Source organism: Myiozetetes cayanensis, unplaced genomic scaffold (assembly GCF_022539395.1).
Source record: "Myiozetetes cayanensis isolate MyiCay16 unplaced genomic scaffold, myiCay2020 scf1, whole genome shotgun sequence".
In the NCBI taxonomy this organism is placed as follows: Eukaryota; Metazoa; Chordata; class Aves; order Passeriformes; family Tyrannidae; genus Myiozetetes; species Myiozetetes cayanensis.
Window position 1 is genome coordinate 25,823,023 of NW_026086604.1, and position 133,034 is coordinate 25,956,056.

General features: G+C 39.8%; 6 protein-coding genes across 10 annotated transcripts; 3 read left to right on the forward strand and 3 right to left on the reverse strand.

Moving 5' to 3' along the window:
* Window positions 1-10,920: 10,920 nt before the first annotated feature.
* LOC126644345 (carbonic anhydrase 13-like) lies at window positions 10,921-31,191 on the reverse strand. Its single transcript, XM_050323570.1, has 7 exons — window positions 31,103-31,191; window positions 24,590-24,787; window positions 20,683-20,801; window positions 17,319-17,414; window positions 16,124-16,186; window positions 15,014-15,169; window positions 10,921-12,950 (listed from the first exon to the last, which is right to left on the reverse strand). Exons 1-7 carry the CDS (start codon window positions 31,131-31,133, stop codon window positions 12,837-12,839), a joined length of 777 nt encoding a protein of 258 aa, XP_050179527.1. The 5' UTR covers window positions 31,134-31,191; the 3' UTR covers window positions 10,921-12,836.
* Window positions 31,192-32,005: 814 nt separating this feature from the next.
* On the forward strand, window positions 32,006-37,175 carry RBIS (ribosomal biogenesis factor). The gene is made up of 3 exons (XM_050333225.1): window positions 32,006-32,137; window positions 35,596-35,712; window positions 37,059-37,175. Exons 1-3 carry the CDS (start codon window positions 32,018-32,020, stop codon window positions 37,125-37,127), a joined length of 306 nt encoding a protein of 101 aa, XP_050189182.1. The 5' UTR covers window positions 32,006-32,017; the 3' UTR covers window positions 37,128-37,175.
* An 8-nt stretch (window positions 37,176-37,183) lies between these two features.
* On the reverse strand, window positions 37,184-51,805 carry E2F5 (E2F transcription factor 5). 5 transcript variants are annotated; one of them, XM_050332995.1, is made up of 10 exons: window positions 51,790-51,805; window positions 51,567-51,706; window positions 45,484-45,593; window positions 45,105-45,268; window positions 43,774-43,815; window positions 41,967-42,031; window positions 40,805-41,069; window positions 39,898-40,098; window positions 39,420-39,464; window positions 37,184-37,917 (listed from the first exon to the last, which is right to left on the reverse strand). In XM_050332995.1, exons 2-10 carry the CDS (start codon window positions 51,690-51,692, stop codon window positions 37,808-37,810), a joined length of 1,128 nt encoding a protein of 375 aa, XP_050188952.1. In that variant the 5' UTR covers window positions 51,693-51,706; window positions 51,790-51,805; the 3' UTR covers window positions 37,184-37,807. The 5 variants fall into 5 exon arrangements, with proteins under 5 accessions (XP_050188952.1, XP_050188944.1, XP_050188959.1 ...); XM_050332987.1 differs by lacking the exon at window positions 51,790-51,805 and having other exon boundaries at window positions 51,567-51,729; XM_050333002.1 differs by lacking the exon at window positions 51,790-51,805 and having other exon boundaries at window positions 45,484-51,123; window positions 51,567-51,680.
* A 994-nt stretch (window positions 51,806-52,799) lies between these two features.
* LRRCC1 (leucine rich repeat and coiled-coil centrosomal protein 1) lies at window positions 52,800-74,083 on the reverse strand. The gene is made up of 19 exons (XM_050332919.1): window positions 73,985-74,083; window positions 73,698-73,903; window positions 73,250-73,315; window positions 72,367-72,534; window positions 70,202-70,371; window positions 69,892-70,101; window positions 68,867-69,069; window positions 67,928-68,114; window positions 67,458-67,606; window positions 66,210-66,414; window positions 63,747-63,886; window positions 62,545-62,746; window positions 61,330-61,515; window positions 59,962-60,136; window positions 59,067-59,230; window positions 57,975-58,183; window positions 57,642-57,779; window positions 56,139-56,274; window positions 52,800-55,546 (listed from the first exon to the last, which is right to left on the reverse strand). Exons 1-19 carry the CDS (start codon window positions 74,032-74,034, stop codon window positions 55,424-55,426), a joined length of 3,087 nt encoding a protein of 1,028 aa, XP_050188876.1. The 5' UTR covers window positions 74,035-74,083; the 3' UTR covers window positions 52,800-55,423.
* Window positions 74,084-78,504: 4,421 nt separating this feature from the next.
* Window positions 78,505-85,159, forward strand: SLC7A13 (solute carrier family 7 member 13). The gene is made up of 4 exons (XM_050332965.1): window positions 78,505-79,228; window positions 81,710-81,841; window positions 83,349-83,713; window positions 84,453-85,159. Exons 1-4 carry the CDS (start codon window positions 78,505-78,507, stop codon window positions 84,696-84,698), a joined length of 1,467 nt encoding a protein of 488 aa, XP_050188922.1. The 3' UTR covers window positions 84,699-85,159.
* Window positions 85,160-89,577: 4,418 nt separating this feature from the next.
* On the forward strand, window positions 89,578-109,797 carry LOC126649092 (ATPase family AAA domain-containing protein 2-like). Its single transcript, XM_050332931.1, has 18 exons — window positions 89,578-89,799; window positions 91,567-91,612; window positions 91,947-92,045; window positions 93,064-93,142; window positions 93,914-94,034; window positions 94,251-94,366; window positions 95,613-95,787; window positions 96,417-96,505; window positions 96,831-96,990; window positions 98,422-98,512; window positions 98,949-99,257; window positions 100,427-100,529; window positions 101,897-102,080; window positions 103,625-103,810; window positions 104,908-105,043; window positions 105,260-105,318; window positions 107,664-107,792; window positions 109,759-109,797. Exons 1-18 carry the CDS (start codon window positions 89,578-89,580, stop codon window positions 109,795-109,797), a joined length of 2,343 nt encoding a protein of 780 aa, XP_050188888.1.
* Window positions 109,798-133,034: the final 23,237 nt, after the last annotated feature.

Below are 133,034 nucleotides of genomic sequence, written 5' to 3' on the forward strand. Positions count from 1 at the left end.
CCATTACCTTCACTTCCCGTTTTATCTGTGGAGACCTACAGCTCACATTTGGATAACTGTGAAATTGAGAGGCTGGAATATCTTAGAATCATAGAATCACAGAATCATAGAATGGCTTGGGTTGGAAGGGACCCTAAATTTCATCTAGTTCAAACCCCCTGCCATGGACAGAGACATCTCACCCTTCATCAGACCAGATTGCTCAGAGCCCCATCCAATCTGGTCTTGAACATTTCTACAGATCTCCATCTTGACCCTGATATTCACTGTACTGGGGGATGTGTAACTTCTGCTTAATTTCTCTTAAATACACACATACATGCACCAGGATGGAAATTTAAGAGCAAGATAGGAAAAAGTCCCAAACTTCCCTCTCTCTTCACACCCCAAGAGGAATCAGCTTCATTCCTCATATATCCTTGCAACATCATTTACTGCTTCTCATGTCATCAATGAGCTTACATCCATCCTGCCCAAGTTAGAGAAGCAAGAGGAGAGTAGAGGGGTGACCAAGCATGACACATGCCTGGTGGCCCTTGGTGCATCTTTCTTGGCAGGAATTTGCCTGCTGGAGTGATGCCTCAGGGGCAGAGGAGCAGAGTGTGTCTCCCAAAATGCTGTAACACAGCATGGTGACCCATGCCAGGCCCACACCACTGAATTCAGCCTGAGCTGAGCATGCTGGCTGCTGGACTCGCCCCTGTGGGCACCAATGCTGGCTTTGTCAGAGCCAGGTAAGACAGTTTCCTAAGCACCATTTTTGACGTTTTGGTCAAAAAACATCAGCTCTTCACAGGAAACCTGGTGGTACAAGGACTCATGTTTCTGAGGCACCACAAATATGAATTGTGGTGATGATTTGTCCTGTTCTTATTCTCACTAGAGTCTTTAGCAAACTGCCTGTTGACTGAAGTTGAATGGGATAAAACAGTCTGGCATGACTAAATCTAATGCAATTAAATCTCATGGGTTTTGGGGACATTAGATATCCAGAGCAATGTGAATTGCTAATGGTGGGACTTGATGGTCCTAGAGGACTTTTCCAACTGAAATGGTTCTGTGATTTTGAGATTCTAATATAAAAGACCAAGTCATGCACTGCCAGTACTTTTATAAATTATACCTTTGAGCAAACCCTCTTCTACTCTGCTGTATGCTCAGTTTTTCAGCTGGAGGGTGTTAACCAGGATAGACCTGAGGCCTGAGGCAATCTGGTCATCTGGGCTGCTCCTTGAAACCAAACTGCTTCCTCACGATAAGGAGACACTAACCCTTGGCACACCAACAATATGACATCAGGAAGTGTTTAGATTTACCCTTGAAAAATGTGTTAGGACAGATTTGGGAGCAGTGGCGCAAAAAGCTATCAGCAGCTTATGCGATAGAACTACTCCTGTCTTATCGGGAAGTTCCCCATGAGGAAGAGCAAGGAGGGGGACATGCACAGCCCCTGCTGTGCAAGTGACTGAGCTTCCCTTGCAGTCCTCAGGGGGAGGCCAGGTCTGCACGTCCCACTCTGCCCCTCACGAAACTATGTTCTCTTTCCATTGATTTGCACCATTGTGAAGTGTGGTGTAATGTCCTTTAAAAAAACCTTATTCTTAATTATCTTCACGGAATCATGCAAGTTGTTTCTGCAACATATTTTGTAGACATGGTCCCATGGATCCATTGTGTCTTGTGTCTGTGAAAATGTGCATATTTAAGAGGAATGCCTGAAACACCGAAATGGCCACAGTTAGAATGCTTTGAGCTCTTGAACAAGACCTGCAGGATTAATGTTAAGGTAGTATTTTACAAAGCTAACAGTTGCATTTTACATTTCTTTTATATATCCCATAGCAAAGTCTGTAACATGGATTCTTTTGTTATTGGGTCAAGGGAGAGAAAGGCTCCGGGGAAAGCTTCCAAACAGCTTTAGATAATTATTGCAAAGGAAAGCTTTGCCAAGACCTACAGAATAGTTTCCTGTTTCACTCATTGTACCCTGCTTCTGGCCTCCTAGGTTCCCCTGGCATGAACATTGCTGTTCTATCCTGTGATCCCTTATCCCTCCTTCCAAGTATTTGCTGCATGCATATTTCTTTCCTCAAGTGACATTTTAACTCATTTGATAATATCTGATTGATGAGAGGGAGGTGGAGAACAGATATTTGGCTCAAGCAGTTGCAAGACCAGACACTTAACATATAGGAGATGAAGCTATAGATCTACTTTTGAAATCTCGTTTCTGTGATATGACAGCAAGTTGTGTCAGGTGTAAAAGGAGCATAAATTGAATTCAAAAAAATTATTCAATAGAATAATACTGTTAGTATAAAGGAGAATATATTAAAACCTAATTGTGTTCAAGGCTGTGACATACACAGTGCTCATACTCATTCCTCTGCATATCTGCAAGCATACAGAGCTATAGTTATTCCAGTGAAATGGTTAGACTAATAATAAGTCTTAACAGCTACTCCTGAGCCCTTTTTCCTAAAGGTTATGCTTTAAAATCTCTAAACATCCCAACAGAAGTGACCCACTTGCCACATGGCTGGAGCTTCCAGTAATTGTCAGATCTTTCAGGTAGTCAGTACTTTAAGGAGATTAAAAGCATATTTTTTAATGGTTAACAAGGTATCAGTTTGAAAATGGTTAACAAGTATCAGCTTGAAAATATTGATGTGATGTGACTATTGCAAAGCCACGAAGAAAAGTGATGCAAAGTAAAGAACAGAGCAGAGTTCCTGTGCAGGACTTCCATGCTTGACTCAGTCCTCTAGAGCAGACCTACCATTAAAACTTTGCTTTCCAAAAACACCTTCCACTGCTGTCCCTGAAATAGTTAATGCCAGGGACTTGCCTTGACATAAAGTCAACTCTTTCTACACATCCAGTTTTTCAGGCTGCAAAACAGAAAGCTCTTCTTTCCTCATAGAGAAAGAAGAGCTTTCTGTTTTGCAGCCTGAAAAACTGGCTGAAAAAGGAGGATAGGAGCACTTAGAATTTGAGTCCCCTCTTCTTTCCTCATAGAGAAAGAAGAAAGGACTCAAATTCTAAGTGCTCCTATCCTCCTTAATCTCACCCACATGCTCCTGGCTCTGACCACAGGTTCAGCTAGTTCTAATTTGACTGCATACCTAACAAAGACACAGGTGGCAGTTTCCATCATTAAACAGCATTCACCTAAATGCTGGCTTCTGTGACACAAAAGTCACAAAACCCTTGAATTTTTGCTGGAAGACAACACGAATGACAATATGAAAGACAACAATGAATGGAACAAGCATTAATGCACCATTTTGCAAATAAAGAAAGGCACAAGAAAACTTAAAATAGGATTCAGAAGACGCATTTTGGCATCTATAATGAACTTAGGATGAATACCAGTGGCTAAATTCAGTAGAGAACTCCAGAAAGCAGATGCCAGGCTGCCTCTCTCATTTATGAGACATCTAAATACCACTGTTGTGCAGGAATGCCATGTGCAGTGGTGCCCACACAGCAACCAGTTTATGGAGACTTAAGTGTCCAGACAGAGTGGGGACAGGGTGTCACACACCTGCTCCAGTGAAATTTAGAAAAGGAGAGAGATGCTGGTGAAGCCCTGGGTCACAGTGCTGTACACGGCACTCCAAGCATGCACCAGGAGTGTTATCCATGCCCATATTAGCAGCTGGAGAGGGACAGGTAGTGGCCACGGTCAAGTGGAAGCTTCCCAGTGTGGTTTTGGCAAATGTCAGCTGGAGGTCTATGCAAGAGGGTCTAGATCAAGTGATCTAGGTTTCCAGTAGACCATAGGGAATAAACTATGCAAGAAAGTTCAGCTGTACAGACTCAGGACATGTTTAGGCCCTTATTCCAGGACCAGAAAGTGAGTTCTGGGTCATTTTTTTAACATGAGAGACACAGATAATAAGTTCACTGCAAAGCAGAGCAGATATGCTTGATTCCCCTCTCAAAAAGCAGGCCATGTTGGTAGCTAACACAGGCATTCAAAGCTTTTCACTACCCCACCTTAGGGACCTCTGTTGCCTCTGCAAGTGCATTTATGGGCAGCCTTTGAATCAGATACGCTGTTTTTTAACAGGAACTCTTCACTCATGTAACTTGGGAGTACTTACACTGTGAGTGTGATATCATGTCTGTCTGTAAACTCAGAAAATAAAGCGGCAGCAAACAAGAACATGCGACTAAATTACTTCTTTTAAAACATCTAGCTACTCTTTTGGTTAGGGCTTTTATACCCTGGCTGGGTAGCTTTTTCCTTGCCAAATGTGAAAGGTAACTCTTAGTGGTAGTAAGAAGTATAAGGTCATGTTTGTTCAGTGCCTACTACTGCGAGAGTGCTAAGTACTAGAAGTGAAGCACATCTTAGCCCTCAAATATGTGCAGGGTGAATAGTTGACCCAGTGCCCAGGCTGGGATGATTACTGATTCTAAAGAAATTGAATACAGCCTTAAGCCATAATAGAAAACAAGTCCACTACAGACATATAAAGAACAGCATGTAAAGCACAAATGAACAGCACTACATACTTTTCAGAAAATTAAATAGAGCTTTCTCTGTTTCAATACAAGGCAGTTCAGTCAGTTTTGTTTTCCTCTTGTGTGAATTGCTGGACGCAAGATGCAAGAGAAAATTCCTTAGTTTAATTTTTTTTTTTTTGATCTCAACACATTTTTGCAGGAATTTAGTGAGAATGCCTCTACACATTGAACACATTGACATGATGCAAAACACCAGTCCCTAAGGAAAAGTGACACACCATCATGAGGCTTCTGTATTCTTTAAGCAATATCACACCTAAGCAGTGTGTTTACCCGAGTGCTGTTCAGCTCTGATATCCTGGGTGTTCCCACTCCACCATTGGATGGCCACGCTGCAGGGATAGATTACTATATTACATCCTGATTGCCATAACCCAGAGGTGAGGACCATGTAGGCTGTATATACCCTCTGCACACTGACACAGGGTAAAATCCAGATCAGTAAAAATGACAGCTATGCAATAAATTTTAAAAAATATGTAGCCCAGGATACAAGTGGCTTTCTGGGCTGCAAGTGGACATCGCCAACTCATGTCCAGCCTTTCATTCACCAGCCCCAACAAGTCCTCCTTGGCGGGGCTGCTCTCAATCCTTTCATCCCCCAGCCTGTATTGATATTAGGGGTTGCCCTGACCAGGTGCACCACTTTGCACTTGGTCTTATTAAATGTCATGAGATTCCCATGGGCTCACTTCTAGAGGTTGTCCAAGTCCCTCTAGATCGCATGCTGTCCTTCAAGTGTGTTAACAGCACCACTCAACTTGGTGTCATCTGCAAACTTGCTGAGGGTGCACTCTATTCCACTGTCTGTGTCATTGATGAAAACACTAAACAGTACTGGTCTCAATATTGACACCTGAGGGACACCACTTGTCACTGATGTCCATCAGGGCACTAAGCCATTGACCACTACCCTCTGGATTATACTGTACTCTGTTCCTCATTCACTAAACAGTCCACCCATCAAATCAATCTCTCTCCAATTCAGAGCGAAGGATGTCGTGGGGGACTGTGTCAAAGGCCTTACAGAAGTGCAGAGAGATGACACAGGTAGCCCTTCCCTTGTCCACCGATGTAGTCTTTTCATCCTAGAAGGCCAGTAGTTTAGTCAGGCAGGACTTACCCTTACTGAAGCCATACTGGCTGTCTCAAATTGCCTTGCTGTCCTCCATGTGCCTTAAGCATAGATTCTAGGAGGATCTGTTGCATGATTTTCTCAGGCACAAAGGTGAGGCTGACAGGTCAGCCATTCCTAGGGTCTTTCTTTCTGCCCTTTGTAAAAATGGGTGCAATGTTGCCTTTTTTCCAAACACCAGGGACTTCACCTTACTGACATGGCTTTTGAAATACCACAAAATCTTTTTCCAGTTAACATAAACATTACATTTACAGTGTGCTTGTGTGAACCAAGAAGCCTGTCTTGAGTCCTAGCAGTGATTCTGAGATATCTCATAACTGAGAGAGACAGGTAGACAAACACTTTCTGGAACCTCACAGGTGAGAGTTGTACCATGGCTGAAATGAAACACCATTCATCTGAATCATCCTGGAAACTGAAGCAGAAACTGGTTTAAATAACTGTTCAGATTTTCCATGTGAATCTTTACTTTTCCCTTTTAAAAAAACCAAACCCAACTGGTTAACGATGATTACCTGCACTCATTTGTATTTCCTGCATGTGTGAATTTGCCCTTGCACTGAGCTTGTTGTCAAAACTTTAGGCACTGGCATAGTCTGATCTTGCTGCCCATGCTCTGCCCATTTCCATATGCTCAGGGAAGTCCAGCTAAGCCAGAATGTGCTACACCTACAGAGTGTGGTTGGTAGCGCTGACATGGCCATGCACTGTCCAGGCATCCTGTACACAAATAATTTGGATTTTCTTTTTTAATGCCTGGGGAAACTTTTAGTTGTAAGAAAACATGGAAAAACTTACCTTGCTCCTATAGTGGTTGTTTCTGGCATGTGGCTTTTAGGCATGTGTGAAACAATATGAGGGGCAATTGCTTATGGAAAGCAGGGCAGCATTTAAATGCACAGTCATCTAAATATGATCTTTTAAATCTGAATGTATTTTGTTATGCATCAGAAAGTTTTGTTGTTTTGTTTTGTTTTTTTCACAATCTTTTTATCACTTTTAGGAAAGGGAGTAAATCACAATCAACAGCACATCCTTAATATGTGAGTTATATTGCCTACTTTTCTTTCACAGGCTGAGCTTTCAGGACACGTGGGTCTTATTCAGGCTGCTGTGTCGTGTGAAGGTGACCATTGCCTTATTTACAGTGACATCTATTGGCAAAAGCAATCTGCAAAGGGCCTCTTTTTCTATTAGAAGTTTCTTTTAGTGTTTGTTCTTTTATCTTTGGCATTTATCTTCTTCACATCACACCATTCAGTTGTCCACAGCCAGTTCAGCATTTTAGATTACTTAATATAGCTTAGTCAATTATAATCCTTTCAAACCCAATATCCCTGCTCTCAATCAATCAACCATCTGTTTCCAGATTATATGTCAAAAGAGGGAAAGATTTTATATCATCAGCACAATATGCCAGTGCATGTAAGAGTTCTGGTCATCTCCAACACACAAGGAGACACCGCTTCTGCTGAGGCAGCATCATCTCGACATTGTGTAGTTAGCATTCCCACATACCTACCTACTGAATGGACCTATCACTGACACCTTCCACACACCAAAACAAAAGCCTCTCTGCCGTAGGACTTTGTCTGCAGCCTCCACAAGGCTGGTGTAGTCCAGTGTTGGTTCAGTTACACAGAATTCAACAGAATTTGCTGTGCTCTGGTCATCCTCCAGCCCTTCCTGTATATTCTACAGTGTATGTGTGTATATATACACATATGTAACATAGTATATCATGTATCTACTGATAAGCATATCTGTAGAGAGACTATTATATATATATATAGTTTAGTAAAATTGCTAAAGATTTTAAGAACAATATGTAGGAACATTAGTTACATTAACCCCATGAGACTATGAGTACGGAAGAGAGTATTTAAAGGATTTTCTCAGGATTCCTACTATGACTACTCAAATGATGTTCATTAATAAATAATACCTTGCTTTTATTTTTGCCATATATAGTTATGTATCAGCCAATTCAAAACTAATTCAGTCAAACAGGTTTGCTCCAGCAGACATTGGTGAAGTGCTTTGCTCTGGGCTTTGCTGCTAGTTTTGTTCTTCTCATGAAGGTCCCCTGAACCAGTCATGAAGATGAGCTTAACTATTTTGAGAGATTCAAGGTTTCTTTTGAGCATTAGGCCAACAGGCTGAAAGTTCTTTGGGTAGTCTCTGCAGACATTTTTAATAGACTTCAAAATCAATACTTTGTTGAATAGCATGGTACCATGACTTTAATATTATTTAGTTTGTTATGACAATAAGATATTACTCTTATTTGTAACTGTATTTGCAATGAAATAGGTAACAGACACTATTTAAATCTTCAATTTTTAGATTGCTTCTACCATCTTCAGATCTGGGGACACAGCATTCTTTCATTCATGCATAGGTACTAATGCTTTCTACGTAACCATGAGAATTTTAAAACAATTTTGGAATATACGTTTGGATGCTGAGATTTTTAGTGACTTCCAGGTAAATGGTTTATTCATGAAGTCATAAACTACAAAAGAAATGGAAGTTTAAACAGGACAAAAGGAGAACAGAAATCAAGAACAAACTCTCTGAAAAACACTGAGAATGACTGGGTTAATTTTTTTCCTCAAAATAACCAAAGTGCTGCTTTAAAAAAACACAAACAAACCAAACATTATCAAGAGGACATTTCTGCCCAGTGTTCATACAACTGTAGAAAAGAAAAGAACTGGAAGCAAAATGTTGACATTTAAGCAGCTGATGCTTTATTCAAAATACTTTCAAATCAGAGAAAGAAAAAAATATTAAATCAGATCTTCACAAAAATATATATTTTATCTACCTGCTTCATGTATCCTGTATGATTTACATCTGAAAAATGAAATTGTCAGGAGTATCTAAAAATTATTCAAATTTATCTACCCAAGTTTGTGGATGAAATTTGACAAAATAGAAACAGACACAGGAATTGACTATAGCACATCAGTTCTGTTGGGAAGAGGCAAAGAATCTTTGTTTTCACATGACAATCCAGTATTCTCCTGTGAGAGACATTCCCTGTTCTCAAATTCTCTTCCAGAGAAGAGACAGATCAAATGTTTCACCACAGTGAAAACTTGTACTTGGGAAAAATGATGGAGAGGTTGACAGAAACAGAAAACGAAACATGACTTTAGAAACATTTTTTTAAGTGTTTCATCATTATCTCCTGTCTCACAAAGACAGCAGACACACAGAAAAGGCCATCTGTCCACAAATACTTCACAAATAGGTATAGAAATAACAGTAATTAAGAGCTTGAATCACAGACCAAACCTCTATTAGGTAAGATCTGTACAAGGAAATAATAGCAAGACTTGACATGAAAACCAAGGAGGCTATCTATGTGTGCAGAACACTGATGGAAGTACAACACTACAGTATTTTTGCAGGATGTCTTGTAAGTTAAGGTTTTTATCCTAAGTTCTAAGGAGATGCCAGGGAAGAACACCCAAAGAAAAATGAGCAAAGGCAAGCAATTGTAATTAAAACCAAAAATGAAACAAACTGTTTACTTTGTATTTATAACTAGAAAGCAAGATCAGAGGTGGGGGGACAACAAAATCCAACAGTTAGGTCAGTAGTCTATCAAGCAGTAGAGTGATAAGGAGATTGTCACCATGCTTTTTTAGCCTAGCTAATAGATAATAAAAGAAAAAAAATACTCTAGAATCTCTAGAGCAAGATTCCTGTGGCATTCATACCTTCATGTTGAGGCTACAACCTTAAGATACTCCAAATCTCTCAATTATTTGCAGCTTTTAACAACTGAAGGATAGGCAATTTAGCAATCTAGTCCTTGCCTATTTACAACTACAAGAATCTAAATCCAAAACCTCCTTTCTATTAAGTTTGTAAAAACTGTATAACACATAAAGTTCTTTTATCTTATTTTATTCATATGCCATATTCCACTTTTTTTTTTTTTCTGTGACGTTATTTTGAAATTGATTAATTGACTTGGGTTTTTTTTCCTCAGCTTGATTCCTTGAATTCTTTTAGGTCCTGCTTCATGTCTGTAAGACCATCAAAGTCCTTTTTGCAGAAGAAACAGAGGCAAATCTCTAAAGCAGCAGAGAAAGCACAGGTATACAGCAAGTGGGTTTACGGCAGTAAACAGATGTCTACTGTATCTTCACCCCATTGTACTCCAGAAGCAAAGACAGCTACTTACCAGGTTTTTTCTGTGACATAAAGAAAATTCCCAGCTGATGTTAAATGCATGCAACATTAAAAACATCATGAGCATGACTGGCAAAGGCTATGAGCACAGCAGAACACATTGGTTCCCTCCTGTGCCAAAAACCGCAGAGCTGACTCCCGGGCTCTTCTGTGGTTTATTTAATTCTGAGAATAAATTGATGAGTGATCAACCTTTCAACAACAGTACACAATTGTTGACAGCTACTATTTTCAGTGAATACACTCTATGTTTTTTGGTACTTGAGCATTTCATTCTTCTTAATTTAAAGGTTCCAAGTGTGTCAGAGGTTTAAGAGTTGATCAAAGAGACCTGCAGCCGTGGGGGAGTAGTGATGACATATTTCAACCCTGTTTGCTGCAGTCATCTTAGTACAACATGGAGTTCACACTTGAGATTTAATTCTCTGGGAGCAGATCGAGTAGTCTGCTTGAGATTCAGCGTAGCTTGACTATACAGGAAATTAGTGACTGAGGATGCAACCAAGTGCTCAGAGGCAAGACTGGGTCCACATTCTCACTTTAGAGTTGCAGCAGATGGATGACCTGAGAAGCTGTTCCCAAAGGATTTCAGTCAACTGAGCATTTCTAGTCTTTTTCAGATGTCTCTGCTAACTCCCAGCTAGGTCAATCTAACATGAATACAGCATCTCCACATTAGGGGAATTACTGTGAATGATGACTTCTTCTAAAACTTATTAGCGTAACTGTAAAAATAGTCAATAGTTCAAAAGTGCACTATCAGAAACTTGTACAATTGATTGCATGTCTTACCACTGCCCAGGACATTTTACTTTATGCAAGGAACATAAAGACATATCTAATACTACACTGCCCAAAGGCAATCTTCAAATGATGGGTGACAGTGTTTTCTAAAATTAGAGCTGCAGGAGCTAGATACAAAACTGAAGCCCTCTCTGTAAAACTTTAAACTCTTCAACAGAAAATACAAGACACATTCATTAAATCAATTTTTTATTTTGATAAAATCCTTATAAATATCAAAGCAATGGATCAACTCCACTGTTTTCAATATGCAAGAAACATGTAAAACTTTTGTTTATGATATGAAACAGTAGCCTTATTGCTTCCTCTTCTGAAGCTACTCACTTGGTAGGGAAACATATCAAATCTAACACTAAGTCTAAAAAGGGGTGTGAAAACATACAACACACTCTCGCGTTCTCCATGCACACTTGCCTGACATGCCCTTTAGAATGAACTATCCTGAGGTCTTTTTAGCTGCATTCTTCTCCCTATGCCAGAAAACAAAAAGTGCTTCTGGGTTTTTCCCTTTGTTTAATGCTTGTACCTGCTGCTGCTAAATGCTTTATTTCTCTAATGGTCTATTTGTGCTCTCTTTCAGAAAACATTCAAAAGGCAATGGCAGGCCTTGCAGCATATAATAGCTATATTCTGGGGAGGAGAAAACAAAAAAGTCCACCTGTCTTAAACTAAGCTAAAATATCTATATCTCTATGTCTAATTTATTAAAGTAGCATATAAATTTAATCATGATTGTGATTTCCCTCATGTTTGTCCATCTAAGATCAAAAGACCCACTGAGATAAAAGGCAGAGCCTATAAAACTTATAAAAAATTAATTAATGGAAGATGAGTTGGTCAGAAGTACTACAGAGATTGATGGTTGTTGCTGCCCATGAAACCTCTAGCTGCCTCTTCCAGGTATCACTGGTAACTACGTAATTATCACAGTATGAGAGTAAACCTAATTCTATCCTAAGCTACATCCTATGTCAAGTTTATTAAAAATAATAAAAATAAATCTGACATAAACCAAACAATTATATTCAGATAACAAAAGCTCCTGAGAGAAACACAGGCAATTCATAAAGACGGACATTTCAACATATTGCTATTGAGGGCTGGGCCTTTTATTAGATATTGACTTGATTCCAATTTCTTTGGCTTGCTCTGAATGTTCTCTTTGGTCTTGGAATGTGAGTGCAACCACCATAAGTTCAACCATGACAGCAGAACATCAGCCAGTACCTTGAGACACTACATACCTGAGTAGTGCTGTGCTCCACTGCATGGTGTGGGGTATGCACCATGTGGATCACCCTGTAGCATCCTATTTGCCTGGCATGAAAGAGTCTGGAGCAACAGCCACCCCTGCCTTCTGATTTTAAGTGATAAAAGTCTGATGCTACATGGATATAGTGTTATAGTTAGTCCCTTATTGTTCACCAAATGCAACAGACTGCATTTAGACCCAAACAATTCCTCTATGCCCTTCTACCTTGCAGTTTTCAGGTTTCAGGACAATTTCATCACTACACATTATGAAATTCAGGAATATCTAATTCACCTGACATGATCAGGCAATATACAAAATCCTTACTATTTGCTTTTTAAAAAAAACATCAATCAGTACATGATTCCTGCTATGAAGCAGCGAGCATAACAGGATCATATAAACATCTGTTTTACTTAAATGCTGTTAGTCATTACTGCTTTTTGTAGGAAAGTGAAATGATAACATCATTGAAATAGTTTTTCCTTGAGAATTACATTGTGAAGTCTTAGATAGAAGCTAAATGTTATGTTAGAGATCAGAAGAATAAACCCAAAACATCCAGTACTGCCAATAATATCAGGCATCCTGTCCAATAATTTGGTGGGAAATTCTGGGCAACTCCTTTACCACATCTGACCCATATGACTAGCAGTGACCTCTGTGCTCCCAAACCAATGCACTCAAACACAGTCAGACCTGTCAACCTGTCAATGAATCTGCAACAGCTCAGGACATACCTGTCTGTGTGAAATGACTGTACGATAACCAGTAATAAAAAAACACCTACTTGTTACAACAACTCATGAAAAAAAAATTAAAAATCACTAAGTATATTAACTATTAGAATTAATTCAGCCTTTGGTTTCAGAGGGAGACTACTCTGGCTTCACTCCTTTAATTCCTTCTGACTTCTCGTCCTCTTAGAGGCTGGGGAGGCCGGTAGTTTCTCAGCAAGCAGCAGGCGACCTCGTCCTCAGCAGTGCTCAGGAGGCTGCGGAATTTGGCCAGCTGTAATCAAAAGAGACATAAGGTTCAGCAGAAAACTCTCATATTGATACCAATGAAAATGCATGTAGTAAATATTAAAGATACTTGTCACTTCTTTTTACACCTGTGAGAACAGAACTATATTTAACTAAGGCATGTGGGGAATGGCAATATCACCATTTCTGTCCTTGTAAATGAAAAAAGGATGACTACTGAGAAAATTTCCCAAAATACATGTCAGCATGAAACTCTGCATAAGGATTACTTGTTTCCTATATTCAAGCTTTTCTTTCATAACCTGATCTAAATCAGGAGGGTTTATATTTTTTAGTTGGATTTCATAGCTTGGAGATTCTGGAATGTTTTTTGCCAAACATTAGATTATGTTTCTTAAACACATTCTATGTATATTTTATTGCTCAAAGAGTATATTCACAATTAACCTGGAATTGCAGGTGTGGTGCTACAGAAAGCTGCTGTAATTGGCATTTACTCAAATCAGGAGAGATTTCAAATTGTTTCCTTGTGAAGACACAGAACAAGCAGTTATTCATACCACACCATATGCTGATCCCAGAAGAAACCCCAGCAGAACTCCACATATCAACCTCAGGAAATCCAAACCTGATTTAGTTTAGCATTAGGTTTTATTTCCAGTATTTCCAATATTTACTATTTCTATATATCACCTTACTTCCCTTCTAGGTTGCCAAAGTTAGGACATTATAATTATAATAGAGGGTTTAGTTGTATGGTACATTGCATCTTATTTGCATTAAGAGCAAAAAAGTCAATGTTATCTTGCTTCACCCCATTCTAAACTTAATATTTGTAATTCAGGCTCCCTGTAAATTTATAAAAACTCAGAAGCTGTTTTTAATTTCTTTCAACCTGAAAAGTGTAACAAAAAGTCAGGAGCAAACCATAAGGCCCCACAGAAATACAAACTTGAGGAATAAAACTAAATGGCAGAACTGTATCAGTCATAGTGCTGACTGTTCAATCACACTGGTGGACATTACTGGAAATACACACTTTTAGCTACATGCAACTTTATAAGAATATAGCATATTTCTACTTTTATACATAAGATATAGTTAAAGTCTATGAAGAATGACTAGCAAAGAATCACTGTACTTGACAGTTCCCACACCACGTCCTCTGAACATGTTACACATGGCTGTTTGTATACATCATTTCACATTTTAGAATGTATTAATTAAATATTTGCCCAAATAAGAAGTTTTTAACATGAGCAATGGCTTCTCTTTGGAAAGTTGATACCTTAACACAAATTTTCAGTCCTAGATCCACACGCATTGCAGTGAGTCTCACAAAGCCAGATTGATTGGAGCAGGGAAGAGATACAGATGAGAAAAATGCACACACTGAGCGAAAAAATGACTTCAAATCAGTTGCAAACAGAATCTGAGGTCTCCTGAATAACATAAGCATCCCATTCAGGAAACTGTCTTAACATTTTTTATAAAGACTGAAGTCACCATTTCTGCTGAGTGGTCTCTCATCAGAAAAACTCTACACCCAAGAGCATCAGCCCACTGGGTGTCACTGTTGCAACGTTAAGATACATCATGAAGCTTAATTTAACAAGAAATGTAAATAGACTCTTTTATGTAGTATCACAGTTTTCCTAAGACAGCCTACCATAAACCTCAGTTTATTACAATTGTATTCGCTTTTCACAATTCTAGTAAATTCATCGAGTTTTACATATCTGGAATGCAAGAATAAATTTATTATTTATCTGCCAGATAAAAATGCCAGAGAAGAGGCTTGAGCAGAATATGCAAGTAATCAAATCAAATGGATTCCAGAATTCCTAAGCGTCATCAGAACTCTTTTTTTTTGTAAGCTCCTTAAGGGTTATTTTTGATTATTAATTTTTAGATGTGAAGATAGCTGTTACAGTAAGAAAAGCAACAAGAAGTCAGGATAAATTTGATATACAGATTTTGCCTTTTGAAAACCCAGTAAATTCTGCAATGACATATTTGTGGACGTTATTTACAATTTCAAGTCTTACAAAAGCAATATTTTGATAGCAGTGACAAATCAAACAGTACCTGTTCAGAACAAACACTTATGGGTTCTCTCAGAACAATCCAGATGACACTCTCAAGAAGAGGTGGAACAGTAAGAGAGCCAAAGTAAGTCCAGTAGTCCAGGGACTTGGGAAGCAGACAGCTAGGATCAAAGTTTGTGAATAGCGCTTTTTTACCCTGGAAATTAAAAAGAAAAAAAGCTCATTTGTATTCTAGGTTAAGTATATTTAGAATTTTATTTCAAAGTAAAAAAAAAAAATAAAAAAGAAAAAGATATGGAAAAGTTATTTAATGTTATTTATAAGCAAGAGGCCAAGATAAATCATGCCAAAGGAGGTAGAGCTTGTTCCACTATCAGGTGGGCTGGCAGCATGCTGGGTGATGGAGGTCCTCATCAGTGCCATTCTGAAGGGGTCTCACCTCTGTGACAGCTTTGCTGCTGCTGTCCCTGCTGCCAGCAGGATACCATCAAAGGTGTCATTTTAACATAGGCTCCCCTGAGTTACAACTGACCACGAGATGGAAGTTGAAGGGAGAGGACAGAAGATGCTGGACTTTCAATGTGGTCTCTGTGGGGCTGGCAAAGTAACCCCACAGGTTACTGCCACTGGCTCCTCTCCCCTTTCACTCCTCCCATGTCCACCTGTTACTACTATTTCTCTGTGTTCCAGCTACCAGGCTGGAGATGACTGTACAAAACATCATGTGGAGAATCAGGCTGATTTATCTCACACAAACAATAGAATTATTTCTCAGTCTGTACCTCACTTATTTCTCACCCTGTACCTCAGCAAAACAGGCAAAATATTTCCCTCATCTTTTTTACAGCTTTCCGTAAGTATGTTCTTCCCCTGCTATTGTTCTCATAGCAACACATTCATCAGAGACTGGATTCTGTGAGGAATTAGTCTTTTTCTCTGATATTTTACTTTATAAAAATTGTCTACTTAGTTTTCAACCTAAGAAAAGTGCCCCTAAACTGCCTCAAATCAGATGTGGATAGCTATGATACCAGTAATCAGGGAACATGAAAGTGAGGGGAGTAGCAGTCAGGTTTCAAAAAATAAAAAACCCCACCAAAATAACAAAAACAACTATCTGTATAAGTATTTTTTAGAAGAACTCCTTTACCTTGATTCTAATGGTGTCTAAGCGGTCAGTAATCTTCTTCAGCTGAGGGTTGCATTCACCGATCTATTAACACCAGAGAAAAGAGAAACACTGGAGCTCCCAGGAAAATATCAAAAATAAATAATCAAAAAGGAAATGCATAATGAAACTGCTTTATATAATTCTCCTTAAGTGACTGTGAGATCTGATGGATTTTGTGAGGAAGCCTGTGACTAGCTGGTCCTTAGAAACAGTACTCATCATAAAGAAGATCCGCTCCCTTGCTGATAATAATTATTCTGGCTACCCATAGTAATTATTTCAGCTGCAAATGAATCACAAACTTTTCACTACAGGATAATAGAAACCATTATTGTTCATGTTTTAATATGCAGGACATTAAAAGTGGCAGGCTTACATCTGTAATTTAAATTACTTAAAATATTGAAAACACTGTTCTTATGTATCCCAAGAAGAATTTGTCTGCTTGGAAGTCCAGTGACACTTTTTCTTGAACCATTATAATGCAAACTGGAAAGACTGAATTACTGAAGCAGTTCTTTGCAACTGCTGCATGGGATGGCTTCCTGACTGTGCCAGCACCAGCACTAGCTGTGCTCAGGAAGCTGTGGCATCCACCAGAAACCACAGATTTGATCAAAGCCCTATCTTTTCCACAGATTGTGTGAATTCTCCATCTGTTTCTTCATACAGAAGTCAATGAAGCTGTTGCACAAGTTTAATTTCATCTTAGAACAGGTACAAACAGCAAAAAGGTATATAATAATTATAAGGAAATTCTCCAGTTTCTGGGTTTATTTTTTTTCATTATTATTATTTTCTAGAAGAAACTACCAGCTCAAAAACAAACTATTAAAGAAACATTTGAATCAAATCAGATTGTCCCCATAAAGAAACCTATTAATCATGTACAGATTATTTGGATCCATATGGGGTATCTGAATTAAGTTTCACATCTTATGCTGTACTGGAGTGCAAACTAGGCAAACAGAGAGTCTCACTGTCTTGAAAAATCTCTTAATCTGATATTTTTATTCTTCAAGGAAGCACAGCTTTCCATATTGGCAGCTAAATTCTATGAAGGAAACAAGTATAAAACAAGTATCTTTTAGCAATAATTGCACCAACCTACACCATTACCTCTTTGGGCTAATAATGCAGATTTATTAGGAGGGCTGGAGCATTCTTTTCTTACCTTCAGAAATACAGCCATGACTGCTAATCCATCGGACTGACGAGCTGCCTCAACAAAGCTGGAATACTTCTCTGCATTCCAGTGGACCACATGAAGCTGAAAAGCAGAGCCACAGACAGCATCAACTCTCGCTGAACTGAAGCAGTGGCAAATGAATACTACAACTTTCTGGGTCTCATACTCTACTTCACTCTTTTGCATGCAGAGCCATTCAGTGCAGATATTTCATGAAATCGGTAAACATATAGTTCACACAAATGGCAAAAGCATTTCCAGTGGCTGGGATTATTCAAAGTTTAGCAGGAATCAGCACACCACAGTGCCTGGCAAACTGCTGTTGGCCCCCAGATTTTGAATTGGGAAGTTAAGACAAGAATGCCAAAGGTTATATAACTAAAGGTTTTAAATCCATATTTAGTACAGCTGATTTTTAAAAGTGATTGAAATTCATGAGAATGTCATTAGTATTTTACTCATCTTTTTCTTTAATCAAGCTTTCACCAACATTAATCGGCCACATAAATAGCTAGAAAAAAGGCAGAGGAACACACATTAAACTTGCACTGACCCCTTTTCCCTTGTTTAGTTCAAACTAAAAAGCAACATTTCCTTTTTTATACTTTCCAAATGTTATTTTCTATGACTGCCAGTAGTTAGATCCTTATAAGCAGCTTGATTATCTCAGGTTTGAGCATTTCCATTTCCAACACGTATTATTCTGGAACTGTCCTCTCATACTTGCTTAAGCAGCTTAAAGACACCACCTAGCCAGGTGCAAAAAAAGGAAAACCCCATAATCTCTACGCCCATGTCACCTAAGTCCCTCCTGCTAAACCAGGTTTCCTAATTCCTGTCCACAATTCATGGTGGCAGCTCCTGGTCCTCGGAAAGCTCCAGGATGTCCCAGCCTCTGGAGAGAGCATAAACACTCACACAGCATTTAATTCTAAGTACTTCACAAACATTAATTACTTTCACAAATCCTCAGTGGATTAGTAAATCTTATTACCCATAGTTTTTAGATAGAGAGGTTCAGAAGCAGGACATGAGATTGGCTTTTCTAAAATTGGTGGCCATCTTTTCAGACATTGAACTTTACTCTTCAGAAGTGCTGGAAAGCAACTTCATTGAAGGACTTAAATTGGGATGAATCCCTGAAATAAAAGGCTTCCTTTTGGAATACAGCACTTACAAGACATCTAAAGCAAGAGCAATTTAGGAAAGCTGGAACTTGCTTTAAAGGTTTCCTATGGGAAGCAACATAGCTGCATGGTTGAAATAGGGATCTAGGAGTATGAAGATTTTTACTCTAAATCTCAATCCTTGCCTAACCTCTCTGAGTTTCAATTTTTCATCTCTCTTACTTGGTCTTACTTTATGTTAATGTTTGTTAAGCACTTGGGCTCTAAAGTGCTGAAACATTACTTCCAGCAAGTAAGGAATCCCACTGTAGTCAACAATAATATGTGTATGGCCACGATGACACACATGCTTGCTCACAGCTTCAGAAATCCTTGAAGGAAAGTTGCTAAAAATATTATAAATTAAACCAAGAAGAGAACATAGTCCACTAAACCTTTTACAAGTGCATTAGTATCCTGGAGCTTATAGTGTCTGCACCACTCATTATTATAAGTTCACAGAAGCTACATTGAACAACTTCTAAACAATTACCTTTTTACATATACAAAAAGGAAACAGATACTCTCAGTCAGAATTGACTTTTATTGTGGATTTGAAAAAACAAAAAAAAAAGAGAAAAAAAGCTAACAACGAACAAAAAGGAAAATTCCCACAACTACTAACAGGCCACTCCCACTCCCTCATATTTTTGCCCCAAAAAAACCCAAGCCAACCATCCCAAAAAACACAAAATCCCCAAAGAAACAGAGCTGTGAAACACTTTTGGGTACAGACCCATTCTCAATGGCTTGTCACTTCTCTTTAAGGAATATATCCCGTCTTACCACCGCTCTGTCACTGCAGCTTGTGAAGAGACCTTGATCAGACCATATGTTGTCACAAAGAATGGATCCATGGATTGCTTCTGCTTCCCGGTGGGATCAGAGGTCAAACCTTGAAGTCTTCTTTACCTGTACACTAGTTCTTTCTTCAACTCAGTTGATGCTTTTTCTTGAAATCTTGCATATCTTCCTTACAAAGGTGAGCACTGAAACCATTTTCGTGTCTCCTTCTGAGGTATTTTCTTTTGTGCGAACAGTGCTCAGAAGCCTTGATTTTAATTCTGGTTTTCTTATCCCAAAGCCAAAATGACATCTAGAGAGCTTCTTGTGGAGGGTTACCCAACCAACAGGTAACAGAAAGGTTTTTTGACTGGCTAGAAATTCAGAGATATTTTCTCCTTCCATTTGGTTTCTTAGATGGGAAACATATAATTTTCTCAGCTAGAAATTTGGGGTTGGTACTTAATGGTTTTAAAGCACCTCTATTAATTCTTTATATTCCATCTCACCTGGTTCCTGTGGAAAACATAAGCCTTTAAACACTGCAAATGTCACTTTTCCCCATTAGTGTTAGAAAACTGATCTTTTTTTCCTGACTGTTATCTCTTACAGCATTTCCAGCAAAAACTACTGTGCATTAATTGCATTTTTTCTTCTGTAGCATTATGCCTTTTATTTGTCCATTACCATTTATTTTTACACTTTTTACTTCTTTTTAACCCCAGAAATCTCTTCCACTCTCGGAATTACCTGTTGTTAAAGACTCAGTCTCATCAAAATACTCTATGTTACTTCCATTTGCAAAGAAAAATCACATACTGAATACTTTATCTTGCAGATTACTCAAATGCACCAAAGGAGACAGAGCAGGAGTGAAAGCTCCCTGCCAGAGCAGATGGTGCACGTCTCCCTGTGGCACCTCCACTGAAACACATTACCCCACAGACAGCAGGCACCCCACAGATACCCAGGTGCAGTTCTTAAAGTCATAACCACCACATTGCTAAGTGCACCACAAAATGCAGTACTCTTAAGTCTTGCATAAACTTTACACTGCACAGGACCCAAATCAAATAATTCTCTTGTTTGTCATTGAAGTTGACTTTGAAAATGTTCTCCAAGGAAGAGACAGTGAAAGACAAAGTTTAAAATAGCTCTTGAACATTAAATCTTGCTCTTATCAAGATCTTGTCTTCTGTACTCCTTTTTTAATCCTCTCCAAAGCTTTCAGATAGGTTCTCCTTTGAGAAAGGATCAAACATGCAACACTTCAGGAAGACTGCTTGTCTTTTGACAAAATACAGGGAAGATGAAAAGCGGGAAGAGGAGGGGCAACATTATTCTTACAATGGAAAACTAGTCACAAGCTTAGAGGTGCAGATGACTCTGCAAAGCCTTACCTCTGCCGCATACTTCATCCCATCCACTGTGTGCTCAGAGCCGGCTTCATCGTTGGAGCCCCAGTGAAAGTGAATCTGGCGCAGCCTGTAGGTCCCGCTGAGTGGCCCCCCAGTCAGCACTGGAAACCCAAGCAGAGGGAAAGGCTTCACTGCAGGAACGGGAGCCTCTACCCACATCCTCTAACCTCACACCAAACTTCCGTCTTTGGGTAGTCCTCTGCTCCTTCTCAAAAGCTGCCTCAGATGGCTTCCCACCTTTTGGAAGTACTACAGAAACACTCACTTGTCCAGAATATGACTATGAAAATTGCATTTATGTGTAGGCTAGTGAGTCATGGACCACTAAAGGGTATGTTATTATCTCCAGGTCTGTCTTGCTACAGATTGGATATTTCTCAGAAAATGGGAAAATACTTTTATTTTGCAACATTCAAGAGTGTTTCTTCTCTTGGATAAACTTAAAAGAATCACTAGGACATTAAGCTTAAAATATAGATTTTATTAATAAAAGCGGTGATCATAAAAATCATAAAAATATAATGTCAGCACAATTTCTTCTTGTCTTTGAAATTTAGAGGAAAATAAGTGGAGCTTAAAAAAATTTCAAGGCTCTTTCCTTTATTTGCAGCTAGATCTAGTTACATCAGATTGGAGTCAGAGAAAAAGAAGCTTATATCAACATGCTGCATATGCATTGTACAACTGCAATATTACTGGCAATTAGCCAGGGCTGGAAGGCATGTACTACGAGGAACAGCTAAGTACTTTGGGCTTGTCTGGGTTGGAGAAAAGGAGGCTGGGAGGCGTCCTCAATGCTCTCTACAGCTTTCTGAGGAGGGGAAGCAGAGAGGGAGCTGCTGGTCTCTTCTCCCAGGTATCCAGGGACAGGACTCATGGCAAAGGCTCAAAGCTGTGCCAGGGCAGGTTTAAACTGAACACTGGGAAGCATTTCTTTCCTGAGGGTGGTCAAACACTGGAACAGGTTTCCTAGAGAGGTGGTCAATGCCCCAAGCCTGTCAGTGTTTAAGAGGTGTTTGGACAATGCCCTTAACAAGATGCTTTAACTTTTGGTCAGCCCTGGATTGCTCAGGCAGCTGGACGAGATGATCATTGTAGGTCCCTTCCAACTGAAAGAAGGTGCTCTATTTTATTCTATTCTAAGCTATTCTGTTCTAATTCTATTCTGTTCTGATTTAATTCTATTCAACCTAACATGCATATGGGTGGGCTTTTCATTGTTTTGCTTTTCCAAGTGCACATCATTTGTGCATCAGAGTTGGAACCAAACAATCTCTGCACAGAGACTTGAATGTGAATCATATTCCAAAAGATTCCTTATTCCCTGCAAAACAAATCATTCCATTCTCCAGGCTCCATATCTCCTCTGAAGGTTTGGGAATCAGTTTGGGATAGTTTACTGGCTTATTATAGAAATTTTAAGGGGAAATGAGAGGAGGTTTACTCAGATGGTTTTTAAATGAAGAGCAGTAGGGAGGACAATGGCAATTTTTTCTCTCTTCTAGGTTTAGTCCAAAACCTAAACCTTCTTAGGAACAAAATACACCAAATAAAGATGAAAGAAGAATTTCTAAGTTGCCTATTTGCTAACACAAGTAGGCTAGCTAATGAAAAGGAAATAGGACTGTTTATATAGGCGGAAAAATATCCTTAAAGCTTCAACTCAAAATCATGCTTTTACATGTATGGACAGAGGGGATGGGGAAATGGCACTCCTAAAACAAATTACTTCTTTCAAGGAATGAAAACTTGGAGGCAAATGATCCTAGAAATGTGTCAAGATCAGTGTTGTAACTGGCTGAGGGAAAACTATCATGTAGAAATGCATTGGTGTGAAATACTTGTGCTGAAAAATGTGAAAAATGGCCTGATGATGTATCTGTGCCACGTCATACAGGGATGGCAAATCCCTTTCATTCCAGTCATAATTAAGGAGAAGGTTGGTCAGAAGCTTTTTGGGCAGATATCAGTATCTCGAATTTTGAAAAATGTTGGAAGATCAATAGACCAATTTCAATGAATGGAGATAATGTTGCATCAAAGAGCATAAACAACCTTAAATAAACAGTTACAGATCTGATAGCCCAATTTCAACGCTGACCAAAGTGAAGAAATAGTTCTTATGGAAGTCAGTTAATAATGCATTAAAAGATGCTTATGTATTTAGTACCAATTAATTTGATTTTTTTTTAAATGAAACCAACACATAGCAGGAGTTCTTACTTCACAGGGGAGCCCCAGAAGCCAAATTTGGGCCCTAGAAAATTCAGTATTTTTTGAGCAATGACCTGAAAGAAAACAAAAACATTACTGATAAAGTTTGTCAGTGACAAATATTAAGGAAAATAGTGAATTACTCAGTTTATGGATATGGACTGAAGAATCTAGTCACAAAGAAGATATGGAGTATGCTCAATGAGAGTGAGGATTGCATCTGTTAAGTATCTGATCTACATTTGCCATTGCTTTGCCATGATATGAACTGTGTTCTTGGAGATATGGTCTGAGGAAAGGAGTAAGAGGAGGATCACATTACCATTGCTTTGGTACCATGGTAAGCCTACAGAAATGTTATGTTCACGCTCTGTCACTTCATTAATGGAATTAAGAGAGTGGAAGAGGTTCTTGGCGTATTCACATTCAAAAACTCCATTCAAAAAAAAGGAGTTTAAAGGTTAAATAGATATAACTCACATCAGGAATAAAGTGTGATTTTGATTTTTTTAATTGTGAGGATAATTAACAGTTAGAACAACTTACCAATGGCTGTGGTAGGTTCATCATCGCTGGAAAATTTGAAATCAAGATTGTATGATTTTCTAAGAGATGTGCTTTAGTTCACCAGTGCCTACTAGGCTTGAAGCAGAGATTAATTCTGGGAAGTCCCGTGGCATCTGACACACACGAGGTCAGACTGATCACTGATGGTCAGCTGGTGTCTCTCAGGCAACATCCAGTGTTGCTTGTATTGACAGAAAATTTAAAACTAAGACTGTCCAGGAAACCAAAGCACGATGGTGTCTCCGTCTACTTCTCTCCCTGTTGACACTATAAGCTAACAAGTCCGCAGGACTAATGGACAGGGTGATCAAAAATTAGTTCCCCTCTGGCTTTGACCCTTGGGGAAGCATCATTTGGGCTTGGATCCTCAGCTAAGCCTCATGCAGGCACAAGACGATATTATTGCTTGAAGATTCTGTGCTCCAACAGTTTCAAGGGGGGGGTGTGCTGGCTTGCCCAACATCTAAGAGAAGGTTTTAAAGATGAAGGCACTAACATTAAAAAGACTATGCTAAACCAGAGAACTATTGCTTGCAAAAAGGTAAGCTACATACTCCTGGAAAAGACTGGCACAATAACACTTTTCAGAGAAGTAAAGGGATCACTTCGATATATTTCACTTGTTCTGTATTGGCTCTTTCCTGACATAAGAAGTCCAAGTATGGATTGTAAAAAGGGGAAAAACATATAACCAAACCTGCAGCTAAATTCAGATAAGAGATTTGAGCGATTCAGTTGGAATGAACCTGTAATGAGACACAAAGGATTCATCTGCAGTGAGAGAGAGAGAGCAGCATCTGAAAAACTGTACACAACACTGTTCAAACAGGATGGCTGGAACTACCCAGGTGGTTGGGGTGGATCAAATCACCCCTGTGAATAGGGAAGCCCAGCACTTCCTGAGAAACACAATCTCGAACTCATGTACAAATATATTCCCACATTGTATCATGCTGAAAGACGGGGAAAAAAGGAATCTCTCATCTGGAGGAGCAAAGCCTTATTATTCATGAGGAGTTCATACCCAATAGTGATATGTACCCAGGTTCTATGCACTCTATATAGGAAATGGCAGAGGAAGACACAGTGCAACAGGAAAGGAACAAACCTGATCTGTTGATGGTGTCATCGAACTCCACACTGGTGGAGTGCCCGTTGTTAAGGATGATTTTAGCAGAAGCTGGATCGTAATTGGGATTTAGAGGACGGAGGGAGGGATCATACTTGGTTTCCTCAGTTTTGATGTCGATGGGTGACTGACGGTCTCCATTAGCAACAGGAAAAACCTCCTTCCAGTGGGCAGGCCCTGCAATGCATTGGAGGAGAAGTCTAAATTGATGACAGTGCCCTCATTCTTATGAAAGGAAACTCTGCTTGATTTGTTTGCATTTGAGTCTTTTAAATTCAGAAAGGATCAACCAGGAAAACACAGATCAAAATACTCAGCTACTTTTGCTGTATCACAACAACAGCTCTCAGGACCCCTTCTGTACCTTGCATGTGCCCTTGAACAAGGCCACATGCAGTATATAGATACTTATTCAGAGTTAAGACTCAACTATGCACAAGACACATTCAACAAATGCTCATTCAAATCAAGCATCCTTTATCCAACAGACACTATGCCCCAATAAATTTCTGACATGCCATTTTTGCCTATTATCATGTCTCATTATGCCTTTAAGGATTACCTCTTTTCTATCCAAATCCTTGCATTAAGGACTTTTTTTATACCTTAGTCATTTGCTGCAAAAGCCCTGAGAACACATCTTCTACTGACTATGCTGAACGAGATGGGGAGATGTCAAAAAAGGTAAGAAAGGTGAGTGGTTCACAGGCTCTTCTGGAGCCTGATGGCAGTGCCTGTAACTCAAGCACTGCTGCACCACCGGTCACCTCCAACTCTGCACACCAGCTGTCACTACAAAAGGGAGACTGTCACCCTCTAATCACAAAGTCTATACGCGCACACACACACACACACACGCGTAGCACTAACAAAATCCAAGAACAGGAACACTCAGACAGTGGTACCTGCATGAGGTTTGGATTTCTACTACCTCCTGCTGATAAATGAAAGTAGATCTTCCAGACACAGACTTGCAGCACCATTATCAGAGTTAGGTAGAAACTGAAGGACTAAAGAAGGTGTTAATCAATACCAGTGATCTCAAATTAACCTTCCTCCCTCCATGAAAGCTAAGTCAAATGTAAGCTGAAAAGCTAATAAATCAATAATATGGCTATGAGAAAATGGCAAATGCAATTCTAAAACAGTACGAAAAGCTTCATTGATGAGTGAGTTATCTGTTATCTACGAAACAACAAAGTTCTCAATAAGAATATATATTAATTTTCTAACCATACCTAGGTAAAGAGGCCAAAGAAGAAAATATGAACAGTAAGTTGCTTGGGGAATATATTCAGTAAGTAAAGATAGAAAACAAGGTTTAGAATGGAAAGGAGGATAAAGTAAGGGGAAAGAGGAAAGGGAAAAAGAGAAAGGTGAAAGGGGAAAGTCTGCAGGACAGATGATCTTTCAGTATTAATAAATGCATAGCACTCCAGGCTTATAATGGATACAAAGCATAATAAATCAACTAAGAGAGACTAGATATAAGAAAACCTTAATACAAGCATGAGAACCTAATCTCACAAAATCTGCATCACTGGAAATCTTTGTAACTCCCTATACTGAAGATAATTGATCACAGTGTAAAAATTAGCCTATTGGTTTGGGTCTTTTTGGATAGCTTAGCACTTAAATAAACATATTGACAAATAAAAGATTAAAATGTATGACACCATGATTAACAGCATAACATCAAAACTTGTTAGATATTTTTCTTTCCTCGACTTCAATAGAAGTAAACACAGCTGAGAATCTCACAGGTGCTAAAGGGGCCCCAACAGTAAATCAGGGAGGGAAGCTCCCGGGAAGGGAGGGAAGTGCCGTGGGGCAGTAGCTTGCACAGCCACCTGGGCAGAGGCTGATTCTCCTCTGAAAATTGAAGAGAGAAGGAGAATCTGTAAAGAACAGCCTAAGACTTTAAGCCTCAGGCAGAACAAAAGCAACGGTCTTTCGTCTTGAATTTGTTAAAAAGTCCTTTTGTTAATGACTGCATTAACTAAATGCATTAAGGAAATCACTTCTAAGGCAGAAGATAAAAAATCCTACTTTATGTTTGAAACATAAAACTGTTTAAACTTAATTCTTCTCACTTCACAAATGGTCATCAAAGCTATCCAATATTTTCATTATGTACAGTTTAGCATATCTTTAATTGTATTTAGATCCTAGCACCCTGTAGTTAAAGATGCAACGCAAAGTTTTATTCATACAAACCAGCACTCTGTCATTTATACCTAACTACTGTGTTTTGGGATGCTTAAAGAAAGCTTATTGCTACTTAATTTTAATGTTTCCAATATTCCCTAAATGAGAAAAGACAAAATATGCTTAGCTACTTGGTCTTATTGCTCTAACTCCAAAATAACTACAGTTATTATACATTACATAATATGAAAGAATTGCATTCAGAAATAATACAAAGGTGCCTAAAAGAGGACCCAAGGCTGTGTTTCTATCATTAGCTAATTATTTTACAGTAAACTTCAGTTCTAAAAAGACATCGTAGTTCTTTTTGTACTTGTTCTTGGCTCAGATGACCAAAATACTGTTTTGCTATGGTGATTAGACTTCTATGAGTAAACAAGACAACCAGAAATCTCACCTTTCAAAATATACAGAAAAATATCATGAAACTTCAGCTCATTTTGTACCACCAGGTCATATCAAACAGCATTCCTTACTAGATGATCTACCAGCAATCTATTATTATACTCTTGCTACTCTAGGAACACTGTAACTCAGTTCATTACTACAGACCCTACCCCACCACAGCCTTTGGATATGACTGTTGAAAAAAGTCATTACAGTTGGAAGAAATGCTCAAATGCACATCATACAATCGCATTTAAGCAATGGGATCTCCAGAGTGCAAATTTCTTCTGAATTTGGATCTGAACTAGATGCTTCCATATTAACATAATGTACAGTTTAGTTTTATAAATATGTACTTCAAAACATGTCCCTTCCAGGGACGTATAACTCACTATTCACCTCCCTTCATTTTTTTTTCATTTAACTAAGGAAAGTGATTAATATACCAATTTTTGAACTTATGAAATGCTCTCTTGTTATTGGGAAAGTGTTCTGTTGCTAGAGGCGATTACCTACTAGCCCTTAACAATCAAAGTCATTATGACCAAGATTTATGACAAAAATTCAAACTATTTGCTCTGAACATTTCATGTCTTTTTTTTGGACACATCATTACCAAATGCAATGCACACCTCCGACACTTTTAGGTCAGACTATCGCTGCATACACCACTCACCAGCACCGCACAAATCCAGTTCATAACACAGATCTCATAATGAAGGTAGTTAGGAATTTGCCAGGAAATAGAACTCATTGTAGCATCTGACAAAGTTGTGTTTTTATCCAATTGCAGTTAAAGATCATGAATTTCATCAAAAGGATAGACTAACTTGAGACAAACCCAGTGAAGACACTGCAGGACACAGTTCAGTTCCAGGGAGCCTCTATATGTGCATAAATAAAGCACGTACAGGTGAAAAACTGGATTCTTTTTTTTTTTTTTTTTTGAGAGTTTGCTATTACATATAGAAAGTCCATTATTTTATTATGGTCTGACCTTGAGAGGATCACATCCTTATTGCTCAGTTTATCATACATAAAGTGCTTAAATTTATAAACTTGGGTTTGCAAGTAATTTAGTTGCATATTAGATTACAATAAGACTAGCTCAAATAAAAACCATTACAAAATAATAAGGGTTAAAATTAAGTGCCTTTTTTTAAAGCAGCTATCAAAATGATGTAATGATTCCCAGAGAGAAAAAAATCTATAAAGAGTTATAGTTTGACTCAAGTATCTTAAAGGTCTTTTCCAGCCTAAATGATTCTCTATGGCTCTATGAATCATATCCCTTTTATTTATAAAATGCCTCACTGTTACAGTAGTAACTAGATCAAGAGAAATTTTTTGCAGTAAAAGACAATTCATGTAAGTATTTTCCATACATTTCATTAAACAAATAGTAAACAGAAGGCAATTGACTTCCCACTGTGGTTCCTTCCAACTTTACTCAATCTGTGATTCTGTGATTTGCCTTTTAACTGAGGGAATTCCCCAGTAAACTAAAAGTACTGTTCCTGTGAAGAGCGAGAACATTCCCCTCCTGACAGGAACCTCGAGCAGCACTGAAAAGCATTAATGACGCCACACTGAAGCCAGTTTTCAAGATTTCAATATTATGCCTCTATAGATAAGCACCATCAAAACTGTGAGGTAAAAAAAGTGGCGAGAAAGCAAAGGTCAAGGTTTTCATAGAAATAAAATAATGCCTTGTTGCATTTCAGAAATACATGCATCAAAGCAACCAGTATGGCAAGCTACTGGTAGCAGGGAGGCTAAAAGGGTGGCTTCTGTGAGAAGCTGTAGAAGCTTCCCTGTGGGGAACCTATGCTGGAGCAGTCTGTGGAGAACTGCAGCCTGTGGGAAGAATTCCCATTGGAGAAGTCCATGGTGATCTTTTCTCCATGGGTGCCCACATTGCAGCAGGGGCAGAGTGCGAGGAGTTCCCCCGCTGAAGAGGAAGGAGAGGTAGAGACAGTGTGTGATGAATTGACTGCAGCCCCCATTCCCCGTCCCCTGCGCTGCTGGTGGGGGAGGACATAGAGAAAATCAAGAGTGAAGCTGAGCCTGGAATAAAGTGAGGGGTGGAGGGAAGTTGTTTTAAAGATTTTGTTTTATTTTCTCATTATCCTACTCTGATTTGATAGGCAACAAATAAAACTAATTGCCCCAAGTTGAGTCTGTTCTGCCCATGACAGTAAGTGCTGAGTGATGTCTTCCTGTCCTTTTCTTGACCCACAAGCCTTTCAGTCTATTTTTGCTCCCCTGTCCAGCTGAGAAGGGGAGTGATAGAGCTGCTTTGGCAGCTGGCATCCAGCCAGGGTCAATCACCAAAACTTTTAATTCTGTCTATAACAGTGGGCCCATGCCTTATACACAGATATACCATATAGGCAGACATGTATATGTAATATTTAACAGTTTACTTTATGCATGCAATGATTTATGTTGCGACTATTGCAAGTAACAAATGCAGAACTCAGAGGGAACACAGATGGCTTTTCAACGCTGCAGCCAGTCAACTATAGATATAAGTGCACCAGATTTAACTAATTTCACTTTGTTTCTGCTTCATGAGTTGCAAAAGTTAGTCTTAGGTTCAGGGAACCTATTTTATGCCTCTCTCCTTTAGTCTCCCGTGAGAGGCAGAGGAAAGGGGGTGGACTGATCAGGAACTACCCACCTCACTGCTGCTGGGGTTCCAAAAAAGGAGAGAGTGAAAGGCAAACTCCATCTCAAATACACTATCAGCCAGTAAACAGAGTTTTATAGCAGAAATGGGGCCTCAAGCAAGATCCAGGGCCACCCCTATAGAAACTCTGTTGGCCTCCCCTCTCTAGAAGTTGAGAATAGCAAACAAGGAGAGATAGGATAAGGGAGGGAGAGTGGGCTTCTTATCTGGACAGTGCAGGTGAAGCTCACAGCATGGAAATACATGGAGAAACAAATTTGAAAAACAAGACCCATTTACGTCTTCAGGGGAGGGGTAGAGTAGACTGCACAACAGCAGATAACACACCTAATCATTGCAACATCACTGCGATCCACCACCACCCAGTTTTTCAGGAAAAGTACATCCATACAGAAAAGATGGAACAAGAAGGCCAGAAAGGAAAGGTAGTACTTGCACAAACAATATTCCAAACTCTGCATATTCTTACAGGCATTAGTATATGCAAATATATAGCTTTCTCCCTTTACTGTCATGATGTCTTATTTCTCTGTGTACAGACAATACAAGTTATTCCATGTATTTTGTCAGAACCGAGCCTCCAATTTACAAAATCACTTCCACTTCTACTTGCAGGACTTGTGAGACCGTCTGCACACAGGAGCAGCGTTTGCATGACTTAAAATGCAAACCAGAACAAAGTCTTTAAGCCTGCTGATGAGAACATCTTGGGACTTCAAAGACCGGCAAGATTAAGGAAACCATAGAACAACTAAAATCCAAAAGCATCTCCTCTTAGGTGCATAGTTATACATTTAAATTACCAATTCCAGCAACCAGGAATTCCCACCGTGTAACAGAAGCAGAAGACAGCTGGAATCTGAAAGGCACTGCCGATACAGCAGGTCCGATCAGTGTGACTGTAGTCTATGTGCACACGCAACTGTTCAGCTACACGAGCAAACGAAATCGCGACAGACCCGACTCGAGCCAAGCCCTGGCCGGACTCTGCAGGCGGTGCCTCACGCACAGACACCTCTCTTAGCCGCCTGACAAAAATCTGAACTTTGTCCAGACAAAAATCTACTCTCTCTCACGTTGCACAGCCTCCACAGGATTTCGGCTCATCCAGCTTTCCCGCGGGCGCGGGAGCTGCCGAGCTCGGCGGCAGGAGGTGCCCTCGGGGGGACCCCGCCGGCCCAGCCCCCCGCCCTCCGCCCCCCTACCGTTGTGCTCGTCGTATCCCCAGTGCAGCATCGCTCTGCTCTCCTGCCGGCACGGCACGGACGGGACGGGATGGGACAGGACGGGATGGGACGGGCTGGGACGGGAGAGGCGGCTGCGCCCGATTTGAAGGCGACGGGCGGCGACGCCCCGATCCTCGGGCGCTGATAAGGAGCCTGCGGCGCTCCGGCCCCCGGCCCGTCCGTGCCGGCTCTCGGCCTAAGCCTTCCACCGCCCAGCGTGCCCCCAGCACCGTCTGGGTCCCCCGGGGGCTGCAGTCCCATATCTCCGCTCCAACAGAGGGAAGGTGCTGTCCCTCCGCCAGTCCCCGTCCCGCTACAGCCCGAGCTGTGCGACGAGGAAAGATGGGGAAGTTGTTTTCACTCCTGGGGTCACTCCCGCCCCTCCCGAAAGTAAAGCGAAGCGCTCAACGCTGCATCCCCTCCGGCCTTACTCCCAGGGGAGCGAACCCAATTCCCTTTGGAACGGGCCGTAGGAAGACTCCAAGTTTTCCCAGGCAGGAAGGTGTCCCCACAACCCACTGGGCATTTATTCTTTTACACCATCTCCCCGGGCGCTGCCCGCGGGCACGTGCTTTGGGCTACGCGGCGCTCGGCCGGCGGCGGGAGCGCGGCACGGAGCTCTCAGCCTTTCCGTGCTGGGAAACCTGGCTGGGAGAGCTCGGGAGCCGCAGGGGGGCCGTGCCGTGCCGTGCAAGGGCAGGAAAGGGGTAGGGAAGGGGCAGGGAAAGGACAGAAGCGGGACAGGGTCAGGGAACACACAGGGCAGAGGCAGCGCTCGCCCCCTGGCGGCCGCGCGCGGCGCTGCGCCCCCCGCTGGCAGCGCTGCGGGACCGGCGGCTTTGCCGACGCCACGCCCCGGGCGTGACGTCACCGCCCTGCCCCGGAGCCGCCGCCATGGGGAAGAGCCGCGGCGCGGCCGCCAAGGCCGGCAGCGTGTTCAGCATCGCCCGCAGCGGCGCCCTCAGGGCCAAGGCCAAGGGCAAGGCCAGGCCCGTCACCTCCGCGCTGAAGCAGGTGAGTGGCGCGGCGGTGCCGCCCCGCCGCGGGGAGGGCCCAGTCCCGCTGCGGGAGGGCTCGGCCCCGCGGGGTTTGCTCCTCTGAGGCCTCGCTGCGTGCGGGGAAGGCTCTCGGGACTGATTAAATCGGGACTGATTAAATGGAGCTGTCTTAGGGACGGTGTGCGTCCGGGCACAGAGTGGCAAAGCGCACCGTTTTCACCGTAAATCAGGTTTATGTGTAGATGTCATCATTTGCAAAAAGAGAAGAGTTGATCTGACTGATCTGCAGCATCTGCCAGAGAAGATTTCAAGTGGTTCTTAGGAAGAAGGTGTCATTTGGGAAGTGTCTGATGGCATCTCGGCGTGTCCTAGGGTATGCGATGCTAAAGGGAGCATCGGCAGTTCAGTGAGTTCACGGATTAGCAGCACGTCCTGCTCCTTTCCATCCTGTTCCCAAGCCCAGCCCCCTTTACCAGGCTCTGGGCTCTGTTTCCACAGCTCTCCTTGATGCTGGCTCGGAAACTCATCACCTTCTAGGTGATTGAACTTGCTAAATCAGCAGCAACAGCAATTAAAAATGCATTTTGGATTTTTATGGGGTGGGTTGGTGAGTTGAACGAGCTTCTTAATGAACGAATGCAAAGGGAAACGTTTTGGTGGGGAAGAACTAGAAAGGATGGAGCTTTTTCTGATCCAGTAGCTGTTTATTTGCCTCAGCTGTCAAGTAAAACCGTGTCACGGATATGCAGTGAATAGATCTAGGCACACACACTGTGGTACGTTTTGCTCTTAATTCCTCTTTGATCCCTTCTTGCACCTTACAGGGGCTGCAGATGCTCAGCAGATGCTTTTGTGAGTTGATCTAACACACTAAAGCAATGAAAAAGTAAAGAAGCAAAAATATTATTCTCTCGATTTCATATCTGGAGAGAGCACAGCCCAGAGGAGGGAGAAAGTGGGTTGTGGAGCTGGGAGCGATGCAGGGGAAGGGGGATGGGAGATGATCTAAGGAAGAGTTTTCCCATTGGTAGCAGTGAGTCATTATATGGTATCTTCTCAAACCTTGCCTCCAGCCTGAGGTGTGTGTTCTGCTGAGAGTTCAGCTGTCCCTCTAGGAAGGCATCTGGTAATAAAAGTAATAAAAGCAATAAAATCAGAACATTAGTGGCTTATTGTTCCTGTCCAGTACAGCTGCAGTCTGCTGGACAGAGTTAAACAGCTCTAAAGAAAAGGCTGTTTCTGATTTCCTCCTGCAAGCCAAAGCCACTTGACAAATTAATCTTGTGAACAGACAGGAACTTTAACAAACTTTGGAAATAACAATTTCATGTTGTTGGCGTCGCATCTCCTCTTAATCTAGAGTGTTCTGTATAATAAAGGGAGAAACAGGTTTAAAATCATATTCATGAAAAGTCAGAAGCTTATTAGGAGTAAAATTTTATTCTCTGTGTTTGAAGCTGTATTCTTTAATGCAGTAAGCCTTTGGGCTTAATGGGATTTATTTATTATTAAACAGTATAGGAAGACGCTCAGAAAAAAAATTGTTAAAATTACTTTTATTCTTTAGTAGCTAAAATCTCATTATAACTATTCAGACAACTTCTGATGTAGATACCCCTGCTAGCTATACAGCCTCTTTCTATGGAGGAGTCCTGCCTGAGTAGCTGAAGATACTAAGTATTGAAACTGACTGGATCATTTTAACACCCCTGTGAAGCTGACAAGCCCTGATGGAAAGTCCAAGATCTCTGTCCATTGTGTTACCCACAGTCCATCCTCTGATCGGAGCTGGGTCTGTATTTCTACAGCCACTGTCCAAGTTATTATGGATTAAAGTGCCAATCTGAGTAGGCCTGTTTTGTCAGCCTCTTGCCACTGCTTTCTTAATACTAGTTCTCTTGGGCACTCAGAATAAATGGAGTTATTGTTAATGGAAGCATGCTCTGAAATAAATGAGGCTTTGAAAGCAAAATGAGTATGTATTCATGGTTTGCTTCTGCCTGTGTAAAATGCTGAGAGGTGAATTACAGGGTTAGCCTTTGGCAGAGTAGGGATCCTGAAATTTGGGGTTACCTGAAAACTTATGAGTGTGCTTCTGGAGCATTTGCAATGTAAAAAGCCATTATCTGGCTATGATCCCGTTCCAGACTTTGGAAGAAATAGGTGCTAGGGCTGAGACCAGATGCAGTGGTGAAAGAGTTTATGCCCCCTTGCATCCACCCTGCTCCTCTATGATGGATAATTGCCTCCAAAGCATAGCACACGTCCATAGTTTAGCTCTTCCCCTTTAAAAGCAAGCATCTTTGATGAAATAACTTATAAAGGCAGACTTGGGCTAAAACTGAGGCTGAGATGCCCAGAGATACACATCCTGGCCTGCTACAGCCATAGAATTTCTTTTAAAAAATGTGGCAAAATCTGGTAGACGTTGGCCAGACCAACAAGTAGGATGCAGGGTGTGATGTTGAAGGGCAAACTACTGGAAGAAATTCAAAGTGGTAAAATCATTTGCAAATTATATTGGGTTTGAGGGGCTACAGGGATGATTTCTGTGAGAAGCTGCCAGAAGCTTCCCCTGTGTTTGACAGAGCCAGTGCCAGCCACCTCCAAGACAGACCCACTGCTGGCCAAGGCTGAGCCCAGCAGGGACTGGCAGTGCTATGGGAAAACGTAGTTAAGAAATGGGGGAGGCACCTGCACAACACCAGCAGCAGTCAGACCAGAGGAGTGAGAATTTATAAGAGAAACAGCTCTGCAGACATCCAGATCAGTGCAGAAAGGGTGGGAGGAGGTGCTCCAGGTGTCAGAGCAGAGATTCGCCTGCAGCCTGTGGGGAAGATCATGGTATGTCCCTGCAGCCCATGGAGGTCCATGGTGGAGCAGAGATCCATCTGCAGTCCCCTTGCTGGAGGTGAGGGCCTGAAGAAGGCTGTGACCCTGCGGGAAGTCTGTGCTGGAGCAGGCTCCTAGCAGGATCTGTGGGCCCATGGAGAGAGGAGCCCATGATGGAGCAGACTCCTGGCAGGACCTAGGACTCTACAGGGGACCCGTGGTGGAGCAGTTTGTGAAGAACAGCAGCTTGTGGGAAGGACTCACACTGGACAAGAGCGTGTAGGACTGTCCCCTATAGGAGGGACCTCACATTGGACTGGGGCAGAGTGTGATGAGTCCCCCCACTGAGGAAGAAAGAGCAGCAGAGACAATTTAAATATAATATAGCAGGGCCTGTCCACAGCCTGACTTTTGTTTGCTCTGTGTTCTGTTTCTGGATCATTGTGGGCTCCCGTTCCAATAGAATAAGTTTAATTACTTTCTCCATTTAAAATTTATTAGTACAGGACTAGGTGGCCTAATTAAATAACAGATACACATACTGAAGAGCAATATTGGAAGACAGAAATATAATACTGGATGCATAATACTTGCACAAAAATGGTGCAATTTCACATGTCGGTGTATTTTTTTCCCTCCCAGATAAACATTAAAAATGCTGAAAAAGTTAGTGCAATAAATAAAGCATTTGCTGAAGTTCAGAAAGAAGTGCAGCAGCTATCGAAAGGCACCACAGCAGAACCTCAGAAGACTCATCAGGTAATTTACCTTTTTAAAAATCTGAGGAGGATACTGAAAGGAATGTGTGTGTTTAAACATTATATTCTGGCTCTAAGACTGGAGGCAATTCATGCAATTGCTTTAAAGCTATAAACCCAGTTTTATTAATTTCATTTGTGTGGTAATGCTGAAACCTGGTTAGCATGTTCAAATGCTATATAACTGCTAAAGTAGAGAGTGTAGAGGGTGGGCAGCCCAGCTGAAGCACGCTTCCAAAACATATTTTTAAATTATTCCAGCTGGTTTTTAATTATTTCTTTAAAGTTAGTCCCAGCTCCTTGATTTGAGACTTACATCTCCCTATAAATAGACACTGAGAGGATGAACTTGGATGTTCCCTACCTGAAGCACCTGACAGTGCTTTGAAATAAACAGCTCTGTCTCTCTCTGTTCCTGATTCCTAAGCCTTCATACTCCCTCATCAGAAGTACCAACACCTAAGACAGCAATTTCTGTACTAGAGGTTTTGCCTGAAGTGCTTAGGGTTCAAGACAGGGTTTCACTTGCCTTCCCTTGTTTAGTTTTTTATACAGGGCTACATGCAGTCTTACACAAGAATTAATTTACAGAGTTTAATTCCTGACAAGGTCGTCCATATAAACTTTTTATGCTGACTCATTCTGATGCTCTGGGCAGTTTTGGGGAGAGAGAAAGGAGCAGGCCAGGATGAGGCACAGATGAATCCATCCTGGCTGTTGGAAGAAGGAGCTGTTTGGAGAGGTGGACATGAGTTCAGTATTACTTCCTGCGCTTGAGGTGATCAAATTTCTGTATGGCTGTGAGTGACAAAACAAGTGTCAAATACCTTAAGGAGAGGCTGAGGGAAAAATGAAACATAAGTGGCAGTGCTGTCAATACAGGATGAGGCTGAGCAAGGATTTCAAGGCAGTTGGTGCCAGTGGCCCTGTCCCTGCTGGCTTGCTATTTATTCCTCCAAGAATTCAGACTTTACCGCTGCTCCTGTTGTAGTAGGGCTGTACATGACAATGCCTAATTTGATGACTCAGGCTGTAATGGTATTTTCTCCAGAGTTGTAAGAATGTCGAGAGCAGTTCCGAACTAAAAGCTGAGCCTGTCTCAGTCAGGCCGTGTATGTTGTTACTGGCATGACACCTAGTATTTCTCCTGCAGCATAAAGCATTGTCAGCTTATCTGTCAAGTTTAGTGAATCCTGTAATCCCCCAAATTACTGAAGTATGACTGCAAAATTAGCCCAAGTTAAAGATATAAAAGATAAACTAATCTTTTAGATTAGACAATGGTTTTTTTTCAAGTAGAGTAAAAAGAAATTGCTTTCTACTTTAAACTGAAACTTTGTTTTTCAGGTTTCCACAAATCTGCAAGAGGAACCAGCAAATGTGGATGCTGCTACAAACCTATTATCTCAGTTGTAATGCAAAATGGACAATGAAGGGATTGTAAGAAATGAAAGATCACAAATACTGATGGGTTTGTTTGAAGAATTTTATTAAAAAAAATCTTGTTAATATACAAGTATTGGCACACTTTAATACAAACTACAAACAGACCTTTCCTATCATCTAGGAAAGTGGAATGTCAGAAGTCAGTGTGAGAAACTTAAAGTGCTAAAACAGAAGGCACTTCACAAAATTGGTTCACTGAAACAATTTAGCATAACTCAAGTTGATACCCTTCAGTTTTCAACTTGGCAGTGAAAGCTTCAAATTGTTTGAAAGGTTAAAAAAGAATATAGAAAGCTTCTTGGCAGTAAAGCTTCAAAGAAAACGTTGTTAACTGTGAGCAGGAAGCCTAATCATTTTTTAGAAAATGATCAAAGGCTATAAAGTATTTCTGCTTTTTTTACTAAAGAAAGCTCCAAATAATTGGATTACACAGAGAACACTTGGGTGAAAAAGTGCCAGAATTTTTGATAAAAGCCCTTTTCTCTTGTTCTTGAATTTGTTTTGTGAAGTAGTTAAAGGAAGCAAAAGGAAATATACTCCCAGAGTCAGTGAACTAAGAAGTTATACATTCATTATTCAAATACTTAGGTTATGAAGAAGTCTAGAATGTTATAGTTAGAGGTAGATAAGTAGTCTGGTTGACACAATATCTAATAATTTAGTATCTGCACATCAAAGAGATCACAGACTCCTTCATTATCATCCAGGTTAAAGTTGTAGTCATCTCCGGGAGTAGGAGAGAGTCGTAAGAGAGGAAAAACTGTAAAGCAGGAATAGTTTAGTTTAAATTAAAACACTTCTGGAATATCAGCCCTATCTCATAATTCAGTATGTTTGTCATCACCAGTATCAAGGTTAGTCTTAATAATTAAAATAGTCTTGATAATCTGAAAAGCACGCTAGGATACATACCATGAATATCTGTAGTGCATTCAAACTAAGGCAGTAAGTGACCTGTCTGCCATTTTTTGCTTGGTATTTTAACTGAGTTTGCTGGAATGGAGCAACAGCTGTGGAACATGGGTTTAATTTCTCCTGCAGCAAAGGAGGTCCTGAGCAGCTTTTGAAAACTTTCATGAGAAAGCCATAATTTATATTTATATTCCTTTTTCTTGTTACAATATTGCATATATCTGCCTTCAAATAGGATAAGGAGGTTACTGTTATCCCTATTTTACAGAGGGGAAATGAAGGCTAGCAGTTTGTGCACTGCATTTCAAGCATGGACTTGAAGCTGTCTTTGTGGGGGGAATGCAAGAAGAGAAGCCTCAGTCCTCGTGCGGCACCACAGGAACTCTAACATAGTGCAGATGAGCTGGGCATGCTGTACCTGCCCTAGAAGCGGAGACTGTTTTCCATTTTCACCATATATTGGCACATTCACAGAATCCCATCTTGTACCTCATATCTTATAATTACACATCTCTTTCTGCAGGAGCCCGAGGTTGTCTGCTCGGAGGGCAGGTATTAGCACAGGCTGCTTACAGAGCACAGGGCAAATGGAACACCACCAGCTGAGCTCACCTCTTTTCTTGGCACTTCAGAGAGACCAGAGAGGCAGGAGCACATGAACTTAACAGCTGTGGTTCAGTGCTGCACTCTTATGGCCACTGAGGTGCAACAGCAAAAAGGTAACGTTTGTACCACAACTGGCCATGTATCAGTTTGCACACAGGCATGTAACTATGTTCTGAAATATTTATTTAAAGCACCTGCAGGAAGCCTGAGGCAGAACAGAATTAAACCAGATTTTTTTAAAGTGGTTTTTTTTTTTAAGGCAGCACTCCAGTCATCAGCCTGTTCTTTCTTTGTCCCTGAATTAAGGACTGGTGGGTTATTCATGCATGTAAGTGCTTGTTGAATTAAGGTTTTCATATTTTGATGGTTAAACTGTTGCAGGGAATAGAAAGGGGAGCAAAGACAAGAATGACAGACAAGGCAATACAGAGGAGAGAAGTAGTTTCATACTGACTCAGTCACTAATCAGGCATTGGAATGGGCTGCCCAGGGAGGTGGTGGATTCTCCGTCCCTGGAGGTATTTTAAGAAGAGACTGGATGTGGCACTTAGTGCCATAGTCTAGTAACTGTGGTGGTAGTGAATCAAGGGTTAGACTTGATGATCTCAGAGGTCCTTTTCCAACCCATCTGATTCTATGATTCTATGACTCTTGTCATCAGATTTAACAGATGCCTCCTAAGTGCTGTTCACACAAACCCCATGCTACTACTTGTGATTATTAGAAAAAATGCTAAATACTTACCGTCAGAAGACATGAGTTCATCAATAATATCCCCACTGATATTTCCTGTGAAAGACAGGAGCACGTTTTGTAATATGTGGGGTTTTTTAATACGTGTTTATAGAAGTCAACACATATTATCTGCATTAAAATACTGAACTGCAAAGAACAGTGTGGCTCATGCAGTGTAGGAGCTGCAGAGATAGCATGCCATGTACATGTAAAATATATTTATCTTCGTATTCCTCAGATCCTCCCCTCCACTACATTTCTTCCATTGATCTCATATAACCCTAGAGCCATACACAACATGAAGCTTATTTGGTGGCAGAGAAACTCATTTGCTCAGAATGAGTTTGCTACTGAGAGCTGGCTCAGTGGCTTCTCTAGGAAATAAACAGAGGCCTGTCATTTCCTTTGTAATTCGTTGGTAACTTGGTCACAAAAAAGGGCTCAGGAAACCAGTATAAACATTCAAATAGGAACTACTGCTCCCTACCTGTGGGCTCCTCCATCTTTGAAATGTCAAATGAGTTTGGCTTGAGAATACAGTTGACATCCAGAGGCAGCAAGCCCTGGTAGTCACTGGAGATGGTTGAGGCTTGGGCACCATCTCCTGGAAGGCCAGGGTACAGCGCCAGCTCCGGAAGACTGGAGTAGGGGGCTGCGGGGGCTGCGCTGTCCCGCTGCACGCTGCCATCTACGGACACAAAGGCGTGTTACGGAGACAAGGAACACAAAGCACCTGCACCCAGTTTTGTCTTTTGAGAACATGGCCAGTGTCTGGGATCAGGTAAGAGGAGTCTCCCCCTTCCATAGTCATAGGCACAATTTAATTAGTTGTTAATTAATGGTTAATAAATAAAGGTTAGTCAGGACCCTTTAGAAATGCAGTTCTAATACCTACAGTGTTTTCTTACATCTTTTCCAACTACCATACTATGAAAAAAAAATCTCATATTCAGGCAGTCTCTCTCTTTGTGTGGAGGAAGGTAAGTGCCGTTGTGGCACAAAAGCTGGAACTGATGCCTGTATTCTCAGTCTCATTAAAAGGTACATGTTTCAAATAATATCCTCCATTATAGGTTTCCAATTTTGCTCCATACTGCATTCTGGAGAAGCACCTCAGAATAATTTAACAGGATTACATCCAAAACCTGTTCAGTCTAAGACGATAAGCTATGAGGGAAGAATCTGTTTCACTGGACAGAGAAGAGGTGTCTCTGTAACCTCCTCAGAGCTGTTAGTAAGCCCTTGGAAAAGTCTGTCAACAGACAGCTGGTATGCTGTGCAAATTCTTGAGCTTTCCTTTGTCTACCACCTTTCCTAACAGTTTCTTCTTTCCCTCTAGCTGCCTTCTTACCCCCCCTTGCCCCTGTTGGAGGTAGGAAAACCCCTGGATCCACCTGATGGTGTGTCCGCAGCTGGTGTCTGTGGTAACTCTTGTCCTTGGTTCAGGTCGTGTTCTGATGGATTTGAGGGAGCTGTAGTGGGTTTAAGTGGAGTCGCTGGAGCTGCAGGTTGAGACGGGGGCTGTGCAAGGTCATCGGGCGGAGGAACCGGAAACACCGTGGGCTTGGAGGAGCTTGATTCTTTATTTATAAGCAGCACATGGATAGGTCCTGAACTACTTTTAAGATTGATCTGGTATTTCTTCTGTCCATTCTGTCCCTGTAAAGGTGGTGTATTATGAAAGTTACTGTTCCTTGAGAACTCAGCACTGTACAAGGTGATGAAGACTAAGTTCAGCTGTTTTGGTCCTCGACAAAAAAAAAAAAAAAGCCCAACATCACATCTTCTAACTTTGGTCCTGCAGAGAACCTTACCATTGCCTGAACTGATTTCGGCAGAGACGGACAAAGATAGTACCACTGATCAGCTTCATGGCTCTAGCTTTGGATGCTTTTACGATATTAGACTGTGCTTAGCCTCACTAAAAATAGCTTGTGAAACTTCTCAGGTGAATTTCAGCCTTCTACAAGCACAGTGGCTGGCTATCATGCTTCATACAATACTCTCTCCCAACTATGTAAACACTATTTAAACCGAGCACTGCAACAACAAAAAAAAAATAAAAATGGACAGAGGTAAATAATTTGGCCTCCTACTTTAATCTTACCCATTTCAGCCTTTTGGTTAAAGTGAGACTGCAGTCTGTTTCTCTATCCAATCTACTACCATGAGACTAAATCTAAAAGGCTTTTTTGTAAAGGATCCTTTTTAATAGTGTAATGGAGAAACTTGACAGATAAAAGCCTCTATCAATGAATTCTCAAGGGAATTCATTACAATTATGCACAATATGGAAAGTTGCAACATTTAAAAAAAAAGAAGAAGAAATGGTAAAAAACCCCACTAATGTATCTTGGTTTTAATAGAAGACAGTTACCATATAGGTGTACAAAACCCACTTTTTCCCATCCGGCCTCCCCCTTCTCAACTGAAACAATCCTAATCATTTGCCCTCTCCTCTTGCACATGGACAGAGATAAATCCTCCACTCTAAGATAGCTCTTCTTTTCCACTATTCACCTAGAACACTTAGGTATACAAGAAACCAGTACATACCATTTCGGGTGTAGGTACTTCTAACTGTGTACCACAAGGTGCTTGAATTGCTAGGAGTGTATCTCCTGGTTAAAAAGCAATTTTTAAAAAAGTGTAAAGTGTGCATAGTTTTCTTAACTCTTGCATGGTACCCACTCAAATGAGATACAGCAATACTCTAAGACCACTTAAAATACTCCATAATTCAGCATATATAAACTTGTGGTAAGACTTGCATAGTACCTGTAAGATCCAAGTATATTGCATCATATAAATCACGGAATTCCAATACTTAGGCCATAGTTGCAAGAACCTCTCCTCACAGTAGTACAAGATTTACCATTTCCTTTACCTGTTTGCCTTCTAGTTTTATATGTAACATAAGGTGAAAAGATTTAATTAATTTTTTCACAGAATCAAAGAATCATTTAGGTTGGAAAAGACCTCCAAGATCAACTCCAACCTGTGACTGATCACCCTCTTATCAACTAGACAAAGTGCCGTGTCCAGTCATTTTTTGAACACTTCCAGGGATGGTGACTCCACCATCCCTGGGTAGTCTATTCCAATGCTTAACAACCTTACTATGAGGACATTCTTCCTTATGTCCAACCTGAACCTCCCCTAAAACAGCTTGAGGCTATGTCCTCTCATCCTATCTCTTGCTGCCTGGAGAAAAGGCCGACCCCCTCTTTCAGGTAGTTGTATGGAGTGATAAGGTCTCCCCTGAGCCTCCTTTTCTCCAGGCTAAAGCCCAGCTCCCTCAGCTGCTCTTCATATGACTTACTTCAGCTAAATCAGTTCTGTGGTCTAGCTCACTTTATGACTTTGACAAATGGTGGTACTGCAAAGATTTAACAGAAGAAAAGGTATTAATGATCATCCTCAGAGCCAGCACTTCCAAGTATCTAAGCTCATGGCTTCCACAGCACATACAACTGGGACGTTAAGAGCTGGCTGTCAAACTCACCTGTGGCTTACTATGCACACTGAAATGTGTTGGTTAAAGTCAGGGGATCACAATTACTTCCACAACACTGGCACAACACTGCAGGTCACTTGCGTTTCCCCTTTGTCCATAACTGATTCGGAGTAACACTTTTCTTTCTCTGCCTCCTAAAAGACACTTAGGTGAAGTACCATCTGAGTGCCATGCCAGGTGCCTCCATGTTTTGTAATGGCTAATTCTTTTTGGTCACAGCTCATTTTTGTTAAACTCTGCAGTAATTTTCTAATCTTGCATTTTTATTAAAAACAATCTTTCTTGTGGCAAAGAAGAGATGGTTCCAAATCTAGCTGGAGGCTGAACAACAATCTTCCCTTGGGTGCCCTGGGATTGGGAAAGGATGTCAAGGGTAGTAACTTCTGCCAGCAATTCTTGGCAGTTTCTTCAAACCTGTACAGGAATCCTTTTGATTTAGCAGCCCCATCATTTAACTTTGTCTGGCTCTATTTATACAGCATCATCAGGAACTCTGACCACAACTGCCACCAGAAAAACTATATGAAATTTGGATCTGCCAGGTTCATTTGGTGGGTTGGACCCACATGTCCTGTCTCTGGTTCCATTAATGGCCTGAGGCAAGCTGCTGCAAAGTATGAGTACCAAAAAAGGCATCCAAAACCAGAACTCCAGCTGAGCTTCCATTCTGTACAATCTGTAACTACAGCTAGAAAATGCTGGAACTTGGTAGTCATAAACATTATAAGACATCACTACTGAGTACTTCTAAATTCAAAATACTTGCAAGGAAAAGCAAGTCATTTTTCAAGAGCAAGATCAGGAAATCCCTTGCTTTAGAAATACAGCCTAGCAGCAGCCACTTACCATTGAAGCAGTTGCAGATATCTTCATGGGTGACATATGAAAATGTAATGTATGTCAAGGAACATTTTTCTTAACATAAAACTGGTATGTGTTGCCCTTTAGAAGTAGTTTGTCCAAACTGAGTCTAAACTATAAAGTTACTATTGTTACTCAGAGATGTAATCAAAGCATAATTTTTGTCTTTCAGAATGGATAGTTAAAAATAGAAGAGTTTTAAAGAAAAAACCTGTACTTGCAAAGAAAATACAACAAGAAAAGAAAGTTGTGTAGCTTGCTTGAGAAGAGATCCTAACAGGGAAAACATGTAAAATCTTGTTTTGAAGAATACCATTTATCTCACTGACACTACAGAATTCAAGTATGTATCACGACTTCCCATAATCACATAAAATGAGTGCTAGAGGGAACTTCAGATTTCATCTCCCATCCCATTCCTCTGCCTCAAGGTAGAATCCACTGTTCAGACATTCCAGACAGATGTCTGCCTCCCCTCTTGTGGAAAACCTCCAGTGATGGGTAATTCACCACCTCCCTGGGAGGTCAATTCCAGTGCTAGCTCTCCCAAAGGAAAGTTTCTCCTAACATCTAACCTCAATCTCCTTTACTACAAAATCCATTTTACACAACCAGTTTCCATATAGCAACTCCAGTAATGTTTAAGTACTTATCACTGGTGCTATAGATAAGAAGGGCACTTTCCTGCTCCCAGTCTCAGGTGTCTGTTTTGCTCAGTATCTTGCAAGATACCTAAGCACATGCTTATGAGCAATGCAGCTGGAACTCTCTGCTCATGGGTTATTTAAACAAGGATTTTTTTTATTCCAGTGTCAAGCCCAAGTTTCAGGACATTGCCAACTCAGTTTATCTTTGGGTGATAGCTTAATCTTTGCAGGAGAACAAAGCAATGCAAAACAGATTCATGTAAAGCAGTGGTAACAAGGTATAAAATCAAGTGCTGGAAAGCAGTATAGACTACCACAGAATATTCTGAGTTGGAAGGGACTCTCAAGGATCACTGGGTCCAATTCTTAAATGAATGGGGGAAATATAATTCATTTAAAGTAAGACACCAGGATTATACTATAGACTTAAAAATTACTGCCATACATATATATATGCTAACTTATTTTCACGTTACCAATCACAGTCACAGAAGTTAAAAAGCCATGTAAATAAAATTTATATCTTCTTTCTCTGAGAAAAACTTCAAAAAATATTTGCCTTACCCTGCTTCTGGATAAAAGGGACTAAATTCTGCTTTATCCATTACCTACACCTTAACTGTTGCTTTGATTCTATTTCCAAGAGGCACACAATTAATTTAAAAGGATATTGGTGGTTTGTAGAATCATCCATGACGTTCTTGATACTTTGCTGAAGCCACAGTTTCTGCTGATCCAATTCTTTCTCTTTTAGCTCTAGATCTTCAATTTCAGCTTCCAGATACCTCAGCCTGTCTATGACTTCTTTTGTATTGCAGCCAGCACCTACTCCTCTTAAAAAGGTAAAAGGGTTCATGAAACCACAAGTGAAAATCTAAAGCAAACACACAGTGTTTCTTAAGACTATTTTCAATATTTTTTTTAAATCTGCTAATACTCAATATGAAGGAAATGAGCATTTGTGGTATCATATCTAGTCAGAAGTGGAAAGAGGCAATTTTTGTTGCTCCAAAGCATGTGAAAATTTTGCAGAATTGACATGGCTTACTTCCACTGAATGCTGTTTTTTGACTTCTTCTCTATGAGATCAATCCCCTCCAAAACATTGGTGATATCATAGATCCTTCTCTTCTGCCTCACAGCAAGCGTATCAGCAGCCTGTCAAGAGAACAACAAGTATCAGCAACTTGCATGCTGCAGGAAAAGACAGTTAAGCCAATCCCTTGGAAAAATGTCACGTAATGTCATTCTGAAGGGAGAAGGTTCCACGCTTCAGGAGCCACATATTTCATCGCTAATTTTAAAGGTCAGCCCCTGCAGGTAGTGCTTGCAAACCACATGGAGGAGTCACCTTGCTGAAGGCCAGCAGGCCATCCCTGGACAGGAGGGGATGTTCACATGGGTTGCCAAGACCGTGTTCAGTATCTGGAGCATGCGCTGTTCAACTGCATGGAGGAGCTTGCAGTGCTCTTTCTGGAAGGTAGGAAAAAGTAGGGAAGGCAGACAGCAACACCCTGCATAGGGGCAAGCCTCTGAAGCCAAGCACATGCTAAGTTTATCATCCCTTTTGCTGACACAAAGTACTGAAGCTTTTGTTTGGCTTCAGTGGTGCTGGGATACAAATCAACAGAGCTGTAATTTCACAAAGTGGCCAAAGGAGAGCTGCAGTACTTCAGGCCATCATTGTCCTGCACGAATCCACCTCACAGTGTACAAGGGCCCACTCACGCAGCGTCACCCTGAGCACCACGAGCATATCCACAGGCACAGCTCACAGGGATGTCCCACTGACACTCAGCTATCTGTACAGTGCGTCTGAGGGCTGTCACAGCTCACCTCTCAGAGCAAAGCAGAGGAAACTCTGCTTCATGCCTTATCTCTCTCCATGGTGCCTTTAACGTATCTGATGTAAAGAGTTAAGATAAAATAAGGAAACTTTAGCCTTTCACACCCTCAGGTCTTTGATGCTGAAAAGCAGCTCAAGTTCAAAGAACATTAGCTAAAAGAGAAAGCAAAGAGTAGTCTGACTTCGTAGCTACTCAGGACACTTAAATACAACGACTACAAGGGATTATATGTATTTAAAACAAAGTAGAGGAATAATAAAGAGAAGGATAGGTGGCAAAGACTTCTGAATCCCAAATTAGAACTAATGCATAAGATAAACTATTTTTCACTATAGGAACATAATGATTTATTTCAGTTTTTTCAGCAATCTATTAAATTAATGGTTTTCGTAAGCATGTATGTTTGAGAGACAAATCCACAAATCCATTTGCATTTTTCTACTTAAGTAAAATTGAAAGGACAAAATGAAAGAATGGAGATTTAAAAAAATACTCTTATAGCCATGAAATATAAACACTGCTCCTTCTCCTTGGCAGTGATGTGCCCACTAAACAGTGTTTCTACTGATATCCTTAGTAACATTCATCTTTCATAGGGTCTGCTGCAACAGTCTGTTAAAATCTTTTCTAATCTAACAAAATACATGCGAATACATAAAAAGTGCACAGTTCAGTTCTCTCCAAGGAAACGGGCTCCTCAATCACTTGTACCAGCAGTATGCACCTGCTACCTTAACCTGCTAATTTTTGCTGCATACACACTGCTTCCAAGGACTGCAAGAGAACCTTAAGAATCCAGAGTCACAAAACTGATGCCACCTGCACGATGTTTAATCAGCACCTCCTACACCTCACAGTCTTCAGAGCACAATTTTTATAAGTTGTTTACATTATTCAGTGCAATAAATGGACAACACACACTTGAACAGCTGCTATTCAACTTTCTGCTCTCTTCCCATTGCTCTACATATTGACTGAGAACTTAAGTCTACTGCTCCTAGTTTGAACAATGAAAAAACTGCTCTGCAGACAGATTTAATTGCCTCTTGAAATTTTGTCAAAGGCCTGTCTACAAAATGTAAATGCTTTACTAACCTTAATGTATTTTCAAGATGCGCTGGTAGTAAAAAATACCAATGTACATAAATTTGTAGCTATGATACCAAAGCTTAAGACTTCAAATAAAAGTCACTGATTTTAAATACCCAATTCCAGATGTTGCAAAGTCGGAGTAACTGTTCTACTCTAAATACTATTGCATTTTGTATGCCCAAAGCACAGCTCCATTAACACTAGCAGCAGAAATTTATCACTGCTGCAAACCAAGCTCCAGAACCCCAGGACAGGGATTCATTTCATAAGAAAATGAAGGAGACAGTTACACATGTATTTAGTGTGACCTGCCCTGTATATAATTCAATCACTGCTACAAAGTTCAACTACTTACAACAACCATTCCAACAAAGAAGTTGGGGCCAGTTCCCAAGCTGGGAAGTTTAATCCAGCCATTCACTACCTTTCTGGTGCTGGTCTTGTAATCTAATGATCTTCTAAAAATTTAATGGGCTGATTAAAAAAATTTGTAAAGTTCCTCTCTGACATTCTAGCAGTTATCAGTGCAACACCTTCTGGTAGGTACATGGGTCACAAATTCAGTTCAGTCTTTCACACAAACCACACACTAGTGACTTCAATAATTAAGAGACAAATCTCTTGTTGTCAAAAACACTGTTAAAACTTATCATTTCTCAACCTATGTATGACAGAGACATCTACAACAGCCCTGCTAACATGGCTGGATTTAGCTTCCACATTCGTTCCTTCATAAAATCTTCTTAATGTAAAGCTGCTGAACTCTAGTAATTTCTCCTAGTATCTCCTCATACTTTGAATAGGTATGTATTCAACACAGGCACTATATGAATGTCTCACAGAGCTTGAAGAAAAATGTATAAGCACTGGACTTCAGTACTGTGTGCATTCAGGTTGTGCAACTCCTGGAATACAGAAAACACGCTGCTCAGCACAGTTTCAACTGCAGGCACACACAGAGACACACAAAACTGTGCCCAGAAATAAAACAACCAGCCAGAAAAAGGGCAATTGAGAGTCTGTGCCCTCACACAACTTTGCTCTCTGGGAACTGACAAAAGGCTGCGTGAATCATCAGCTGCAAATTCGCCGTGTTATTATCGGAAGAGTGGAGGAATTTGATAAAGCACCAAGGCAGAGTGATTACTGAGAAGCTTAACAAAGCACTAGGGAAGCAATGATTGCTTGCTCTCCAAGTGTCCAAGGAAAGAGGTCCTGCATCTTCTGCACTGTGCTGCTAGCAGATGACATTTTCTCCCCAAGAAGGCTGACAACAGTTTGGTGGGAGTTTTAAATTGAATGGTGTTCTTGTCAACCTGCATGTAAAAAGTACTAGATATCATTGCATGCATAAAGACTAAGGGAATGTAAAATCTAATGGACAGGCTCTTTTTTCTTCTGTGGAGTAGGGCAAGTATAAGGAAGTTGTTATTTACACCTGATCAATACACTCCTAAAAACAAGTAGATTTTAGAATACCTGACTTTTTGCACTGATGATCAGGAACGCTACTTAACTATCACTATAGCAGGGATGGCATTCTGCTAGAAACAAAGCCCATTTAAGAAATCAAGGCAGAAGCAATTGTATGCTATGAACTGAAAGAATACATGATATTTTGGGCTTCATTTCAGGTGGTCTGTCCCTTATTCACTCATTTTTCTCTTTTCCTCTCCTCCCTGCAATTAATGGGTTCTGCAGATAGGAACTTTGTTTTCTTTTCTTTCTATCTCATCCCTTAATGTTTTAAGTTTAATCCCATAACTAGATTTTTTATACAGGGTTATTCAGCGACAGTTATACCATTATTCTAGAAAAGCTGTTGATTTTAAAGTAAACACTGTAAAATTCAAACTTCAAGTAAAGAAAATTCTCACTTTCACTCCCACGATTTGTCAGATGTTACCAGAGAAGTGTCCAGCACTAAAACATTTCCAAAGTGTCCTCTTCCAGACCAGTAAACTGTAACTATAGATATATTCAAAGATCACCAGAAAATGTCCCAGAAATAGATTTTCCTTCTCAATTGCTGGAAGCACAAAGCTGGAAGCACACTTGTTGCCAAATTACATTTTCTTTCTAGTGCTGGTTTTGCTACAGAAATACTAACCAGCATCACATCAGATGGTCAGTACCTGTTAGCAGGGAGACACCTGAGGGTGTTCACTGCGTAAATCATTTCTTGGATCACTCTGTTCCATTTCAAGACTGGCCTGTTGTTCTTCAGTTCCCTGAGCACACTAACATAACACACATATGCCTCCTGCTTTTCATTTTTCCTTAGATATGCAGCTTATTTATGAGAAAACCGCTTACAGAAATATGTGTTCTGAGTCAGTGTTTATGAAAGTACCAATGGTTTATGCACTGCAGTTTGTATTTACTTCCAACAAAGTAAATTCAGAAACCAGTCTCCATTTCTTGAGCAGAAATGCCTGTGACTGGTTGCAGTGCCACTGACCCATTCCCGCCAAGTAGGTACCTTTCTCACTAAAGAGAACCAGAAATACTATTCCTTCCCGCTACATAGCCCAACTTTATTGTTCAGATCAATCCTTTTTTGCACTTTAAGGCCAAGCTTTTTGGTCTGATGTCTTACAAACTGAGTGTGTATTGCTTCTCAGACTGACCTGGAACATCTCTCAGCACATGACAGACAATAAAGTAAGTTGCAAGACAATTCCTGAGATGGGGACAGCTTAGTTTTTTTTTTACTTAAAAAAGAGGCAGTTAAATACTAAGGAGCTAATCAATTTGTCCAGACCACAGCATAACTAAAGGAAGAATATAAAACCTATCAGTGTCCTTTCTTATTCACCCTGAAGTCTCACCAGCCACAGCATCATCACTGAAGTGCTGAACATGGATGCACAAAAAAACTCCAAGAATATCAGTCACCTCCCAGGGCCCATTAAGAGTAATTAACAAATAGGTCAGTTTCCCAGAAAGCACTTCAAGTGACCAAAGCACCAAAACAACCTCTTCCTGCACTTTGCTGAACTCCTCAGCAGTTTGCTGACGACCTTAACCAGGCAGGTTTACACAACGTGTGCACCGCACACCCTGACAGCCCGGAGGGCCAGCATGGCAGAATGCTCCAGGGAACCTGCAAGCAGGACACAATGCCAAGGATCTCTCCTGCAACACAGCGACCTCCCAGCACAAGGACCTGGCCAAGGCAGGCTGGTCCCAGGGCATCACTGGGAAGATGTTCCAGCCGCTGCAGCCCAATGCCCTCATGCCTCAGAGATGGTGGGCTGGCTGCAGAGGGGCGTGATGATGATTTGCCACCCACCCTGCCCATTCAGCATCTTTCATACACATATAGTAAAAAGTAGTAAGAAGGGAATGGTCTGGTTTTCAACATTGTTTTCTCTTGCTAAGAGGACATAAAGAGGGGCGGACGAGAAACAGCAACCTGTACACTGAGTCAATGCAGAGAGCAATGTAGGACAACAAAAAAACAGAATCATTAGGGTTGGAAGGGACCTCTGGAGATCATCTAGTCCAAACCCCCAACAAGGGTCACCTAGAGCAGGTTACACAGAAATCCAGGTGGGTTTGGAATGTCTCTAGAGAAGGAGACTCCACGACCGCCCTGGGCAGCCTGTTCCAGTGCTCTGCCACCTTCAGTGTGAAGTTCTTTCTCGTGTTGAGGTGAAGCTTCTTGTGTTTTAGTTTATGGTCACTGCTCCTCGTCCTGTCTCTGAGCACCATCGTAAAGAGTCTCACACCATCCTCTTGGCACCCTGCCTTTAAAATATTTATATGCATTAATGAATTTGCTCTCAAGTCTTCTCTTCTCCAGACTAAACAGACCCAGCTCCCACAGTCTCTCCTGATAACAGAGATGTTCCAGACCCTGAGCATCTTTGTGGCCCTCCGCTGGACCCTCTCCAGTAGCTCCTTCTCTTTCTTGTACTGAGGAGCCGAGAACTGGACACAGTGAATAAAAACACCCTCAATAAGTTATATTTAAGGCACGGCACCCTTTATACCCTACTAATAAAAAGCCGGAACGCGTATTTTAGCCGACCGCGGGGGCTGTCAGCCACCCCCGCGATCCCTCAGCCCGTCGCTGGCCGGTGGAGGCCCCGGCGTGGAGGGCGCGGGCGGCCCGGCCCGGCGCGGCGGGGCCCCGGAGCCGGCCTGGCCCGGCGGTGCCGCGGGCGCGTCCCCCCCGCCCTCGCACCGCTTTGAGGTCCAGCACGCCGTCCTTGGCCTCCTGCAGCAGCGACACGAACTTGGTGGTCAGCAGCCCCAGGCTCTTCTCGTGGCGGCTGCTGCCGCCGCCCGCCGGCTCGGCCGCCGCGGCCATGCCGCGCGCGGGGACACGGCCCACGGCACAGGGCAAAGGGCACAGGGCACACGGCCCACGGCACAGGCCCACGGCACACGGCCCACGGCACACGGCGCACGGCCCACGGCCCACGGCCCACGGCACGGCCCACGGCCCACGGCACACGGCGCACGGCACACGGCACACGTGTCGGCGCCCGCAACGGCCCGAGCGGCGCGGCCGGCCCAGCGCGGCGGCCCAGCGGGGCGGGCCCGCAGGAAGTGACGCCGCCGCCGTTGCCGGGACAGCGGCGTGTTTGGACTGCGGGGGGCAAGGGCCGGGCCCCGCGCAATGGGAGGGCGCTGGCCTGGCCGGCTTTCCCTCGGGCTCCCCCAGGACGGGTGGCCCACGCCCGGAGTGCCAGATGCGCCTGCTTGTCCCCGGCACGACAGCCCCGCGTCACTCGTCTCACCGCTTGCATTTGATGTAACAGCGCTTAGGTTAACTGTAAACTCACATCTCCCGAGGCCAAGACACAGGATGCGCTGATGGTCTGGCGAGAGGAACAGGGAATTTCGGGTGCTTACCCAGTCCCTTGCACTCGTGTCTAAATACGCTCGACCTTAACCTTCCTGCAGGTACACATCTTTCCCTCAGTAAAAAAGTAGGTAAAAGTAGAGAAGCTGTGAAAGTCCACACTGCATAAGAATTCAAGGGATGCACTCCAAGGAAGAAATGCTGCCGGGAGAAGACCCCCAGGTACCATCACAGGAGGCAGTGGAGCCCATCACACCGGGGGTGCTGTGTCACACTGGGCCTGTACCTGCCCAGGTAACAGCATGTGCAGGGCAGTACGGGTATGCACAGGAGTGCGCAGTCACACACGCTCTCTGGAACTGGAATCACAGTACCAAGTAACAGGAATTTCCTAACAGATTACATACTCAATATTGATTAAAACAGATCCATTATCTTGCCAGGAAATGAAAACAAAATCTAATGATGGAGTCAATTTTAAGCTGTCATGATTATTGCACAAGAGCTTACTTTGCATCTGACGAGGTCAGTTTCCTTTTTATTTATTAATTTATACCTTACAGTAACATCAGGTTGAAATTCATCCTCATAATTAGGTAAATTTGGCACAGCTTTCACCTGCACCACATTTTTATTATTTTAACCTTTCGAAGGTAGAAATCATTTAAACGCTTATTATAAAGCTCTAAGGGAGCCATGTAAGCATAAAGAGGGAAATGATGCCAGAGTTAGCCCCAAGAAAAACAAACATTCCAAGCAGTACTAACACGGGCACCTACCCAAGTACTGCACTATGAGATTTCTGAGCCAAGAGCAAGGAATAGAAAGAATTTATGCTAAAAATTGTAACAACTCCCTCTGATGAAATCAGAAAATAAGTTTCAGAACAAAAATTTTGGAGTAGAAACTCAGAAGAGATACTAGTACACTGAATCAGGGTAAGAGTAAGTTCTTTCAGCTTCATGGTGCATTCCAGTTACTCAATTACTTCACCCAAAGTGTAGCTTGGTCAAATAATAAGCAAAGAAAAAAGGTCTCAAGGAACACTCAGTAAACATGACAGGAAAGCACTCTGAAGTGGTGCAACTTTTCTGCACCAGTGATACCCATGAAAATACTATAGAACAGTTTTCCAAGTGAGTATTTCCTCACATACTGAGGATTCTGAAAAAGTGTGTAGAGCAATGAATAAGAAATAATTTTCTTCTGCCTTTAGAGAAGTGATATATTGCTGTCAGGGAATCAAGAGATTACCTAGCAGATCAAGAATTCTGCTAGAAGAATAAATTAGGCTAATTTTAAACTTCACAGCAAAATTTACTAGACTAACATTAACACAATTGGTTAATTAGAGTTGGTTCTTACACCTTGCTAACCATTGCCACTACGTATTAATTTTTACATATCAACCATTATCAACCAATAGCACAGATTGCAAGCAAACAGTCCTTAACAGCTCTATCGCACCTGAACTGGGAGTACCAAAGTGCAGATGCCTCCCCTTCAGTGCTGATGGCTTGTTCATGGTGTTCTCATGGGTCAGGTGTGGGAACTCCAGATCCAAGGAACCAGAGCTGAAGCAAGTGTCTGCTTTCTGCCCCCTCCCACAAATTTGGCATTTTATCCTTTTATGATCTCTAAACAATTCCCAGCCCCCACCTCCACCCTTGTGGAGTGGGAGTTGTTTTCCCAGGCCGTTGCAGGCACCTCATTCAGTTGTTGGACTGCCTTTTATTTTGCTTTGGTGCTGCTTCCATTCTTAAACAAAAGTAGTCTGTTCCCAGTTCTCAAGGTTGTGCTTTGTCAAAGACCAGTCACTGACCATCAGCAAGTTGTTTTTGCTGCTGTGGCCTCTGCTTTCAACCTAGGCTCGTATTTTCAAGGCCTTTGTTACATCCCACACTTAAGCTGCACCTCATAACAAGAGGCTGCTGATATCAAGCTCTGGTTCATGCAACAAGCTTTCGTTAACACACTGATAACAAGTCGAGTGGGCCTCACAGCCAAAGGCCAGGGTCTTTTACTAGCACTAAGTACTTTTACAGGGCTGCTGGGCACAAAAACGCACATACAGATACACCGTGTCAGTGCTTTAATGCTGGGGTTCTGAACGAGCTGCTTAAGTCGGCTTAGTAGCTTCTATCGTTGGAGCAACAGGACTCTGCTTCAGCTACTGTGAGGTGCAAGGTGGGCAGAAACAGCTCCACCTGGTGTGCCAAAAGGTATCCGATTTTACTACTCGCTGTTTTATGTGCAGCATGAAATACTTTTGAGTACAGTGTAGTTCAGTAATAGTTTAGGATCTTCTGAGCAGAACAAGCAAATTAAGAAATGCCTAACTGCAGTGGTCATGGTAAAGCCTCCATCATGAAGGAAGTATAACAATATATTAACGTAAGGCTTACGATTTGCTTCCATAAGATGATGTTAGGTCATTATCTCCTATTTTCCAAAAGCCTGGTGGGAAGCCTATTGATATGGAGAAAACCAAACTATGCTGCCAAAAGAGGCACTCTAAGTTGCATTAGTTTTGCATTCTTTAGCAGTGGCAGATTAAACATGTTTACAGATACAAGAAAGATGGAGTCTATTTCTCATGTAGTGACAAGAAATGGGGGAATGGTTTTAAATTGAGTGTAGTTTTAGATTAGGTGTTAGAAAAAATTCCTTACTGTGAGGGTGGTGAGGCATTAGAACAGGTTGCCCCTGTGGAGAAACTGTAGATGTCCCATCCCTGGAAGTGTTCCAGGCCAGGCTGGATGAAGCTCTACGCAACCTGATTTAGCGGAAGATTCCCTGTTCATGGCAGGGGGGTTGGAACAAGATGATCTTGATGGTCCTTTCCAACCCCAGCCATTCTATGATTCAACATTCTCGGATCTCTCATTACAAGATTCTTTACCCCAGTGAAGCAAAACTTCAAGCTCTTGGCTTAGAACTTTACAACTTTATAACTTTCTTTTCTCTTATTAAACATGCAAATTCCTAATTTAATATGATGCTTTTCATCTATACCTGCTTTGATCCACTTTGTCAGCAGTTAAAGATAACCATAGGTCAGAAATAACTATTTATTATGGATATAATATGAAGACATTTGTGTCTGATCCCTGAACCATCAAAATATACAACAAAGACTTAATTCTTTAGTAAAACAAGTAAAAGTGCATTGTAGTGTATGAAATTGCTTAAGCTTGTGTAATGCATATTTTTAGAGTAAATATTAATAATCTTCAAAGATCTTGTTGAATATCATTCAGTGCATGTGCAAGTAGTCGTATTTTATTTTCCATGGCTTTTTTATTGTTTGCCATTTCCTGCAGAAGCTCCCGCATTTCTTCTTCAACAGAGTAAACCTGAAAGAGCACACAGAGATCAAAGAAAAATTCTTGCTTTTCTTAATACACCTAACCCCATAAAATCTTGGCAATTTTTAACACTGATAAGCAGTGCAAGAGTTATATGCTTATGTTTAAATATGCAATGCACTACTCTTGACATTGGATGCAGTAGCAGAATTTGGCTTTAAAAAAAGTATTAACCTGCTAGGAGATAGCAAGTAATGCATGAAAACCAGAAAACTTATTACGGGGAAAAAGCACCAGTTGTCATGCCAAGGAAGAATGCAGTATATGACAGGAACAGTAACTGTTAACACTGGCATAGGTGAGTTAAAAGGATTATCTGGCTTAGTCATCATTACTCTTGCTTGTATAGATAAGGAAATGTTATATTTTTAACAGCTACAAAGCATGGAGCTTTACTTTTCTGGAATACCAGTTCTAGAGATTTTCTTGCTGTGTAAATATTGAGCACCAGATCAGGGCTGTCTCCATTCAGAGATCAGACTGATAGATACAAACAGGACACTTTCAAGCACCACTGTTGTAGTGGCTGTAGAATAAAAATGCAAATACAATAAACATATACATTTAGTATTAAAATTACCTTTTCGTTTGCTGCTTCAATTTGTTTTTCCTTTTCATTTGCCAGCTGCAACAGTTCTTCCTGATGTGCTACCAGCATTGACTCAAGTTTTTTTCTAAAAGCATTATCCATTTCATGAAGCTTTTCCACAGCAATCCTAAAAATGATTAAAAAAGAGATCACGCTCCTGCAAACAACTGAAGTATTTTGTTTTGTCCAATTCTGCCTTTGATAAGGTTTTAAAAACATAGGCACAGCTATATCATTAGAAGATGTTCTGTTTTCTCAAATACGTGTTCTGGTTTTATGCACTGTGTTCAGGGCTTCTGGTATTCCTCTTAGCAGAAGCATTTAATCACTAGGAAAGAATATGAAGATTCGGGCTTGCTACTGTCACCATGGATAAGAACTTCACGTTTTCAAATATCTACTTTTATGCTTTTGCTTCCCAAGAAGTGAATGATTGAACTGTGTGATCCTGTAAATGGCCTCTGACCCTGTCTCCCAGCAATAGAAAAGTGTCTGCTTCACAGCAGTGAAGCATTTTCTTGACTTATGCAAGTTCTGCTTTTAGGGCATAACTCTAAAATATGTAGGAACAAAAAGCAAAGCAAATTATTCAACTATATAATTAATTTACAACAAATTTTTGAAAAACTCCAGAATTATTTGGAAAAAAAAGTCAGTTTCACTTTTGATTTTCCAACAATTCCAAAACCCAGTATTATTGACTATTTGAGGAGTTGTAAATGTGGCAGTTAGGGACATGGTTCAGTAGTGGACTTAGCAGTGCTGGCTTAATGATTGGATTTGATGGATCCTAAACATCTTTTCCATCCTAAATGATTCTATGATTTATTAATATTATTGTGGTAAGTACTGAGGATTTGTCCTCTATTTCGTACACAGTGAATGAGGTATCTTTACTTTATCCTGCGGAGACATTAGTGAAAGCACTGTGGCCTCCCTTGTACACCATCCACAGTTGCTTGTCTTGATCTCTGATTTGCAATCGATTTGTTCCAGGCGTTCTGGTCATGAGCTGGAGGGTTGACAGGCTCATGCTCAAAGACACCCTGATACAGACTGTGCCTCACATGCACAAACATCATCCCTGTACAACTCCAGCCAGCACGTGTGATTGCTGCAGAAGAGTCTCTGTTATGTAAGTGACATGGAGTTTACTCACAAGGTAAATCAAAAGCATTGTGGTGGAATGGGTATATTAGGGAGGAACGAGTGTAGGCTCCAGTCATTATCAAAGAAAATGGAAACAGAGCTAAGAAGTTTAAATGACGAATTTAAACTCTGAATTTAAGCTCTAACTGAATGCCAGTTCCACGAAATACATCACCTGTATAGTGCGAATTCCTTTTAGGCACGCAGAGTTTGTAACTGGGCTCAAAAGTAATTAAAAGGTGTTACGCATTCTTTTGCCATATAATCAAACCTTTTTGTATACTTATTAACAGTGAAGCTCTACAGTAACTGAGTAGTCACAATATAAACTATTAAGGTGTTCACCTTTGAGTTTGAAGACTCTTATTTCTCTCTTCAATCAGTTTCTTCTCTTTGATATCAAAGTTTTCCTTCATTTGTTTAACCTGCACCTCCAGCTGGCTTAATAGCTCTCCTTTACCTTGCCACCTCTTTTTCAGTGCGCTGAGAATAAAATGCACATATTTACAATGACTATAAATACCACTTCTTAGGAGGGCAGAAAAAATTTTTCCATGCTTCCATTTTTCCTCATTTCTGTGGGTTTTAATAGTAAGCAAGTACTCTCTGAACACAGAATAACTTCAGAGCAGTGTTGTATACAATGATCCCAAAGAATTATTGACTTGTCTGTATCACCTGTGTGCATTCCTAATGTCATCAAGTTCTAGTTCTTTTTCTTCTAGCAGTTGCTTTAATTCCTCTTTTCTTTCATTTTGTCTTTCCAATCTTTCCATCAGTTTTTCACATTCAGCAGTTTTTTCATCCAACTTTACTTGAAACAATTTCTGAGCTTCACGATTTTCTTCATGGTGTTTTCTGATTTGCTTATTTTTTTCTTGTAAGCCCTTTAGAAGATAAGTATTTTAGAACACATAAACACTTTATTGTAACAATAAAGTATTTGTTTAGTCTATGATGGAATAAAGCAGAGAAGGACATGTGAAAGTTTACTCTTCTGAATGTGTGAAAACCACTTAGTAAAGTGATAGCCAGTTAGTCAGTCTTCATCTGAAAAAAGTCAGAGTAAAAAAAACAAAAAAACACACCAGACCGAATCTGAAGTTGAAAGCAAGTTAAGGAAAAAGTTATTTTGAACTCTTATTCTATGCAAGAATAAACAACTTACTGAATAAAGTTGAATGAACAACTTATTCTTTTGAACAACCTATTCTACATAGTCACTGAGTTCACAATTTGTAACAGTGAGTAATGAACTGAACTTTGAGAGACATAACATGGTATAAATTTTGATTAATAAGCTAAAGTTTTAAGTCTCTTAATGAATGAATGGAATTAGTAGAACAAAACATAGTACCTCTGCTGCAAAAATATTGACTTACAAGAACAGAATAGAGAAAAAAACACATTGTTGTAAAATAAACATGAAACAAACATTTAAAATTGTTTTTCCTTTTTCAGGAAGAATGATGCTATCAGCGTTTCACCTCTCTCAAAATCATTTTTAAGAATAACTTGAAGCAAGGCAAAAAGAATAAAGTCTGTACATAAATATGGTTCAGTGAGAGATTCAAAGTAGCACCTCTGCACATGTATTTAGTAAAAAGCTCTCTTCTGCTCTCAGTGAAATGAATTGCCACTGACAGCCTGATTGTGATTTGTGAGTTGGTAAACAAGTGCAGACCCAGCTTTCATTACAGCCTTTACAATAGCTAAAATTAAGACTTGCAGTGAGAGTTAAGCACAAAAATTGTCAGATATGGCACTTACTTCTTTTAATCTCCTAATTGTTTCTGTCTGATCATCCAGTATTTTGTTTTTAATTCTTATGGTATCACTGTCCTGTTCCTTTTGTTTTTTTAACATCTCAATCTCATTTGTTAGAACTTCAATTTTAGCTTCCAGTTTTCCCCGATCTTGAGCAAGATGAGCTCCTAGACAAAACAGGATATTCACACTGCAGCGCTCATTTTACAGATGACTTCAAGATGTAGAATGTTCGGAAATGGGGTGGAGGTAAAGGTAAGAACCACCTCACAAACCAAACCATTGACTGTTTTGTGCATTGGAAACACTGTAGGAATTTAATCTGTAGGTAGGTAACACTTAGGTAGCAAGTGTAGAACTGAAGGTCTCTATTTTATCCTTTGAAAACTTCTCTGAAAAAAGTCAGCAGTAGTTCTTACAGATCCAGCCAATGTAAAAGAGCCCACAAGGTGGTGCTGAGTCAACTGAATAGGGAAAAATGAAAAATGCCCAGGTTTTTCTTCCCCCCCCCCCCGTATTTAATACTTAAGATATATACTGAAATTTTCACATTCCACTTATATGATAGAAAAGTAGCATTATATAAGTCTATCTAAAAAACCTTGTTTTCCTAATTTCATATTTAAAAGCTCTTTGTATAACACTGTGGTATTTTGATGTTTTCAGGAAATAGATAAGCTATATCGCAATCAACTCCCACAACTGCTGTTACAGATCCCATGTGCCACAGAACATCTGTTTTTGCACATCAACTCTACAACTAGGTAAGATCAGGAAGGCATCCAGAAACCTTGTCATGATTACAACTCTACTGGAGTGTTTATTTGAGAGGTAAGATATTGAGCACCACCATTTTTTCTGCAAAAGAAAAAAAAAAACAACCCCAAAACTATTTTACCCTGTTGTGCCAGCTCCTGCCCCCATATTTTTCTTTCCATTTTTAACCCATCAATCACAGATTCCTGGGCTGTCAGCTGAGAAGTAAGTTTTCCATTTTCCTTTTTTAGAAGTTCAACTTGAACGGCCTTCTGTTTGCCCTCCTCAGTCACAGTTTCAAGTTCTCGAGTTCGACACTGTATGAATGGATATTGGAAAAAGACAATAAGATCCTTTAAAACAAGTATTCAAATTCTCAAATCAATACTAATTGATTTCCTGGTTGCGAAAGTAATACTTATATACAGCAAATTAACTGAGAAATATTCTGCTTGCATTCAGGGTTCTATCTGCATCTCTTTCCAGTTATGAAACGTAAATTTGCTTCAAGTAGACATACTTCAATCCCAGAAAACTGTAAAGCTGATTTCCAGGTAACTGCCCTAAATTATCAATGCCATTATAAAAAAACTATTTAGAATCACAAATTCACAGGTAAAAAAAAAAAGCACAAGGAAAGCAAAGATATTAAAAACTAAATCAGAAGGAAACAGACAGAACTGGGATGACCTTTCACTTCCAATGATAAAAACTTATCTTAATTATGCAGTCTACTTTTTGTTTTACAGATTACAGCTATTTTATATAGGTATTTTTCAATCTTGTTCTTAGCATTATTACTGACTGGCAGAATCCTATTCTATACAGCAACACACTGTTTGGACATCCCAATAGCAACACGGAGGGAGAAGACTAGAAACAACTGTGCAGGGGTTGTACTACACCCAAGTTTTAGCACATAGATGGACTGTATACATACATGGACTGAATCATACCTCCATTTAAAAATTATGTTCCTGAGATTTTTAAAATTTATGGATAATAGAATAGTACTAGAATATGTTACCATAAAGCAACTGTGCCCAAAGGATTTAACACTAACATTTGCCGATTAGTAGATAATGAATAATACTGCTAATGTTATGCAACTAGAAGATATTAAGCTACTAATAACTACACTGGATTATCTGTTCAATTTAATTTTTACTTCATGTACAGTGACCAATGCAGAAGCATATTCCATTCCTTTGAATTTACAAGGGGTCAGGGTTACTAATGCAGGTTTTGTAGTTTTGACTGACAACTTGATTATATACAAACTGCTAGTGCTCACTTTTGAAAACACAAATGAGTCTTGGCTAGTCCTTTTCCATATGGGGAGCAGCATTTGTTGAGAAATAGAAGTGCAAGATGCAAGAATAACAGCTGATGTGGAATACTAGGTTTTAGAGCGACAGGAAACATGTCTTTCAGTCAATCAACCTTTCATGGAATTTATAGATGAAACATTAAAAAAAAAAAAGTAATTGAAGTGTTTTGAAACAAGTACCTTTAGGTTTGCTGTAGCTTCTTCATTTGATTTTGTTAATTCTGCAATCTTGGCTTTCTGTTCTTCTACCATACTTGTCAGGTCTTGAATCAGACTTGCCATATCTTTTTCCCTTTCTTCAGACTCAAGCAGGGTTCGTTTGTGTTTAACTAGATCAGCAGAAACATTTTCAAAACCCTCTTTTACCTAAAGTTTTGTAAGACAAGACTTGAAAAATGCTAACATTTGGAAAAAGTGTGTATACATAAACATAAGTGACATCTAAATTCCAAGTGAAGAAACAGAAATTTATGAACTGTGTATCAAATTAGTGAATATCTGAAACTGGGGTTTTTTTACTGGTTTGTTGGTGATACTTCAACTTGAAACTGTTCTGCCCAGCTACGTATTTGTAAAAAAACCAAACCAGCAAAACAAAGCAAACACAAACTAAACCCAACAACAAAAAGCAAACAAACACAAAACCCAAGCCAAACCAACCAACCAACAACTCCCCAAAAAACAATACAAAAAATGCATGGGTGGATGGGAAGCAGAGCTTGGTAACTGAAAACAGTGCCTTGATTTAATTTCATTGTTAAGATTGACATTAAAATCTTGAAAGGAGTTAAAGTAAATTCAATCTTTTTTTTTCCCCACCAGAAGGGTAAAATATAAAATAATGTAAAATAAAATAAAATAATGTAAATAGTAGCCGAAGAAATAAGTTCTTTAAGGAGTTTAGTAAACAAGTTTTGAAAGCTGAGTTTCAAAATGCATATCCAAAATTCAATTTTGAAAAGTTAAACAATAAGGTACTTCATTATTAAATACACTAGTATATTTGCAACTATAACTTTATCAAAACACATGCATTTTTACTATAATTGAATATATTCTAATAGAATGTCAACATACTTTAAAAGAAATGAATAACACCAGACAGAAGTGGGTTTCTTTACTTTCATTTGATTAACTTCTACTTATGAACAAAAATGCTGGGTTTTTTGAGTGCTGACTTGGCATTTGCTGTTGATGCTCTCTAATCACTGATATTTCAAAGCCTACTACCAGTATTTTTGCATGAATGCTTGACCATAAGGATCAAAAAAAACCCAACCAACAAACAAAACACCAATAACAGAAACACCCCCAAAAATATCTCCCAAAACCCAACACACTTAAAGAGAACTACAACCCCACCTAATGTGAGATTACATGTTCTCTCAATCTTACCTCTTTAAACCTTTTTGCTTCAACAGTTAAAGCTAAACGAAATTCATCTTCTAACTCTCTGTACTTCTGGTAGGACGTGTTAATTTTCTCCTGCAATTCTTTAACACGCTGTTCATGCCTCTGCTTCTCTTTTGCCACTTCTTTTGACAAAGCATCTTGAAATTCAGGTCCATTTAAAGCCACTCGGGTTTCAAGTTCTTTCCTGAAGTTACCAAACATATACGTGAGACACAAACTGCTGTTTCAATTAATTTCCTTGGTATTACTGAACAAGAATAATGAATTTCATAATAAATGTGATAAATTCCTTAGTCTCACAGACATATTTCATTCTTCTATGACAATGACACTGCCATGAGGAAAATTCTGTTGACTGGTGTTAAAATATCCAAAGGAATACCCTTATTTTTAAATTCAAACTCTTGTAGAAATGATTAAATTGCTCTTTCACTTTTAGTTAGCATTTATTAGCTTTGCTGTCAACAAACATCTGCAAGTGACACTGGAATCAGAGAAAAGCCCTGTACAGCCAGACAAACCCTCTTTTGCAGTAATTCTTTTCACCCTCAACCAACCAACAACTGTTGCTTCTCACTCAAGACTCAGAACCCGAAAAGCCGCAGCAACAGGGATCTAAAAGGAGAATGTTGAAGCAAAAGTACCCTGCACTTTCAGACTATTCTGTTCACCTGCTTTAAAGCAAAAAGACTTCTTTCACGTTACATCTTTTGGAGATTTAAGAGATAATTACTGGAAGTTCTCAAAACACAGCTATCAGATTCTTCCCATCTACACTTGCAGCTCTCTTGGTATCTGAACACATGTACCCATGTAAAATTTAGCAAATTTAACCAGCTTATTTTATTAGTAACCTTTCTGACATTACTATACCACAGCGTACTTACTGCTTTAGTTTGTACACATATTTGATTGTATTAGATGACAGTAAAGAACATAAACTCAAGTATTCTCCAAAAAAAGGAAAGTTTTGAAGAGGAAATCAGACAGGAAATAACTCACCCCTACACCCACAAGCAGGATATTGCAGAAGCTGACTTATTTTTTTGAATACTTTGTTTTATTGTAGTATATGTAACTCTTCAGACAGTAATTCAGATACCATTTTATTTTTATCGGATTTTTTTCCTGGATTACAGATCCAGTATTTCAAATAAAGAGTTCAGCCACATAATAAGACATACCTTTGCTCTTGCTCTCTTAATACAAGCAGTTCATGTAGTTGTTTTACCTTCTCCTTCTGTTGTCGGAAGGATATTCGAAGTAACTGTACTTCTCTTTCATTTGCTGATGCTTTAAGCTCTGCTTCTTGCACTTGCTTCATCTGTGTGGAATTCATAAAGACAAGAACAAGATTTTTTTTAAAACTGCAGTCTTCATGTGTTATCCTGGAATACAAAGGAACAGATGCTTTATAAGAGTTTTGTTGTTTGTTTCTTATTGGTTTTGGTTTTATTTTTTTTTTTCTTAATATATCCTATTTCACTTGCAGAAATTTAAGACAAATGTTTAAAATTAAGTCTTAGCTTAACTTACCACAACACAAAAAAATCCACTTTCATGAAGAAACAAAGGCATTTACCTAATTTATAAAGAACTTGAGTGTCCTGCAGAAGTGGAAGAAATGCATTGGCACAATGATTTCCTCAATTATAAAACTATTACAATATGAGAGTTTATTAGTTTCAAACAAAACATTTTTAGATGTATTCAACATAACCAGTTTTTAACATTCCACTTATAAAAACCTCTTTTTGATTTGTACACTTTAGAGCTGCTGAACAGAGCTGCTTCCTAATTATTTTACAAAAAATGGAGAATCAGTGTAAACTCCAGATGGCATACTCCACTTTTCCCATTTGATCCAAGCTTTTATGAGTAATTACATTTCATAAGCTTAAGCCTTTTATATACAAAGCTCCCTTTCCTGATTCAGTAAGGAGGGAAAAAAAGAATATGAAAAAGAAAAATTATAAAAAAGGTTTTAATTACACATGAAATGGTAATTCAAAATCAGGACACTTCAGAAGGCTAAGTTCTCATGTACTAAATGTCAAGCCTTTTCCTGAGTAATATTTAGACACAACCCACTGTATTCTTGTTGTTTTGTGGATACAGAGAAGCAATTCTCACTTAAATTGAATCACTTAAAAAAAGTCAAGCAAGAGTAGATGCAAATTTAAAGACTGCCAGAAAACAGGCAGAAAATAGGCATTTAGATGCATAGTAGACTTATCCTGAATCCCTTCAAGAAGTCATCTAGTAATGCTGACTGAAGGCCTTAAACAGTGACTGCCTGGAGAAAGTGTAATTTACCACTGAAGCTAACTGCCAGTGTGTACTATGAGAAAGCTCTATTAAATATTCTAGAATTTGTTAATCTTGGAGTCGATAAAATAGGCCAAAAGTATATTAAATATGAACATTAAAAAGGAGAACTTAGTTTCTAGAGCATCATGATTATTCTTTGAAACCTAATTATTGAAGATTATTTGCTCCAGGATCTTAAAGACAGGAACAAAGACTTTGCCCTAATAAAGTTTTGTAATTAAAAACAGTGCTACTACAGATGACATATTTCTACAAACTCATTAAAAGAATAAAAGCCTCATACATCAATAAGGTATTTCCATTCTTATAGGATGGAAAAAACTCCATCGACCCCAACCCCCCTTTTCTTGTTCTCTAAATCACTAAATTTAGTACTTTTCAAGGTGACAGGCAGATACCTAATCTAAACTGAAGGTCACTTCTAGATCCATAATAGCTCCAGGGGATCTACAGGTAAGGAAGAAAATGGAAGAGCCACTCAGGTGCCCAAAGAGCAGCCTAAATTAGAGGGTGACTTGAACAGCACTTGCAGTTTGCTGTCAGGGAGTGCCCCTAGTCTCATTCCTTTCAGGGTATCTGAGCAACACCACCTCCTACAGCACTTCAGTGGAAGCTGAGAGACTTTTCCGGATGGGTATGTTAGGATTCAGTTTCTTTAAGTTCAGTGACGCAGGAATAGGCTAATATAGGAATATAAACAAACAAATTGGAGGACACTGAAAATTCAGCCATTGACTTTTCAGAGAGAAATAGTAGCAGTATCTGGTCCAGCAACTTGATCTTATGCATTTGTATACTGAAAAAAGTGCCTCCAATAACAAAAGCATCATTATCTTCTCCAGCTGTAAAAATATCCACCAAAAATCCCAACCAACAAAACAAAACAACCCCACTCAAAACAACCAGAATCTTTAAAGTAAGTTCTCGGCAATTACTGTTTTGTTCTGGTTGAAATTAAAAGCATCTAATTCTTTAGATCAGCGAAACAAGCAGAACCACCAGGTTTCCGTCCCACTAGTAGATCTTTACTGATTTTTAAAAAAACTTGTCTTTGTTACTGTATATTATCAGAAAATATCAACTCTAAGTGTTTAAGTACATAGTACTTGGTTTTCCTTTATCTTAAGACCACATCACATGACATACTTCATTTATAAAATACATTAATGTACAATTAAAATGGATACCTGTTATTAACTACTATTATTGTGGAAAACTCAAGACTTAAAGCTTGTGAAATCTAGTGTTGCTTTGTATCCGGGACTATAGCAGCCACCCCATTGCCAATGTATTATTTGCTCATGAAAAATATTTACCTCTATTGCTCGTTGCTGCAATCTCTGTGTCTCCATCTTGGATAGTGTTTCTTCTAAAGCTTGCATGGCCTTCTGATGTTCTGCTTCTTTATTTCTTGCCTGATTTAACTCATTAGTAAGTCTTTCGGTTTCACCTTTCAACTGCTGGACATCTGCTTGCAGTCTTGCTTTGTCATCTCTCTCTTTCAATATCAATTCCTTTAGCCTGAAAATAAATGCCATGAAGTTGTATTAAAAGCATCTTAGTATTTAGTTTGATGTCAAATACGTTGAGAAAAACCCATTAGTAACTGTTGTAGCACCATATCTTGTTCTTTACTTAGTTTTACTACTTACAGCACTGTCATTACCACTTTAAAAAGACATAAACTATTACTGTGGAGCGTCATTTTAAAAAGCCTGAGCTGGAGGCAAGCTCACAAATAGATCTTTTAGGAAATGACATTCCAATATCATTTTGCTTTGCATGCAAATTGAACACGTAGTACCAATTTGTAATTTATTATCTTCACTAAACTCTGAAACATTCTTAAATATATTAGCTATTTTTATATAAGATCTATCTCAACAGAAAAGAAACATAAGCTTCTAATACAAGTAAAGCTGGGAAGTGAACCCAAAACAAAAAGGAGAAAAGGGAAATAATCACAGTCAGTCAGGGATGGTAACTCAGGAAGCACCTGGCTTGTTTCTTCCTTGCAAGAAAGAAAATGCATCTTTGGCAACTCCAAAAATATCTGATGACAAACAATGCTTTGTTAGATCTTTTTTAAAAAAAGCTGCTGCTTAGAACTTACACAAGAATGATGACAACCAATGATGACAACTATCCAAAGATGTGCTAGGCCTGCCCTACGCAACATATTGCCTATGGGCCAACTCTGGCTGGCCAGAAACACCTTTATTCCAGTGCACTGAGCAGGAAAAACACAAAGAACACTGCAGGTGTAAGTGGAAAGAGAGACTAGGAAACAGAAGGTGAAAGCATGATACAGACTGTTTGGAAAGTAATGGCTGGAAATGGAGGTAAGCCACATACTGATATTGTTCTAAGATGAGAACAGGAAGAAAACTGCAGAAAGGAATTTCATTAGGTAATACTGAGAGAAATTCTAGCACTACTTCTTGATGTGTTATTTTCCAAGTATATTGTTCAAAGCTGGTCTCACTTCTTAAGCCTACAAATTGAATTTTCATGAATCAAAAAACCCCAAAACAAACTCTTACATTACAGCACTGTTTCCCTACCTGTCTGCAGTGTATACAGCCATACTCTGAATATTCTTTTCTTCTTTTGAATGCTTCTGTAGCTCTTTGACATGGTCTAATAATTTCTTTTCTGCTTGCTCAGCTTTCCATCTCCTTTCTTTCTCCTGATCCAGTTCTTGAATCAGCACCTTAGCAAGATTAGCACCAAATTATTAGTAAACATTCAAGCATAGCCAAAAATGACAAACAATATTTGTAACTGTAGAACAAGACTTTTTAGTCTTTCTGGAATTCATGAGTGACAGAGCAAAGGGCAAGTGACCAGGCCAAAAACTCCCATAAAAGTGAAACAAAATAAATCCTCTCCCAGTTGACACTCTAAGAACAACACTACTTTTGATACTATCTACATGCAATTGTTTTTGTCACCTCCAATTTTAGTTTGATCAGGAGACATATGCTTGGCTTTAGGTGAAGACATACTTAATTTGAAATGATGCAAAACCTACTTGGTATGTTGATTCCTCTGTGGGATTTGAATGACTTTCTTCTACTTTTTCTGTATTGCTCTGTCTACCAGTTAGTATTTCAGCTTTTCTTCCCACAACTTTCAAGTCTTGATTGTCTGATGATGAATTAAGATGAGAGTCTCTCTGACTGCTGTGTGGACACTTTGGGGAACTCTTCTTCTCTTCCCTATATTAGCCGGACATCAAGGTATATTTAAGAGTTTAAACAGTAACAGGGGATTCAGACACTTTTATAGGATGAAATTTTACAGTTATGTGCAACATTTGAATAATACAGTTCAAAACCACACAGAGAATAATTTGCAAGGAAACCACAGCAAAAACAGTTAAATTCAAATAGTCAGCTATAAAAAGATATATGTAACTAGTTTATGCTATCTGAAAGACACCTCTTGATCACATAGATATGAAACAATTCTGGAGAAGCAGAGTAGCTGTAGAGCTGCGGTGGCTAACTAAGCAAATATAACCAATTTGTATCACCTTCTACTCATCACTCCTGATAAATCAAACAAATCACTATGGCATCCTCAGCTTCATCACAAAATATGGACAGTTAAATTCTTTACCATTGTTCGGACACCACAAACCTTTTACTTTTATTTTTTAATAAAAAAAAATTCTGTCTGTGGAGAATTTTTCTGTCACCACAATTTAAAACAAAGATGGAATAATAAGCTGTTAAATTCTGAAAGTGTTTTTTTCAGAATCTTTAGTTTTCTTCTCACCTAAAGACAGAAACTGCTCTCATGGAGAAATGACAGACTGAAGCCTCAGAAGCTACTCATTTTCAGAGTATTATTAAAAGAGCTAACTGACCCAACCTACCACTTCCAGAAAAATGTTTCAAGTACTACATTCACTCTGACAATATTCAGCTTAATTCATTTTGGCTTTATATGGCAAACATCAGGATACCTGTTGGTTATTTTGTTCTTAAGATGACTTTCACGACGCTTAGGAGATAAGGTAGTTCCCCGCTGAGGAGGGATCTTGCTTCTTTTCAAGACCTTTCTGTTGTTCTCTTTCCCACTCTCATTTTCGCTCTCAGAAGTTGGATCTGTGTCTCTCTTAGCTTTGAGACAACTTGGAGGAGCTTCCTGTCTTGAGCTATCAGATACCTAAGAAGAGATCAAAATTTTATCTATAAATTTAACAATTTCTAATTGGCTAATTTCTAACACTTATTCAGGTGCCATTTTAAAAAAAGTTCACACAAAATAATTTTGATAGAAAAGTAAATAACTGCTTCCAATTTTTTACTTTTACAATCCCTTCCCTCCTTGCTAAAATATCTCATTGTTTTAAAGAAAAAATATACCCAATGTACTTGAGAACATATAGCTATATCTTTTTGAAATTTGAACTGAAGTTTGGTAAAATCCTTAGGCCTAAAAGGTTGGTGCAAAATGTAAAACAAATACAGCACTTAAAACCAAAAAAGCCTTGCAAACACCACCAACTCTTAAACCTGACAAACTTGTATGTTACCTATGCTAACAAAACATATTAACAAAACAATATTACCTGACAAACATATCAGATTGAGATGACCTATTGGTGAAATTAATTTTCACCAACTGTATAATACAGGTGTTTTGGTGCATTTCATGTTTTATTTTGGTTTAGTTACTATATTGATGGCTTCAGGGTAAAAAAAAATGGACAAAAGTTTTCTAATATAACATGATCACATAGCTCTGCTAGTCCCATACACTATGGTTTTTATTCAGTATGAAAGTTGCCAGGATTCAAGGTGCAATCTTCAGTTTTAAAGACTTGTTTTTATTTTATTCCCAGCTTTTCAAAATTATTAAGAACACGTTAGCACCATTAGCCCATACACACCAGTAGAATGCTCCAGTCTGTTCCAGAAAAATTTTGCATTATCAGAAATGCACACCTCAGTTTACAAACAAAACTTAACAGAAAAAAAAAATCACCTTTTGCAGTATCTGTGAAATCAGATCTTCTATTCTTTTAATCCTCATCTCACTGTATATTTTATCAAGTTCAGCCTTCTCTGGTTCTGAAGATGAGACGAGCTCTGTGGAGGAGCTGGTGGCACCTTGGACTGGTATTCTTGTACGCTGATGAAAATGAGCCAGTGCCTGGTCGATATGAGGTGTTGCCAGTGGTAAGGTAACATTGTTCTGTCAGAAGGAAAGACAACCCTTGCAGCATTAATGAGTTGCATGCAATATAAAAATAAAGCATATCACTATTAAAATCAGTACACACAAACTATGGCACCTGATCTCTGGATGAGGGGCACCCAGATGAAACCAAAGAGTTCAAAACATCTTCTAAGCACTGCAAATCTGAACAGTTTTTTTCTTCCAGGTCCACTGGTTCACCAGAAATTCCTCTTCCATCTAGAGCTGTTAGCTGTGGCAATGCCTGAAGAACAGTTTCTCTGTAACCTTGAGGAAAAAACCACAGGTAAACTGAAATCAATCTCCCAAGATGTCTAGTGTATTTCAGGTATACAATCTTAAAGGATTCACTGCATTTTTAATATAAGAAAAAAAGTAGGGAGTTATCTACAATTGTCTCATCTTTCCCCATCCATGGCATTCAACAGACAACATTACAAACTAAATGAAATAGAAAGCTGTAGGCCTGGTCCTGACCTACACCGGGATTTTCCAACTACACAGCACACTACACAGCACACTACACTACAGTTGCACAGACAACCTTTTAATATCATACTGCACAAAAACACTTGTATCAAATGAAAGGATAGACAATTGTAATGGAAAGGCAAGTTCTGAAATAGCTTAGATAACTTGTCAGTGAATGAAGTAAGGCATTATGAAACTGTAAAGCACTGAAGTTAACTTTCTTTAAATTAATGGAATTTGGGCTTCTTAACAGTGCAGTTTAGAAAGTTAGTGTCACCAAAGACACATAAAGAGGTATGTAAATGCTTGCTGAAGAAAACTAGTGGAATTTTCTAAGTTATCCAGACAACTTTAATAGTCCTGTTACTGTTTCCATAGTGCCTGAATGCATTTGTAAAACATTTGCTTTTAAAAATATTACTTAAAACTTAATTTGGCTTTCCTCTAGTACCTCTGAGGTTTCTAACTGTACATATATTACACCTGTATCAGTTACATGCTCGTTATATAGTTGCTATTTTGTATTATTGCATTATTCCTACTGTTCTATTCTTTGTAATGAAATTATCTTTGAGCTCTCCCAGAAGTATCAATCCTCTGCTTCTAGCTTTCTGAAGATTTTCCCCTCTCATATACACACAGAGAAAGAAAACAAAAAACCCTACACCAAAATACGATTCTACAATTTAACTTGTTTGAAAACAGGGTGTAACATTTAAATGGCAGGAGAAACCTATCCCCAAAGCAGAAGCTCTAAGCAACCCAACTGAAAGTGATATATCCACGTGCAATCTCCAACTTGTCTCCATGCTGCCTAGTGAAACCCCTGCCTACTATTTTAATACAAATGCCAATTACTGTAGAGTATTCTAGACTCTGCCACTACTAACTGAAGCTGTGGGAAAAGAAGGAAAAGCTAATTGTGCTACTGATTGTGGTCTCTATCAGTAGCAGACTCTACTTCCCATACCTGCCCTCTTTCTATGTAGTTCAATATCTCAATGTACATTCTTTGAATTCCCCACCTACCCACTTATAATATTAATACTCCTTTCCTTCTATTTCTGCAACATTTTCTGTTTCCATCACTTTCCCACCTTAACCTAAAATAATATCATAGAATCATAGAATGGTTTGGGTTGGAAAGGACCTTAAAGATCACCCAGTTATCCCACCCCCTGCCAGGGGCAGGGACACCTTCTACTAAAACAGGTTGCTCCAAGCCCATCCAACCTGGCCTTGAACACACTTCCAGGGATAGAGCATCCACAACTTCTCTGAGCAACATGTTCCAGTGTCTCATTACCTTCACAGTACATAATTTCTTCTTAATATCTAATCTAAACCAACTCTCAGTTTGAAGCCATTCCCCCTTGTCCTGTCAATACATGGAAAAGAGTCTCTCTCCATCTTTCTTCTTGTCTCCCTTCAGGTACTCAAAAGCCACAATTACGTCACCCCAAAATTTCTCTTCTTCAGGCTGAACAATCCCAGTTCTCTCAGCCTTTCCTCACAGGAGAGGTGCTCCATCCCTCTAATCTTCGTGGCACTCCTCTGCATTCACAAGTGAAAATGTTGAGCCTTATCTAACCATACAACATTACAATTTTAAGAATATGCCTGCAGGAAAATGATTTTTTTTCATGGAAAATGAATTAATTTTGACCGAATTCATATTTCACATGCTGACCAGCTTATGAGTGAATTTGCAAGCTTCAGAACATGGCTCACAGCTTAAAGGAAATGACTGGCCTAATGAGCACAAAGTATCCACCGAACATGAGATCCTACCTGCTATGTGACAAACTGGATTGGCTTTTCCGTTTTTTTCCAGCGTGAGGTTTGTCAAAGAGTGCAGCCCCTTTGTGCACTGAAGTAAGTGAATAACATTGCTTACACAGTTGCTGTGAAGCTCAATATGGCTAATCTTATATCTGGTTCCGTGAAGGGATCGAAATCCTGGAAATTTGAGAAAAAACCCAAAAACAACAAAATAATGTTTTCTGCTGCGGTCCTAGACTAAGGGGTTTAGAACAAATGGCAGCTTGTTCAAAAAATATTCGGTAAATAATGTATCATAACTAGAAATCAGAAAAGAATACTTGTTCCATATCCTTGTCTATATATGTTAATTTGCCATGACACTCTACCACATAGTACAACAATTAAGCTAGTTATGAGAGCTAACTGTAAAGAAACACATTAGTTTCTGGCTGTTAAAAAGCATGTAAAAATAAACATTTTCCTTGAAGTTTCATTTTATAGCTCAGTCCATTAACAATTGTTACCGATGTTATTTTTCAATTTCCATTACAAGTTCTCTTGATCCTGTAGCATAAAATCTCACAAGCAACAACTGACCATTTTAACAAAGAGATATAGATGAAACTTCTGTAAGTTGCATTTTTGGAAATAAGTCTGAAATGTTTACTGTGCTACTTTCTGAACAAGCTTGGCCTTACCAAACACAGGAGAATAAATTCCAGCTTAAAACAATCTGTGGTGTTAGAAACTTGAAAGCTGAGAGGAGCAGTAATCGCAACTTTTATTAGAATTACTTGGTGAATTAGCACTTTAAGTACTGGAAACTTCTCAAAATACACTTGGTCAACTTTTTCAAAATTAAAGTGAGACAAATGCTTTGTACTGCACTGCACTTGGCAAAGGCACTTACCAGAGAGATCGTGTATGCGATTATATGACAAGTTCAGCACAGTTAAATTAAAGAGTTTTTCCAGTCCTAAACAAAATGAGGAAAACATAGAAACTGTAAGATTTTGAGAAGAATGCAGTTTTCATAACGCCAAGCTTGCAAAGTGAGCCTTAAAAGATCATAACTATGAATTATGACATAATTATTATTACTATGATTATATTATGACTATATTAAACTATAATATCAATAATAATTAGGTTTTCCTTTTAAATGAAGGCATTTTGTTACGATAAAGCTTATGAAGACTATATAGGCTTATTTTAAAATTCACATTATAATATAGTTAGTAGCCTATACTAACTTTGCATAACCTTTACTATATGCAAACATTCCAGAAGCAACCTTCAAGACAACTCTTAGAAAACTTTCGTGAGTTTCTAAATAGACAGAAATAAACATTGCCGACCCTCCACTTTGGTTATCAGGTTACAGGATAAGCTGAGGGTGCGCAGGTTCGCCAGGGAGCCGAGCCCCTCGATCCGGCGGATCTGGTTCGAGGACAGGTCCAAATGCAGCAGGTTGCGGAGGTGGCCGAGCCCTTCGATCCTGGCGATGCGGTTGCAGTGGGCGTTGAGCGTGTGCAGGTCTGAGCTCAGGGGCACATCCAGCAGGCTGCGGAGGACAGGGGGCTCGGTCAGCCGGGCAGCTCCGCTCCCGGGCCGCCCCTCACCCTCCGGCCCGTCTCTCACTCACCTCTTAAGGCCCCTATCCATGAGGCTGAGCTCGCCGGGAATTCCCGCCATCCCGCCGGGCCCCGCGCAGTCCGCTCCTCGCTTCAGACCTCCCTCGCCTTCCACGGCCACGCTCCCGCCTCACGGCCGGGACACAACCGCCTCACGGCTCCGCCGCCTTCCCGCTCCCGCCTCACGGCCGGGACACAACCGCCTCACGGCTCCGCCGCCTTCCCGCTCCCGCCTCACGGCCGGGACACAACCGCCTCACGGCTCCGCCGCCTTCCCGCTCCCGCCGCTCCCGGAGCCCGCGCAGCGCAGCAGCCGAGCCCGCGAGGTAGCGTGGGCACGGACCCTGCCGCTTCCTGCCGCTTCCTGCCGCTTCCTGCCGCTTCCTGCCGCTTCCTGCCGCTTCCTGCCGCTTCCTGCCGCTTCCTGCCGCTTCCTGCCGCTTCCTGCCGCTTCCTGCCGCTTCCTGCCGCTTCCTGCCGCTTCCTGCCGCTTCCTGCCGCTTCCTGCCGCTTCCTGCCGCTTCCTGCCGCCTGGCATCGCCTCGCGACGGGGCCGGGCTGATAGACCGCACTGCTTTGAATTCTTCTTGTGGAGATGTTTGGGAGCTTTGGAGTTTTTTAGAGCTCACACAGTATTAGGAGATTAACAGAAGCACAAAATATCCTGATTTGGAAGGAACCCACAAGGACCATCAAGTCCAACTCTTAGCCCTGCACAGGATCATTTCCAAGAGTCACATCATGTTCCCGAGAGTATTGTTGAAATGCTTCTTGAACTCAGGCAGGCTTGGTGCTGTGACCACTTCTTCGCAGAGCCTGTTCCAGTACCCAGCCACCTTCTGGGGGAAAAGCCTTTTCCTGATATCCATCCTAAACAGCTGACACAGCTTCATGCTATTCCCTTGGGTCCTCTTACTGGTTATCAGAGAGAAGGGATTGGCACCTGCCTCTCTGCTTCCCCTCACAAGGAAGTTGCAATGAGATGAATGAGTTGCAATGAAGTTTCCCCTCCGTCTCCTCCAGGCTGAACAGACCAAGTGACCTCAGCGGGTCCTCATACGACTTCCCCTCAAGGCCCTTCACCATTTCCTTACCCTCCTTTGGACACTCTCTAACAACTTAATGTCTTATATTGCAGTTACAAAAACTGCACACAATATTCGAGGTGAAGCCACACCAGTGCAGAGCAGAGCAGGACAATTACCTCTCTCAACTGGCTGGTGATGCTTTTGCCTGATACCCCTCAGGATATGGTTGGCCCTTCTGGATGCTGGTCTCAGGCAGACCAGACTTGGCCTGGCCTCAGCTGGGCCACAGATTTCTCTCTGTAAAAGAGGCATTTCCTAATGCAATGAAGCCATGGCAGCTCTTGGAGCTTTGGTTCAGTACTTACAGGCCCACCTGCACAGGGTGCTGAAATCTGTGGCTCCCACCCCAGTATTCGTGCATGGTATGACCCTCTCAGGAAAATCCCAGCACTGTTGTGCTGCTGGGACGGTCTGTTGGCCACAACTGAGGAATCTTGCTCACCTCCTTTTACCAGCTGGCAATGGGCCTGATGCACCCCAAGACACAACTGGCCCTCCTGGCTGCCAGGGCACTGATGACTCATACTCAACTTGCCATCAACGAGGACCCCCAGGTCCCTTTCCACAGTTCTGTTCTCCAGCCTCTTGCTCCCCAGGCTATACACACAACCAGGGTTGCGCTATCCCAGGTGCAGAATCCAGCACTTGTCCTTGTTAAACTTCATATGGTTGATGATTGCCCAGTCTTCTCATTTGTCAAGGTCTCTCTACAGGGCCTCCCTGCCTTTGAGGGAGTCAACAGCTTATCCCAAATTACTATCATCAGCAAACTTGCTCAGTATCCCTTTGATTTCTGCATCCAAGTAATTTATGAAGATGTTGAAGAGCACAGGGCCTCAGATGGAGCCATGCAGAACCCCACTGGTGACTGGTGTCAGCCTGATGTCCCAGTTCCCTATTACTGTTTGTGCCCTACCCACAAGCCAGTTGCTTATCCATCACACAATGTGTTTATCCATCTGTGTGCTGGACATTTTGTCCAGAAGGATCCTGTGAGAGAAAGTATTGAAAGCTTTTCTAAAATCTAAAAACATTACATTAGCTGGCTTCCCTTGATCTATTAGGTGGATTACCTTGTCATAAAAGGGAATCAGGTTTGACAAGCAGGACTTTCCCTTCATGAACATGTGCTGGCTGTGACCAATGACTGCACTGTCCTTCAGGTGTTTTTCAATACCTCCTAGGATAATCTTCCCCAGTCACTGAAGTGAGACTGACAGGCCTGTAGTTTTCCAGGTCATCCTTCTTGCCCATCTTGAAAACTGGGACAATGTTTGCTAGCTTCCAGTCAGTTGGGACCTCTCCAGATTCCCAAGACTGTTCAAAAATCATTGAGAGAGGCCTTAAGGATGACTTCAGCCAGTTCTTGGAGTATTCTCTTATGAATCCCATGAGACCCTATAGACTTATAGGAATCCAGCTGGAGCAGCAAATTCCACACAAGTTTAGGGTCAACTGGGAGTTTGTAATTCTCACAGCATGGTCCTGCAGCTCAGGGCACTTCAACCTGTCATCTGTGTTGAAGACAGAGGCAAAGGAAGCATTAAACATCTCTGCCTTGTCTATGTCCCTGTTTGTGAGGTGACCATCCTCATCCTGTAGTGGCCCAATGTCATTTTGGTACCTTTTTTTTGCCATTAATGTATTTAAAAGAACTCTTTTTATTGTCTGCCACAGTACTGTTCAGCTTCAAATCCAATTTAGCTTTGGCTACATGAATTTTCTGCCTACAGCAATGAGTAGTATCTCTCTATTCCTCCTATCTTTCCTACTCTTGCTTCCATTGGGCGTACACCTTCTTTTTTACCTTACCTCCAAAAGAATATCCCTGCTCAGCCAAGCCAGCCTTCTGCCTTGTCTGCTTGACTTCTGACATTTTGGAATTGCCTGCTCCTGTGCCCTTAGGAGGTAATGTTTGAAAAGTGACCAGCACTGATGGACCCCAGCATCTGCAAAATCATTTTCACAGAAGTCTGTAGGACTTGTTTTTTTGAAGGTGAACGTGTATAGTGAGATTCACAGCGATTTGGAGAAGATGGAAGAATTGTCTTATGGTTAAAAGCTGCTCTGGATCTGTGGATTCTTTCACTATGCTATGCTGCATAGCTTCTGTGTGGTGAAGGAAATCCACTTTAGCTAAGTCAATGAAAAAATTAAAAGATAACAGTCTCTGCACATGCCTATTTTAGCTAAAGGTCTTTTGCATGATGGCATATTACATAAACTTAACTTTTCAGATGAATTTATTTTGTACTTGGGTGAAAATCCTGTATTTCAGGACTGATCTGAACCACTGTGTCTTTCACAGTTGGGCCCTGTAAAAGCATGAGTTCAGTTCACTGCATTGCTGAGCTTTGACCTTCGGGACAAAACCGGTTCCTCAAGTTGACTGACAAAAAGTAAAAACTTTTCAGCTACTAGTTTGGGAACTTAGACAACCCTTAAGGCCCATGCTGAACTTCTTTCAGTTAGTCCTCCTTTCTTCCTATTTTACTCTACATATTTTAAAAAGAGTAAATACATTTTTTCTTGTACAAAAGTCAAGATTTTATGGCATATCCACATCTGATTAAAGAGAAGCTCCTTTTCTGTGTTTTGAACGGAAAATACACCACAGATCATTAAATATGTAAAAAAAAATCAGTGGCTGCACCTTAAAAGACACAGGCTAAACTGGTGGGAATGATGACTCCTTTATCTTTCTTTGCAGACAGTGAAAATGATGACATAGCCTCTTCCCCTCACAGTAGTGTCTGAAGATTAATACCTTCTTAGGACATATTTGAGTGCTACATTAATGGTGAGTGCTCAAGAAAAAACTAGGAATAAACTGGTAATTTTCTTTCTAATGCAGTGTTTAATGAGTGAAGTATAAACAAGCTCCCGTATACTCAGTGACTGATGAGGTTTCGGCAAAACATACTGGTGATCACTGGTTATCACTGTCCGTTTTATGTATGGACAGTGGAAAAATAGTGCCAGACAATTCAACTAATGTCCATGTCAATGTCAATAACATAAGGAGGGCTGACTTCTTTCTTCATGCTGCCATATCCTACCTCTTTCCCTAGGTCTGATGTAGAAGTCACATTTACCCACCTCTCACAGTTGTCTCTGAAGACATACATAACAGAAATGGAAATCTGTTGATGAAAAACAGCTGAGAAATGAGCATTTGCTGTGCATTATTTGTTATGCTGTGTTCTTTAAAAATACCTGCAGACCGTAATAATTTCTGAAGTACACATTAAACCAACATGTACATGATTTGCCAGTGATTCTGTAAGTATTTGGTTAATCATCCTCGCACAGAAGACATCAAAACCCAAAGTATACTCTCTTTTCTGAATGATTAAGCTGAGCTTCCCATAACATTTCCCTAGCAGGTCATGACAGACTGCTAACAGCAAAGTGGATTCTGCTGTGAAAAAACAGAAAAAAACATGGGAAAAGGAGGAAGCAATGATCCCAAAGATGTGCAAAGAAAAGAAAAAGCCAAGATACAACTCAAAAGAAATATAGGTTATTTTGATGGGGTAAGTTTTATTATAGGATCAATTGTTGGGGCAGGTATCTTTGTGTCTCCTACAGGGGTGTTAAAGCATTCCTTACTCAACGTTGGCATCGCACTAATAATCTGGACTGCATCTGGGCTGGTTTCTCTGATGGGTTCCCTCTGCTATGCAGAACTGGGAACCTCTCTGCCCTTCTCTGGAGGAGAATATAGCCATATTAAAAGAGGCCTTGGATCCCTCCCCGCCTTTGTGTTTATCTGGACTTCAACATTTACCAAGCCAGCATCAAATGCTGCTCGAGCCTTGCTGTTTGCTGAATATGCTACCCAGCCCTTCTATGGCGTTTGCCCTCCACCAGAAGTGCTGAAAAAATGCTTGGCCTTGGCCGTTCTCTGGTCCCTGGGGATTCTGAATGGCTGCAGCGTCAAAATGGCTGCGTGGGTGCAGACAGTTTTCACTCTGCTGAAGATGATGGCCTTGTCTGTAATTGCTGTCGGTGGCATCGTTCTCCTCGTTGCAAGGCAAAAGGAGAGTCTGGCCAGATTTGAGGACTTGTTCAGCTCAGAGATTCCCAACGCTTCGCAGGTTGCTGAAGCCTTCTTCCAAGGACTGTACGCGTACGGAGGCTGGTGGTCCCTCAATTATATGGCAGGTATCTCACTCCTCTTCTTTAGATTTTGTTCTGTGGTTGTCATTCTTGTGTTCCTCAGCTTGTCTTGGTAGAACTTGTCTCTCCTTCAAGACCATAGGGTCTCGTGTTTTATGTGAATCCTATGTTTGTCTGGGCTGGTAGAAGAGGCAGTGTTCCTCTCTAGGGAAGTTTCTTGCTTTTTGTCCAGTCTCCAAAATCAAACTGACATTTCCAGTGGGGTATGAGAGAAATCAAAATAGTTGATTTAAAATGTCATGCATAAACAGAATTTTTCATACCCGAAAAATTTGCATTTTGTCTTTCTCAGTGTGTGTGCCAGTGTATTTTTAGGAAAGGGTTAGGCTATCCATGCCAAACTATGTGCACATAGATAATTTCTATTCAAATATCTGTACCTTCTCTGAGGTTATGCAGTTGTTTTGTACATCGACAAGTTAATTTTGACTTTTGTTAAAATATAGCAATTTCTTGGGATGTATTTTCTTGGGAAAATATAGTTTTGCACGGAAGGTGAAGAGAGATCTAAGGAAAGTGGTATAGATACTTCCACAGAATTTGTACTCAATTTTAAACACTCAAAACGTTTTTGAATATCTGTTTACTCACCCTGTTCTATATCTGATGACGTGGCAGTAAGAACTAGAGCAGTTTTTCATGAAACCTACAGAGATGATGTTTTTAATGTTAGTTATTCATGTCACATATTAAATTAATAGTGTTTTATGATATGATCAGATTTATGGAATTACGTTGGAAGCAAGTTGATATTGCTCTTATATCTTTAACCATTTGTACACATTAACCTCTATCGTGTAAAATTTTAAATAAACTGCATGTGTTAAATGCATAATGCAAAGTTCAGTGGTGAGAACAATGTGAAATTTGGTTAATGTTTAAAAAACTGACTGTTATAATTGCAATCCAGTTATTCCAACATTAAAAATGTGTTGCAATTAAAAAAAAAAAAAAAGGTGATATAAATCAGGAAAGTATAGTTTTGAAATCTTAAAAATTCCTTAAAGACAAGCACTTAGCTTTGTAACCCTGAGAAAATACAAGAGTACTGGTAAAATATTAATTTTTTTTTTGATCAGTTAGCAGTACTAATAAATATCATACACTGGGGAGCACAGCTGTTTGGACAGATGTAACCTATGCAGTAGTTCTGAATTGAACTGCGTTTCCTATTCTTTAACAATAACTTTATTTCTGTGAGCTTCAGCTAAAGCATCAGGTGCCAGCTGGACGGCAGGACTGTAATGAGCGAAGGAACAAATGAAAAGATAAATTTAAATTGGCAATTTTGGTGATTGTCCTCTTCTGGGCTCAAAATTACCAAGTGTATTTCTTACATCTGAAATAAATCCAAAATTCTCTGATAGTCAGTATTTGAATTCTGCTGTTGTGCCTCTTCAGTCCTGGCTCTGTGCCCTACAGCCAGTGCTGGGACAGGCTCAAGGCTGATGTTCTGGGCAGAAGACAGAAATCGTATTTGAAAGAGAAAAGAGATTTCAGTCTCCTAAGAAGAACTTAAGTGAGCTGCATATTTAGCTTTTCACTTCTTCCCTCTTGTGAGTTATTGGCTGGTAATACTCAGGAGATCTTATGTAAGTGCTGAGGGAAGTGGGAAGAGGAGAGGGAGTGAGGAGTAGAGTAAAAGAAGTGAAAAAGACCCTTTTTGATTGAGATAAGGATGAATTATTAGGCTTCTGGAAACCAGCTTCATCTTTTGTTTGGAATATCAGATGTTCAGGAATGTGTGCCAGTGCCTGAATTATTCACTGGCAAAATCTGCAATTTTTTCTTATTTGATAAGTGTAGTTCTAAGCTATCAGGCTTAGCACTAAACAGTTTTCCTCCACCAACTTTGCCCTGATAAAGGTAATAGTCATTGATATCCAGCTGGGAATAGCCCCCTTTTAAAGCTGCTCTGTTATTACTCTTCTGTCTATACTGTCAGTCTTTTCTTTTACTTTTTCTGTATTTCCTGATATAAGGGCAAAGGAAAAGGTTTTGAGTAGGAATAGGCAAATACTAAGTTTCAGCTCAGGACTCAGGAGGTGATGTCAGAATAAATAATCTGACTTTAGAGTCTCATGTTTAAGGTAGTGATTTACAAGTAAGGCTACTTGAAAATTTCTACCAAATCAATTTTCTAATGTAAGTCAAATATATGATTAATTAAATCAAAGAGAAATTATTAGTCCTTCTGTAATTTTTTTATCAGCTGTCCATCCAGCACTCCTTCCAAAATAGTTAACAAATGGCTAAATAAAAATAAGTTGTTTAAGAATCTTTGATAGTAACTTATTTGACAACAACTATAGGACTCACAAGCAGCGTAATTTAGCAGTCATGATCAGGGATTAGGGCAGGACTTTGGTATCAGTCTTGTCAAGCTCTGCACAGATGGACCACTGAAATACACTTGCTGAAGCTACACTGCTTGCTTTATTTGTCTTTTTAAATTGTATTTTTCAGAAGAGATGAAAAACCCCAGCAGAAATATCCCCTTAACTGTGATGACTGCTGTCCCTGCAGTAATTGTTTTTTATTTACTGGTGAACATCTCATATCTGACTGTCCTCACACCTAAGGAAATTGTCTCCTCAGGTATGGATTTAATATTTTTTTAATTAAAAAGGCATGGTTCATTATCATACCAATCTGAAGTCAATGTACTGGGTTACTTCTGCTCACCTAACTTCACAGACCAGAAGTTTGGATTCATTCTCTTTTAACAGAGAATTCTTTAATTTTACTGTGTGACACAAGTTCGACTGAATGCAGACAGATGTTATTAAATGTTGAAAATGTTGGTTTATATCTGCACTGGCCAGAAATGAAATCAGAAGTGTATTAAAACCTGGAAAATCGGCTGAAAGTTAGGTCCTGAGTATAGCGACAACCTTTGTTCTTCCTGTAGTTTTAATCCTCTCTCCTCTTTCTTTCCCTATCTCATGGTGTCTCAGGTTAGAGCCATTACTGTTTAGGAGGTGGACAAGTCTAACATGTTCAGTAATATAGAAAGGGCTATGGACACAAAAATATAGCCATTTTGGGTGTGTGTTTGTGGGTTATTCTTGATAAATATTGTGGTTCCTCAGAAGAGCCTATACAAATGCCCAGTGTATGTAAAGCATTTCTCAGATCCTGTACCAATAAACTGTCCATGAAAAGGTCCAAGGGGAGCTGTATTTCTCCTTGATTGTCCAAACAGCACCTTTTAAATCCCTCCGTAATAAGATTAAGCTGTCAGACCTTGCCTTCAGGTGTGACAAAAACCATACCTCATTTGGATGGATCAATTATTTTTTTTCTTGTGAAAACAGCTCACTAACATAAATGGAAGCAGTGTAGCTGTGACTCAGCAACCCTGTATTATCGTTCAGCCATTGTCAGGTTATCTGCTGGGAAAGATGGGCACGTTTGCAGATCCATCGTACAATGAAAGAAGAAGCAAATATCAGACCATCTGTGAACAGCAGCTGCCCAGCTGGCATAACCAGCTCCATACATACCAGGGGAGTTGTGTCTATCTATGTTCCTCATGGCATTTGGTTATAGACGCACTACATATTATTCCTCGCTACTATATGGGCTGTAGTTTCCAAGCAATATTAAATATCTCTTGTTCAGAAATAACCTTTCACACTTCCTCAGTTCTGCCCAAAGAAAAATCTCATTAACAGCACATTTGCCGACCCATCTCTGAATGTACCTGCACTGCTGTTGGCAGTTTCGCTGGAACAGCAGACTATGTCACCACCATGGGCATGCTGGGGCCTAAGGTGTTCATTTTCTTTCCGTGACTATGTGTGTGTGTTAGTGATGCACGGCTGTGAGATGCAGCTCTCTCCTGCTGGGCAGTCCATTACTGTGGTATTTGCCTCAGCAGGTTTGCCTGGCTTGCTCTGGTAGGCAGTGCTCCTTGCTGTCATTCTCCCAGGAAATCTTTAGCTCATGAATGAAATACCCTTAGGTTTAGATTACTATTTGACTACTGTAGCAGTGCTGGTAAATACAGATGTTTCTTGCATTTTAAGTTTTATTTCTGTTGAATCTGTCAGTGATTCAGAACATGGTACCTGTACTACACTAATACTTTGCTTTCTTGCAGTTGCTGTGGCAGTCACTTGGGCTGATCGAGTTATCCCCTCTGTTGCCTGGATCATTCCTCTCTCTGTTGCTGTCTCAATATTTGGTGCCCTCAACAGCAGCATGTTCACACTAGGGCGATTAAGCTATGCTGGAAGTCAGTCAGGACATTTACCTGTTTTAATATCCATGCTTAATGTCCACTCCTGTACTCCAGCACCAGCCATGATTTTTTCAACCACAATTGCATCTATTTTTATCATCCCCTCTGACCTTATTATGTTAACAAATTACTTTGGATTTTCTGCCTGGCTTATGATTGGACTGACTTGTGCAAGCCTGATTGTACTTCGATACCGGGAACCTCATCTACATCGACCATACAAAGTAAATGGACCTAAATTGCAAAATACTTTTTACAGATTTATTTGAGTAGCATGTAAACGTTTCAGAACAAGGGCAAGTCAAATGTGGATAGTTACAAAAATACAAATAATAATCTCAGTGCTTAGAGCCTTTTTCAAAAACCTTGCTTCAAGATAGAAGGAAGTGAAACAAACAGATGGTCTGTGCCCCAGAAAACTTGTACTTGAAAACAGGAGATGGTTATATGCAGAGTGGGGGAGATGTGCATCAGATGTGTACCAGTGTGGAGCAGCAACAAGAACAGTGTAGGACCCTGGCTGACTATTCACGGTTAATTAAACCTTGACCTACTCTCATCTTTCCTGACACAACCACAGACATTATGAATAGGTTGAATTTCCTCATAATCTAGAAATGGGAAAGCTGGGTTAGAAGTGGATACTCCTTGTGAAGGCTTCTTTTAGGCACCCAGCACTGAGTGTCTTTTAGGAACCCGTAATATCATATGTCAACAAATGAATTTCAGGTACTGCCTATCTCTACCCCTTGATGATAGAAGGAGCTTAAACAAATATTTTAGAAAGGATGCCTATCTTGTAGGCAATTTGATGTCAGATGACATCATCCTGGGAGAGTTTACAGCAGTGTGAGAAATAGTACTATACTGTGGCAAAGAATGAGTTGTTACTCTTATGAATGAGATGTAAAATCACGGTTGGTCTGTTTATTTCCTAAACCATTCTTTTTCTTTTTCTTGCAGGTGTTTCTGCCAGTTCCATTTGTGATGGTGGCAATGTCTTTCTTTCTAGTTTTAGCTCCCATAGTCTGGTCTCCCAACACGCAATATGTTTACGCTTTCCTGTTTATGCTGGGAAGTCTTATTGTTTATCTGCCTTTTATACATTTTAAATTGCGTTTTGCATTTCTTGATAAAATTACTTACCACTTGCAGCTCCTGTTAGAAGTCTGTCCTGCAGATGGATCTGCAGAGGGCAAATGTGAATAACAGGCAAATGCTTAATCCTGGCACAATTAAGAGCCAACACAGGATTTTGTTTAACTGAGAGTGTAAACAGTACAAGTTAGAAGTTAGGTGTGATATACAGGTGCTCATGCACGTATAGATACATACATACATAGATGAATATGCATACATTGCATTCATATATGCAAACATGCAGGTATATGTATATGCATGCACATATATATGTATGGACATTAGCATAGTAAGTTAATATGTATATATCTGTGTATGTCTGTTTATATACATAATAGGTGCAAAGGATCTCTCTTAAACTTGTAAAATCTGTAAAATGCTCTCTCTTGCTCCTTGAAAACACACTTAAAAGTTGCACGTAGTCTTGCAGTACTAGAAATAAGACTCCATTGTAGCATACGTAATTATCAATATTATAACACAATAAATGAGTAAATACATAGTTAACAGCATCGTATAAATATACTTTTGGACTCTGAACTAAATTGTCTGGATTATTCTTAGTTTGAAGTAGCTTGTTTATTAGAACTTGTGGTTTTAAAGCCTTTATACTTCTGTTCATCTGCTTCTTTTTTTTTTTGATTTTATTTTTAATAAAAACCTTTGAAGAACATCATAAAATTGACTGAGACCTTTTTTATCCCAAGAAAACAGCACATGGTGCATCTTAGCTATTTTAGAACAACACATAAAAATTCAAGGTGAAATCTAGCAAAGCATCAAGTAAGGCAGTAAGAATTATTTATCCTCTTCATGACAGCAATAAAACTAAAGATATGTGTATTACTTTACTAAATTGTTTACATCTTAGCATTAACATTACTTTATTCCTTGCTTTCTTTTTAGTATGATTGAGAAGAGCTTTTTTAGGCTTCCTCTCCTCCATTTTTATTATGTTTATGAAAGCAAGATAAATTAATTATTTTTTGATTTGATAATTGGGCCATATTAACTTCACTGAACATTTAAAATTAAAAGTAAATAAAAGTACAGAGGAAACAACACCTACTTAGGTAATTAATCTATTAATATATGTTACTATTTTATAATTACAGTAGAATTACATTTGTAGAGTGTTTTTTCAAATCTGTCAATGAAAGCTCAGCGACACAACCAGTAGATGGCCCCAGACTGACATCTCTCTAACACTCTGATGCTCTGGTCTGCTGGATGATGTATTGGTGTAACAGTTTTATAACACAGTAGAATGAAAAAATTCTTGCTGGAATATTCGATTCCCTGATATATCAAAATTTTAGAGGTCAGAATGATTGATAAAGCCTTTATTCATAGCTACCCAGAGTACAGGGCACCCATCAGTAAAGCTGGGAACCGACCAAAGGTTTAAGATGATTTGACTTTGCACTGGAATGAGCCTCCAGATGAAAAAAAGTACATGAAAAAAGTGGCTTTTCTTTCAGGTGATGATGTACACAGAATGAAATTTATACCTTTTAAAGTGTTGTGGGAAGAAAAGGCCATACAAGTGAGAGAGTAGTGAATACAGCTGAGCTGGAGACTGGATCCTGCTGCTGAAAGCAAGGCAGGAATCAATGTTTAATTTCACTCAATAGTGCTATTGGAAAAACATTTCTCTTGCTATTTAAATTTAAAAAATCATGAAACTCATTGAAATTTTATAGGAGCAATATTTTAAGAACTGAACTGTAAAAGGAAGGAAGGATTTTACTGTGACCAAAGCACCCATCAGTAATTTGTAAATGCAGGCATGGCAATGCCACAGATTTTCAAATGAGCTTGATCACGTAATTTATTTAAACCCATATTTTAATATGTAAATAAAAACTGGAAGTCATAAGGAGAAAAAAGTGTATGTGACAACAATATTGTGTTGTAGACCAGATGGTTAGGAAAAGCAAGCATGAGGAGGAAGTTGCTCAATTGGATATCTTATTTCTATGTAATTCTTGTCAGTATATCTACACTTTAATTCCGTAAGGAGTTAGGTACCTACTGATCACCTATGTCAGGGTATGTTTGGGTAATTGGAGCATGTATCTGTTAATGATACAAACTTTGAATGTAGACATTTAGCAGTTTCAAGAAATTAGGGAACTCAAAAGTGCCATTGAAATGTAATATGAAATAAATTGCATCTACATATCTTTCTGTAAGGTGAACTAGATAGTTTTTATTTTAACAAAAATCTAGGAAATGGCACATAAACAGGCACGTATATGGTTATTGCCAAAGGATAAGTAAAAATGAGAAAATTTAGAACAGGCCAGAATTAAAAATGTCCTTGAAAGCTTAAGCCCCTCTCTGAAGGCACCTTTTGATGGCCCTCGTTATCAGATCATAAACTATTCTTTTATATACCCTTACATCATTTATTGGATAGAATGAGTGGTGACCAGGTAATTCACTATTAGTGTCCTGCCATTTAAATATGTGACCTTGCACCTTGTTTATGGTCTTGTTTATCACTCCCTGCTCATATGCTGCTCTTGACAAACATTGTTAACTTCTTACAGACTTTTCTATGGTGTTCTTCATGGCAGCACCTGAGCATCTCACAAAACTACTAATTTGTCTTTTCCCTCATGAGCTGAGACAGTAGTATCATGTTGGCTTGCCAAAAGTGAGTTAAGCTGATGTGTAGGTTGCACATTATGCACATAAATGCACAAGTGCATTTTATGATGTTCCCTGAAATCCTTCAATTCATGTCTGTCATGGGTTCTCCCGCAAAATTCTGTTTCATCCTAAACCTTCCTCTTCTACAGCAAATAAAGGAATTGGCTAGCTCAGATTTAACATCTTCTTCAACACAAACTATTGCCTTATTCCCAGATCGGAGTGCTCTTATTAAATGACCCAGTGTTAGGAAAGGGACTTACACAGCTGAGCTGAATTAGCATTATAAAAACAATCTCAGATATGGTATTGCTGATCTCCTGAATATGAGTCGCTGATGTTCTCTTAATGCAGCCTTTCTTTTGCCTGAGTGTTTTAGAATGCTAAATCACAAAGAAGAAAATACAGTATTAAATCTATAAAGATTTCTTATTGTTGCTGGATCATTCCATATTTCCAAGCAGCAAGCATAAAGGAACAGAATCCAAATTTATAACTTGCATTAGCTACTCTGGCCAAGAGCAATTCAATATTTTAGCGTTATAGCTTCTTTCAGTGACACTAGTTGGTCTCCCTTTCTTTCCTACTTGAATATGTCTCAGAAAATGCTACTGTTTTGTTATTAGACTATTACATGCTTCAGAAGTTCAACGTTACAACAAATAAAGATAGAATATGTATATATTTGATAAATAGAAATAGAGTGTGGATAAATTTTTTCAATACTGTACTGGCCCATTTCAACATGTAACCTCCCTAGCTGTTTTTATAGGTCTCTAACACAATATTTGTATCTATGTCTGCATCACCTGGGGTTTTTTTGTTCTTTATCTACTTAACATGAAATACCAAATGATAATCAGTCTTATTTTAAAAATTACTTGTAGTTATACATCATGCTAAGTCCATGTGTGCTGAACAGCTTTAAAAAAAAAAAAATTCACTCTGAGGCAAACCCCAGCTATTGTGCAGAAGAAATAAAAAGAAAAAAACCAGCAATGAATTAATTTACTTTCTTTCTCACAGTTAGTGTTAACTGTGATTTCAATAAGAAGATAACCAACTAATAATGAACAATTGTACATATTGTTTGTGCTTTTATGTGGTGGTTTTTGGTTGGAACCTCTGTGTTACACAGGGGAGGGTATATGAGAAGGTGCCTATAGCTGCTAGGCCTGGAGGAGCTCAGGCCTTCTAACTTGTATTCTCACATTTGATATATGCACTGTGGGTGGTGTTAAGGTTCTCCACATCTTAGTTTCCACAGCTAAAACAGAAACAATTGTGTTTTAACAACTTACAGGTCAAAGAGTATTTGCTTGTGACCTCTTCTGGATCACAATTAGTAATTATTCTTGTCATTGCCCTCTATGTTTTATTTCAAGTGATGGAGGACCCTGGGGATTCCCAGTTCTTGCTGGCTTGATTTAGAGGGGTAAGAGCTATATGTGCTTCAGGAACTTTTTGTTCTGCTTTGGAACAGGAAATTAAACGTTTTTAAATTAAGAAGTTGGATAACCTGTATCAGACAGGTTTAAAGGCAATGTTGAAGAGTTTGACTATTAATGTTGATTTTCAATAGCTCTTGCTACACAGGGGAAATTTCAGGAGTGCAAAAGAAAGGTAACATGCTAATATTTAAAAAGAATTAAAGAAATGGCCCAAGAAATTATAGACCTGTCAGTGTCACATAAATCCTTGGAAAAATAATGGAACAGATAATATGAAACTGAATTAATAAAAAACTAAAAGCAAGTAGCAGAATTAATGCCAGTTCATTTGTGTTCATGGAAAGTAATCCTATCTGGCCAGTTTCACATAATATTTTCTGTAACATAGGTTGATTAAAAGATGAAGAAAATGGGATTTGGAGGTCCACTAAAGTTGCAGACTTAGACAAAGTAGTTACACCACTACAAATCAATCCATTTTGTCTGGCAAACTTTTAAGAGAGTAGGATTTTTCATCATCTTGCAAAGCTACTAAAACGAACCTTATTAGCAAGCCTATGTACATAATACTGTCTAGATACTTTCTACTTCTTTTGACAACAATAGTTTCTGGCAGCAAGACGTAAGTGTATTCACAGTGGTTAGAGTGAGACTTCCCTATTTGTTGCTATATACACAACAGGTCTTTATTGTAAGGGTGGTGAGGCACTGGAACAGGCTGCCTGGAGAAGTTGTGGATATCCCAACCTGAAAAGTGTTTAAGGCCATGTTGAACAGGTGTTTGAGCAACCTGGTCTAGTGAAAGGTGTCCCTGCCCATGGCAGGGGGGTTGGAATCAGATGATGTTTAAAGGTCCATTCCAACCCAAATTGTTCCATGATTCTGTGATTGTGAGGTGCTGGGCTGCAGGTGCCCTCCACAGTAGAATCCCACCAGGGCTGGATGTGGTCAAGCCTGGAACTTTGGTGAGAGGGTGTTGCCAAGCAACCTCGCAGAATCTCTGTGAACACTCCATTGCAGTTGGTAACACAGTATCCCTTCCTGTCATTCTGCCTGCATGGGTACGTCCGGTAATCATTAATTATGTTTTGATTTATGTTAGGTGAGAGCCTTTGCACTTCAAAGCCAAGCTCTTGAACCTGAGGATTGTTTTTTTAATCAGGTGCTTGTGGCTGTTTAAGACTTCCAGGTCAGAGTGTGTGTCAGAGGGTGGATTTGGGAGGTGCTTCACCTGTAATGAATTTGGGCACTTTAGTTAGCCACAACCATTTTGGGGTTATCAGATGCAGAGAGAGCTTCATACGGGAGTATCTTTTATGTGTGGGCTGCTTCTTGTGAACCAAACCAATTACTTTATGTTATGACTTTCAGTAGATTTGACTTGTCCCCGAAGTGCCTTCCTGTTTAATAAACTTTTCTCTCATGCTTAAAAATAATTTTCTAATGCCTGGTCAAGTTAAGATACAGTGGAAAGTTAGATACAGGCAAAGTGAAGCAGCCCAAGAGTTTTTGTCTTTGTCTCCATGACTTAATTCTCTTTATGAAGCCCAAATTGACATTGTTTTCTGAAATGTTTGCAAAATGTAACAGGAGTGAGATGCTTTTTCTAGCATATGTAGTCATAGAAAATCAGCATGAGACCTTATTTCCAGTTAAGAATAAGCAATCTGTTGTCTAAAGAAGCCTGTGAACTAAAAATGAAGCAGTATTGCAAAAAATGGATGACAGGGAGAAGATGAGTAGGGTATTTCACACAGAGAAATTACTTAGTTGTAATTTTAATTTAGCTGAACAAACTTCTTCCAAAGCATAGTGTAGTCTAGAAAGCTATTTTTGCTCTCCAAAGCTATTTTTGCTCTCCAATTATAATTTAACTTCTTACAGTCATGCCACAGCTACTCTCTAAGGGTGGAAGAAATACTTTCTTCAGAAGATATTCATTGATATGCTGCATAATGTCTTACACTATGCTTTTTGAATTGCCTTATGACTTTTGAATGAGCTCTGCTTACAGACAACTGTTTCAGGGCCTGGGTTTTCACTTCAAATCTTACTACTTCAAATCTTACTAAAACCTGAATTCACTGATACCTGATTTATCCACGTTTGATCTTGTGCCAGTCTTGCCTGTGAGCTCAAGTGGTCCTTTGTCCCAAGTGGAACTCATGTGAAAATGACAGAGAGCAACCATATTCCCTCTGTCTTAGTTTTGCTCTATTAAATTAAGTTAGTCCACTGCCCTTTTGAATCATAGGTGCTTTGGTTTTTAAACATCTTCATAGCCTTCTTTGATAGTTTTCTTGTTTATTTGTTTGTTTGTGTTTTGTGGGTTTGTCTGTGGTTTTTGTTGGTTTGTTTTGGTTTTTATTTGTGTTTTTGTTTGGTTTTTTAGATCTGAATTCTTTCATGGTTTGTTTTTTGTTGTGGGTTGTTTTCATTTTAGGTTTTTCTTATGAAACCATAATTGTCCATAGTACTTTGTATATCCTCTCCCAAATCCCAGGATGATTTTTTTTTTGTCTGCTAGGAATTGCTTTGTCCTGGGTTCTACTAAACTCTTAGATTATTTACATGATATTAATTGATACACTGTGTTTTGTATCTGGCTAGGTGTAACTATCACATTTACTAAACCCTATTTCAGAGCAGTAATACTTGTTATAATTCTTGGTGCCAGAACGATGTTCCTATTTTCTCCTCCCATGCCTTAATTTCATCTTTTGTCTATATGAAGTGCCTTGGTAATAGTATAATACTATAAAAGCACCAAACACGCCCACAGGTTTTTTGCATATTTGTGACTGATCTTTCTTGTTTCTCTTAATTAGGAAAGCCTCAATATGGGAAGAAATAACACAGAAAAAGTTGACAATCCAGGTATCATTGTAGGCTAGTTCTATTTTAAATTTTCCTGGCTATGTTCTAGCCAAAAGCCTTGTCTTAAACACTTGAGATGGGCTGAACTACTGGTTATTTTTCACCTATTAAAAAAATCTATGTTGCTATTGACATTACAAGCCATAGGCTCTCGGCCTGTACTGTAGAAAACTCAGAACAGGTGTTCAGAGAAAAAAAAAAATCCATGTTTTTCCAAAATGCTTAGAAAGGTAAAAGGTTGTGGACAAGTGGAAATGCAAGTCGTGTAGTGTGTTTTGAATGTATCATCATTCACAACAGTACTTACACAGTTTAACATGATGTTAATGTGCGGTGGTTTCGTCAGGACATGAAGCAAAAGAAGATGATGGTCAACGTCGCCCCATTCGACAGAGGAAAGCTGTTGAGCGCTATCAAGTTCCATGGGAAAGTAGGTGTGGGTGTGCTGCATTGGCCTTAAGGTGGATGCCACTTCTCAGCTGGAAAGGGGAGAGAAAATAAGATGGAAGAGAATTTGTAGGTTGAGATAAGGCAGTTTACTAAAGTAAATGTGCACAAGTAAAGAGGAAAACAAAATTTATTTTCTGCATCCCATCAGCAAACCATGCCTGGCCACTTCCCGTGAGGCAGGGCTTCAGCGTAGTGGTTGCTCTGGAAGGCAAATATTGTACATAACAAATGCCCCAGCTTCCTCCTCCTTTTCTTAGGTTTTATGTCTGAGCTGATGCCATACGGTATGGAATATCTCTTTGGCTAATTTGGGTCAGCTGACCTAGCTGTGTTCCCTCCCAATATCTTGCCCACCCCCAGCCTATTGATGAAGGGTCAGAATGTTGGAGAGACAGTGCTGACACTGTGGGAGGACTGCTCAGCAGTAGCCAAAGCACTGGTGCGTTCTCAACACCTTTCCAGCTACCAGTGAAAACCACAGCACTGTGAGGGCTGCTGTGGTGAAAATTAACTCTGTCCCAGCTAGACCCAATGCAGTATGTTACAGACACAGTTTCTCTTGAGAGCTAATTTCTTGCATGGAAGTGAGATTTTTTTTTTTTTTAGTGAAAATACACGCACACAACTTTTCTTTACATTTCTTACATTCATTCTGCCATTAAATTTTATTAAATGTATGCATCCTGTGGACATTCTTTTTTTTTTTTTTTTTCATTTGGCATCCTTATTGTTGTTTTTCAATTAAAAAAATTACTTATGTATCCTTTAAAGAATAGCAATTAAAGAAACTTGATAATCTTACCCTTGTGGTTTTCAGTTCTCCTTAAAAATCAGGTGTGCCTTTTTTTACTTTAATCAAACCGCCCAACCTTCCCCTCCTTGAAACTTCCCCTGAACTTAGAGATAGGGGATACATGTCCATTTTTTTTCCTCTTTGGCTATCCTGCTTCCTCTCAAACTTGTTTGTAACACTATTCTAAACTCTTTGCTTTCAACAGATCTAGCCAAACATAAGATAACTTTTTCCAACCATACTTCACCTGTCAGAGAGAAAGATTCGTACAAAAGAGCTAAAAGGTTGGTGTATGGTTAGTGATAGTTCTTTCTCAAGTGCTGTCAGTCACATGACTGAATAATGCTTTCAAGGGTTTTCGGACTGGTGGTAGAGATTAATATAATTACAGACTATTGCCATGATAGTCTGAAATTATAAAGAAAACAAACACTGAGGGGGAGGCCATCTTTTTTACTAGCCATTAGATTTTATTTGAAAATGCAGTATTTCTGGTCACTGCTAAGGTGTTGATGAGAGTTGTGGCTGAGACTGAGTAACTGAAATTGATTTGTTCTGGAATGGAAGCCCTAATCTCCCTCTGAAAATCTTAGAATACTTAATCTTGAAGGGTGCAAATCATTTTCTTAAAACTGAAGATAATTTAATTAGAGGGAGAGCTTGTATGGAAGTTTCAATGAATTATTTTTCTTTAACCACTCAAAAAAAGAATCTGTTTTTTATTTGGAATCATTTCATTTTTCTGTATGAAACTACCCTTAAACAAGAAAAATATTAAATGAAATTCTAAATTATAAATTGCAGTAGTAATATTTGTAAGTACTAAGAGTTGTTAAAAATAATTCACTCAGTTTAATGGCTGGAGTGACCATTTTCCTTTTTTTATTCATGGCCATTAAATGCAAAACACTTGGAATGAATATTTAACTATTTAGACAGTTTATGCTCATTTATAAGGTCTTTTGCATTCACTTACTCTCATTAGAAAATAAAAAATCTTCAATCTGCGTTATAATTTAGAAGGCACCTTTTTCTTTCTCCTTAATTCAAATTAGATCTCTTTCGGCCAACTCTCGGAAAGACAACTTGAATGAAGTTTACAGAACTTCACATGAAAATCAAATGAAAATTGGAACAAGTCTGGCTGGTGTTGAGAAGATACAAATAGGTAGTTCGGTGAGTATTTTTACTTCATTGTGTCAGTGAGACACTTGCAGTATTTATGACAGCTTCCAGTAATGGGCCCTCTACAACTCCCTTGGTTTACAGTTTTCTCTCAAGCAATTTGAAAATTGCCATGAAGGTTTCCTTGGTGTTGACATCTAATTTCTGACAGGAAAGATTGCACCTTTCTTTAACATATAAAATGTGTTCTGTTTGCTTCATCTTTAGGTACAATTTGATGGCGTGGGTGGTCTTTCTGACCACATTTCAGCTTTAAAAGAGATGATCATTTTGCCGTTGCTTTATCCTGACGTCTTTGAGATACTGAAGTTTAAACCTCCCAGGTAACAGGCACCATTTAAAACTGTAAGTTAGAACTGATCTATTTTCAGGAGAATCTTCAACTGAGGTATCAATATGTTTCCATGCCTTAAAATTCCCAGCAGTGCTGATGGGAATTTTTAGCACTAGTAAAAAGTAATTGTTTTAAAAACTGATAGAATACAGCATATATGTAGGTTCAGAGATTTACTATGTGGCGAGACTATCCTTTAAAAGTGTCTTGCCTTTAAAAGGTGGGGTTGGAGGTTTTTTCTTTAGAGTCCTATGTACGAACAGACTTGATTAGTTTGTAAGCAGAAAAGAATTATCTACTGGTAGTGAACTATAGTTTGTTTTTTGGAAGTCCAGTTCTCTCTCCCACCAACTCTTTGCTTTTCAAGTGCTCAAGTATCAGTTCTACAATTGATAGGACTTGCAACTAGGACCTTGCAGTGTTTGTTGTACTTGGGTTGAAATAAGAATCTGTCCACTTCTTACACAGCTGAGTTCTGTGTTACAAAATGAAATTATTAGAGACTTGTTAACTTTTTATATTATTGGTCAGCAGAATTCAGTCATGAATCAGTATATTGAAATAGGACTTTAAATTCTTTTCTTTCAGTAACTTTACAAGTATTACAAGCATTGAAAAGAAAATCTGTGTTTTACTTCTTTATTTGTTGAAATTCTTTTTGAATCAGCAGTGCACTGGCTTTCCTAGTTGATGGGAATGCAGGAATACAGAATACCTTCTTCTCTTCCTATATCACCAGCAAAGGGAGATCAAATCCAGTAATCTAACGCTTTTTAAGTTAGAAGTAAATGCTTACTGTCAAATCTTGCCTTTTGTGAAAACAAGAATGAATATGCAGTGTATCACGGGAAAATGAACTGATGCTTACTAAGTTAGCCCAGACTCAGATTTTGTTTTGGAAGTTTGTTCTTGTTTGGCTCCACTGTGCTGTAACCACCTCTGCTGGTTTGTCAGAAATGTTGGAAGCATCCTTCTGGAATGCTACTTACTATCTTTTCTCAAGGTTTTGTACATCTGCATTATCCTCTTATTAATTTTGTTTGATGCCTTGTAGAATTGTGTAGGAATTGACTTTTTGACTTTTCTCACACACTTCAGGTGTTACTGCTCTCTTATCCATCAAGTGTTTAGTTTAGGAGAGCAGTGTGTTTTAGGGGTGGTGGTTGTAATAGGTACTTTTCCATGATGTTTTTTTCTTATGAGATTTTTTTTTTCCAATTTTTTTTCAAATGCAGAGGCTGTCTATTCTATGGTCCACCAGGGACTGGAAAGACACTGGTTGCTCGTGCACTTGCTAATGAATGTAGCAGAGGTGACAGGAAAGTAACCTTTTTTATGAGAAGTGCTGCCGACTGCATGAGTAAATGGGTAGGAGAATCTGAACGACAGCTTCGTTTAGTATTTGAGATGGTAAGTTTGAAACATGCCATGTATTCTGTTTGAGTTTTAATATGTGGTTGAGAAGAACTCATTCTTTTTCATGTTTTTTCAGCTCCTTCCACTGAAGTTCCATTGGGATTGTCAGTGTTTCCTTTTTCAGTGGGGTTTTTAGGGGCTTGATATGTTGAGATATATTGGGAAAGATTAGCAAAACAAGTAAGAATATCACTACTATCACCACCCTCAAAAAAACCCCAACCATAATTTACAAACCAAACAGTCACAAAAAAGGTTTTAAGAAGCAAGAAATGATTGTTTTAGATCGGAGGGAAACAGATGCAGGCTGAAAGCATGTTCATTTAAATTGGTAATGGAAGGTTGCTTCCAGAACCTGTAACTGAGTTAGGTCCTGTATCTGTTCTTGGTGGTTGCCAAATAGCTGTAAAAACTACTGGTACAATTCCTTTCCTGTGCTGACATAGGCTGCTGTCTTCTGTTACTCATGCCACTTTACTCCATTAGCTCAATTATTAGGGATCCCTGATGCTAGTTTGAAAATCTGTTGCCAATGCCTTTCCAATCACAGCTTTTTTTCATACACTTTCTCTTTCAAATAGTTCTGTTTTCCTGATGTCAATATCCCTGCATTTTCATTGCAGGCCCACCAGATGCGACCTTCAATTATTTTCTTTGATGAGATCGATGCTCTTGCTCCCGCACGGTCCAGTAAACAAGACCACGCTCATAGGTAGGACTTGTTTTGTATCTGCATAGAAAACTGCTTGATCTTTGTGAATGGAAGATCACAAGCTGTTTAACATGATGTGACACGTTCGTTTATCCTGAAAACTAGTGCTACCGAATTTCAGATGATTTTTAAACAACAATAAGCAAAAACAATTTGCTAAGCTTGATATCAACACAAGTTCTGTGTTATGTCTTAAATCAAACCTTTTGCTGATCAGCATTTCATCAATAATGGGTTGTCCTTTTGGAGGGATTAATGAAGAAAGTTACGTGGAACTGAAGAAAATTTACTAAACTCATGAACAAAAATTATATTTTTCTATTAGCTCTGTTGTGGGGACACTTCTGACACTTATGGATGGCTTAGCCAGCAGAGGAGAGGTTGTGGTAATTGGAGCCACCAACAGACCGGATTCTATAGATCCAGCTTTACGAAGACCCGGACGCTTTGAACGAGAATTCCGTTTCAACTTACCAAACAAAGAGGTCAGGACTCAATCATAATGCTTATGTGTCAGCTCCAAACTCCTGTAACAAGGCAGCATCATGGAGCAGTGCAAGTCTCCATCAGCAGTGTACAGCTTGGACAAAAGAGGGCTGTCTGGAGAGATTGCATTGTAGTGTGGAGGGCAGACCTGGTACTGAATATATAGGAATAACATGATTTCAACAAGTACTTTTGGTTTCACTGTGACCAGCAAAGAAAACGGCATGCTGCTAGTCATCAAAATGTTTAAGAAAGAATGAATGTATGAATTAGTTTTGAAGTACTTCTATAGCATCTTGAAGGTGAAAGACATCGTGTGCACACAAGAATTCCTTTTTGGTAACCAAAGCTTTGATCAAGGCTTGTGCTGGAGTGAATTCTTAGTGGTACTTTTTGACAGGGACTTGGACTAAGATGTGAAGCACACTGCAGAGGTGCAGGACTTGGCAAGCTTTTAGTTCAATGGCAATAGCTAAACAATGAAGAAATTCATTTTATAGCAACCAAAAAATATTGTGGTGGGGATGGGATGGGATGGGATGGGATGGGATGGGATGGGATGGGATGGGATGGGATGGGATGGGATGGGATGGGATGGGAGGGAGATAGCACGCAAAACTGGAACCCTGTTTTTGTGGTTTTTCTCTTGCTATCACTGATATTTCATAGTACTTTTTGGAAAAAGGATAAAAGGCTTATTGGATTGAAAGCTCGTAGGAGTGCGCTAAGCAGTGCATTAGCACAAACATTTGTATCCAGTTTTTATCTGCCCTCAGGAACAGGAGACGAGGTGCCATGAAACAGATCTAATACACAATACTGTGGAAGAATATTAGAAATCTGCCATAATTAATCAGTGTATCAGGAAATACTTCAATGAAAGTCTTGCTAAGATGAGAGATGAGGATAGGCAATGCTTGACATTTTCTGGATGAGTGACAGTGGTTTGGGTCATACTTTTTGTTCTTGGTAGTAACCGTAGCAATTTGAAATGGAGTGCTAGGACTGTTTTCCTTGAATGAACTAGCAGAAAAGGAAATTTGGTGAAATAATGAAACCATCACCATGAAATTTTGCTAAATTTGAGAGAATTTTCTTTGACATAAAATCTCTATTTGCATATAGGGCTTTTACTATAATTGTTTCTTTCTTAGGTATCACACTTTTGAAACTCGCTTTTTATGGAAGATGTACATGGCTTTTATCTCACTGCATCCCCCAGCAGGAGTTTAATGTAACAATTTGAGAATTATTAAATTTCCTGCTTGAAGAAGCAATGAGAGCATTAATAACTGACCTTTAAAATACATAGAGGTTTAGCAGATAAGAAAAGTTTTTGTATTAGTCTGAGGGTTTGGGGGTTTTGTGTTGTGGTTGTTTTATTAAGAGAAAACTTAGGGCAAACTAAAGTGCAACCATTTTATTACCAGGCGAGACAAGAGATTTTCAAAATTCACACACGAGACTGGACCCTGAAACCATCGGACAACTTACTTGAAGAGCTGGCTGAGAAATGTGTCGGTGAGTTTGAAAACGGTGCTGGTCCTTTTCCCCATGGCAGCCTCTCTTCTCCCAGCCTGTAGAACTGCATGGGTTGTTGTGACCAAAGTTCAGGACCCAGCACTTTGCCTTATTGAACCCCTTACAACTGGCCTCAACCCATCAACCCAGCCTGTTCAAATCTGTCTGCAGAACCTTTCTGCCCTCCAGCTGATCAACACTCCCACCCAGTGTAGTGTTGTCCATGTTCTTACTGAAAGTGCATTCAATCGTCTCATCCAGATAATTGGTAAAGATATTAAAAAGTACTTGCTTCAATACTGAGCATTGGGGAACATCACTAGTGACTGTCTGACAACTGGACGTAGCATCATTCACCAACACACTCGGCTTGGCCACGCAGTTTTTAATCTATATATATAATGACATTGTGTTTGATTCTTGTTTTGTTTATTAGGATACTGTGGTGCTGACATTAACGCCTTATGTGTTGAAGCTGGCCTCTGTGCTTTGCGCCGCCGCTATCCTCAGATACATGAAAGTGACAAGAGACTGAAGATAGATGCCGCTTCAATTAAAGTAACAGCAAAGGATTTTGCCATGGCCATGCAGAAGATTGTTCCAACTTCACAGAGAGCTGGGACTTCACCTGGTCGAGCACTACCACCTATATCAAAGCCGCTGTTAGAAAACACTCTGGAAAGAATTTTACAAGCCTTGCAGAGAGCATTTCCCCATGCAGAGCTTGCACTGAAGAAGGACCAAGGTATAACAATAACATCTACTTGTTTAAAATTCTGCCAAGGCACATACACAAACCTCTCAGCCCTAATGATAGCACAATTTTATACTTTGCATGTACACAGTGCAGGAAGGGAGCTGTGAGTGACTGGCAATGTGCTGTAGACAACTATGCATTCTCCACAGGAGCCCCCTCTTTCTGACAATAGCTAACATCACATTTACCATTTCAGAGATGGATATAAGGTTTCACGTATGATGTACTTCCTTCCAAATAATAGAATCATAGAATAGTCTGTGTTGGAAGGGACCTTAAAAATCATCTAGTTCCAACCCCTCTGCCATGGGCAGGGACACCTTTCAGACTAGGTTGCTCAGAGCTCCATTCAGCCTGGCCTTGAACACTTACAGAGATGGGGATTCATTCTGGGCAACCTGTTCCAGTGCCTCTCCACTAAAGAATTTTTCCTAATATCCTATCTAAAGCTACTTCCTTTCAGTTTGAGGCCATTTCCCTTGTCCTGTCATTACATGCTCTTGTAAGAAGTCCCTCTCCATCTTTCTTGTAGGGTCCCTTCAGGTACTGGAAAGCCAAAATTAGGTCACCCTTAAGCCTTTTCTTTTCTAGGCTGAACAAACCCAATTCTCCCAGCCTTTCCTCACAGGAGAGGTACTCCATCCCTCTAATCTTCTTGGTGGCCCTCCTCCAGACTTGCTTCAACAGGTCAATGTCCTTCCTGTGCTGGGGAGTCCAGAGCTCCAGGTGGGGTTTCACCAGAGAAAAGTAGAGGGGCAAAATCACCTCCCTGGACCTGCTGGCTGCACTGCTTTTGATGCAGCCCAGAACTCATTTGGCTTTCTGGGCTGCAAACACACATTGCTAGCTCATGTCCAGCCTCTTATCTACCAGCACCCCCAACTTCTTGGCAGGGCTGCTCATGATCAGTTCATCCCCTCAGTCTGTATCGATACCTGAGATCATCCCAACTCAGGTGCAGCACCTTTGGACAGCTTTGTATAGGCAATCTCCTTTGATCTGTGATAGAATGAAATCTTCAGAAAATGGCACCCAAATGACAAAATACAAGAGAAGTGGTTTCCAGCACTGATTTCAAAGGTGTATTAATGCAAGAGTGAGATATGAACTATTCAGGAAAGTTAGTAAACTTCTCCTGTCTTTAAATCCTGTTTTAGGAAATGATGTGATTGACAATGAAGAATCACCATCGGTCTCTGGAAAGACACCAACTCATAAAATTTCTCATAGCAAAAAGGCAGAATTCCGCACTTTTAGCAGGTACTTGTCCCCTTTAGCATGCACAAATGTCCCCTTTATGATTACATTTTTGAGATGACTGGGTCTGTAAACTGTTCTGGTGTGAGGGGTGCTAGGTGGAGTCAAGGATGTGTGTGTGGGTAATCTATTTGTAAGAAGTAAGAGTGAAGATTCAAGTAGGTACTAAGGTTCTAATTGAGTACAGTGCCCTAATCCATCAAACCGAATGGCCCAGACCTCTTTCCCTAAGTCAAAGTGGTCCACAGATTATAAGAACATGTTGATTTAATCCACAGTATTCCTTGAAAGACTCTAGACTCCAAAAATGTATAGTCTGTCCTTTTAGCTTAAAAAACCTTATACACCTGTGTAGCCATCTTTTGCCCTTCTACCTTCCAAGATTGTTGAACCTGTAGCAAACTACATATCAGAAACAAAATTGAGAAATGGTTTGTTAATCCACTGTGAGAAAAAATTAAACAACATCTGCATTTTGTACCTTTACCCTACTGAGTTTTTGTTATTCTTTTGATGGTTTAATTGTGGAAGTCATGTAAGCCAACAGGTGAAAAAATAGTTTATTGTCAGTTATTTTTCTCCCTTTCTATTGCTGTGCTGTCCAGAAAATGTGACCTGCTGAATCTGGTTAGGTTTCTAGGAATCTTTGACTTCTACAAGTAAAGGAACAACAGTAATGTTCATGGTGGAATACCACAAAAACCTCTTCACAAGTGTGTTTCTTACTCATAAGGCCTGATTACTAGGAAATTAATACACAAATCAAAGATGAAACCATTAGAATTACTGAATAAAATAAGCATAAATTTTGTATTTAGTGTAGTGCTGTAATTTAACCAATCCAATCGTACTTCTTCAGATACAGCTAGTCTGTTTCAGTGCCTGAATCAAATTTTTTTTCTTAGAAATGTCTTGCTTCTTCCTTCCAACCACCTCCAGGAACTATGGCAAAATTTAGTTAAACTTGATAGATGTAGAGATCTCACAGTTACTTACAGTCAAAATGTGCTGAAAATGATTGTGCATGGGCAGTTAAGAGACTCAGACTGGTTTGTGCTGAGAGAGTTGTTATTCTGCCCTGTATCAGGTTACTGACTAGTTGCTGTGCTTGTATTTGGTTGGACAGGCCCTCGTGGGATTTATGAGCTGTTACTTAACCCAACCAAAGGAATCGTAGACATTTTAGGGACTGGCAGGATTTCTTAGCTGAGGAATGGTACCAGTTATTGAGAAAATAGGCTTTAATAGTCCTCCTGATCACAGACCAGCCTATGGTGGAACGTGGAGAGTATTTACGAAAAAAAAGTGTATGGGAAAAAACTTGTACCTCATCATCACTCATTTTTAAACTTTTCTTCTTATTGTTTTAGCAATCCTCCTTATCAGCCAACATCTTTTAGGCCACGGTTCTTATTAGTTGAAGAACCAGGATCTGGGCAAGCTTTTGATTTGGCACCTGCAGTAATACATGCCCTGGAAAAGTTTCCAGCTTATACACTAGACCTGCCGACTTTGTTTGTCAGCAGCACATCACAGGAAGAAACATGTTCACAGGTATCTTTTTACTCATTAATTTAATAGGATTTGTGAACTGTATATATATAGTGAAGTGAGCAAAATTCACTGTTAATGGAGGTGGCTTGATTTGAATGTGCTGTTATGTTTGCTTCTGTCTGAAAATCTACTTTTCCTGTAGATGGAATGATAATGAATAAGGATGTTTGTACATAGCCATGTTTTCCATTTGAAATGAAACAGGGAGGATGTTTTTAGTAGCTTGGGAAGGTGGGAGATACTGCTAATAAACACCTCTTTGCTGGTCTTGGTGGGATCCAGAAAGTTGTTTTCATTGTTTCTTAAGTATCGGTGCTCCCTGTAGATAGTTCTGCATCAGCCTCATGGTGTGACATGCAGTTTTTGTAGCCTTCTTTTTTATTGTATCTGTAGGCAGCTAAGGTTTTTGGGAAAAGAAAGGTTTGGTTTTTGATATATACAGCTTCTACTGCTGTGATACATGCAATAAAAGCATTAAAATTCATGGAACACTTAAATTTGTAAACTGGTGTGCTTTCCTTAATGAAAAAAAAAATTAAATATAAGCTTATTAGTGCTGTTTTAAATTTTTATCTTTAGGCAGGAAATTGGTTTCATTGTTTGGCATTACTGTATTCAAATTTTTGACCTTTAGTAGTAGCATTTGAGTTCTGTACAAGTCAGGACAAACACATTACATGACAGGATTTTCATTTGTCACATAGGAGGAACTGTTCTTTTTTTGTCATGGTTGCATCTGTGGTCATATAACTCCCTTGTTTAGTGGCTGCCTGGATATACCAAGTGTGCTTCCCATTTTGTGACAGGAACTCCCTGATTATTGTTAATCTGAAAAGGGTGCCTGGAGAAATTTGCCATGTAAAAGGACTGTTGCCACTTCCCTCATGCAGTACATGCAGGTCCTCTTCTGTGATTGAGGTGCCATCTCTAGGCAGTGGCTTGTGATCTTCCAAGGCATGTCATCTGGTCTGGTGGATCCTTTGGTAATGAGAGGCTGTGAGTGATTCATCTCTTCAGGCAGACTAAGGGTTGGTCAGATCTTGTAAAATATGCTTGAAATTATGAATCCTAACCAGGCTTCATTTATCTTGTCAGCCCTCATCTTTTTCACATAGATACTTGTTTTTCAGACTGTGCTCTGGTCTGACTTGGTGCCCACTCTGAATTGAAAATGGTGCAGTTACAGTTGTGCAGCAATTTATCCAGGCCAATACATCTAGCTGAAGGGTTAGTCTTGTTTTTTCAGGCACACCACCACATCAACTGAGTTCTGAGGCTCTTTAGGAATTATCTTACACCTAAGAAATTTTGAAATCAGGCAGAGATTTAGGTCTGTTTCTGTCTCTGTAGCAATGTCTATATTTTAGTCAAAGTGAAAATTTTGCCTTATTGTTAAGGAGTTCATCATTTATTGGTTTCTCCTGATGTCTTGGCTTATGCACTCTTTATTTCATAAGATAGTTCAACTGATATGTAGTTATTTAGTTATTTAGTGATTTGCTCTACATGATGTAGTTTTCTCATCCAAGTTTTCATTTTACCAGTTGATACGAGAAGCTCAAAGAACAGCACCAAGTATCATTTATATCCCACAAATCTCTTTGTGGTGGGAGGCTGTTGGACCTACACTGAAAGCTGGTTTTACAGGACTACTGAATAACATTCCATGCTTCGCTCCAGTTTTGCTTCTTGCAACATCTGATGTGCAACATGAAGATCTCCCAGAAGAAGTATTTCTGTCGATACTTTTCTTCCTTTATTACTTAGTTTCTTGTTGATTTATAACTTTGTGAAACATAGGAGTAAACAAATTCATACTGTTATTACTGAGGCACCAGAACCCAGTCTCTTAAAATTGGCTTAGACAAAACAGTACTGAAAGCATTTGTCCAAAGTGTTTTCTGAGTAAAGACATTGACTTTGACCCAACTTTTTCTTGCTTCTCACACACTCATGCTTGTCTGACAGATGTATAGACTTATTTCAGACAATCATTTCAGTGGCTTCGAGATGGTTAGGTGTGTCCTTATTGTGCATGAAAGGTAGCTAGGAAAAAGATTGTTTCTTCTGATAACATTTTAACCAAAAAAGTGAAAGGCACTTTTATGGAAAAAGGACAGTGGTCACACAGTTACTGATGCAATATAATTTTAAATTTAAATTATTTAATAAAATATTAAATTGACAAATTAAAAAGTTAAAGTCCAACTTCTGTTTAAGTAACTTGGAAATCAATTTTTAGTTATATTCCTTAACAAAATTCATTAAGAGGATGTGCTGAGCTTTCTAGACATCTGAGAGTGTGCATTAAAGGAAGATGTTCAAAATGTGAATATACTGCTCTGATTATTTTGTCTTAGTAACAGAAGTTTTGATAATGCTAATAAATACCTTCTAAATTAAAAAAACCCAACCAAACAAAAAAAAAAACCCAAAAAAACCCAACAAACCTCCACCTTACTTAAAAGCTGGCACTTGTCTGCTGAGCCTTGCCTCTGTAGCTGCCATAAGAATTCATGTTAAAGGACAGCAAAGGAGGTAAATATAAAATAAGCAACCTTACAGTGGTGAATGTCACCCCTTTCTCATTAGCTTATCATACATTTTTTTCATGAAACTTAAACTCAAGAGGGTTCCTTAGAGAAGGTATTTTAATTTGTGCTGCTATGAAAATTTAGTTTTTTAAGGCCAAGAAGTTAACTTTTCATAGCTTGTCTTATCCAGATGAGTATTCAACTTAATTTACAAAGGTACTCATCTTTTTGGAATAGAAAAAAAATATTTGTGTGGCCTTATATCTGAAATGTCTTTTCCTCCCGTGCTCTAGATAAAAGCATTGTTTAATAATAACCGTGAAGAAGTTTTCAAAATCCCGCGGCCTACCTGTGCTGAAAGAAGAAGGTTTTTTGAGGATTTGATCATGAAGCAAGCTGCTGAACCTCCTGTATCAAAAACCACCGCAGGTGAGGGTATTCTAGATATAAAACTTTGTTACTGTGAGTTAACAGCTAAGACAGTATTTGCTTTGGTGATAATTTTCTATCAATCATTTTTTATGTGTTTTCTCTGTTATTGCAGAGAGGTACTCTATATATAGTTCTCTGTATATACAGGATCTTCACTGATACTGTATTCCAGATAAAGAGAAATCCCGACTTAACAAATCTGTGTCATTCCAGACTCACGGGTACACCGTGTGAGTCATGCGAGATGTTCTCAGGTGGATGAGCAACCACAAGTATGTGACAAGAAAGCAATGAAAATTCAGGCACGGGGAGTGTTTGTGGATTACTCTGAGCTCAGAGTAAGTCTAATTTCAGTTTTGTGAATACTGAGACAGGACAGTGTCAATTTTCTTGTTACCTGTATGGCTGTAAATTAAGTTGTTTGTTAACCAATGCCATTTCAAACAATTTGTGGGAGGGATATACAGTCTGTGAAATAATTCAACCTGCAATGGACTATGACTGTTGTTTCCACAGCTGTTCTAGACTGCTGCCCTTGCTTTTGGTGAATTATATTTTAGGAAACTGTGTTCTCTTCCTAATTTTTAATGTAAAAGGGCGTGTTAAATTTTTAGATAGCCCATGAACAACCTACTCGTGCTATTGGTTATTAATGTCTTAGCAGTTTTTATGATATATTGGGGGAAGGTTGTTTTGTTTGGCATGCTTTCATTTATTAGGAAATGGAAAAGGACCTTGATTTTTAGCAGTCATGACTTTAAACCTGAAGTTAGCAGGTTGACCTACATCTCATTCTGGATAAAATATAACACCTACTTTTCCCAAATTCTTTCAAAATTCAGTGTTAGAATTTTGCATTCCCACAGTTATAATGTCATAAGTTATTACAGTCCCCTATAGAAGAAAAGTTGCTATCTTAGGTTAGAGTTGGGGAAAGGGTCAAAATTTGACCTAGATGCAGGGGATAAAAGAGGTTTCTTTGCATGAACTAGGGAGGGTAGAAGAAGAACCTGACCTTTGGGGGATATTGCTGTGACAAAAATTTGGGAAATTGCTACGTTGAAGTCCTGGAGGTTGGTCCAAGCAGAAGATGCTGCTGTTTACCTGCCTGAGAAAGAGAGTATTATTTGGATGTTTCTTCTGAGTGAAGAGAATGTGACCAGAGTGGAATCCCCTTTGGTGAAGAGGCTTGTCCACACAATTTCTGTCACATTTTTAAGCTGTGACCTAATTTTTAGAGGTGAAACTGTCTTTTTAAGGCTGGTGTCCTAAAGAAGCAAATTTCAGGGGGTTTTCTTGTTCGTGCCTGCCTGTGCATGGAGAGAAGTCACATATGTTTCTCTAAAGTCAGGATGCTAACAGCGTGTGCTCTGAAGTTATTGCCCACTGGGGAAATCATGTGGTGGAGCCCTTATAGATGTTTCAGCTTCTATTAATTTTCAACTGTGAGGAGAGAGCTACAGTCATGAAACGTCTTTTTAAAAAACTTGTTTACTTAACATGGGTGCCACTGGAATGTGCTGCTTGTACCAGAGAAGCTCCTTGGAACTCACCTGCAGTTAATAAGCTGGATGAACCTCCAAAATATAGCTGCTTGGTTTTTATGGGGTGGTGATTTTTATTTTTTGGTTGGTTTCTTTGGTTGCTGGGGTTTTTGTTTGTTTATTTGCTTGGTAATAGGTGTAGAATTTGATGAAATAGAAGAGCATGCAGTTACCTATGTGGCAGCAATTAGAAATGCTATCACATGCAATGTTGGCCACTCACCTCTGTCATGCCCTACCTTTTGTGTCTGCAGCAGCTAAAAGCATGCTGCGTAGTTTTTGTGTGTCTTAACTGCACATTGTATAGAATGACGTGAGAGGAATGCTCAAATTTTGTGCTAGCTGATCTGAGGGAGGCTGAGTCAGTGGTAAGTGGTTGTGAGGCAGTAATATTTTCATTTGTTGAGGCTGCTCTCTTAAACTGTATCTTCGCAGCCTCACAAAACATACAGCTACTGTACAGCCCCAGCAGGGCTGCTGCTAGCGTGTTGGTGTTGCTTTCTCATAGATTATCACATTCACATCTTTGGTAACAGAAAGGGCTGTGTGAGAGACTGGTAATTTGCTACAGGGAGTCACTCTGCTAGTCTCTTGAGTAGAAAGGTAGGAACTGACTGATGTTAGGCACAGTACACATTCAGCTCATGGGTAAAGGTGAGCACATAAAGATGTTTCCATTTCCGACTGGCACAGCTGTATCTGGAAGATCTGTAGCCTTGCTTCCAAAGATACATTTTCTAGGGCCCTGTATGGCATTTCTAATGAAATGGAATCGTGACTTTGCTGTGGCAGCTACTCAATGGTACAGTGGATTATGTTGTTCCCTGGTGTTCTGGAGGCAGTTAATTGGCAATTATGATTGTTGACATCATAGAATGATGAGTGAAAAAAATATTGCCTGAACTTTAAGACTTTCTTTTCTCTGAAGTGTGAAAAATTAACCCATTTTCTCAAGTTAAATCTTATCAGATATTTGATCAGTTCTCTGAAGTGCCACTTTTCTTTAACAATATAAGAAACTAGGACATATCTTGTGCTATTCTAAACTGTAATTTCCACTTTTTTTCCTTCAGCAATTGTTGGATTCTGTTGTTGCGGCAACTGAAAGCGTCAATATATCGAGCATGGCAAAACTATATTCTGTCCTTAGCCTGTGCATTTACCAACATCAAGATAATGCTGACAAAACTGAATTAGTGACGGTAAATTTTTTTTGTTTTATAGCACTTCCTGTCACTGTTATGTGTGTGACTGTATTATGCCTATGTATGTGTGCACCGTGAACATAGCACTTATTTAGCATTACTCTTTATTTTTTCATTGTCTGTGTTACAAGACTTTTTCATTTTAGTCTGGAAAGCGTTTATCCATATTGCAAAATTATTGTATTTGCCATAATTTATGCTGTATTTGGCATAATTCACAGAATATGCTGAGTTGGAAGAGAACCACAGAGATCATCAACTCTAATTCCTGGCCCTGCACAGGACCATCCCCAAGAGTCATACCATGTGCCTGATAGTGTTGTCCAAACACTTCTTGAACTCAGACAGGCTTGGTACTGTGACCACTTCCTTGGGCAGCCTGTTCCAGTGCTCAACCAGCCTCTGTATGAAAAACCTTTTTCTAATATCCACCCTAAACCTCCCCTGACAGAACTTCAGGCCATTCCATTGGGTTCTGTCACTGCTTACCACAGAGAAGAGAGCAGTGTCTACCTCTCCTCTCCCTCTCAAGAGGAAGTTGTAAAGTATGATGAGGTCTCCTCTAAGTCTCCTCTTCTCCAAGCTGAACAGACCAGAAGTAACCTCAGCTGCTCCTCATACGGCTTCCCCTCAAGGCCCTTACTGCCATCTTCGTTGCCCTCCTCTGGATATTCTCTAATAGCTTAATATTGTTGGCAGTTTCAGCAGGAATAGGCTTGAAGACAATGGAGCCACCCACACAGGCCTCTCAAAAGATTAACCTCACTCTGCCTTCTCCAGTACCTTTTCAGGGAGGGGGGCCTGAGAAAGGAGGGTTCTTTTCTCGGCCTGCCACTTCCTCTTTCTCCCCTTGCAGGCAGTCACACATGGTAACACGTGTGTAGTAGTCATTCCATTCTTGAAAACAAATTAAGTATGAAACATTACAAGAATTTGAGACTCCTCTCTAGTCTCACCAGATTTTCTCTGTAACTCACATGGCTCAAGCATCTTTAATTTGGCATGTGGGTAGCTTTCTGCCTATGATGGTTTGATGCCACTGAGTCCAACTCTTTAATCTCTTCCTCTAAAAGAGGATTTCTGAGTTGTTAGAACTTGGCAGAAATATTTCACAGGTACCCAGTGCCCCAGTAAGGCATTCTCAGTATTGAGTTGATTTCGACAGGTTGGATAGTTTGTCTTCAGCTTCCTTGAATCCATTTGTGTTTCAGATGTTTGTGTCTAAGAATAGATAAAATCCTTTATGCCTCTCTCTCCGCCTTAAAAAAAAAAAAAAGGTAGCATCTTCTTTTTAGCCCTGGTCATCTTGATCTCTTCTTCAATGTCCGATAAAGAGAATGGGCAGTCTGTTCTGACTGTGAAGCACTGAGAATTATTTGGATTCAGGGAGGCCATTTCTGAAAAATGTACCCTTCTCTCATCTAGCGTATTGATGTGTTTTAGAAAGGGAAGGAATTTGTTTATGTTATATCAGGGCTTGTCAGGTTTTGTGACTGGACTTGATTTCTTTGTTTGATTTCTTCTTTTACCTTAAATTTAAACCAAAAAAATATCTCCTGTTCAGAGCGACTGTGCAAGTCAGCCAGGAGCAATCTCTACTGTATGAAGAGAGAGACTTTAACAAGTACTTATTCAGAGTGCAGAACAGAACAGTTCCAGCTTTCAGTTGTGGCTCTTCAGGAACTGGCTTCTTTCTCATTGTTCAAAGTACTGTTGATAGAGATCCATTGTCCCTTGATGCAGATCCCTGTGGTCTCTCTAGCCTACTCTCTGTTTTGGGTGCCTAAGGATGAGTTTGAAGCTAAAGGGTCTAGAGAGATGTTGGGATGGTGATAGCACATGTATTGGCTAAATATTACTAACAATTGTATGTATTTACAGATTCTTGATTCTTTGTTGAAGAAGTAAACAGAGTTCTCAAGCTTATATTTAAACTGACTCCTAACTTGTTTTTTTTTATTAGGAAATGAAGAACGAAATTGCAGCCCTCAGTTGGCTGTGATACTCGACTTCAGCATACTCGACATACTCTAATGTTCATATTTGGCTCCCAAATAGATAAGTTATGTTTATCATGTCTCAGTAATTGTAGCAGGTATAGAGAAAAAAAAAAAAAAAGAAGAAAGAAACTTATTTAAGCACATAACTGAAACTAGATATAACAGAACTGGCAACACTTGGCAAAATGACTAAGATAACACCAGATTATAAGGAACAAAACAAGGCCATCTTGTCAAACTAGGTAAGGGCAATTCCAATAGTAGGAGATAGTGCCCACTGGCTCAAGAAAAGAAGACACTATCTGAAGAAAGTAGAGCATTAGCTCAAAAGAAGATTGAGCACATGGGCCAATTAGCATGTGAAGTGACAGAATCATTTAACCAATAGAAGACTAATTAATAAGAGGACTATGGAATTTGGAGCCAATGAACATTAGTGTCTTTGCTAAGAAGAGTGAAATTTTGTGATAGTCAGTATGCTGGCTTTAAGGATTTACCACATAGCACACCTTTCTGCAAATAAATCAAATACCTCGACTCTGTGTGTGGGTCAGCTTCTTGCACACTGGGTGAAAGAACTCGTTTTGTGACAACAATATTTTCTTTTCATGAAAACAACATGGAATTCTTCTAAAGGTATTGATTCTGTAAGAATACCAGTCGACGTAAGACACGGGAACTGCTTATTTTTGTTCCTCCAACTTCATTTCTAATGAAGAGAAGACAGCTGAGGGGCCAGGAGTAAGACACAGCGCTTGTGACTCCGGCTGCTTGTGCCCTCCTGGGCGTGGGTGGGGAGCACTCGCCTGCCCCGTTCCCAGCAGCAGCGGGTGCGGGTGAGGGCAGGGTGCGTGGCATCCCTCCTCCAGGGCTCCAGTTCGTGCCCTTGGAGCCCCCCTCCTCTCTCAGTAGCCGCCGCATCTGGACGCGCTCTGGGTGCGCCCCGGCCGGAGCCGCGGGATCAGGGGGCCTGGAGAGCCGACGGGGCCGTGAGTACCGGGGCGGGGGGCGAGACGCGGTGGGTGTGAGCCCGGGGAAGGACTGTCGGCAAAGGAATTCCGCTGTCGGCCGGGAGCATTCGGGAGCTGTTGGGAGGAGCTGGGAAAGCTGAGTCCCCGCGCGAAGGCACCGGCGATCGCCGTCCCGTGGAGCGAGAAAAGGGGAGAAGCGAGTGTTCAGGTGAGCGCCTGCGGCTGCCGTCGGGGGCGTTGTCGCAGCCGGACGGGACATCCCAGCGCCACCCCGGTTCCTGTCCATCCCGCGGCTGAAGGGGGGTTCGGCACAAGCCCTGCTCCCGGGGACTGTGGCAGCGTGCGAGCACCTGCAACCCTGGGAAAAAAAAACCTTTTGCACCTCCTTGTGGTTCGCTGTATTTGTCTTTCCCGTTTATTTTGATTCAGTTTCTTATCTGAAAAGTTATCTTATGAAGTTTAGCTTAGAGAATGCTTTACTTTAGTTGTGATAATGGTCACAGGGAGAGCGCTTGCCATTTTGATGAAAAAAAAATCATAAAAAACAGTACTTGACACAAAATGTATGTGACCTCTGAGTGCATTCTAGCTGGCCTGAAGTGCCTGTGAAACACTCCTGAGTCAAGTGTTTATAAATACTACTTTGAATGTTTTAAAAACAAATCTGTTTAGAAACCAGGACTTTTTTTCCTAATTAAAACCGATAATCTAAACCTGCTGAAAATGTTACTTAAGCTTTTTATAATCTTGACCTACCCTAGTAAAGAAGAGACAACTTACATGGCTGTAAAGAATGTCAAGTAGCTTCTACTTTCTGCATCTCAGTGTTGCTAACTGAATAACTCATTAACTTCACTTTGAGGAGTTCTGTGTTTTTAACTTAGCCTTCAAAAGCTAAAACTCTTCTCTGTTCTTTCCAAGTCAGGATCATCTCTTCAGGTTGTTCTGAATTTCTGTGGAAAATAAAGACAAACCAGATCCAACTCAGAAGTGGTCTATTCTTCAGTAGAACCGTACCTTAGAGTGAGGCTTGTCATGACATCCTGTTTAAACTCTAGCTTTGACAAAAGCCTGGAAATACTAAGGGAAAATGTCAGTCGACACTTTATGAAGTATTGCATTTCTAGGTGTTCAATCCCTGTTCTATTTATACAATGAAAAGAGAAGCATGCACAGTGAGTCATGTCATGGTAAATCTACAGTTAAGAGTACACAGAGGAATATGAGTATGGTAATGTCAGTGCCAGTACTTTAGAACTAGACTCACTCTTTTTTGTAAAAGTTGTCTTCTTGCATAAAAACCATATATATCTTCACAGCTTCTTTGAGATCCCTCCTCTGCTTTGGTTACTGGGATATTAGTTGCTCTGTTGAGACATCAAGTTAACATCTTGAAGAACATCTGTTCTTCAGGAAATGTGTGCATATGGTCTGCAGCAGACTTCGGGTCTGAATTCTCCTTGGGGTCTGCAGGCTTTTCTTTGCACGGTATGGAAGACTGGATTATAAACCTGGTGAAGTTCCTTGAGGGAGTCTCCCTGAAGTCTCGAGGGGGAACTATACAATGCAATGCAATATAACATTTCTTTACAATACTTCTAATTCAGCAATCCTTTTCTCCTTTCCTCTGTCCTCTTTCTTAATGTAGGCAGTTGGCAAAGCCAAAATCAAGTCCAAAAAAGGAGGACTGTAAAGAAGGTAGGTAGTAGTAATTTCTTAGGATTCCTTTTTAGCTGGGTTTCTGAGGAGGATTGCATTTGGTGATTCTGTCTGTTTAACTTGGCCCCAAAACATTCTGAGTTCATCAGACAAAGTCAACTGAAGTTGTGAGAATAGATATCACTAAGACAGGGAATTTCCTCTGAGTTTTACAAAAAGAGGTATGTGCAAGTAGGAGGGAATGCTATTGATTTTTTTTAAGGCTTGGAAAGAGTGCAGTTGTGAATTCCTGCCTGGTCTTAGACACTAGAGTAGGAACTCATTAGTTCCTTAGCTCAAGTTTCTTTGTGACATGGATTTTCTGGAGTCTGCAGAGCACAGATTAATTGTAAATAATTCTTGAAGTAGGAAGGAATTTTGTAGTATTGTAATGATGCCTCAAAATTTTTAGCATTTTTAGCTTTTTGTAGATTTTAAAGTAGCTGTGTAGTAAATATAGATTTTTAATATAGCTCTGTAGTCTGTCACTTTAAAATAGTAGTTATCACTTAACAAACCCTATTCCCCCATTTCATATTGAATTTTCTAAATTCTTTAGGTGTGTTTAGGCTCCTTTCAAGGGAGGACTGTAGTAAAAACATTCTGTTTGAGAACATATGTACCCCAGGCCTGAACAACAAGATCCCTTCATAGTCAAAGCAACCTTCAAGCCTGGAACCTTGGAATAACTCCAGAGACAGTACATGTTGTGAACAAGAGGAAGATGAGGAAGAAGGGGATTTTGGGACCTCCAGCTCAATTTCCAGGGAAGTGTGCCGGGGGGCAGATTTGGGGAGGATCTGGGGGCAGATAGTTCTCATATTAGACCATAAAGTGTAGAATCCCTGGACATGGGTGCACACCTTAGTGCTCCTTGTACCAGAAGGCCTTCATTAAAGACCTGATCTATGTCTTATCTATACTAATAATTGACTGGTGAGTCTTTTTCTCCTGATTTTAGGCAACAGTAACATAGGAGTTAAAAAGTAATTTGGCCACAAGACTCACAAACCTACTGACTTTGGGAAGTTGATCATATTACCTTGAAACTGTCTTTCTGTGCTGAGTACACAAATGGGCTTGGTACCCTGAGGCTGCTTGCTGGTAGCTGGAAAAATCCATTAGCTCCAGACAGCATCCTACCATCCAAGGGCTGAGCATAGAAAGAGGCCCAAAATGCCCTTGTGTGTAATTACTCAAGTTCTGCTTGTTACTTACTGAGCTCAAATGTAGTTTCATAGAGATCAAAGCCTATTTTTGTTTAAAGTAACATGGTGATGTCTCTATTACTTTGTTGTTTCCACTGTTCTACAGAGAAGTAACTGGAATAAATTTGCATCCTACGTGGAACAGAAGTTGTGTGCTTGTTGTCATCAGATTGGCTTTCCAGTCTATTAAAAGCTGCTGTTCAAGTCAGGCTATTAAACAGGTAGTTTAAGCTTAAGTACTTAAATTTGAATACTGTGGTCATCACAATGACTTTCAATTCAGTATTTAAAGAAGAAAATCCATCCACTAGACTTTTTTTTTGTTGGTTTACAAGGACTAAAAGTCAAACAAAAGGAATAACTTGCTTGCTTTGTCAAAGCAATGTCTTATATAACATTGCATTTCAGTCAACAGAACACTGAAGATGAGAGCTAACACAAAAACTACAGGAAAAAATATTTCAGAAAACAGGACAATAACATATTTTTCCCATTTATCCTTAGTCCTTTTTTGCAACAACTATATTGCAGCCTTTAGCATACTTTCCAGCAGAAATTTCTGTCGAAGCCATTGAAATTTCTGTTTAGACCTTTCCCTTATGCAGCACACTTTGACAGCTCTATTTTTTTTTTTTCTCAGAATTGTCAAATTATTTCACTTTGTGGTCTTGAGCTCATTCTAAGCCAAAAATGTTATGGCATTGTTTTGAATTTACTTTCAAAAGCTGCTGAGAATAAACACAACATCTGCCAAAACATGTCAGTTGAGTTTTATCCTATTTATTTCAGTCTTTGTAAAAGATACCTTTCTCATTTGCAGTCTACCCTTGTTGCAGTCAGCGGTTGGACTAGTTCAGCAGAATTGCTGCAGCAAGTGCATGTGAAATATCAAAAAGTCACCCAAATGTGAAAATATTCAGGACATTGAATTGTGGTCTTCAGCTTTGTCACCAGCATAAGAAGTTTTCAAATTTGCTGTTGGAAATGTCCTCTGTTCATTCATTGCTATGCCTGCTGTCTTAATGTAGTTGATAAAGGTTGCTGTTCCACTAATAGTTTAGCCTGGGTATGTGTTCAGATGTCTAAAAATGCATTGCTAAGAGTAGTTCCTTTCTGAATTCATCTCCCTTCACTTTCTGGCTTGATTTTGTCTCTTTCTTTGTTTACTGTTATTGGTTTTCTGTTCAGCATATATATTTTATTACACATTACAAAACTTGCCCAAGTCACAAGGGGAAATCTTTGCTAAAATTAAGGGGTTTTTAAGTGTGTTTAATGAGAGTGATTTTGGGATTCTTTCTTCTTTTTCTCTTAAATGAGCTCTGTCAGCATTCTCTGAGGACACTAAAACTGGGCTTGATATCTGAGAAGCAGTCACACAAAGATGTAATGTAGAGTTCTTGTATTGTGAATCAGAGAATTTTTATTTGGACTGCATAAATTATGTTCCAAGTCCAGCCACTGTGTCATTCTAAGGAGTTATTCTTATCTACTTAGTTGCCAACACTTCCAGCACCTGCTTCAACACAGTAATCCCCAGGAGAGACTCCTATGCCCTCAAAACATGACTTGTAGTTCTTATTTTGGATGGGTGATACAGAAATTCACATTTAATTGTTCGAGTCCAGATTATTTGGTATGTTTTGTAGCAGCTGCTGTCAGGTTCCTAACCTTAACTGGGATCTTGTTGAAGCACATGCAGTCCTTGTTCATGTCACAGTATTTCTTCTGAAAATCTTGATCACATAATGCAGACATGGGAGTGAGTTTCTGGTAAGACATGCTGAGATCTCAGCATCACGTGGAGATGTCTGGAAAAATTTTAAATGACCTGGCACCATGATTTCTGCATGGTAAACGGTGCCATTTAGCCACCTCCAACTGAGAACTGCTCAAACCAGCACTTTCAGGTATGGGGTGTCAGCAAGAACCCTCAAAGGCAAGGGTATATCTCAGATCACACTTCTTTTTATGTCTTGTCTAGTGGAAACATATCCCTTTACCCAGGCTTAACATAACAGTCTTCAACTAAATGCTGAAAGTCTCATTGAAGAAGTCCATCAACAGCTTGGAGAGGGTAGAAAAGAAAGTCACTTCCTTTTAAGCAGTACTGTAGACAAAGAAGCCTCTATCGCTCTCTGATACCTTACTTCACTCGCTGGAAAGCCTGTGGATTTATGGATTAGTCTTGCAGCCTTTGGCTGTGCTTTCTGAGTGCTCCTAGCTGTCATCCACAAAAACAGGTATATGTCCTTAAAGCCAATGAACTTAATTAATACAGTTGTAAAAGACAGAGTTACTACTTCTACAACCTGCCCATACCTTTCCAGCTGCTTCAGCTGAAGGCTGGGTTGGTACTGGTACTTGCATCTTCCTTATCTGTCCTTTGTATGAGGGCCAGACAGCCTCTATCTGCTCCAAGATGGTAGTGGAGCCCTCTGAGAGGTGTTTTCCTGGGACCAGTGGAGGAGTCAGGAACCAGCAGCCCTAGGTAAATCACCACTGCCTCAGTGGCCAGCCCCCTGCCCTGTGCACTTACTATAAGAAACATAATTTCCCTGTTTGTGCTGTAATGCTAGCTGAAGTGGTCAAACAAGCTGACAATTGAAAGGGTAATTTCCTTGGAGCCAGAAGGCTTTTCTGCTCCAGGCCCAAGCTGGAGTAAGGTGAATTTGCTGTAAGTTAGCAGTACAAAAAGATCAGTGATCTGTCAGAGGAACAAGCACAAGTAAATCTGCAGGTCTCTGCAGAGTGCTGCTGATCAGTGAGCAGCTAGCTGTGAGCTGATCTAAAGTGTGTAAAAAGTGAGAAACTGGAAGACAGCCAGGAAAGCAGCATTCATCTTTGTCTGCTGGATTTCCATACAGCTTAAGAAATCTTCCTCAGCTTACTCAAAGTACTAATTTGAGTTTGCAAATCCAACTTGCTGGAGTGAATCCCATTGAAACGAGTGGGGAGGCTCCCATTAACACAGCAGGGTTTTATTTCTTCATAGTCTTGAGTCATATATAAGATGGTAGGGTCTTGTTTGAACTTTCATTCCACATATATGTTAATGCATTTTAGAACACCCTGCCTACATTTTCACTCCTTGAAGATCCTTTGAGGGTGTTTTCCTTAAGTTTCTAAAACATTCTCATGAAATTTATAAAAATGCGTCTCCTAGAATATTTTCACATATAGAAAAGAAGCTTTTGTCCCTTTATGCTGTAGTAAACCAAATAACTTTGCTTAAAATTAATCTATTGCATTAGTCTCTTTTGACAACAGAATTTGTCGATCAAAAGTTTTCCTAAATGTATTTTTGAGACTTTTCAGCTTTTTTTGTATTACTGTAATTGAACATAACATCTCAGTCTTTTTCTTTGTGCACTGAAGTCTCCTGGTAACCGCTGCAGTATTTAGTACTCCTCTGCTGTTTTTGCACAGCCTCATGTCATCAGTAGCTGCTGTAATCTGCTTTTCTGGATGAAAATAATGAGAGTTTTCAACTATGTGTTCCCAAAGCAAGGGAACTGCATGACAGCGTAGGAGTCTCAGAACAAACTGAAAGCCTGTGGCACCAACACACAAATCAGTACAGTTAGGAAGCAAGAATGAGCTCTCTTTTCTCTTATGGCTTCTCTTACTGTTTCAGCAGTCTGAGGAGGAACTGGGCAGCAGCTTTGTCTGACCTTTCCTTTCTCCCAGAATTTGGTGTCCCTTTAGTCCCTTAAGTGTCTGTTGCAGGTGCATCGTACTGCCTCATTGCTCTAAGGCAGATGGAAATCTGCTTCTAAGGGGGCTGCAGCTTCTACTACAATACAGGGCATAGCCTCTGATGAAAAAGATGATTCCACTAGTTTTGCATCAACCAATCCCTGTCTCTGTGTACAGACTATTTGGGAGAGGAGAATGGAACAGAAAGATTTGATGTGGCTCTGATGGCCCTATACATGCTTGTAGGTCAGTCCTAAGGCTGCTGCCCTGGGAGTGCCTGACACTGGAGCTCTCCCTTTACAGTACCTCAGCCTCCAGCTGCACCTGCTTTTCTGTTATGTGATTTGGGGTCATGCTTGGTTTTATGTTGCTGGCAACTGATGCCTCCTACAAGAATTTATTTTTTCAAGGAATGGAGAAGGTGGTGATAGGACCCCTACAAAGACACTGGGAAAAATGGCTTGCCTTTAAATCTTCACAGTTTTGACTCTTCGACTTTACAAGAGACAAAGCAGGAGTCACTCTTTTCTTTCAATGTGTTTAGTGATACAGAAGTGTTTCCCCCTCCTTAATCAAATCATTGGTCATCAAGGTATGGCAACATGGGCTTTGACATCATCTCACTGCTGTCTGAGATAACACAGTTAGAGTAAAGCTTAAACTAGTGCAACTTGTGTTGAGGGCATGTCACAACCCAGAAGCAAGAGTGATGTTCATTCTAAACTCTTGTTGGCTGAACAAAGACACCACTCCACGTGCCAGGGAACTCTTACGCTTTATTGTGTAATTGTCTTAATTCTGGCAACTAGCCCACTATTTAGTCTTAGAAGAGTTGGTTCACCTGTGTCTCCACTGTGGGCTTCCGCTTGGATTAGTCCAGACACAACCTCCATTCCTACCAAAACATATTGCTTCCCCTCAGGTTTCTTAAAAGGACCAATATAATCAGTTTACTACGTTTCCAAAAGCCTTCTCTTATTCTTCAGGTTAAAGGGTGGATCCTTCAAGGGATTGGTGGTCCAGGTATGAGTGGCTCTGACTGCACACTGAGAGGGCTGGAGTACTCAGGTGACTGGCCAACCACTACTGTGGGCTTCCCTGAACAAATCTTTTGTTCTGGAGTGGCCTTGCTTCATATGGAACCATTCCAGTAGTGTCTCTGACTTATCTCCTGACTCGATTGACAAGGGCAGACTATCCTTTTCCTCCTTGTCTGGGATAATTGCCACCAAAAGACAAGTAAGAGAGTCAACTTCATTATTAAGGAGTAAGCTGTGTTATCCCCCTTTTGACGTGCAGCAATCCACCCCACCTGTGTGGGTTTTTTTGGTCAGTCTGCGAGATTTCCTCCCATTTATCCTTTTGCCACACTTGTAGTTGATTCACTTCCCATTCATTGTGCTTGTAGAAAGGGAACCATTCTGTACATCCCTTAAAGACTACATATAAATCAGTATAGATGTACTAGGAGTCAATGTTCTTGGTTTTGTTCTTTGTAGTATTCCAATAAGTTCACCCACCTGGGTAGTCCTCTGTGGTTATCCTATCCCTGGAGTCAACATGCAGAGCAACTGCTCAGTATTTCCGCATCTTACCTTATCTTTTGAAGGAGTCATCAGTAAAACATGTTTTTCATCTTGGAGTTAATTAGGAGAGCTCGTTCTGTGGGGGAACTTACAGGGAGTCCATCAGGGTCAGTGTTTAGTACTTACTGTATTGGAAGGTCTTGTGGTGGGCCTTTTTTAACATCATGTGCATGACACTGGTGTTCTATCTGTGCATACCACTTTCTGACAGTTTCATGTTGGGCCAACACTGGAGGGGCTGGAATACCCACTGTCACTGCTTTTGGCACCTTAAAGGGGCCTCTTAACACAATGGATTGGCATTGAATTATTTTGTCCACCTCCTGAAAAGCTATGCTTACTACAAGTAGCCCCTTTTCCCAAGCTAAATGTAATTTTTATCCATTTTTGAAGCTTCACAAATTCAATAGGATGTGTAAGCCCTCTCAGTCCCACTTGCTACATATGAATTGATAACCCATGGATGGCAAAACCCCATTCCATATGCAAGGGATCTGTGGGATATATGGACCCTAGAGCTTGGGATACCCCAGCTTCAAAAATAAGCAGTTTCAAAACCTCCTCATGGACTTGTGTCCAATCCCAAACTGTACTTTTCCTTGTCAGATCATATAGAAAATGGGCAATTGTGGAAAAGTTGGGAATATGTTTTCTCCAAAATGGTAATAGTCCTATGGCATGTTGCAATTCCTTTTTATTTCCTGGCATCTCAATCTTATCTAGAGTGGTTAATGTGTCTGAGGGAATGCCTGTTGTCCCACTTTTCCACCAATTGCCTAAGAATTTTACCTAGGAGGAAGGGAGTTGAACCTTCTCACTCTGGATTTGGAGTCTCAAACTCTCAAAATGAGCAATTTTTTTTGTCTGAGTCTGGTCCACCACCTCCACCTCTGGACAACCAATTACCATGTCATCAATATACTGGTAAATCTTGAGCTCCTCTTCTGGGCCAGTTTGGACCAGTTCTTGAGCTAGAGCATAATGGACAAGGGTGACTGAAGACCAATATCCCTGTGGAAGTTGAGTAAATGTATACTGTGCTCCTTTCCGTGTAAATACAAACTGTTCCTTGTCTGATTCTTGCAGGAAGACTATAAAAAACATATCATGTCGATAATTGCCAGAACAGATTGATCTTGTTCCTGGATAGCCAAAGTCAATTCAGCCATCAAAACTGAGCCAGTTAAAGGGCCTGCATTTGCATTCAGATGCTGGTAGCCCATGGTCAACTACCTCTTCCTGTTAGGTTTATGCACTGACCAACAGGAGACTGAGCAGGTATAATTATCCCCTCATCCTGTGAGTCACTAATTACAGGGTTAATCCCTTCCTTTGCTCCTAAGTTTAATGTATAAGGTTTCACATTTTTAATCTTGGAGGGAGGCAAGAGCGGTGCTGCTTGTAGTAGTGGGACTATGGCATGGGCAAGTCTGAACATCCATCTCCTTCCTCTTGAATCATTCCATGCCTACCCCTTTAGGAGATCAAATCCCAACATACTGACAGGTATATCCCCTATTATCATAAGTATTTCTGTGGGAAAATTTTCTGCTGGAAGCCATCACTTCACCCTAGATATTCATTGAAGTCTTGGGTTTCCAAAAACGTCAATCACTTGAATTCATTTAGGGCTGGGTTTAGTGCCACATCTTGTGGCTTCCTTATTGCGCAGAGCAAACACAAGTCCACATGTCAGGGAACTCTTACACTTTGTTGTAAAAGTGTCACCTTATCTCTTTAACAAGCTTTCGACTCCCACAATAAGGCGTGGAGTAAGGGGTAGAATATGATTACCACACTTGTTGGGGTATGTCTCAGTTTAATGAGACACAAGTGTTTTGCTGAGGATGAGTTATGAGGAAAACCCAAACTCCTCCCTCTAAGCAATTATAAATCTGAAATTAAGAGGCTCCAGTTGAGAAAAAATGTGGACAAAGGAAAAATAACAGCCCTTTATTAAAAGATATATGTGTATTGGCAGAAAAACAAAAGAACACAAATAAAACAACCAAACAATAATACCCCAAAATAATCCCCTTCAAAACAAATAAATAAACAAACAAAAAAGTAAACAGTTCAGTTTGTGCCCTTTGGTGCAATTCTAACCACAGTCAGCGGGGGGCGCTGTTGGATCACTGGAGATGCAGAGCCTGCAGTGCTCTGTGTCAGTCAGCAGGGGGCACTGTTGGATCACTGGTCGTTGCTGGGGGGTTGCTCCTGGTGTGCTGGAGAAGCCAAAAATGGAGGTCTTCCCTCCCCCTCACAGGGAGAAAGGAGGGAAAGTAAAAAAAAAGTCCTTCCCAACAGGAACTCACTCTGTCCTGCCAGCTAAGTCTTGTGGTGTGGATTCCCCTCTCCTTTGATGTGCACAAGAACTACTGCCAGAAAAAACATGGGAACAATGAAGGAGAGACCTCCTGAACAGTTCCTCTCCATTGAAAATCCAAGCAAATTCCAGGCTGGGTAGGAAAAGAAACCAGTTTGCAGGTGAAACCGGGGTCAAGAGAGGAGGGAAGAAAAAAACATAAAACCAAACCTGTCAGGCAGCCAGGCCAAGAACAAAGCCACCTCAGAGCACCTGCTACCCAGATCTTGTCCCAGCTCAGGCAGCAACAAACTCCCTCCCATTTCCCAGGAGAGGAGAAAAAAGGAAAAAAAGAACTCCTCACCCTTCCCCACAGACAAGATCTTGAGGGCTATCAACTTGGAATGTGGTTTTACCAGCTGCTTTCTTTGTGTTAGTCAATTGCCTAAGCCACAGTCAATCTGCCATTCAACATCCCCTTCACAGAGGGGGCAGTGGGAAGGGAAAATTCCTGCTTAGTTTCCAAGAACAAGCAAAATCATGACAGGGTAAAATTAGAGAGGAGAGAAATCAAGGAAGAAAGAAGAGAAGGAGAAGAAAAAAGAGAACTTTAGATCCAGCCCTTAGATCCTGCATTGATCCTGACGCTGTGGATAGTCCATATCTGGGGTCAACAAGGAGAGAGAGAGGAGAGCAAGAGGGACTGATCCACTTCCTTCTATAGTTTATCTGGTGTGTGCTACTCATGTAAGATAGATTTTTTGTGCCATTTGCACCACAGTGTTTGTAGATGTGCAGTCAGCCCTTTGGGGTCCTCCAGGAAATGATTTGAGGAACATGTGCTGTGCTCATTAAATGTGTCTTACAGACTTAAATGTAGTTATCTTCAAACATATACTTTGCATTGTTTTCTATAAAATTCTGTAAAATTTTCTTTCTTTATACCAATGTTTAGAGCAGTTATTTTTCACTAATGTAAACCAGAACTAGGATTGTTTGCATTCACACTTGAATTTATGCTAGAAATGCTTTTCTAGTCACTTCTCCACTGAATTGAGAAATTGAATCACATTGGATTGTGATTCAGTGTGCTAGTCACATTGGGATTAGAATCAAAGCAGTAAGCAGAAGACAGAAAAATAAATTTTATATTGTGAATAAGACAAAATAGAACCAATTGTGAAGTCTAATTATGGGAAATAAACCTGATATATTAGTGTCTCTTTTCTTTAGTACTGAGAGAAAACAGTTCTTTTTAAATCATGAGTCCATGGACCTTATTAAATGCATTATAAACTCTTGGGAAAGAGTTAATGGAAAAATATTCTAATATTTAAAACACTTGAGACCTTATTACTCCTGTTTCATCTCTCTCTGAAGGTTTTCAGCATTTCCTGTCTTGTAGCACACTGAGTCAGTCAAAGAAGGGTATTGGGATCCCTTGATCTGCCTGGCTGGTTTTCTGAATCCCATTGTGTGAGTTACACTGATCAATCCCAGTGATTAAGTGCTAGAGATACACTTTCTTTTAAGACTCTCTCTTCTTTTTGAAGATGCAAAGACACAAATGATCTTAGATGAATATTTTTAAAAGATGTAAAATCTTAGGGATGAATCATCGTCAATTCAAACAAATTTGTATAGCAATTATGCGAGCTCCATATCATAGACCAGGGATTTGTCTTTTTAAAGCCAGGAACATAACTACAGTCATCTAATTAAGCTGAATACTCATTAAGGTAGTCAGAGAGTTTTTCTGCACCATTAACTCAAGAAACAGACCAGCAAGTATCATACCCAGTGTAAAAATGAAGTCAGTCATTCACAGTCTCACAGCAATGTTGGTTGGAAGAGCCTCTGGCAGTCATCAAGTCCCATCTGCTGCTCAAAGAGGCACCGTCACCAACACTAGACCAAGTCAGCTGTTTCGATGGCTCGGCATAAATCTTGGAAGCTTTCGAGGATGCAGATTTCACAGGCTTTCTGGGAAACCTGCGCTACATTCCCAGTGAAAATGTTTTTCCTAATGTACCACCTCAGTCTGCCTTGCTGCAGGATGTGGCCCCTTTTTGTATCACTTGCCATGGCTGAGGAGCTGTTGGCTTTGTCACCTTTGCCATTACCCTTCAAGTAACTGCTGGTTGCTCTTGCAGTGTCTCCTCTTTGCTCAGCTCCTGCAGCCCCTTCTCATGGTGCTTTTGGTCCCTTGGCAGCCCTTCCCTGCCTTGCCCCTTTCTTGGCACTCTTAAACTGTGGAGTCTCAGGCTAGACCCCAGCTAGAGCATAGCAACTTTCCTTGATGTGCTGGCTACAGACTTCATAAAGCAGTTTGCTTTATATATGAGAAGAATAGCAAAATGGAAAAAAATATCTGTATTTTAAAATATTGAGAAACAACGGGGTATGAGCAAGCTTCAGAAAGTGACCTCAGGGTTAAAGCAAGTCCTTTTGATGAAAAAACCAGCTCTGAGACCAGTAGCAGTAATGTAATGAAGCAAATGCTATGCCAGAGGAATGATCAAAAAAGGAGCAGAGAACAACAGAGCCCAGCACCCTGCCCTTTTGCAAGTTAAAACAAGTATGTACCATTTCAGTCCTGTTTCAGAAGGACTTGCTAAAGCAGAAAAGATAAAAGGATTGCAAAGGCAAACAAAGACTGACTCCTTACTGGTCGTAGACACCAAGTAGTTTAGAATTCATCAGCCTGGAAATGTGACAACTGAGTAAAAAGGCAAAAAGAGGTTTGTAAAATTGTGAATGGCATAGATGAAAGTGGGCAGGGAAAATTTTTCTCTCTGCATTTCTCAAGACAACTAGTAGATATCATATTCACATTAGTAGAAGAAGCAAAAATGAAGATGTTTTTAACAAAATGAGTAATTAATCTGGAATTTCTTTCTTACCACTGGATGTTGTGAATGCTGGAATTCTACCATGAATCAAAAGCAAAACCTGGAAAAGTAAAGGAAAATCCATTGTGGATTATTAGTTTCATCTCTAACTTACTAAGTGCTAATGATACAAGATTGCTAGAGGATGAGAAAGTATCCTGGGAAAATATTCACCACATACTTGCCGTCCTATCTATATTTTTATTAAGCATTTGCCACTGGCCAGTGTTGGAGGTAGGACACTAGGAACTGGAATATTGCTTGGTGATCCCATACAGCTGTTTGATATATATGTTTTATGTAGTTATGAAAATCGTATTTATGATATCCATTTTTTCTCCTGAGTTTAAAATAAATCAAAAAGACCATGATACATAGATTTCTAAATCCTCCACAGAAGCAGCACTTCTGTCCTGTTAACAGCAGGACAGATCCACCTCCCAACTCCAGTGATATGAATGGAAAGCTGTGAGCTGACTTTATTATATATAATAAAGTCCAGTGGGAATATGCTAAGTGAGAAATTGGCAATTTGGAAAGTGAATTCACTGTCAAATATTTGTCATATCTTAATCCCCGTGAAACCTTCTCCTGAAGGGAAGTAAAATAATAAGAAAGCTTTGTAGCCTTTCTGCTATTTTATGTGTGTTGTTCTCAATTAGTAAAAATTTCCCCTTCTATGTATGGACATTTAGCTTATGATCTTTATTAACTTAGAGGCAAGGCTTCAAAATATCTGATGACAGCTTTTCTGGGGTTGGAATTTTTTTTTTTTTTGATACTGTGTTTCTGATACAGAAAATGAAAGTGTTTTGCACTTCAGCTACAGCCCTCTTCAATACTGTGAAAGTGATTTCTTTTCTGCCATCAGTACAACTGTGAGACATTTCTTCCCCCACTTTTCAGTATAAACTGCTGAATGAAAGTAGCAGAGCCAATTTCAAAAGGCCACTTGAAGACATTTTGCAAACACTTTAAATTTCTTTAAATTAACTTCAGCACATGAAACCATACCCTTAGAGCATACTAAACAAAAGCTGAATCAGTATCTAGAGAGTCACACAGCTTTTTCCTCTCTGCATCCAGGATCAAAAGCCACTGAGGCTCTTGAGGAACTTTCTATTTGACGTCAAGGGGCTCTGCATCCAAACTAATTGTGGGTTATGATTAATCTCTGTAGCAAATCTGACATGGACTTTTAGCCCATTTTGCAGCTTCAATCATGTGTCTGGGTGTTCAGGGCTCTTGCACTTCCATGGGCATACTTGTATTGCATATGGTTTAACCTTTTTTGCTAATGTTAGTGAACACCCTAATTTCATGTATTTGGCTTCCAAGGCAGGCAGGAACTCCCATGAGTTTGTGCCATCCTTGGCTGGTCAGACCCACCTGTTAAATTCCAGCCCTAGGAGCTGCTGGCTCACAGACTCAGCTATGAGTTTTACTTTTAAGTATAGATATAGGATTCTTTAATACCTTGAGATAGTGTCAAGAGAATAAGCCATAGGCTTGTTCCCAAGAGGTTTCTTTATTAATTTCTGAGAGAAAATAAGGGAACTTGGCCAAGTTTCAAAAGGGCACTACACAAGCTAGACAAAATGTTCCACCACAATACCAACTCAGCACGTATACTATTAATCCACAACACTAAAGTCAAGATCCAATCCCTCCAGCTCCAAGCCACCCAAAGCATCAAGAAAGGAGTAAGGAAAGAGAAGCAGAGAGAGCAAAAAGAGAGGAGAAAGAGGGAGAGACAGATTATATGCCTACCACTGGAACCTTGTAGAAGATCAGCTCACACACGTCTAAGTGGTAGGGCTGTGATACGAGGTGAACACATGCCTGTGGTTTTATCTGCTTTGGTTCCTGTGGCCAACCCTCCCAGGTGGGGCTTCTGACCCCGCAACCACTCTGGGGGTTCCAGGCCAGGGTGAGGAGCAGTGTTCTCACTCTCCCTGCCAGTCTGAGGCTGGTTCAAGGGCTGCAGGAGGTGTGGTGTGTTGTAGTTTCCCCAGGCTGTTAGTGATGGACAGCTACTCTGGGGTTTCCCCATGTGGGCTGCATGGGCCTGTCATAAGGGAGATGATGCCATCTCACTTCCTTGAGATTCAACTCATCCCTTCCCCCTCCATACAGACACAAACACACACACACACACACACACACACACACACACACACACTCCCCACAAGGTGGTTCTGACCCAACAATCACTGATCTGAGATCTGACACCATCTTAAATGCAGCAGTTAGCATACCTGGAACAACCTGTGCTGAGCATCATAGTTGGGCCTTTCCAGCTCTTGGGCTGCTGGGTCATGGGGTGAACTCCAGCCTGCCATGACTCTGGTGCTGGCTGCTGGCATGGAGCACCACATCACAGCTGACAGTGCTGCTGTGTGGGGGTGTCTGTCCAGAGAGACTGGTGTGGCTCTGCTTTTGCTCCTGTCCTTCCCGTGGCAGGCTGTAATTACAGCCATCACTTAGGTCTTCAAGGTTGTTGGTATGGATGGGTCACTTATCCTTGTGCTGCTTTTACTCTCATCAGCAAGCAATCCAGGTCATGCCCTCCCCACCAAACGGACCTGCACGTGTGCCTGCTCAGTGCTGTTACTGTGCAACACAGGCTTTGGAACAGTGATAGAATTTAAAGAAAATAATAGGTAGCAACCTATCCATAACTCCTTCAGGAATAGACCTGTTTTTAAAAATGCAATCCTGGGCTCTCATAGGTATTATTTAAAAATAAAAAAACCCAATGAAGGGCAACGCTGAACCTGTCATCCAGGTCTGTAGTGTAGTAATAGTATTATATATTATTAGTATAGTGTATATTGCTGTCAGTGCTTAAATATTTTTTACATCCACACTTTCAATATCACTTTTTAAAGCTCTCCTCTGATACAGAAAGCAAATTAATTCCAGCTTTTTACACCTCTTTGGCAAGGGCTATAAATCACTTTCTCTTTAGGGACAAATATGTAATCTCCTATATAATCTCTGACCTTAATAAGAAGACAAAATAATGAAAAGCAATTTCTCTTGTTATAAAACTGTGCATACATAACCAGTTTTAGAGAACCTGGTGACTCTTGATAGGAGTATCTGAAGAAAAGCAGAATTCTCAGGGAGACAATGAATTTCTATTACTAGGCACAAGAGAAAACTGCTTTGAATGTTTTCAGAGATAAATTAGTAGGATGTGGAATTAGTATATTTAGAGTCCTGCGCACTTCTCTGCCAATTACTGATTTCCTAAGAAGAAAAAGTGTTTCTGTACTATACTGATGGCTAAGTCATGGTAATCCATACCTTACTTTTGTCTAGGAAGCCTCCTTCAAATAAGAAATGGAAGAGGACAAACCTGGTCATACATTAAAGGATCTGAGGAATGGTAGTTTCATACTCAGTGCAGAGTCCTGCGTTCAGAGTACGCACAAAGACTCTCAGTGTGTCACACCCATTGTGCTCCTCTGAAACGAGCTTTAGTAAACTGTGTTGCACAACTGTGTTGCACTGTTTGCCAGTGACGACAAAGAAGGAAATAACTGTATTGTTGGTAATGCCTTTTTTGTTTCATGCAAATGATAACTTTGAGCTTTGGTTTATTTTCTAGTCTAATTCCATATTCCTGTGGTCCATGCCCAAATGCAGAGCTACAATAATTCAAGGTAGATAATATATACATGCCTTCATTTTTTTATCCTTTTACTCTGAAAATTCCTATTCCTCTTTTGCATTCTTTATTGGTAATGAATTCCCAAGTCTGAGGCTTACAAAGGATACCATTTGGTATTCTTTACTTAGCACAAAAGCTCCCTGAATAAAACAGATTTGGCACATGATGACGCATTGTGAAACCTCTTCAGAAACAACTTCAAATAGGGATTCATTAAATTCGATTAATCATTCACTTGTGTCCCTGTAATTTAAGCAGTATTTATTTAAATTTAAATTTAAGCAAGAGGAAAAGATGGCCAATGTGGGCCATTAAAGACCATGGACTACCATGGTGTTCAACACATCTTTCAACTTCAAAGCAGGCTTTCTCCCAAGAGTCAGCTCACGGTTTTGTAGTGGCACAACAAAAGGAAAGTTCTGCCCCAACAGGATGGTATTGGTTGCCCTGTCCTTCACCTCTACAGACTGCACCATTCAGGATGGGGAGCAGAAAGTGAATCCCAGGAGAGAGTGCATGAAGGAAGACGGGGTGGTAAAGGGAGATTTGAGGGGTGGTAGGTTGCAACCATAAGGCGGCAAAGCAGGGAGATGGGCTGGATTCACAGAGCTCTGGGGAGAAGAGAGGTCTGTGTGTCTCCTCTGCATTAATACGTGTTACCTTCTCCACTAAACAGGTGTCTTCTCCCAGCCCTTGGCAGCGCACAGTTCATTCTCCCTGCTGGAAGGTGAGGACGAGGGCTGGGAGCTGCCCTTCCTCTCCCAGAGTGGGCTGTAGCAGAGGTTGTGCAGACAGGAGGGACCTGGCTATCCTCAGGCTTGTGAATGTTCTCAATAGCCATCTACTCTGTCTACTGTTTGCAATTATAAAGACTTGCTGCTCTCAAATTATCTCTTTTATACCTAATTGGTTCTATTTTTTTTTCAAGAATAACTGTAATTGCAATGCTTTTCTTGGTTTCATCCACAGTATCATTATCCAGAGCAAAAGACTGGATTTAGCAAAAATAAGTGTTAAAAAGACTGTGGGCTTGGGATGGAATTCATGTGAAAATTAGGATGTGATAGAAGCAGCAGACTGTTTGGTTTTCTTTTCATGAATTTGGTCAGATTCTTATCTCACTTGTGGTGATACTGACTCCTGGACTTCAGATATTTCGTGTTTGTAAGTCAAGGAATTTTTTCCCAATAGGATGACACTTAGAAAAAATAGCAACATTTAGTTTGGTAGAATTAAATTAGGAGAAATAAAAGATTTTTATTAAAGTCAGCCTCAAACATAAGAAATAAATAGAAGGCAATTATATAAATTGCTTTACAAGCCAAGAAATCGAAGCTGTCGCATTGATCACATCAATCTAATCCCCAAAATTCACTTATGTATATGTACATATTCCTTAAACCTCTTTAAGTAAGGACTAAATCCCTCCCATGTTGAATTTGAAAGATGATAAAGCAATGTCCATAATTAAAAAGCCCGATGTATGTTTACATTTTGTTATTCATAACAGCATTTTATTATTCATAACAGATAAATTCAGTTTTGCATCACACACCTAACTTATTTTTTCTAGGGAAGTAATTCATAATATTAGATGGAGATATCAGTCTAAAGCTAGCAAATATTTTAGAGCAGTTAGTGTTGAAAGAAGAAAATGTTCACATTTTTATTAGACATATTCCACTCTGAAAACCCACTGAATTTATCAAAGCAACAGTGACAAGTGAAAAAGGCGGGGGGGGTGTTATTCTAATATCTTTTGTGAAGATATTCGTTGTTAGAGATGCCAGTCTGCCATGTCTAGAAAGCTCCTGTTTTGTTCTTGTCTGTGTTGGCTTTCCAAAAGAAAATGATTATGTCAGAGACAAAAACTGGTTCTTGGTCTGTGCAGCAGTGTAGGTTGCCTTTAGTGTTTAAAGACATTGTTATAATGTTTTTGATTTTTCATGAAGGCTCACATCATCCAGATAGATGCTGAACTGTCACAGTAGAAAGATATATTTGTAATTACAAATGTGATTAGGTATTAAAAATTGAATGTACTCTTCTCAACATGTCAACTTCTTTAACAAGAGCAATTTTGTTTGCATGGTTGGCAAGACTGACGGTGTTGTTTTGGCTACTACCCACTTTCTCTATACGTAGAAAATCTACTTCAATCTTTCTGTCATTTGATATAAATCCAGAATACTTTGGTTCCCATCCTCTACTACTGTTTTGTTGCTGTGCTCAAAGACTGATGCTATGAGCCATCAAAGCACTGGATGTATTTCACTAGAAAATAATGTGACTAAACATGAGTATACATAGAATTTGAAAAAGCAGTTGGGGATCTTTCATGATGAAAGCGCTATGCTGCAAGAAATATTTGCTGACCTGGATAAGCACTACTTATTGATTTGATCAGCTCAAAGATACAGCTAAGTTGACTAGAGTTTGTACATAGAAGAATACATCTCTGGAGATTACACAAACTGATATGAGATCAGATACTTTAATTTTATTTTTTTTTCTCACCTTAAATTTAAAAAGGAAGGAGGATATTTAAAATCCCTATCTGGATACACATGTAGAAGCTCATATTCATCTTACTATTCAGTTTATTCAGTTTCCTTTTGACTAATGGGGTCTTTTCAGTATTCTTTTGGAAAAAAAAAAGAAAAGATGGAAAGTTCATATTTTATTGCTTTTAGCTTGAATTCCCATGTTTGAAAAGATTGATAACATAAGGCAAACAGCCAGTGCTACACTGCAATATAGAATGGCCTTTTCCTTTGCCAAAATGCCGATTAAATGAATTCTGACCTATATTGCTTTTTACAAAGTGACCTTTCACATATGCAAAAAAAAAAATGAAAGTACTGATAATTAACCTCAATGAAATGTGACTTAAACAAGGAACCAGATTTTTATAGGTTCCTATGTGAAATATTCTTTTCTATTTAAAATCCCTGTGGCTGATTCTGTGTGTCGAGCCTGTAATCCCAAAGGTTCAGGCTGTAAATTAAAGAGATGCATATTTCAGAAACAAAGCAGATGACTATAAATATTTTACTGAGTAGCAAGTAACAGATTTATGTTTAAAAACCAACTGCTTCAAGTCACTTCCAATAGAAGTATTCTATGATTTTATCATTTTAAGTATTTGAGGTTAATCAATAGTCTGTAAGTGCACTGACTGCAGAAGTGCTCAAATTAAGTCCCTATAACCAACTACTTACAGGTCTGGGAGAGCCTGGAGTTTGACCCCAGAACCCAATTTGCAAATCATCCTTTATTATTTTAAGAAAAAAATTCTTTGCATCTGAACCCCACAAAATTTGTCCTGGGGCATTAAAATTTGAAGCTTAATTCTGTAGTATGGGTCTGACATCCAATATTTATACTGGCTGATGAAAACACCAGCTGTGAACAATCAAATCCAAATAATAAATACCTGTTTTCTCTAATGTGTTTCTAGGGGAAAAGCAGCTTAGTGTGGTAGCTTTTGCAGCTGGTCTTTTGTCAGTCTATTTTAAATGAGTTGGTTGTGAGGAATGAATTAGTCAGTCAGTTTGTAAAGTTGGCTCTCACAGGAAAAAGATGCCCACTAAAAATTATATTGCTATAAAAATTTTGTCAATTTTTAATCTGTTGAACAAAGTAGAAAACATTCTAAAATTAACTGGAGATGAATTGTTGGTTTTGGATATATCAAAGTGACAGATGAGATTAGGACCATTAATATTGTGACCAGTATCACAGTTGCAACCATGCTGAAGTTTGCAATTCAACAAAGGATCAACATTTTAAGCTAGATCATGCCCATCATTTGGGAAAAAAAAAAATCTAGTCCAGGGAGAATTCCTGTCTAATTGAGAAATCAAGTGTAAACAGTTTGGTAAGTTTTAATGCAAAAGACAAAGGTATTTCTTTGTATATTGGAAACAGAAAATTAAAATACTATCAGGAGGTTCTGGGTGAAGTTTATAAAGATTATAGAGAGGATGACTAATTTGTTTTAATTACATGTTTCCAGTAGCAGTTCTTTTCCACTTGCAAGAACAGACTGGAAAATTTTCTTGCGTTACATGGAGATCCCACAAACAACTTCAACAAAACAAAATAACTGAGCTACCCCAGATGAAAGAGAAGCAAGTGCAACCAGGCAGGTACAGTCAGTGCTCTTTTTCTCTTCTGCTATTTTTTTCCTTTTACAGTCAGAGCAACAGTGAGACCCTTTCCTGGATCTCCATAGTGAACACATTTTATTGAAACTAAATTCAGATTGTGCTGATTTCAGAATCTCTAAAAAGTGTTTTAATTCTTAAGTATTGCTTGTATTAATTAAAACCAGATGCTGTTTCTCCATAGACCTAAAGAAAATTATTTCATAACACATAATGTTATCCCAGTGATTGCCTATGCAGTTTGTAGAGTTTGTACGGTTCATTGTAGCTGAAGGAGTGTTTCACTGGAAGCCACCAGTTCCTTACTCTTTCTGGTCCTAGCTGCTGCCATCTAATTTTACTGAAGTTGAACAAGATTAAATCATGGTAAATTGTATGTCTATGTCTCTTGGTCCCTGTGCATCTTTCCTTGCTTTCCAGTTAAAATACCAATTAAACATTTAACCTTATTAATTTTAATCAAGAAAATTAAACTCTTATTCAAGTCTCATACCATAACATATCAGCAACAGTTCCTCTTACTTATGAGGACTTTATTGTTGCATCCAACAACGCTGCTAGTGTAACAACTATGCAGTACTACCTGGTTATTTGCATTCTCTTTTTATGCACTTTATATGGTAGTAAGATGACTGAAATATCTTGCCTAAAGTATTAAAATAATTTAATAAATTTTGCCACTTATTTGAGATAAGCACTTAGTATTTTCCATCGCTTTTCTTTGCTAAAATTTATTTTGCTGTGTGTATATCAAACTTTTCTTGCTAATGGATTTTTATTTGTTTGTCTTTCTTTTTTTTATTTTCTTTTTTTCAGTCTGCGCACAGCGAATCTCTCAAATCGGACAAACTGCTGCCGTGATTCCCCAGGTCACACGTGCGTACCATACGCCCCTGTCCGTGGTGACGTAGGCATCGTTTGTTTCACCTAACATTTACATGATACACATCACTGGGCTGGTACAAGAGATATTGAGAAGCTCTTCCTGTAGTGGAGGTAGGTAAGGCACCTCCAGAAATCTGGGGATGAAGAG

Bases quoted from the DNA above. Each gene is read 5' to 3' on its own strand.
- LOC126644345 (XM_050323570.1), bottom strand. From the start codon at position 31,133: ATGCTGCACTGGGGATACGACGAGCACAACG. The intron at 24,788-31,102 runs GTAGGGGGGCGG...AATGCATTGCAG, and splicing joins GGGATACGACGAGCACAACG to GGCCTGCCCACTGGAAGGAG. The intron at 20,802-24,589 runs GTTTGTTCCTTT...TTGGGTTTCCAG, and splicing joins TGACACCATCAACAGATCAG to TGCTGACTGGGGGGCCACTC.
- RBIS (XM_050333225.1), top strand. From the start codon at position 32,018: ATGGGGAAGAGCCGCGGCGCGGCCGCCAAGGCCGGCAGCGTGTTCAGC. The intron at 32,138-35,595 runs GTGAGTGGCGCG...TTTCCCTCCCAG, and splicing joins TCACCTCCGCGCTGAAGCAG to ATAAACATTAAAAATGCTGA. The intron at 35,713-37,058 runs GTAATTTACCTT...TTTGTTTTTCAG, and splicing joins AACCTCAGAAGACTCATCAG to GTTTCCACAAATCTGCAAGA.
- E2F5 (XM_050332995.1), bottom strand. From the start codon at position 51,692: ATGGCCGCGGCGGCCGAGCCGGCGGGCGGCGGCAGCAGCCGCCACGAG. The intron at 45,594-51,566 runs GTGCGAGGGCGG...TTCTCTTGACAG, and splicing joins GCGTGCTGGACCTCAAAGCG to GCTGCTGATACGCTTGCTGT. The intron at 40,099-40,804 runs GTGGATCCAGGG...TTGTGTCCGTAG, and splicing joins AGCTGCGGACACACCATCAG to ATGGCAGCGTGCAGCGGGAC.
- LRRCC1 (XM_050332919.1), bottom strand. From the start codon at position 74,034: ATGGCGGGAATTCCCGGCGAGCTCAGCCTCATGGATAGGGGCCTTAAG. The intron at 72,535-73,249 runs GTAAGTGCCTTT...TCAAATTTCCAG, and splicing joins TCGCATACACGATCTCTCTG to GATTTCGATCCCTTCACGGA. The intron at 60,137-61,329 runs GTACTTGTTTCA...CCATTCATACAG, and splicing joins AAGCTACAGCAAACCTAAAG to TGTCGAACTCGAGAACTTGA.
- SLC7A13 (XM_050332965.1), top strand. From the start codon at position 78,505: ATGGGAAAAGGAGGAAGCAATGATCCCAAAGATGTGCAAAGAAAAGAA. The intron at 79,229-81,709 runs GTATCTCACTCC...TGTATTTTTCAG, and splicing joins GTCCCTCAATTATATGGCAG to AAGAGATGAAAAACCCCAGC. The intron at 83,714-84,452 runs GTAAATGGACCT...TTTTTCTTGCAG, and splicing joins ATCTACATCGACCATACAAA to GTGTTTCTGCCAGTTCCATT.
- LOC126649092 (XM_050332931.1), top strand. From the start codon at position 89,578: ATGATGTTTAAAGGTCCATTCCAACCCAAATTGTTCCATGATTCTGTG. The intron at 100,530-101,896 runs GTACTTGTCCCC...TTATTGTTTTAG, and splicing joins GAATTCCGCACTTTTAGCAG to CAATCCTCCTTATCAGCCAA. The intron at 107,793-109,758 runs GTAAATTTTTTT...TTTTTTTATTAG, and splicing joins ACAAAACTGAATTAGTGACG to GAAATGAAGAACGAAATTGC.